This window comes from Fistularia commersonii, chromosome 1 (assembly GCF_037954325.1).
Source record: "Fistularia commersonii isolate RoL2024-O1a breed Wild chromosome 1, RoL_Fcom_v1.0, whole genome shotgun sequence".
NCBI classification, from domain to species: Eukaryota; Metazoa; Chordata; class Actinopteri; order Syngnathiformes; family Fistulariidae; genus Fistularia; species Fistularia commersonii.
The window spans coordinates 23,666,771-23,810,949 of record NC_141284.1 but is presented as its reverse complement, the minus strand read 5'-3'; the positions used below and the strand labels follow the sequence as shown (position 1 = coordinate 23,810,949).

Here is a 144,179-nt window from a genome sequence, read left to right as displayed (position 1 = left end):
AAGAAAAAAAAAGAAACAATTATTTTGTGGCTGAAAGCATCTGCACATAATAACATATTAACAGAAATGCAAACAGGCGGATAATGAAAATCAAGAATGGGAAGGGGTCTGCTGCGTATACAGAAACAAAGACAAATGACAAAATTGTAATTTTGGGAACATAAATCAATGTCTGAAAAGATAATCATCTTTTATAAAACCAAAGGCTGCAATTTAGTCATTCTTATGGGTTTGCGGTCTGCTGTTGTGTCTACAGAGCTTTTTATCTGCACAAATTGCTATTTGTTATTTTATTTTTATTATTATTGTTCTTCTTCTTATTATCAATATAAAACAGCTGATTGAGCTCTTGCTGCTATTGTCAACCGGTAAGAAATAATTACTTTTCATGGAGGTATTCTTTTACATTTAGCTTTCTTTTATTTGTTTTTAAATACGGCATGTAAAATAAAGGTTATATGAAACTGACGTATTTCCCCAGCATGGCTTCTGGAAAAAAGGAGGGTTCAGACGGTCTCGTACTCAAAGATAAAATTACCCGTCTACTCCCCGAGCCGGCCTCATTACGCCCCCTTTCCCTCACGGTTTCTTCACTGCTCCATCGCCCACCGCCACCCTCACTCTTCTCCCTGTGGATATTTTCACTCCCCCAAGTGTTGGGTCGCAGCGGGGTCAACCTCCAGTCAACAGTCTGGATGAAAATTTTACAAGAGCCCTGATGCATATTTCATTGTCCTGTGCCCTATATCCCCCCACACCATATCCTCCCGGCGGTCTCTTCACACCTCCTTTCTGCCGAGGTGATCTGAGCCCCGCGGTCGTCCGTCCCTCACAACCGCGTCCAACACAGCTGATCAAATATGACATAGTGCACGGAGAGCATACGGTGCCAAAACAGGATCCCTTCTGTGTTGTGTGGCCAATTGATTCGAGTCCCGAAAAATATCACGGACACAAAATAGCTAAACAATCTCATACAGCTTTGAGAAAATACTTTTCCTTGCAGCTGCACAAGTACGAACTAAATCAATGGAAAATTTGGCAGCCCCCTTCTTCATCCTAGTTGGGGTCACCTGAGGCTCAATGAGTCATCCTTCCAATCAGGTGGCAACAGCCAATATCAGGTACAATAAGCTATAAAAGCCCAAACTCTTTTTGCTCTTGTCATTAATTATTCATTGCCTGGGGTATTCAACTGCATCTTGCTTAAAAGAGTGTGAGCGCTTCTGCCACTCAACAATGAGGAGTCCTGCTTTCTGGCCGTCTTTGACTCGACATAGACGGCAGGTTAGCCGCGTGTCTACGGGAAAAGGCAAAGGGCCCATTTCATGATAATTCTTTCAGAAATGAACTGAAAGTAAAAACTGTCATTCATCAACAAAATTCTGTCTATGAAAGAGAACCAAAGAATGGTAGCGTCTGCAAGTCCAACAGAGACTGTTGAGATTTGCCGAAATGAGCGGAGGGAGCTGCTACGGGGTATCAATCCGTTTCCTGGTGTTGTCCGACCGGGCCCGATGGACAGAAGCCGGGAACTCTCGGTTGTGACTTTGTGACCGGCTCGTGGCTCAGTTCATGTTTGTTGTGTGGAACTCCTACTGGTCCTGCAACAAGCAGAGGGGGCGGCCACGAGCAGGGTAACGGCAGCCGGTATGATTTAAAAACAGGAAAACACGACCGGTCTTTCGGTTTACTGACATCGTTCCAAATTGCCAGGCTGTTACACTTTCATCTCCCGTCTGATATGGCTTCCGCCCCGCTCGCTCAAATCTACTATCATGACCATCATCATCAAAACATCTCCCTTTTAAATCAATGCCATTCGAACCGGTGTGCTTCACATTTGTCCTAAATCAACAATTCTCAATAGATTAAAAAAAATAACCCTCCATCGAGGAACTAGGGAAGTGAGAGTCTGTGGCTGAGGTCTGACTCACATAATTCCCGAAGGTCCTCATAATGATCTGGGGAGTAATGATTATAAAATCCAAAGGATTTTACCGCAATCCGTCTAACCTTCCCGTCTCTGCGGGTGAATGCTCCCTCGGCGGTCTAGTCTGTTTAGACGGCTGCGTCGCATCTACCTGAGCGGCTCCGCTGTCTGCTGCTCTTCGGCCCCTGTTCTGCTGAACTCTGGTTGACCTGACAGTAGACTGGTTTAACCCGGCAATAACCCCAACATCCTCTTGTCTCATCACACGAACACAAACGCAGAAACACACACTCACACCCGCACTGAGCACACGCGGCTCATTCATTTGAGCGATGTCGCGGTTGACTGGCAGAGTGAATTGCCTCTCAGTATATAAAGTTGTCATTCATTTTTAATGGCGGACGGCCAGCGAGGAGTGAAAAAAAAAAAACAACATACAACTACAACAGGCAGGACATATGCAAAACTCAAAACACATCGTTCATGCAAACAAACATAATAGTGTGTATGTGTGTATACAATTGATAACCTCCCCAGAAGCGTAAAAGAGTAAAACTACGGCACACAGCAGTTTGCCGCAGGTCAATAGAGCTCATGTTGTTTGTTTTCCTTTTTACATAAACAAACTATACTTCTTATTTAATGAATATGGGTCTGTAGATATGTATCTGGGCTTTGTCCAATCGTGTCATAATCACGTCATTGAATGTAATTACTGGACATGAAATAGGGCCTCTCTCCTAATGAGAGGTTGTTATGTTGTTGTCAGGGCGATAAGAAACCCATCGCAGATGTGTTAACAGATTCACGTCTCATATCCTCGACAAACACATCCAACTACGTGTCAAAGCATCCAAACGCTTCAAATATGTGCCAATCACAGCTCCCGAGGTCACCCGTCGGTCACACGTGCACGCCGATCGTCGCGCTTGTTGAAAGCACAATATGAAGTGTTGCAATCTAAAAATATAATCAATCAATCAAAACCATCACTTATTTTGGAAATTCAAGGCATTCAGTTGCCATTTTCCTTTGTAGCAAAAAACTTCTGCATACTGACTCATCACGATTCACCGCCAGAAAAGATAAACATATTTGTCTCGTGGAGGGATGTTGTTGGTAGAAAAGTTAGTTGTAAACGTATCCCCACATTGTAAAAAGCCGTTTAGATTGAGATGAAAAAATACCAAAGAAGAAAATCGTCGTTACACATGACCCAAAAATATAAACGTATCAACCCCGGCTAGTCGGGAGAGGAAAAATTGACCCAAAAGAAAGGTGGGTGAAATTATGCCCAGCATTGTAACGGCAACACAAATAGCCTGCAATGGGTGCACTCCTGCAGTTATGGTACGCGTATGAGCTTGCGATATGTGGAAATATGAGTGTGTGGGAGAATTTGTCATGTGTAAAAATGTGCTACGTCTATGTTTCTGTGTGTATATTTGAAGTGGAAACTAAAAGCATCACACGGATGGGCGCTCTCGCGACTCCCGGCAGGGCTTTTAGACAACTCCATGTCCGTCATTTGCGCTTGTGACATACAAGCACACATGCAAAAACGCTCTTACACCTTCTCCGGGTCACTGTGAGGTTGTTGGTAAATATGTAAATATGTGTGTGTGCGCTCGAGCGAGCGCAAGTCACATGTCCGGTTTCGTGTCCTTGTGAGTGACAAGTTGGCCTTTCCCGCGTTTTAAAGTCACCCGTCGAACGATTATTATTATTCATGGGGAAAAAGTGGGCAGGCCTTTTTATTTCCAAAATAGTGTAACAAATGTGGTCCTGCTGTGATTTGTAGATTATTGAAACCCTCAAGTGGTTCATTTAATCAGCATAGCTTTTTAAGTTCCGGGGGATGAAGGGAAGTGACATCTAAAACACCACCAAAACTGTCTGCATAAAATTAGAACAAATGGAATTAATAAGAAAAATATTAAAACGCAGACAGCATCCGAGGCTTCTCTTGAACCAAATTTATAGTTTCTTTTAATCTCTTCTCCCCCGCAGGAGTACAAGCAGGGAAGACGTGGATTTCGGAACGGAAGAAGCAAACAAGCGACGCGACACCGTTGCAAAATAAGCGGATGGTGATCGTCGCTTTTTTTTTTTTTTTTTTTTTTTTAAATCACTATAAAACGAGCAGAATCTGCCATTTTAGGAAATATCGAAAAACCAGGCTTTTCCCCGGCTCTGAGCGGTATCTCTTGATCCTTCGCAGTGCAAAGTGAGCTATTTGCCAGTGGATTTAGAGGAACCAGGAAACAAACTGAGGATTAGCAGATGAGAAATGACAGAATATTGAAAACCGACACAGAATACGAACTCTCTTGTTTTTCTGGTTCCATCGTACAGTTACCTAATTGTGGTTACTTAAAATTCGGACCAAAAATTCACCACCCGAGTGAGGTCGCCCTTTTCGGGCAAACCGCTGTGTTATTTATTTTTTTTCCCCTGAATGTGTTAACAACTTGAAAACAATGCTGGAATGGATTTGGGCGAAGCAGAGTGTGTTGAACTTTTCTCCAAAAATGCTCTCTGCTCTGGCAGGCTGCAAAAAAAGAAATAAGGCCAGTTTCATGAATGAAACAGCAACACTCTCCCCCCTGGGTACTCGTGCCTGATATTTTATTAATTCTGCTCCCTGCCCCCGTGCTTCTGTATACAACATGATACATTCACTGAAAAGAACAATCGAACCTCTTAAGATTATTTACATGAGCGGTGTGTTTTGGGGAGTGTGTGCGTGTGTGCTATGAATAAATGTATGCACAGTTTCAGAGGGGCACACACCTCCCCATCTTTCTGTCTGTCCCATTGTTAATTGATCTGAGATGAAACACACACTCCTTTGCGGCACCATTGTGTCAAATTCACTATTAAACCGAGCCCCCCCTCCCTTAAATAAGGCACAATAAAATGGAATACTGAAGCGGTGCCACTGTCCTGTCACAGCTCCCGCCGGAGACAAACACCAATTACAGAAGGCGGCAAACACACTTTCAACCTTGAGGGGTCCCTCCTCCCGTCTGGGAAATGTAAAGGAATACGGTGCAGTTCCTGGAAAAATAGCCTTGTTAACGCATGGAGGGCGTGCATGGTTTGCACGGAGCGCAAGTGGCATACAAATGGTTGGCAATGTTGCGTTGGCTCCCGGCATCCGTTGGAGGGGAGCATTCAATCAAAGAGGGGAAATGACATAGTCGTTTTAAAATTTCGGCGATGATAAATCAATTTTCGGAAGCTCACCGCACTGGAGAGGCAATTGTTAGTTCTTTATTCCTGGTGTAAAATGGTACATCTCCAGATTATTCCTCTTACCCAGCCCGCAGGAATAAGAATAAGAATAAGAATAAGAATAAGAATAAGAATAAGAATAAGAATAAGAATAAGAATAAGAATAAGAATAAGAACAAGAACAACTTTATTTATCCCGAAGGAAATTGTTGTGCCTTGTTAACGATTTATTATATAAAATATAAATATTTAATGAAATATTTAGATATTTCTGACATTAAGAGTTAAAATTTTCAAAACTGAAAATGAATAAAAATACATCTGAGGTGTTTGATGTCACAGGAGCAACTGACAGACCTTTAATAAGCCGGCCAATAAGCCAGCAGGCCGGGGAGTGAATGTTTTGTCTCACATCTGACAGAGTGAGTGGTTGTACAGTATGTCTACATTTGACTTGTGAATACAGAGGCACTTCGGACTACAAACGTCATTCATTCTTTGACTGTTGATGAACATTTCCGTTTGCGAACGGGATATAATTTTCCCATTGAAATGAATTTAAATCCTGTTCCGTTCTTCAGACGCAAAAACGTACTTTTTTCCAAACTTCAGGGATCGACAACCTTTATCACTCAAAGAGACATCGAACCCGTTTCCCAACAGTAAAGAAAACACTGTGAGCCACACAACACTTTTGAAATTTATCATGAATTAACATGGCATATAACGTTACCTTTTTGCCTTTATGCTATGTATTCACAAAATATGTGTTGGATTTTTTTTTTTAAATCAAATTCAATAACAACTTCAATTACTTTCTGCATGTAGGGAAAACTTTCTTAACATATTGAAAAATTAAAGTTTGGTTGAGAGTTACTTTTAAGCAATATACTCAATTTCTATTTGAAGCTTCTTGTATTTATGAAAAAAAGCCAAACTTAAATTATCCTCCGGTAGCAATCTTCAAATCTTTGCACTTAAGACCTTAAAACACTTTATAGCCTTGACCTTGACACTTTATAGTTTTATTTGTATTTCTTATTTCCCCCCCCCTTTTTTTTTACTGTTTATACAATTTCCTACTATTATTTATTATTGTTATCTTTTACTTGAAACTCTGGCACAACAATTTCTTTCGGGATAAATAAAGTTGTTCTTATTCTTATTCTTATTCTGATTCTGATTCTGATTCTGATTCTTATTCTTATTCTTATTCTTAAAAATGGTGTCCTCTCTGTGCGCTGTCATCCTGCTACTGGTGCATTTAGTCACTTATTAAGAGCGACAAAAATACTTTAACACGTTTTTGCCATAATCTTCAAATTTCAAATGACATTTTAAAAATGAACTAACTAAAATACATTTTAATTAAATATACATTCATTCTTTTCAAAAGCCACAGGGAGTCGCGGGTTGCAGACCCCTGACATAATCACTCCTGTAGCAACATCAGCCGCCTTGAGAGCATCTTTGCTCCAAAGGATCGTACAGATGGTTGACATCTAAAGACTTGTATAAAACTATCATCTCACGCCAGCTCGCATCTACTCGACACTAAACTTTTTCGAGTTTTAAGTCTCAACCTTGTCTGAGGACAGGGATTTGGAAAAGACTTGTGAAAAACAACTAGATTCTTTCAGCATTTTTTCTACCATGCAATGTTTTCATTGTATTTTCAGAGCCTCTGCTATGTCAGTGCATCGCTTTTCCTTTTCAACACTGATCGGGAAAACTGCTTTTACGATTTGTTTTTGTACCAGCTTTCTTTTTTTGGCTTTGTTAGAGCTCATCTGTTGGTTGGTAATTGGGTTACGTCACCTTAAAGACAGAAAGACTTGCAATAAAATCAAACACTTTTGATATGCTGTACTGAAGAGACCACCAAGGAGCACCACAGAACATCACAGAAGGTCTTTATTACCTGTAGCCATCATACTATGTAACTCTGACAGCAATAAAATCATGTTTCAAGTGAATATATCTCATGTTGGAGCTAAAATAATTTTTTTATGGACTAATAAAGTTCTATTCTATTCTGTTGTGAATATTAAAATACTTCAGGTGTTTTGTGACAGGAGGCATAATTGGGGAAAAACAATTTTCCAGATTTGATTAAGTCAAATTAAAATGGAATAAAGCTTTCATTTCCTGTTTCATCTGCATTCATATTCAGCAGAACCTGAATTTAATCTGTTCTTTGCATGTGCAAACCGAATCATTTTTCCCTTTGAAATCAATGTAAATCCCATTGATTTGTTCTCCAGCTCCAAAAACGTACTGTGCTACTTGAAACTTTTTTATGGGTTCATATGTGGCAAAAAAAAGAGAAAGGAATTAAAGATAACTTAAATTATTTCTGTGTTTCTGAAGTTCTTTTGCTTTTCTCACTAAATCAGCATATAAAAGTAAATCCTTCTCGCATCTGAGACCCTCACTAAAATTTCTCTCACCCAACTGGCAATCGCTTTCCTACTTTTTTCTCCTTTTTCTTTTCTATTTTTGACAAGGTCACTCCTTTAGCCGCAACATCAGCAACTTCAGCGCATCTTTGCTCTTCGGGATTGTGAAAATGGTTGACTTCAAGAGCCACATCAAGTGCTTGGCCAGATCAGTAACTCAAGCACGACTCTCACATTTAGCTGTTATTTCCATCTTCAGATCGACTGCAATTATTAAACTCTTCTTCACACCACTAGCACTGGGACTATTAACTTTTTGGGAGCCTTAATGGGTGCTAACTTACTTAAAAAAGAGCTATAACAGGATGACGCAACAATGAACCATGCAAACGACGGGGCGTACTACGCTCGCTCGACTGTCGCTACGCTACGACCTAGCTCGTGTCTTTCTTTGCACGCTCCAGCAAAGAGGCTTGTTCTGGGTGGATTCAAAATACGATTGAAAACTCGTGGGCAGCTTCTTCTGTATTCCACGTGTTTACCTTTCTCCTGATATTTCTCAGTAAATTGGGCCTTATGCTGGAGTCTGTGGGGGCAAACAACCGAGATCTGCACACCGCTGGCTTCGGCTGCGGGTGCGAATGAACTTCGGATTGTTTGTTGTGACGTTCGGGCGCAGATTGTGGCTGTTAATATTTTAAGATTGGATCAGTTGTGGGGGAGGGGGGGGGCTGAGAGACGGAGGAAGACGCTGGATCACAACAGCAACAGTAAAATATAAAAAAAGAAAAAAAAAGAAGAGTTAGATGAAGAGCCAATATGTCCGGGCGCCGTTATTCGTTTTCATTTGAACCCTGAATGACTTTCGCGGGATGGAAACAGCTCGTCAGCGTTGTGTGTGCATGTGTGTGTGTGTGTGTGTGTGTGTGTGTGTGTGTGTGTGTAAAAAAAAAGTGTGTCCCCGCTTACATCAGCAGTTCAAACCCTTCATTTCACCGCCTCAGCACCTCTCAGTATTGCGCCCTCTTCTCTTTACGCCCCATCTCTTCTCCCATAACCGGCCTGCACGCCTCCGCCGCCCCGGCGCGTCACCGCCATGGATATTTACTCCCTGGCGGGTCGACGCGCACGACGACACCCGTTTCTCTTGTTTGCCTGTAGCAACTTTTGTATGGGGCCTTCCTGTCACTCAACCGGGCAGCTCCCTGTGACCTGACTGCCGCTATATGTGTTTCATATTTCTTGTATTGCTGATATTGTAAAATTATAATAATTGCATGTGCTCTTCTAAATAGGCTCATTTGAATTTAATGTTCAACAGTGAATCATTTTTCATAATTAGCCCATGCAAATGATATGGGTAAATCCCTGCTGTAAAAAGTGCTGTTGTTCTTGTAAATATTGTCGTTTTATTTGTCCTAGCACAGCACGCCGCATCTATTTCCTGCACCGTTTCCTCTGCTGCTGCAACACTTGAATTTCCCCAATCAATAAAATTTCATCTTATCTGAAACATCAGTATATTAACACAGCTTTCATGACATCAGTGTTTGTGCATCTGATCGATAAGCCTCAAATCAGAATCAATAAATCACCTTGAGTCGAGCACCCTGATGCATCACATACGTTTCTGATGAAGGTGAAGTGGGATATTTAGAATTATTCAGCTGTTATTTGACTTTCATTGCACATTATCCCTCCTTTGCATATCAGTCAGCCTTCTGAACCAGGAGCAACCAATCACATTGACAGTTTTAGGATCTGTACAGACGGCACAGTGTTGCAGTAGTTCGCGCTTCCTCCTCACAGCAAGAAGGGACCTAGTTGAACTCCCAAAGCGGGCCTTTTTTGTGCGGAGTCTACATGCTCTCGCCATGTCTGCGTGGGTTTCCTCCAGTTCCAACAATCCAAAAACATGCAAAATGTTCATTGGAGATCCTAAATTGCCCAGATGTGCAAATGATGTGTGAATAAGTGAATGCTTAATCGACTATAGATGAGGTGGGAATAATTGAAGTGAATTGATGTGTGTCTCGATACGTCTGAATCAAAGAGAAAATGGTTATTTGTCTCTATATGACCTGTGAATAAGAGATTGAATGAAAGAGCGGACAGTTGTATGCCTCAATATGGGTTAGGGATGAGCGTTCTAGATAATGAATGACAAAAAGGCTTGCCCACATTAGCTGCTCCATCGCTATGACACTCTCTGCGGAGACGAGCTGCATCAGTCAGCTTTGGTTTCAGCTGCTACAACATCTTCGAACGGCTATTTTTTCGCCGCTTGATTCCACTTATTCCACTAAACATGAGAACCTCCGATAAAAAAAAAAATTTTAAAAAAACCGAGGGCGTCTTCGGCGCACAGGCTTGCATGCATCTAGCCGGTCACGTGCAGCTGTGTGCAAATGTGCGCGCGCTTGACGATCTCAATCGCAAGTGATGGAAATACCGGGGGAGATGCACGCCGGGTGTGCGTGCACCCACGTCTCCTTCTTGCATCTTGCGAGTCTCTATTTTACACTCATAATTAACAACCCAGCTTCATAGATGCTCATCCTCTGTGACAAATGAGGTCTGTGTCGGCCATGACCTAACCAAGGTCCGCTGTCTGCTTTAATGCCCCGAGGGGAGAGGCTGAGAAATAGGTTGGGAGAAGGAGCGGGAGGGAGGATGTGAGTGCTTGTGCTGACCTGTGCGGGTTATTAAGGCCAAGATTCATGTTATTGTAAACCCCACAGACTTGGCTTGGATTCAGAGGACACTCAGTAGAAATAAGGAGGCACACTTGCTGGGAGCAACATTGAATTCAACTTTCACACAAAAAATGGGCACTCTCAGCTCTGCTGAGGCTTCACTTAATCATATTTTGTCTAAAGTACACACCAATTTACACAAAAGGATCCAGAACTGAGGTTTTTTGAGGTATAGCCAATACCCCAGGTTTTGTTTTTTTTTCTTCCTCTCCCCGCCCTTTTTTTAGGGGGAGGTTGAAGAATCAAATTTCCGTGCCTTTCTTTTCTGATTACCGCTTTCGTTTCTCATCGTGCACAGGTATGCTTTTGAAGAACGTTGAAAAGAGATTATATTTACACTACTCGGAAGCAAACGTTTTTATGAAGACGTATATATCAGATATGTAAGACATATACATTTGGCGTGTCTTCACAAAAAATTATAAATGCACTAAAAAGTTCAATATTTTTTGTGACTCATTTCACAAAATGATCCATTATCCATGGAGCGAAAAAGAGAAAGCCTAATTTCCCCCAAATTTTGATTATTATGGCTCACAAAGAATGAAAAAACAAAATTCAGCATCTTAGAAAATTAAAATATACAAGATCACTAAATAAAGTCACACTTCAAATAGAAACGTCAGGTTTCTGAAAAGTATGTTCATTCCTATGCATTCAATACTTAGTTGGACCCTCTTATGCATGAATTAGATCGATGCGGCGCAGCGTGGAGGCAATCAGTCTGTGGCACTACTCAGGTGTAATGGAAGTCCAGGTTGCTTTGATTACGGCCTTTGGGTCATCAGCATTGCTGGGCGGTGTCTCATCTTTCTCTTGATAACACCCCATATTTTCCCTGTCGTGTTCAGGTCAGGCACCCTGGCTGACAAATAAAGCACGGTAATGTCATGTTCATTGAACCTGCTTTTGGTACCTTTGGCAGTGTGGGTGGGTGCCAAGTCCTGCTGGAAAATGAATTCTAGCAGAAGGAAGCATGATGTTCTCGAAAATTCCCTGGTAGATTGCTGCATTGACTGTGGACTTCAGAAAAATGCCAGCACATGACATGGCAGCTCGAACCATCACAGATTGTAGAAACTTCCCACTTGACTTTCAGCAACATGGATTCTGTGCCTCTGCATTTCTTCCAGAATCTTGAACCTTGATTTCCAAAGGAATTGCAAAATTTACTTTCATTTGAAAAGAGGAGCTTGGACCACTGGGAAACTGTCCGGTTTGAATTCTCCACAGCCAGGGAAGGATTGTTGTCTCTGGTCCAGAAGTGGTTTGACAACATTTGCAACATATGTCCCCCACGTCTGGGAGCCGTCTGGAATCGTTTCTCCAGATTCCTGAATGGATTTTGGTTGACAATCCTCTAAACGCTGCTGTTATTCCTTTTGCTGGTGCACCTTTTCCTCCCACACTCTCTGCTTCCACTCAAATTCCTATGAATATTCTAGGATACAGCAGTCCCAGCAGTCTCCCATTGGACTTCACTGAGTCTTCAAGAACCCCCGCACCCTCCCGCCAGACTTCAAGAGTCACTGGTTTGCCTGTTCCCAAAAATTCTTCATCTGCTTCAGACTCTCAGTAAAGTCTTAAGCACTCACCCCATCTGTGTGGAGTAGTAGTAATGATACTACTTGTTGTTGTTGTTGTTGTTGTTGTTGTTGTTGTTGTTGTGTCCATACCCCGCCCATCACAGTGCAATCTGGCCACTAGTGGGACTGATGGGACTAGTGGAACTGGTGCTGAAGCTTTAAAATCATTGCTGATTGCCTGCCATGGGGGACAGCTTTGCGTCTGAATCAGCTGACGTGGTGGGACCGACAGAAAAAACACAGAGAACCGTGACACCGCCTCTCTGTGTGCAACCTGCTCCTTGTGCAATGACCTTTTGCGGCTTACTCTTCTTGCGGAGGGTGTCAATGATTGTCTTGTGGACATCTGGCAAGTCAGCTGTCTTCCTCATGACGGTGTCGCCCTCTGACCCAGACTGAGAGACCATTTAAAGGCTCAGGAAACCTTTGCAGGTGGGTTGAGTTAATTCGCTGTTTAGAGTGTGGCACCACTTTTTTACAGTATTCTGATTTTTTTGAGAAACCGGATTTTATGTTTCATTATCCGTAAGCCGTGATTATTGAAATTTCAAAAAAATAAAGGCTTGAAATATTTCGCCCTTTGTGTAATGAATCTTATACATGGGATTCACTTGTGGAAATAAGTGGCAAAAATGTTTAAATGTTATGGTTTCATTTTCAGCTCAGATTCCCGAGCTGTACCTGTACATACATAATTCTCAATTCTCTGTCAATATCTCTATCATTTCATTATGAGGTGTTAATTATTTCTTAAATATTCATTCATTGAGTATACCACTTGTGGGAGCCTTTCGATCTTTGTCCATCACTCTCCCATTCACTCCTCATATAGACATGCAACCATTCTCCCTCTCATTCATACATCTGGGAAATTTAGGGCCTCCAGTGAAAAGCTTGCATGTTTTTTGGGCTGTGAGAGGAAACCCAGAAGAAACCCACTCCAACACAGGTAGAACATGGAAACTTTGCACAGGAAGACCCCTTCTTGAAATTAAACCGGTGACTTTCTTGCAGTGTGGCAGAAGCACAAACCACTGCACAACCCTATTTCTTAAATAATAATTTTTATTTTTTATTTTTTTATTTTTTCCAGATTTTTAGAATTAACAGTCATGATGATTTCCAGGAATGATTGGTAATGCTAACTGGCTAATTTCCTTGTGGCCTTTTTCCATCATTTATAAAACAAATTGATTTCTTGGAGGGAAAAACTGACGGTGAAATGGAGTATCACATTTTAATTCATAAACCACCCTTCACCACATACACACACACACACACACACATACTACAACATCACATGTAGACTATATTCAATATAGGCAGATATATTGCTCATTCCTGGTTTGAAAGTATGGCCTGGACTGCAGGACTGAGGTAATGTATACTTAGAGATACTTGACTGAATTCCATGAGTCGCTGCCCCGGCCCCTAATAAAAACCAGAGGCTAGAACTGATGATGGGAAGGAAATGGAGGAGTGACAACTGTTGAGATGCGGGGATGCGGAGATAACAGGAAGCGTATCTCTCCCGTGTCGAGAAACACGTCAGACACTGTAATGAGCCTCCCTGTCTCATATGAAATGAAAGCTTGCCATTATCAAGACCCCATCATTCTCACATTACAGATGAAATTACAGGGAGCACCCACAGCAGACGGGAAGAAAGAGGCGGTAAGCTCGGGACATGAAATCACCATAAAAATACTTTCCAATTTCAAGAAATCGTCCCCTCTATGCATGTGTATTCCATAGGATCTCCGGGAGGAAACGAGATATGATAAATTATATTGCCATTCATATTAAACCCGAGTCATTTCGAGGTGAGCGCCGCAATTCATGTTTCCTGTGTGATCCAGTGTGCCAATAAAAAATCCATTATTAGCACTAAAAACTTTTGCACTGGCTCCCACAAGAAAGATGAAGGAAAAGATGAAACCCGTGGCAAGTGTAATTACCAGAAAATTCTAACTGTGCTTTGCTAAAAATAGATGTGATAAAAGTAAAGGACGTGGATAATTCTTATGACAGGACCAAATATGGGGGGGGGGGGGGGGAGCAGGAGCCATGTGCTTGGTTGGACGTTCAGCTCCTACCTCCGGTTGACTCTCCACGGTCACTCCACCACGGGCGTCAGAATGAATTATATTAAAGAAGCGTCAGGCTCGCTTGCTTTGATCCGAGCCCCTCTTTATTTAGCTTATGATGATGGACCTACAAGAAACTCATCATCGCCACTGAAATGAGCAGCTATAATTGTCTTTGCAAGGTCAGAGTGTGAGCGTTTTTAATTTGAAGACATTGTTCATTCCTTTCAGCTAATATCTTTTGGACAAACTAATATCGTTGGACAAAGGCGGGTTCGCCCCCAGGGGGAGCCCCCCCCCCCCACCCGCACCCCCGGTTCCTTTCATGGTTTTAAGACCCGAGACAAGTATTGGAAAGAAGAGGGATGAGGGAGGCCGGCGGCATACGACTGTTGGACCGGGGCGTGATGGGGAAAGTTAGGACTAATCTTTGTCATTTCAAATAATTTTTTCTCCTGATCAAGCGTTTTACTTCTGTAAAGCAAAGTTGCAGTACCTCAAGCTGTGGACATGATGTAAATTCACCATAACCTTATCTAAAGTTGTACTCCTACATTCATTCTACACCTAGACAAGACTGAGCTGCTCTTTCTCCGGGGGAAAGGTTGTCCGCACAGAGACCTGGCCAACGCCATCGACAGCACCGTGGTAAGGCCAACCACAACTGCGAGACGCCTGGGTGTGGTCCCAGAGAACCAACTGTCGTTCTCAGCAAACGTCGCGGCAGTCGCACGTTCCTGCAGATTCCTCCTCTGCAACATCAGGAGAATAAGCAGATTCCTCACGAAGGATACAGCGCAAATACTCATGCAGGCTCTAGTCATCTCTCGTTTGGACTACTCCAACTCCCTCATTGTCGGGTGCCCTAGCTGTGACCATCAGGTTTCTGGAGCTTATTCAGAAAGCAGCGGGCCGCCTGGTGTTCAAGCGTCCCAAATTCTCCCACACAACTCCCTTTCTTATGTCCCAACACTGGCTCCCGGTAGCCGCCCGCATCAAGTTCAAGACCTGCTCGCCTACCGGGCTGTGAATGGGAAAGCCCCGTCTTATCTCCAGAATATGGTCAAGCCACATGTCCCTGCCCGTCCCCTCCGGTCTGCCAACTCTCGACGACCGTCCACCCCATCACTCAGAGCCCCCGGCCGCCGATCGAACCGGTCTCGGCTCTTCTCGGTCTTGCATCCTCGGTGGCGGAACGAACTCCCGAAAAAGGTCAGAACAGCGGGGGTCGCTGCCCACCTTTCGCGGTGAACTGAAAACATACCTCTTCACCAAGCACTACCCTACTGATCGCACTCAGCCTCCAACCCCCCCAGGAATAAAAACAAAACAAAACAAAACAAAACAAAAAAAACGATGAAATGAATGTATGTGTGTATATGGTTCTGAGATGACTACTTGGGTGAGTGGTCACTTCTGACTTCCGACAACTGGTACTTCGGATCTTCGGTGACTGAATTGCACTTTTTGTAAGTCGCTTTGGATAAAAGCGTCTGCTAAATAAATGTAATGTAAAGTCAGTCATTATTAATTATCCTGCACCTGGGCTGGCGATGCTGCTGGAGCCTATGTCACCTGTGATCGCCCTCCACTCCATTCACCCTGGACCAGGCGCCACTTTTAGAGACGTACAATCAATCATTCACTCTCATTTTTACATCATAGAAACATACAACCATTCACTCCCTCATTCACACTTGGACAGTTCAGGGTCTCCAATGAACCTCCTGCATGTTTTTGAACTGTGGGAGGACACCAGAGAACCCGGAGGAAACCCGCGCAGAAACGAAGAGAATATGTTTACTATGCACTTTCCTTGTATCTTCAATTGTTGGTTTTCTACGTTTCGATTAACTTTTGTGCGTTTGGCTCTCTCAGAGTAGGGCCGAACAATTAAAAAGTGATAATGGCAATTTTTATCAGCAATAACATCGGGATTACATAATTGCAATTACGCACCGCTTTTGTGGAGGAAGATTATCGTAGCCTTATTTTGTCATTTTTGAAAAAAAAAAAACTTTTTTAAAAGGGCAATTTTCACAGGGCTTTATTAGTCCAGAAAAGTTGTGTAACCTTAGAGTCTCTCTATGGACCCAGAGGAACCTGCCACATCCCCCACTTCACACCGCAGAGCCAAGGGAGCCCTTGAAAACCGAAATTAGATCCACCTTATTGTTCTTTGGGAGAACGTTCGGTATTTACAAATAAAGCTCGACAGTAAAGCATTTGCACTATTAGACCTTCGCATTTAAGCAGAGAGAGCCTGGCTTTTCTTTTCACCGCGCGCTGCATTCCTGCTAATTGAAAAATCTCAAATCAAATCTCAGCAGTGTGGACGGCCATGACGTCTTCCGTCCCGTCTTGACCTTTTTGCACAAAATACCAAGTCACGACGCTTTGGAGAAAGAATTGCACCCGTTTTGTGTCCAGCTTGTTGACTTTTTCCCTGCGGCCTTCATTGCTCACAGTCATTTGTGGACACTATCATTGTCCCAAAAGAACATGATGGCAGTGGTGATTTCGGTTCATGTTTTGGAGCAGCACCGATATAAGATGCTATTTTAGGTCTGGAAATCAGTGTTTGTCTCTGGTTGCTATAAGAAACACCCCTTTTTGCAGTAATGTTAAGCCTCACTGGCATCTTTTGTATAAATGACCTATCTTCAGCACGGGATATTCTCACTGCCGACACATAGAAAAACTCATCAACATGCATACTTGCTGTGAATCCGCTGGAGAATTATCCTGTATGAGTCGAGCAGTGATAACATTGACTTTGCACTGGGGCGCCGGTTGGTTAAAGACCATTTAATTTCTTATCCTGCTAGTTCCGAGATTTGCGTTCACACACACGCGCACACACACACACAGCCCATGTGGGGGGCGGGGGAGGAGGCGGGGATCTGTTGAGCATCACTCTCATAATCTCAATTTTGTGCAGACTGCATCCAAGGACAGTTTTGTACGGTATCTATCTTTTCCTGTCAGCCAGTCCCTTCAGGGGTCGCGACAGAGAATCATCTACCTCAGTCTAACCCTCTCCTCTGTATCTTCTTCTCTCACACCAACTAACTTCACTAACTCTTTCACACACCATCCATAAATCTCCTCTCTGGTCTTCCTCCAGGCCTTTTGTCTGGCATCCTTCCACCCAGAGCTTCCCTGTCCCTCTTCTGTACATGTCCAAACCATCTCAGTCTAACTTTATCTAACTGAGGATCTAACAAGTGCTGTCCCTCTGATGGACTCATTCCTGATTCTATCCATCCTCCTCACTCAACAACTTCATTTCTGCAACCTCAAGCTCTGCCTCCTGCCTTTTCCTCAGTGCTGCCGTCTCTAAATCATAACACACAAACCCAGAATTTAAACTACTGTATCGCCATACTTTAAAGGGGTTTTAATAAAGTGTAACTGGCGTTCATTTATTCTCTATACGACTCTTCCTGCTCTCAGGGTCGCAGGGGTGCCGGAGCTCAGTCCAGTCGTCGTGGGCGGACCTGTGAGACGTACAAGCATTTATTATCTCATTCTCGCATCTGGTCCTCCATCTGGATCTCCAATGAACCTATTGCATGTTAGTGGACTGTGGGAGGAAGCGAGTAACCCTGAAGAAACCCGCACGGTTACGGGGAGAACGTGGAGACTTGACAGAGAAAGGCCCTGCGTTGGAATCAAACCAGGATCCTTCTTACGTTAAGGTGGAAATGCTACCGTGCCACTCTACTGACCGACATGTTAAGTTAAAACAACCCTGCAACGGTGATCCGTAAGGGTGACTGACAATGTAAACAACTACTTTGTGCGTTGAAAAATTTCAAATAACTAACGCAACTTATCAGACGTAATCTATGAAGTACACGGCAAGGAAATTAAACCATAAAATATCAATTAAGATTATGGCCACGATTTTTTCATTTTTAATTCACTGTCATGAGCAGGAATCTGGAAATCATTTTGATTTTCATTTTTCCAAAAACATTAGCTCAAAAGAATTAATTGTCCAAATATGTGTCAGTTTAAGTCAAAGTTGAAAGCCAATTCCACTGATTATTTATAAGAGTTGAGGCTCGGGTTTGAAAGGAAGTCTATTGCTGCAAAAAATAAAAATTAAAAAAAGCTAAAAAATAGTCCCCTGGCCTTGAGATAACATAATAACCCTGTGTTCTGTTTTCAGGTCACCATGTTTCTGCTGCCTCAGTGAAAACAATGAGAGGTCCGTAACCTTTAAAAAAAAAAGGAAAACGATTAGCCCAGTTTGTTTGGGGGGGCGCGGGGTGGCAACGCCAGAGACCGGGACCGATTGTCGTGCATTTTCCCTGAATATTAAGTTCCGAACTGGAATCATCAATCTTGCGAGAGTCCTTTGTGTGTCTGTGAAGAAAAGTTTGTTGGCGTGACACTTTATCATCTTGCTATGAATAAATCAAAGACTTCTGAGATGCGCTAGGAGAAGTCACTGAGTCACTGCTTAGGTTGACATCCAGCTTGATAAACAACTATGCACTCTGTTGATGCGTCCATTTTTGGGCTTCAGATCTTTAGGGTGTAAAACTTCCCTTTTAATCTACAATTGCATCTGGGTCGTTCATTGCACAACCAATGATATGATAAAGAGACCGGATTAGAAGAAAAGGGTCTGTTGCTGAAGGTTCCAAGAAGAAAGATGATGGTGTTTAATCGGTTCCTCTTCCCTGCTGTGATGAGCGCCGAGCTGTAATTCTGCTGCTCCTGTCTGCACTGGCATTCCTCTGTTGCCATGGCAAAGCCACACTTATTCTCATTCCAGTGGCATTCTGCAGAACGTGTGGCCGGCTAACAAGCATAGACGCTCACATACGCAGGCATGAATTCTGACATGCATGCAAGAGGGGGCTGATATTGACAAACACCGAGTAACTAATTCAGCAAACGCACACATAATCAGACACACGTCAACACACAGATCACACACGCATGACCAATGTTTATCATGTCCAAGCATGAACAGCCTGAAGGCTCTGACTGTTACTCAGTCGGATGCGGACGCATAAACATCAAGCATCTGTTGTCTAGCGGCATGCGGCGCCGGTTAAAAGTGTAATTTGGATCCTCAAAGCGCCACTGGCGGATCCAGTCACATCACATCTCTGTGAGCTAACAGTATCTCAAGCTAGGGCGGTCCGTCCGGAGACCGATCCACTCGTATCTTCCCCTGTCGGGAGACAAGAGGGGGCCGAGCGAGGGACAAGGGGTGGTCGTAAAAGGGAGAGGATGAGACGCTTGTGTGAGGAGAGCTGGTCATCCTTGTCATCACTTATCAGTACATAGCGGTCTAGCTGGAGTACGGCACAAATACAGATCTGTTAGACAGGGTGGCGGGCCCCCGCTGAGAAACTTTAATTTTCACTATTTAATTCTTCCAGGTTCAGTGTAAGTGAAATACAATAAAGTTGCCCGCTCTTCCGCCTGCTTTTAAATCACTCCGCTCTTACAGTTCATCCCTCTCATCCGGCCTCTGGTGTTTCCTCATTACCAGCTGGTTTGAATAATGACTGCATTTACCAAGATCCATCATTGGCATCCTAATGTTCAGCTATTACACTCTGTGGTGAACAGCATGGTGGTGCAGTACTTAACACTTTCTCTCCTCAGCAAGAAGTTTGGACCCGATTGCCGAGCAGGGCCTTTGTGTTGAGTCTCCGTGATCTACCTGTGCCTGGGTGGGATCCGTCCGGGTTCACTGGCTACCAACGGGATAAAGGATAAGATAAGAAGAAGGGATAAGAGTAGGACACAAATAGGACACTCAATACATTTGTTTGGCCTATCCTGTGAGGAAGGAGGTGATGGGGTTAGAAGCTTCCAATCAACCGCCTGCATATTTTTTTGGACTATTGGACAACCCGCAGGAAACCTGCGTAGGCAAAGGGAGAACCAAGAAAACTCCGCACAGGAAACTCCCCTACAGGCATCCAACCAGGTTATGTACTGTGAGGCAGAAGTGCAAAAAACTGCAAGAACGTAGTTCACTGAAACAGACAAACCAGGGACAAACCCAATACAAGATCCCCGGTATGCCCACGCTGTTGCGTTGGACCAGACACACTCAGTCAGACCAAGTCTCGACAATTCTTGAGAATTGCCGTTCGTCGATGTTAAAATAATCCGACTTTCACTCACAATGAAGCGAGGAATTGGATTAAAAGTTTGCACATTCATTGAAATTGTGAAATTGTCATTGCACTAGCTTTGGTGATGAATCATGGCAATCAGTTCAAAGGCTGTGACAGCAAAGTTCAGAAACTTGCTTGCCTTTACAACAAACTAACTATGGAGGCTAAGATCCTGCACCTCCCTGTCAGTCCCGGACGACCAAGAGAGCCGGCTGTCGGAAGTGCGTAGCTCCAGCCGCGGCACCAGTTTTACCCTGTCAAGGCAAAACAAACACTTAATTTACAAGTATTATTTTTCATCTAAAACCATGTCCTAAGTCTCACATCGGCCTGCGTCAGCTTGCTCGAAACCGGCCTCAGCGCCTCATCTAATCCAACACCGTGGTTGGAAATGGAGGAGGCTCGGTGATCAAAATACTCTTCACTCTGCAGATCCAAAAATGTCAAGAAGCCCCTTGACGATCGTACGCCAACGACAATCAGACATCCAACACAAGTGTAAACACCACTATAAACCCAGCGTACCTCACAAAGAACGCAGACAACACAGTAATGGTCGAACGACATGCCGTGACACCTGGCGCCATTTTTTCACCTGATCTTTGGCATCCAGATGGCCCAGGGTGGACCTGATGTCCCACCAAGGGTTAGCTGTGATTTAATACGTGCAGTGTGAATGCATGGAGGAATATTCTGTCTGTTGTAGGGCACTTTTTTCATACAGTGTTACAATCTATCTCAAACCCCCACAACTGGATTGTAAAATAATTTGAAAAAAAAAAAAAAAAACAATTTAAAATCTTGTATGTCCATAACCTTTAGCAAAATATTAAGTTTGCTTACAAATTTTGTAGCAGATAAAAATCCTCTATTCAGTTTATCATGTTTATTGTGCGCTGAAATAATATTGTTTTTTTTTTTTTATCCCTTTGAACCAAGTCAGGGGTTTGACTTAAAAGAAACAATGATCATTTTTGTTTCTCACGTCACGCATCTCACCGATCCCATAAATTTCCACAAGCCATTTTTTCCCGTCTCTTTTATAATCAACATTCCAAATGAATGTAACAAATGTCTTTTTTTAAAACCCAGTTCTTACTTAATGTGTAGAGAAGCATGTACAAACATCTCACTCGCTGCAAGCCAGCATTTTCCACCTAGACAATTAATTACAGATATATTTTATTTATTGCTTCTTGACATTTCCTTGCATTTATTCTTTTATGCTGAACCACTGCCTGTGACGTCTCTCAAGTTGTGTGACTAATTACCACCATGGCTCATCAGCATATAAATAATTTCAACTTTCACAGCAAGGAGAACAGCCTAGCAAATATGATTTTTATTTATTCTTTGGTTTTTTTAAATACAATCAGTCCAAACATCATGACATGCTTACTAGCGTGACATCGGGATGCCCGGTTAAACTCTCCCAGTATTTCATGAGAAGATGGATTCAGAGCCGCCTTCAGGTGTTTTCATGGGCAATTTTGATTTATGCTGAAAAAAAAAAATCCATAAAGATAGACGTACAAATCACGAAAAATAGTATTAATGCTTGGAAGAGGCGGAAAAAAAATTTCTGACGTAAGTTTAAATCAATCAATGAAAAGAAAAACTGCAGAATAAAATAACGCACGGGAACGATTAAATATGTCATCTTTGTGAATGCACGCAGACTTAACGCCACCTGGTGGTTACCCCAATAAACCAACTTCATGTGAAGGCAATTTTTTTGCCAATTTTGCCATTTGATATTTTCAGCGTTCGCAGTTTTACACACCTAAAGATTCTGTCGGGGTGAAAATGTTCGACGATAAACTAACTCTTGTGCTGAACCACAATAGTTTTTAAACACGCCGGTGGCAAAAGATGCGAGGAAGGGCTCGCTAATCGCAGGGCTAGAGATATTTGTCAAAAACAATATATCCGGGCCTTTGACTTTTGCTTGGTGAAGGCTTTTAGAACGGTAAAAACCTTTCTGTGCTAATCTTTACTTTTTTACCGCTGAGTGAGTCAGAAGCTCCTAATGTTTGCTTCACATACCGCTGAAAGAGTAAAGAATTACACCGGCAAAGAACCTCGTGTGTGGTTTTATAGTTGAAATAAAAGACTGTTCCAAAAGTAGCGTAAAATGTAAAAGAAGGATGTTAACTTAGATTAGAAATATGTTAAAATGCACGGAGAAAAGAGGAGGGAAATGCGATGTTCTTTGTCGTGTATAGATCTGCTGAAAGGTACACCCAAACCAATTGATCTCGGCATGGATTTGTGCTTCATCAAATTTTCAAGAGAGAAATCACTCTGGCTATACAAAGCAGAGAACATGACACTGTTGCACAAACACAAACAGAAATAGTATGTTCAGATTCGGCAACTCATAGCAATCCATAGCTTGATGAACAGCCCTCCATAAGCGCAGGCCATTTGTGTCCAGCGGGCACAGCGACGTTCATGTTCAGTTATAAATAGCTAATGTACACAAGCTCTGTTTTCCCACTGAAATGGATATTCTTTAAACAAACAAATGAGCCTGACCTGCACTGTTGATGGATAGATGCACACCACAGGGTGGTAGTTAGTGAGAATAGGCTGCTCTGCAAATGATGGCTTGCGCAGCAGCTTAACTGCAAATATGAAGTTACGGAACCGCCACATTTCATAAATAATTCCTGTTGACCTCTGAGCACTGACAGTTTACATGTGAATGAGCTTGTTTGAACCACGCACTTGCATGCGTTCTCATTAAAGATAGGTCAATACATTGATTAGCTAGAATAACATACAATTTGCTCGTGTAACTGCCAGCGACACATCCCAGGAGCCAATATTTGGCTGTAACATTTTCACCGGCTTAAGAATACAATGATCATTTGTACCAGTAAAGAACCGGGCCATTAAGTGTGTACTTGTTCACCTTGCCGGTGAACAATGTGCTTGTGCAGGTATCTGTGTGTGTGTGTGTGTGTGTGTGTGTGTGTGGGTGTGCGCACGTGCGGGAGCACACTAGTCGTGTGCATGTGCCCATGCACATTTGGGCAATGAAGTCTTGCTCCTCTCCGCCAAGGTCAGAGAAGGCACCTGAGTGACACTGTGATTGTGTATTAAATGATTTAGACCGTAGATTGAGGTCATGACAGTGGATACAAGGCTTCAATTTCCCATCATCAATATAAACAGTGGAGGAAAACCTTCACACACAAATTTATTTATGAACATTACAACTATTATTGTTTTTTCTATATATGTATTTCATGTAACTGTTAGCATTGCTGTTATCTTTTGTATATATATATAAATACACATACCTGTCTCAGCAAATAAGTATATTGTGTTAAAGTTCTTTATCTTCTGTAATACAATGACAAAAACAAAAAGGTCATACATTCTGGATTCATTACAAATCAACTGAAATAATGCAAGCCTTTTATTATTTTAATATTGCTGATTATGGCTTACATCTTATGAAAACTCAAAACTCCTATCTCAAAATATTAGCATATCATGGAAAAGTAATTTTTGTTTTTTTAATTGCATTACAGAAGATAAAGAACTTGATCACAATATTCTAAATTATATTCTAAGTCCTATATATATATATATATATATATATATTTTTTTTTTTTTTTTTTATGGCTGTTATATTAATGTGATATATTAATACTAATGCTTTGCGTCTCTCTTTCTACTCCAACCGGTCGAGGCAAAAGGCCTCCCACAATGAGCTTGGATTTCTCCGAGGTTTCTGTACCGGTTAAAGGAAGTTGTTTCCTCACCCACTGTCGCCAAGTGGTTGCTCATGGGGAAATGTTGTTCTGTAAATCATTTTAAAGAGTCCAGCCCAGACCTGCTCTACATGGCCAAAAGATTTGGTGTCGTATAAATAAAATTTGACTGACTGGATGCAGGCACTGATCAAGGGGGAAAAACAAGTTATTTCAGATAAAAGCAGTTTTTCCTCATCTGTTCCCACTGTTTATAGAGGTTTTCTTGTTTTCTATTGTCCTGGCAATCATATTCTCTTTCTTATCTAAGCCGCAGCAAAGTTTGTCGCAGTGATGTGAATTTGGAGAAAAAAAAAATACAGTCAAATAACAACAATAAAACCTATTCTCCTATTTTTTTTTAAGAATCTGGGGAATTTCAATATGATCATTAGGAAATGACTTATTACAACACGGGTCAGTTTTAATCAAAAGTAAATGCTCTCACACTTTGGGATGACTGTCTTGTCTAATGACACTTCGGCACGGAAACAGGAGGAACCGAGAATTAAACCGCCAACCTTCTGATTCCCTGGACACTCGCTCGAGCAACAGAGCCACAGTTGTATCACTTATTCGGTTTCTAGTGAATTTTCCTGGATTTAATGATCATTTCTTGCTGTTTATCAGGATTTTTTGAGCTACTTTCAGAAAATTGCAAACATTGAAATCTTAGATTTTTTCCGTGCACTTGGGAAGCCTTCGGAACGAAGAGAAATGGAAAGAGAAAGAAAGCGGTTATAGTTCCTCTAAGAATCATTGTAGCCAGAACGGGATAAGAGAAACTACGGGTTTATCAATCTAAAGCTGCACACACACCCGCACCCACCAACACACACACACACACATGCATGCATGAGCGCAGGGACACACATAGGGGACATTGGACCGAGCTGAAAGGGGCGATTGCCGGGTCCAGCGGATTAGAGATGTGATGAGAATCGGGGTGAAGCCCATGAAGAATAGCTCGATCTTTTCATCAGTCTCTCAGCACCGAGCAGGACCGCGGATGGAGAGATGGACAGAGGGGTTACCGAGACAACAGAAGGAGGCGGGGGAGGTAAGAGAGGGCGAGGGGGGGGGGGGGCAGACAGATGGAGAGGTGGTCAGAGGGAGGGGAGGCATGTAAGATAGATTGACCGGAAGCAACGGGGCTGATTGCCTCTGTCAGACGATCAGGTTGGTCGCGGTCAAGCTAACTCAAGGTCAGACTGACTTACACAAAAACAAAAAAAAAAAAAAAGAAAAAAAATCTTCCAATTCAAAAATAATCCCATCAAGAGTCCATTTTAATTAAAATCTCTTCAGTACACTCCCTTGTTTCTCAGCATTATAGACGTTCCTTTTTTTTTCCCATCACAAAACTTTTTTTTCCCATGACATCACTCTTTCCCACACTTGCTGGAATGAAACGCTTCCTTTTAGCCAGACTCGGCGGTTTATTTCGCTCTTATCAGACTCCTGCGTCTCTGCGGTTTCTCCGCAGCGAGAGCTCGGTGCCGCTCCGCTCCGGCAAAGAGCGAGGGCGCGGGCCTTCCCTGCCCCGGGGGTGAACGACAGCCGCTTGCAAGCAGACCTGTGGGGGGTTGAGCTGAGGACGCTCCTACTTCAGCAGCAACTTTGGCCTTCCATCAAAGAACAACTCTATCTATAAATCTATTTTTCCAGCAATAGAATGAACCCTTTTTTCTGTTTTTAGTCAGTGTGACTGAATGATTTTCAGAAAGCTGAAATGAGGGTAAAATGCCTTCTAATGATAAGGCCGGGTGTGTGTGCATGTGTGTGTGCATGTGTGTGGCGGAGGGGATGTTGAAGCTCATTAGTTGATTAAGTGATGAAACCCTCATCTGAGCTGTCTTTAATTTGCTCAACCGGAAAAGAAAAGTAATTAATCTCAAACTTCCGAGACCTCTGGGGGCTTCAAAAGCACCAAGTACGTGAAACAACAAGAAGAAAAAAAAAAAAAAAAGGGCTGAGCCTTATTGTGAAAATTCTTCAATAGCCAAATTGGTTGATTGTTCAAGGGATTAAACTGTGGACTTCCTGCAGGAAATAATCTTGAAGATGTTTTTCAACTGCGCCAACTCGGTCTTTTGTGTCTACAGCTGCTTCTGCTGTGCTACAGAAAATGTGGCCTGGTTGTAATTTTTACAAAAAATGTGTCTGACATTTCCACCGCGGTTGATAACTTGTCTTTGAGGGAGGCTGAACTGCCTAAAAAAAAAAAAAAAAAAAAAAAGGGCAGCCTGTGATTGCACAAGATGAAGTCAAAAAGATAAAAGAAAAAAAAAAAGCCAGGTGTCTTTTTCGACTTTTCATTCACCTTCTTCGCGCATGTGACGAAAAACGGCCTAAAAATAAATTAAAAAAACAGCAGGAAACGGGAGGAGATGAAGAGGAGAGCAGGCTTCGAAAAGAATGGGTGCGATGAATCAGAGGCTGAGAGAAAACAGGAAATAAAAAAAGCACAGGGATGAAGAGGAAAAAAAAAAGGGACAAAAGGGAAGGATGTCCCCCCGCCCAACGCTGTTTTGGACCAAGGTTTCGTTACCGCAGCTGGAGATCATCTGCGAAATCTAGATCCCTCTTCTTCCTGTACAAGCAATGCTGTTTACTACCATATCGCTTTACTCCAAGAGTAACGCAGCTCTTCGGATTACAGAGCATGAAGGCGACTGGAAGTACAAGTGATAAGCGACCAGAACCATACTGACACACACACACACACACACACACGCAGCAGTCCGACAAGTAACTCGAGATAACGCAATTATCTTGCAGAGGTTTTGCCCTTCTCACCCAGACAGTGAACAAGAGAGGTCATCTATCATGATCTACATAACCCTGTTTCCGTCCGGCTGTCGGCGGGATCCCCGTCTGAAAACCAAAGTCCTCCGTGTCCGGGGGCCGTGCACGTGGGACGCGTAATGTGGAAATTCTATCCAAATCCGCTTCGGCTTTATACAATTGTTTTCCAAATGAGTATCGGGTGCATTTTCAGCTGTTTTTTTCAAACGTCTGCCCCACAAAAAAAAAAAAAAAAAAAAAAAAACCCTGCTGCGTACCGAGAGATAATGCGACTAAGATTTCATTTTCAACTTTTTTTTTTTTTTTGCCATTTCTGTAAAAGTTTCTCAGAGGATTTTAAAAAGTCAGCCGAGGAAGTCCAACTCCAAAACATCCGACCGGGCCAATCTGAGGGTTAGGAAGGTCTCGATCACAACAAATTGTTTTCATGGCCACTGGACGCTTGCCGGCTTTTCCTAAACCGATCGCTTGCTTTGTTTTGCCGGGCGGTGATCAAAGTATCACCCCAGACCAGTTACATTATAGAGTAGCTCCGTTCGAGCTCCATCAATCTGACAGCATCTCTTGTCTTGCAGTGTGTCTGCCGGTGTCTGCGAGCTGTGTGAATGAGCCGCGCTCAGCCAGTCCATCTTTCACCGCCGTCACCTCAGGGCCCATTCACTGCAATGAAGATCTCTGCTTCAGACTTCAATAGAAATTCATCTCTTCCCCATTCACTGCACACATTTGCACCTGACAGCCCGGAGAATTCTTTGTATACCTGCAGGGATGAATATACTCACATGTATGGGGATGTTCTCCCTGCACAATGTATGTACGTTGTGTGTGTGTGTGTGTGTGTGTGTGTGTGTCGTGGTGGGCGGGGGGCATGTGTGTGTGTGCCTGAATGAAATGCCTTTCACTGCATCTTCTGCACTGTAGATAAGGATCAGCGGCGTCTTGATGGTAGGAATTAGGAGCAGGGATTCCATTGATCTCTAATGGACCGCTACAAGCAGCCTGTGAGCCCATCAGTGTAGCCTTGGAAACACGACCCCACACTCACACAGAATTGTATGCGCACATGCGCACAAAAGAAAGATGGACACATTTAATTTGCAAGAAATATTTCAATGAAAGATACGTTACTGCTGGTATTCAGTTACACGGCCAAAATACCTCAATGATCAATGATGACGGCTTAATTACAAAGACTGAAAGATGAGTGTGTGTGTGTGTGTGTTTTACTTTGTATATGTGTGTTCATGTTGCAACATTTGATGCTCCAGAAGCAAAGGAACTTGATCACCTGGGTTTCCCTGATCCTAGGAAACCAAAAATCGCACTTTTGTGAAACACATGCGCTTCAGCACAGGGGTCGGGGTAAAGACATAGTAATGAATGGCTGAATTATGAGTCTTATGTTTCATCAAAGAATAAATTATTGCGTCCCTCCTCCCTCTAACCTCCTTGCTCACTTGTTTTTTGGCCTACTAGGTCCATCTATCAGCCTCTGATGAATGGTAATGAGAATCCTGCCACTGCTTACTGCGCTCGCTGTGTACATTGTCAACATCCATCTGACGCCCCAGGGTTGTCAGGTAGCTCTCGCACCTCAACCACTTAGATCCTACTCACATATACTTTTCACAACGCTATCCCATTTCCTAGCTTTCTGCCTTGAAAAGATTTGTCACAAGTTGCAAACATTTCTTTCTTCATCTCCTGCTGATACTGAAACACATTAGACTGAAAGACTCATACGGTCTTCGGCTTGCCCCCCTCCTCCGCCTATATTTATCTTGACATCTGGGCTTCTCTCTCTTATGTCCTGTCAATTTTCAGGGCGAGAGTGGATTGTTCTGCCTATTTACTGTTCTGAGTTCTGCCACTACTGCCAGAGTTCAAAATTGGATTTCCTGATTCAAAGAACTGAACTGTCTTCCTCACCAATGAATTATTTGGGAACTTACAGCTGAAAATTAAGAGGATAAATGATGGGTTATTTGTTCTGCATGGGTTTTTGTGGGTTTGCAGTAGATTAATTGGAAAAAATTGGGAAAAATTGCCCTGATAGAGTGAGTGAATGCTTGTCTGTCTGTATATGTGGACATGCAATTGACTGGCAAGTAGTCCAGGGTGTACCCCGCCTCACACCTGATGACAGATGGGATAGGCTCCAGCATCCCCTGCAACCCTGAGTGCAGGTGAAGTGGCAGACGGTGGATGGATGGATGGATGGATGGATGGATGGATGGATGGATGGATGGATGGATGGATGGATGAAGGGCTGAGAGAGCGCTGCTGATAAAGCTACCAGGGCCTGGTTGCTTTATCTATTCACTCATTCATTCATTATATGCAGCGCTTATCCTGCACTTACGGTGGTTGGAGCTTATCCCAGCTGTCATTGGACGAGAGGCATGCAACCAATCAGTCCTTCCAGTCTCAAAATTTGTGGTCTTGAGCAAACCGTCTTTGTGTTTTGGGTCTGTTGGAGGAAACCAGAAAACCAGTAGAAAACGCAAGTAGACACGGAGAGAACATGCAGATTTGGAGTTTGGTGTATTAACCACCGCTACAACATGTCACCCTTTATCTCAACATATTTAGGTTTGGATGCATTAACAAAACGACCAAAAATCCCATATTAGCCCAGTGAATTGGTTGGGTTTCCCAAAATGTAGTTTGGAATATTAGCGGTTTTCATGAAGTGACTGGAGAACAAACAGTTCTGAAGTTACAGCCTGCCAGGCACAACTGTAATGACCACAAAAGAAGATGCCATTAGACATATGTGTGTGTGTGTGTGTATATACATATATATATATGTGTGTGTGTGTGTGTGTGTGTGTGTGAGTGTGAGTGTGTGTATATATATATAATGTAATGTAATAATGTAATATATATATATGTATATATAAAACATACATACCATGTACATACATAACTGGGATATTAGTCATTACCATTTGAAACCAGTTCATGCCTCTGAATGGATTCCCGTCTGGGGATGACTTTTCAAATTTAGCTTTGACATGCCTTTGTGATTACAATAGAAAAGGCTAATTATGAGTGTTTAAGCTTCTTTTGCAATTAGCTGACAGGGAATGCTTTATATTTCATCCTCAGAAGTTTCTTCCTTGCTCCCCTGACACGAGAGGCAGATGAACCATCATTTGATTTTGAATTTGACTCTCAGCCTTTTTCAGTGAGACAACCTTCCGGCATATCTTGTGGTACTACCAATTACTATGATTCCTGAATGGATGTGTTAAGGATTTTTTATTTTATTTTACGACACCATCGATGTTATGGAGGCTTTAAAATGATTTTTGTACCACAAGCGATAGCTGAGATCAAAGAATACTGACAATGAAGTAAGTTTGGCAAGAATCATGACAAGTTGGAAGCACATACTAAGGAATTAGTCGGTGGGAGAAATCACTGACTGACTGATCACTGTCACATATAAAATATAATAAAAAAGTTTAGTGCCTTTTAAAGTGATATTATGTTCAAAGGGATTTCACAAAAAAAATAAAAATCAGCAATAGTGATGTGAACAATTTTTCCATAGTCTGTTTGGGTTCTATCCACCGCGTAAGGCCTGCACTGAAGACCTTTGCATTGAAAGGCAGAGATGGATCAGATTGAATGAGAACTGGTGTGGGGGTTTGCTTTCTCTTTAGCTTGGTGAAGGCCTTTTAATCCGGTTGGGGCCTCCTGGAACAAGCAGATGAACCCTCCACCCCACCCTAAAGCTGAACGTAGGGCTATAGCCAAATGCACTTAACCCAACTCCAGCACCGCCCTGACTTTGCCATGATCCATTGGTAACCTGTGACGGAATACTATATGCCCCAAAATCCAAAACCTGGAAGCAGGAAACAACTCATTTCTTTCTCAGTCTTAGTGTACCAAGCTCTGCATTGCTTCTGCTTATGGGAGACATGGTCCTGACACGTCTCGGGGAAAAAAAATTCGGATTCATGTATACCGTTGAAGCAGGTCCCCGAGGATATAATCACAAGTGCCCGTTGGAGAGCCGAGGATTACCAAAGGCCAGGATTAGGTATCAAGTTAAACCCCTTAAATGCAATCTTCTACCCATCACCCTAGAATATTTGGCCCCTGCGGTTTTTCACATGCTGAAGACTCTCTTCATGATATTGTTTGTTGCTCCTTCATCAATGCTTAGTCTACGGCCTCATTTTTCCCAACAACAAAGTAGAGTCCTGCACCTGCTCGGCATGCGGAGAAACAAATGAAAAACGCAGTTGCAGTGTTGTAGGTGTCACTATTTATAGCAGCTCTTTCCTTTCAGAACAAATGAAACTGTCAAACCCTGGGGGATGTGGTGCCCATTAGTAGGTTAATGGCACATTCGGAGAAGGGTCTGTGGGGAGGCAGGACAGAGGGTCTCTCTCTGTTCGGTCCTCCACAAGTTCGGCATACTCCACCGCTACTCCAGCAATGATGGAAGAGCTCATGCACATGTGTGAAAGAGGTAGTATTAGCAGGGGCAGGGGGTTCAGAAGAGGTAGGAGTGAAGGGATGTTGAGGCTGCGTGCGATGAGAGGCCGGAGTGGTTTGACAAAAAGGGCTGTGGCACTTGAGACAGGGGGATTTCTACACCACAGGGGAATGGAGGGGTAGTGAGATGCAGGTATTGGATCCCAATACCCACCCTTGACTCCGGCAGCTGTAAGGAATTGTGTTATAGTGGTCAAAGGTGTTCCAGGATGAGCGGCGACTCGGGTGGAATGATGGAAAAAAACCGAGGCTTTAGACAAAGTCAGTTAGTCCATATTTGAAGGGAACCATACTTTACTCCCAGACTTCCCTGGTATAAGGATTTGCCCAGCAAAGCTTATATGAACAAGGGAGGGACGTGAGGGCTGTTTGGACTCTTGGCAAGGGTTAGCTAAAAAACAGCTGCATATCCATGAGATTCCCATACTTGAGCTCCCCCCACACTCCGAGTCCAGCCCTACCCACAGAACAGACCTACCCTTCTACTCCTTCACTTCTCCCTTTGTCTGCAGACGTCAGCAGACAAGGTACGAGTAAAAGTTTCACTGTTAAGTTGTGGAAGTGACTGGAGAGTTCCCACATCCCACAAAAGAAGAGGTCATGACAAAGCATTATTGGACAGGAGGGATGTGATGATACTCACCTTGTTTAGTAGAAATCATGGTTAATTTAAATCCCAGATGATGAAATATTTTGTAGATTTTGTATCTTAGGTTCTTAAACTGTCATGTACCCATGGAATATGGTGAAGGGGGGTGAGCATTTCTGCTAACCTGTCTGCCTGAGAAGCACCTCTAGTAATTTGCTAAAGGAGTTGTTCATGAGTCACTGAGCTGCGAAGGGCAAAAAGGAGGCAATTGCAGACCAAACGGTGAGGGAGGGACAACCAGTGAAATAGTACATTGTAGAGGGAACAAACAAAAAAGCCAAAGACCCCCCTCTCCTGTACAGATGATCAAAATCCCCCCAAAAACACAACATAGCCAAGACAACTGTAAGAACTGACCGAGACGAGACCAAAGCAGTCTGAGACTGAGGTAAGACCAAATCCACACAAACCCCCCCCCACACACACACACACACAAACACAAATAAGTCTAAACGCAATGTCTTGCTGAATTCTCCATGGTTGTTTCCTTCCCCGCTCCTGTTAACAGTATATATTCTCTGCGGGTTATAAAACCAAACTTAACTACAAAAGAATTGTCATGCATAACTGCTGCTCCACCGAGTTCACTTCGCTCCTCTTGCCCTCACCTCCTCCTGGTAGCCATTGGTGACCAAAAAAAGGGAACAACACATACACATACACACACACACACACACACACACACACACACACACACACACACAAATAAGACTAAACGCAATGTCCTGCAGAATTCTGCCAAGTGGTTTCCCTCCTTGCTCCTGTTAACAGTACATATTCTCTGCGGGTTATAAAACCAAACTTAACTACAAAAGAATCGTCATGCATAACTGCTGCTCCACAGAGTTCACTTCGCTCCTTTTGCCCTCACCTCCTCCCGGTAGCCATTGGTGACCAAAAAAAGGGAACAAAAAACATCAGGGCCCTTGTTACTTTTCACTAAGTGCGTTTGTAACTAAATCTGCCGTGGTCTCGACCGGTCTCCGATGTCCTAGACAATGTTCAAAAGTGATCTTGAGACCGAGACCAATAGAGTATAACGGCACCACCTGTGACTGTAAGGTTTTTCTGAAGTTCGAGGTTGCTCCCTCACATCCTAGCTGCCAAACTACCGACACTGAATTATTCACTATGAAGGTGTTTGGGCAATTCCGTTCACCATCCATTGCACTGAAAACCTCCCCCCTGGTTGAGAGCTTAATGGGCTCATCTGTACTCATTAGTGCTTTTATATTTTACCGTTATTAAGCGGCGAGGCTGCACAAAGTCCTTACTGAATGAAAGTTACATCAGTTACTGTACACAGTGATTTTATCTCGCAGGTAATCAAATACATAAACTACAATAATGCTGAGGTCACATATGGTCTGCCTCTAGCAGGTAAAGTGTCGATGCCTTCGTTTGTCAGTGAGTACATCTTTATATCGACGTTTATAAAGCAAAGTTATCTTCATGAAGAAAACCATGCACTAAATGTCAATTGATGACATTTCTCTTTGACTCTGCTGGACTTTGACTCTGCTACAGCGAGCTCTCCCGCTTGTTTCAAGCCCCTTTTCTCTTTGAGTGCTATTTAATTGAACGTGGCAGTTGTTTCCATTTAATTTCAAAGCTTGCTAATGTCATTAATAATGTATGGATATCTGAATTAGAATCCGCCCCTGTCGCCTTGCTGCGCAAACACTATTGATCATCTGTTAATTAAGTTTTAAAAATCCATGACAGACCGTGGAATCAGAGGTAAATATGAATAATCTCATCAGTCCTTTTTTCATGCGAGCGTTACATGTATGGAAACTTGTTCCAATTTTATAAATACTGCAGTTCCACTTTTTGTTAGTTTCAATTTTGGAGTTTGACATGAACGCACAGAAAAACACACATGAATTACAGCAGGAAGATTCAACAGTTTAAACGAAGCGTAATACAAAAATACTGTAAATGTTCACCAGATATTTCACTAGATAATTACACTTGATAGAATTCTCCACCCATTCCAACCTGCTTGGACCATCATTTCACCTCTTTTCCACACTCTCCGTTGCTCTGGACTGTTGACCCCAAGTACCTGAAATCCTCCAGCTTCTTGATCTCCACTCCCTGTTGCCTCCACATTCCAGAGTTCCCGGGTTCCTCTTTTTCACACACATATATTCTGTCTTGCTGCGATTAACTTTCATTCCTTTCCTTTCCGGAGCATACCTCCTCCTCTCTAGATTTTCCTCTACCTGTTTTCTGCTCTCACTACAGATCGCAATGTCATCCGCAAACATCATGGTCCAGGGATATTCCTGTCTAACCTCATCTGTCGGCCTGTCCATCACCACTGCGAACAAGAAGGGGCTCAGAGCTGATCCCTGATGGAGTCCCACCTCCACCTTGAACTTCTCTGTTACCCCTACAGCACACCGTACCTGTGTCTCACGTCGAGGATACATGTCCTGCACCAGTTTAACATACTTCTCTGCCACTCCAGATTTCCTAATACAGTACCAGAGCTCCTCTCTTGGCACCCTGTCATTAGCTTTTTCTAGGTCTACAAAAACACAATGCAGCTCCCTCTGGCCTTCTCTGTACTTTTCTATTAGCATTCTCAACGCAAATACTACATCTGTAGTACTCTTCCTAGGCATGAGGCCATACTGCTGTTCACAAATGCTGACTTCTACTCTCAGTCTAGTTTCCTCTACTCTTTCCCATAACTTCATTGTGTGGCTCATCAACTTTATCCCTCGATAGTTGCCGCACTTCTGCACATCCCCTTTATTCTTGAAAATAGGCACCATCACACTTTGTCTCCATTCTTCAGGCAATTTTTCACTCTCTTAGATTCTGTTAAATGATTGAGCCAAAAACTCTACCGCTACCTCTCCTAGACACTCTCACACCTCCACCGGTATATCATCGGGACCAACTGCTTTTCCACTCTTCATCCTCTTCAATACCTTCCTCACTTCACTTTTACTAATTAGTTCTACTTTGTGGTCTACAATAGTCACCTCTTCTTCTCCTTATCTACTTTCCTTCCAGATGACACACCAAGTACTTTTCTACCTGTCTCCCTGATAACACCACTAGCTGTAGTTTTCCAATCATCTGGAAACTCTCCCTGACCACCAAGACCCTTTTCAACTCCTCCCTGAAAACCATACAACACTCCTCCCTTTTTCAGCCTCCACTACTTTGTCCAGTGGTCTGCCTTCGTCCTCTTGATCTTCCTTGTCACCAGAGTCATCCTACAAACTAATATGCTATGCTACGCTCTCCCCTACAACTACTTTGCAGTCACTGATCTCGTTCAGGTTACCTCGTCTATACAAGATGTAGTCTACCTGCGTGCTCCTTTCCTCCGCTCTTATAAGTTTCCCTATGTTCCTGTTTTTTCTGGAAAAAGGTGTTCACTACAGCCATTTCCATCCTTTCCGCAAAATCTACCACCTTCTGTCCCTCTGCATTCCTATCCTGTATACCAAATCTGTCTATCACTTCTTCATCACCTCTATTGCCTTCACCAACATGTCCATTGAAGTCTGCACCAATTACCACTCTCTCATTTCTGGGGATATTCTGCATCACTTCATCTAACTCGTTCCAGAACTTCTCCTTCTCTTCAAATTCACATCCCACCTGCAGGGCACAGCCACTCACAAAATTGAGCATCATACCTTCAAATTCCAGACTCATAAGTTTCATACTCATAAGCTTATCTGACATTCCTTTCACCTCCAGAACATTCCTAACAAACTCCTCCCTCAAGACAACTCCCAATTTCACTTCCTGTCAGTACCATGGTAGTACAACTTAAAGCCTGCTCCCAGGCGTCTGGCCTTACTACCTTTCCACCTGGTCTCCTGGACACACAGTATATCCACCTTCCTTCTCTGCATCATGTCGAACAACTCTTTATCTTGTCCTGCCATTGTCCAAATATTCAAAGTCCGTACTCTCAGTCCAAGACGCTTTTCTTTCCTCTTCTGTCTCTGCTTCCAAAGACTCCTTCCTCCTCTACTTCCTCAACCCATAGTAGCCCAATTTCCACTGGTATCCTTTAGGTTATCGGCACCAGTGACGGCCATTGTTAACCCCGGCCTTGACCAATCAGGTATGAGATTGTTAGGTTCGATTGGTATGTTTAGTTTTGGCAAAGGTTTTACGCCGGATGTCCTTCCTAACACAATCCTCTGCGTTTATTCAGGTTTGGGACTGGCTCAGGGAGACACCTGGAAACTGACTTCAAATGTGTGACTGCTCTCCACACAAAACTTTATGTAGAGAGGCCTCATGTAAAGCTAAAATAAAAGTACAAAACACCGGGAGCTCCTTTAGTTTCCTCTCCATCCATTTTGCGTTGGTTAACATGATCACAAGCCTACTTGCTGTCTTTCCTGCCCACTCGTTGGAGGTACTGCTGCTGCGCTGACAACAAAACTCTGGACTGGATGTTTTGCTCACTGAGCTAAAAGAACCACAGTCACTGCTGACGGCGCCTGCATCGGTAAACTCAATTTCCAAATTTCATATCATCTAAAAGTAAAATCTATGTCGTCGTCATCCTCCCCCCGTCACCCTGAATAAGAAATGTTTGTAAGCAACCGTAGCTTCTGCTTCTCAAAGGGTACAAAGTAATAAGTGTGCTGATTTGGAAAATTTGCCTGAGTTGCAGATGTGGCTATGTATGTTAGTGTGTATACTTAAGTGTGTTTGCCAGTCCGTGCGGAGCCTCTCGGTGAGTGTAATCCTTTGTGTGAACAGGGTTGTTCACATGGCCGGGTCGCTTCAAGTTGACAGTGCTGACTTGCAGTGGAAAGAGTAGTTTGCTCTGTTTGTGGACTCAGACAAGCGTGGGGCAAAATGGTTTCGACAGGAGACATCATAGGCAGAATAACAACAAGATTATGTCCCCGGACTGCCCGAGCCCTTGTTCTCCAGCCGTCTCTAACTTCATCTTATTTTTTTAACTTCCCTCACCTTTCTTCCAATTGCCTTTGAAAATATGTTGCCAACACAACATTGGCATTTTTGACCAATCAAGCTGATTTCTCAACCCTCAAAAAATACAAGCTCATGTCCCGACAGATTAGCGTCAGGACGAAATAGAAACAATTTTGCAAGTTAGCATGGATTGATGCAATTTCATTCAAAAGCTTGATGTCGTGTGTAGTTCTTACCCTCTATACAGCGTGAGAAAGAGATTTAGCCAACTGTAAAAAAAGATAAAACGTACTGACCATATTTCATCAAACAGCCCAAAGACTTGCATTGCATCATGTCGTACTGTTCAAGCAGCATAAACTTTATACAAATGAAACACACAAAAACACACAAAACACACTGGAATAAGCCCTTTGCCCTCCAGCCCCCCCATTCATCTAACATGCCAAAGAGATGTCGCACGGTTGAGATCACATTTTGTGAGCCATTGGATTGGAGTCAGGCGTGTACATTCCGAGCAGGCTTTTGGGAAAATAAGAATTCTGGGGCAAATTACACCAGCTGGTTGCAGGTGAAGATTGCTTGACATTCCATACATTAGGCCGCTCCTCTGTCTGTGTCCGATCAGTCTTTACATAAGGTTTGTCAAGTCTGAGATAACTCGATGTGACTGGCTTAGCTCTGGAAGGTAGGCTGGAAATGAGAACAAATGAGCGGAGGAGCCTGACAAAACTATGGGGTGAAAAGAGCCTTGAGCTCTGCAGCTTTGGGTGGCTGCCAGGCTACACGTCGCTTGCATTCTGAAGAGAGCCAGCGATCCTGGGATTATCAAACTGCTACTCGTCCCATTTAGCCACGCCATCTACGACAGATCTCTAGAAAGTGGGTTCAGAAGGAAGAATATCAGACGGTGACCCAACCGATTCAAGAGACACTGAAACTAAACTGTACCCCTGGGACTGGAAAACATTCAATAAGTTCAATGCACCGAGCTCAGGTTTGGCAAAATGTGGATAGGTCATGTAGCGTGATATAAAACTGCTATGATGAATAATCTTTCACCGAGTTTAAAATCAAAACACTTTCAAACAGCACCATTCCAAGTCCCCCCCCCCCCCCCTTGCCCCCTCCAATGCATTTGCAGCAGAGTGGCTGACATAAATGTTTTGTGTGTCCCGGCTGCAGCGGCTTGTGCCTCAGGTGCAGAGGCCGGCAGCAGCTGTTCCAACCGTCTGAGCCCCGTGGGAAACAGTGGGCTGCCTGCCTCTTCCAACACACACCGTTGAGCCCTTTCTTTATAATCTGACCTATTTTTACATTTTCATTTATTTATTTATTTTTTTTGCCCGTGCTGTAAAAATCTTTTAATGACGAGGAGACCGCACCTTATTTCTCCTTGACTGACCAATTATCTCAACCCCCTACTGACCGCCTCCTGTCTTCACAGACCTTTCTTTATTCAATTAATTTTTACATCATTGCATCCACTGTTCACCCAGTATTAATCTGGCATTTTTCTCAAACAGATGGTTTACTGGTTACGCAACAAATGTATCCATGGACGTGTGAATATGTCAGAAGTGCTCTGCATATGTTTCAGCCGAACAGAACATTCTCTCTCTCAGAGGAATCACACTGATCCCGTTTGTAGGGGAGTCGATGTAAAACTTTTATCAGGTGTGTGCAGGATCTGTCGCTGTTGTCGCTGCGCTAGCGATGAGCCTTTCAATCCATTTGAATGAGGCTTTGAGGCATGGCGGTGAGCAAACACCGCACATACGCACCCAATAGTCCATGAATACTAACCACGGGTTGTGGGGTGAAGCACATTTTTGAGAAACCTGCTAACTCATAAACAGCTCCCAATTTGGATTGCATCATAATGAAGCAAAATAGTTTTTAAGCCCGAAAATCTTTCCATTCATTTATTATCTGTACTGCGGATCCTACACTCAGTCGCGAGGGGGAGCTCGAGAGTGTGCTGTAAGCAGGATGAACTTTAGCATCTAACCATACTTCTCAAAGTGTACTTTGTCATGTTTATTTGTTAAAGTGCTATGAGCAAAGGCTGAAGTATAAGAATTTTTTGTTGTTATACACATGCTGTGTTTTGAATGTATTGTGGCGCCCCAGAGTTAAAGTCGTGAGCCAAGTTTGAAGGGTAGTTGACTGACAGATGGACCGCCCAAGAGAAAAATGCTGCCTAGACCATGTCACCACTATCACTGCTCTGGGTTGGTCTCTGGTCTCTGGGTTGACTCAAAAAAACAACATTCAGAGGTGGTCTCCTCCATCGCCATAGGTAGACCCCTGCAGGCAACCGTGATATCTTCCAGCTTCTTGTGCCCTGCAAGCTGCAGCAATGCATGCTCCAGTTTGTTCATGGCTCTGCGGAGGCAGGCCATTTCGGAGGTCAGCGGGAACCTCCGACAACTTCAACCCTGGTAATATTGGTTTGGATCCTGTAAAGCACTCGTGTCAAACTCAGGCCGGCGGGCCAAATTTGGTTCACAGTGTAATTATAATTGGCCCGTGAGATTGTATCAAATGTGCATTAAAGCTGGCCCGTCGCATGTAATGTTTTACAAATCCCATGATGATTTGCGAGTATGTTGGAGTGCAGTCGAACCCGCAAGCGCTCCTTTTTTCTGTTGACATCGGGCAAATTAATAACATCGGGCAAATTAATTTCAGCCTCCACAAAAATGGCCAAACGAAAGATGGACAACAGGAGCTTCCAAGACAGGTGGGGGGCAGATTATCTGTTCACGAATATAAAGGAGAGACCTGAGTTGGCGATTTGCTGACTTGGATGCTCAGAAAGAGAGATTTGAACTGCCTTTGCGATCAACATGGAAAGCGCACCAACCTCCAAATGGAGCTAATTGAACTCCAATTTAATGAAATGCTCAAATCAAAATATGACTCTGTTAGTGCTGCGTGGTTTTAGATGTTTCCTCCCCAACACAATGCCCCAATTGCGCACCCAAGCTGCTCAAATGCTCTCAATGTTCGGCAGTACATATCTATGTGAACAACCGTTCTCAATGATGAAGGTGAACAAAACGCCTCAAAAACAAACAAAAACAAATAAAACAGAAGTCGACTCACTGATGAAGAACTTCCCTCAGTCCTGTGGATTTCCTCAGCTCAGACCCCAGACATTGATGAATGTCTAAGAAAAAATGCCAGGTATCTGGCTTAGACCAATGTCCAGAGTAAATAAGAGTGTGGTAAACTGAGCTTGAATATATGTTTCACTTTTTCTACTGCAAGACATGGTCAGTTCATAGTTGAAAAAGATATACTTTAAAAAGTAACCTGACAGGATACAGAAATAGACATACTTTATTTTTTTAAATAAGAAGTGAAAACCACTGATTTGTCGTTTCTGACAAATTTAATTTCTCATGTGTTTTTTTATATCAAGCTTTGGTTGTTCCAGAGTCTGTGTTTAGGCAAAACTGAAGTTTGTTCCCATCTAAAAAGGTTGAGCAGGACGTATCAGTTGCAGTTAATTTTTCAACAAATATTGGGTTCTGCACGTGATTTTATTTGTCAATTTCGGCCCACTGTGAATTTGAGTTTGACGCCCCCGCTGTAAAGACATGGGTCTCTGTGCATCCCCTGCATTGCCCAGAAGGGGCTGACCCGATGCTCACATGCCTCCCTTGCAGCAGGTGGGATCTCCCGTGGAACGTGGAACGCTTGTCACACAGGGGGTAATTAGATAAATGGTGGAAGTTCAAAAAAAGGAAAAATGGAAAATAAGTTGAACTGCATTAGAAACTGGAATTAGAGGTGGACAGGAGCCAAGGCTGACACTCGGCCGTGGCTACGGAGTAACTTTGACTTGGTGTACCAGCAGTAGAGCAATACTAAGAACCATGTTTGCAAGGAAGACCATTTCAAACTAAAAAAATATGAGATACTCACAGGCACATAGGGAAAGGGGAAAAACATTAGGAGAACAAGCTACTTTAACAAACATGGGGTTAAATTGGATTACACTACATGTCTTTCCATGTGTTCATTTCTGCTGTTAGTACGAAGCACCTCTGAGAGGCTCTCTCAGAGACACACACAATTTGTTGTGAGATCTGATGCTCAGCCTCCAAAATACCCCAAAATTTACTAAAAGCTTGCTTTTTTTAACTTCTCTATCGACTCGAGTGTTCTGAGTTTAGATTCGGCCCTTTTTTCTGGGTCCGGACTCAGCGGGGACACCATTCACAATTAGCAAGCAGAAACAATAACAGAAGTCGTTTACTCGAACAGCATCAAATAATTATTAAAATAAAGCAAAGTCAGAGATCAGGATATACAGGACTGTCTCAGAAAATTAGAATATTGTGATAAAGTTCTTTATCTTCTGTAATGAAATTAAAAAAACTAAAATTACTTTTTCATGATAATCTAATATTTTGAAACGGGATTTTTGAGTTTTCTTAAGATGTAAGCCATAATCAGCAATATTAAAATAATAAAAGGCTTGCAATATATCAGTTGTAATGAATCCAGAATGTATGACATTTTTGTTTTTGTAATTGCATTACAGAAGATAAAGAACTTTATCACAATATTCTAATTTTCTGAGACAGTCCTGTCCAGCTTTAAACTGAGCGTAATTTAAGGCATGTCTGAAAGATGTTACCCTTCACTTGATTTATTTTGTGCTTCAAGATTCTGGCAGCATAAGTGCAACATGAGACGATTTCAAGCTTAAGGCATATTTTGGATTGTTTCTTAAGTTGCTAGATTTGGGAGGGAAGAAGAAGGAGTAGGATTCAAGGAACTGAAATGAGTTTCCTCCACATAGTGAATGTTCTTAGCACAAGGGCAAGGAAATCATAGACCTCAGGGGGGCTCGGAGGAGAGCCGCTGATCTTTGGCTAAAAACAGTTCAGTTGAGGCGGTTCGGGGCCCCCTGACAAGGAGGCCCCCCGGACGCCTCCTGTTAGAAGTAATTCAGGCACTTCGTCCTGTCGGGAGCCGCCGCGCTCAACGGTGAAGGCACTGCAGTCATTGTATATCCGGCTCGGCCTGGGAAGGACTCGAGGTGCTTTCGTAAAAGCCAGACTGCATTGCTAGGGACAGGTTAGACCGGCTAAGCAGATATCACCAGCTGCGAAAAAAGAATGAACCAATCAACGTTTGTCCTCGAAGAGAACGATGAGTGTGAAATTTCTAAAAAAGAAACAGAATGAATGTGTCCGATCATGTTTTTCTTTGTATCGATCACAGGAATTTCATGTAGAGGTGCAGGTTTTTTTGTGGCTTCCTTCACAATTATTTCACAATGTCGTTCCCGCAGCCCTGTCCTTTCTCCTTGCCCCGTCTGGTGACTTTTCACACTGACAGACAGACAGATCACTCCATTTTACTTCCCTGTGCAGGTGTCAAGGTGATGATTAAAGAGGAGGGGTGAGGGAATGAGATGCAAGAGACAAGCATGTCATCCAGTTGTGTCACCATTTCCAGTTAAAACTTGCCAAACAATACGTGCAGCTATATACATAAAAGATGGTATGTACAGTACATTGGATAGAAGTGAGGCTTGTTTGGTACGTTGCACAATATGAGCTGAACACCGTAAACACATTCTCAAGAATTCAGAGAATTTCCATAATGTTTTCTACAAGGTAGCTTGAGGTAAAGAGGGGTTATTGTATGACTGTCAGTCAGTTTAATATAAACTGAAAGGTGCCCTCTGTCAAATCAATATCAACATCTCATTTCCTACTTTTCCATTTCCCAAGATCCCCGGACCCTGATGAAGGCTGGAGCAACTTAATCAGCAGTTTAAGGAAAAACACTTTTGCTCCTCTGACTGACAACGAAGGACAATGAAGACAACAACGGTTCCTCAAGCCGTGTGACTGGAGCCCAGTATCAGCCTGTATTTACATTTCAGTCAATAGAGTATTCACTCGTCTGTTTGAATGACCTTGTAAAGTCAGTAATCCCCGCTTCACAATGAATAAATACATAAACAATGAAATTTGGTCTGCTCGCAGTTACAAAACAGAGGAGTGGCAAAAAAAAGCAGGAGACAAAAAAAAAAAGGTGTGAGGATCTTGTTTTGTAACAATTCACTGTTAAGTAATTGCACACTCGTATAGAGTGCCGGGACAGTGTGTTACTACAGCATACTGACTGTGGTAATGGCCAAATCTATATTGCACTTGTGAAGCTACAAACAGCGAGGCAATCAATGTGTCTGACTGATTACTGTGACGGCCCTTATTGCACTTGGTGCATGTTACACGCTCTCCATGGTACATTTACAGAAAAGCTTCAAAACCGCAGCTGTGACTGCCGTTCGTTTTTCCCTACTTGCTCTAATTTCACTATTAGCACAGCGGCGCAGTGGTTAGCGCCTGCGCCTCATCGCAAGAAGGTCCCTGCTTTGATTCCAACTGCAAGCATATCCTTGTGATGTGTCCAAAATCATACCAGAAGTTCATCGGAGGCCGGTAAGACGTGCCCAGACATGTGAATGAAAGAGTGAATGTTGTATGTCCCAATAGGATGAGTAAAAATGAAAGAGTGGATGGTTGTATGTCACCATATGTGGCACTGTGATCAGGTTGCGACCGGGTGAATCCTGCCTCCGGCCCACTGACGGCTGGGACAGACTCCTGCACCCCCCCAGCACTTAATAAATGAATGAATAAATGAATGAATGAATGAATGAATTTCACTATTACCTATCCCCGTGGAATTAACCGGACGCAGCAAGTTTCAAAGACCAAAAAGACCTTGGAGATAAAGCTGCTCTGAGTTTGCTCTTTCTGCCACCTAATGTTTTATTCAGAGATGAGTTCAGTTCACTCCACTCTGCGATGGTGATTTATATAGCGGACTGTTTGAACAAATGAGGAGTTTTTTTCCTTGTGAACACAAAGACAAAGACAGAAGGAGGAAGGAGCCATTTGCAATTTGGAGCGTCAATAAAAATGCAAATAGCTGGAAACCATTTCTCAGCAGTGGCAGCAGAGGTATTGTCATTGCAGTGGCCAAAGACAGTAAGACGAATGGACCCACCCAACCCCACAAGCCCAAATTCTTTATCTTTGAGCTAAAACACACTCTGGGTAAAGAAATGAAATTTATTTCTCACTGCAAGCACTGCTTTTGGTAATGATGAAGTGAGTTGTAATTGTTAATCTGCAGTGAGAGCGCTGACCTTGTGCTGGAGTATCAGTGTTGCGTCCCGGGCGAGGAATATCAGTCAATCAGCACATGTTGAGAAGGCGACAGCTGCAATGCCACCCCGAAGCCTGGAGAAAACACAGATTATTGATAATTGGTGCCAAATCGGTATCTTGTAACAGATGAGGTTCTAAAAATCCCGCCCATCAGCACTTGTTGTAATATAGATTAACTAGTACTCGCCAAGGAATTTAAATAGTGGCACAAACTGGGAAATGAATATGCCGCAAAATACGCGGTGCGGTGGAACTTATGGGCCGTAAATCTTTTTCTGTTCAATTTTTCGTTTGTTTTTCCAGAATTCAAATCCAGCGACATCCATTTTTATAACAACGAGGACGGAAAACTGTCTCCAGGGAAAACTTGATTATATCGCCTTCTAATTCAAATTCAGCATTCATTATTCTCGTTATTTGCTCTGCCAAAGGTGGTATGGCCTGTTTGTAAAAGAACAGTTTATAAATATATTCTCCATTTAACAACATTTTATTTGATGCTATTTTTGTCTCATGCCTCTCACCTTTTGCATGCTTGTTGCCATGGTCAACAAGAATTTGAACTTTCCACGGAGCTCACAGTTAGTTCTAAGGATCAACGCTCAATAAGATGAATATCAAGAATAAATTCCAACTCCCTGTCAGGACCAGGAAGCTGTGAACTGTCCACACCTGCTCACATCTCCCTAGTTTTGTTTTGATTGTGTCCACCTGTTCACTTTCAGGTTAGCATGCGTTTGTTTTCCTTAGTGGTTTCATTGAATCGGCGTGTCTGGTTCCCACCTCCCAAGTCAGGTTTGTTTAATTTTGGATTTGTGATTATGCAAACAATGAGAGTGTTTTCCCCCTTTCTTATTATCAGGAACTTTGCACAATTGTTAAATTTTCTTTTGAATCCTGTCTTTTAGTGAGCGTTCCTTCATTGAGAGATTCTCCTTTTCTCATCACAGGAGGTCGGAATTCTATTCCTATGGCCCGACATAATAGGATTTTTGGGAACTCACATACAGCACCATGCATAAGAACCTAGGTCACTCACCTACGCTAATCCCAGTTGATTTCAACAGAGCAGATCCTTTCATATGTTCAAATATGTGCTTTTTATTGACGATTTAGGCCAAGCAAGCGGATGATGTCCGTTGGTGTTACGCTCTTTTCCGAGCGTTTTATTCAATCTAATTTCCCTCCCATTGAGACGGTTTTCCTTTTCCTCTAAGCATATGCTTAGGTGCCATAATGAAGGCAAAACCGATTCCAAAAGTACAACCGGCGAATGTGGAAAAGGCCGTATACCTCTTATTGTGCCACTTATGACGTACTGTTTTAGTCTGCTCCGCTCACCGAATTAGTCGGAATCATGGAACAGACTTTCTTGATCAATTTATGGGAGGTGACGGTGTAACTATTAAGCGCCCTAAACCATGTTGTAAACCAACGGCTTCATGTGTGAAGGAATGTTTTGTTGTTATTGTACTGAGAATCGTGCATTCGTGTTCTCACCTCGCCCTGTTCCTGTTCAGCTCCCATTAGAATGTAAGACAATTAAAGAGGCCACACAACAAAAGTTTGATTGACAGTAAAACATTTGTTAAACATTTTTTTCAGAGATAAAGGATCTCTTTTTGTCTTGAAAGTTCAAGATTTTTTTTCCAAACAAGCCCTCTGAAAAAATGTTGGCCAGGAACAGTTGTATTATAAGTGGAGAGACAAATAGCACACTCATATCAGCCACGCCATCACTGGCCGGCTTTCTTTTTCTCTGACGGCAACTTCATGCAATCACGCCCTCCGTGCACAACACGGCCGCTGCATTAGCTTTTACTGCCAAAGGAGCAGCTGGCAATGAGAAAGTTGTGAAGTCAATGAGGGCTTTTCTTTTCCCTGACTTAGTGTTTCCTTGCTCGCTGATTCCCCGTTTGAGAGGAGTAAGTGCCCAGGTAAGCTCCTGGCTTATTGGTCCAGACTGAGATGGAAGAATTTCTTGATCAATTCTGACATCCAAGTCCAATGAATTTCTTTTTTTTTGTTGTTTTTTTGAGTGGGGGTCGCTTCTTCCTGGCACCAAAAGGCGCATTTCTTCATTGAGGTGCAAAAGTTCTCCACCCGCCCTGTTTATTCCACTCTCGCAACGTTTTTGCTATCGCTCTGAATATTATGTTGCTAAGCAGCTTATCAGAAATTAACAACAAAGTTCCAACCCCCGCAGCACCTGCTGAAATATCGGCGCTCCATGAAGTGAAACCTTCACACACCGGAGCAATCTTGACCCCCGAAAGATTTCGGGGATTTACGTAATCTCTTCCATTTCCGACAAATTCGCGTCTGCTTCTTTAATTTCTCGACTCCGCTCATCGCTTTCAGTTCTCCGGTCTGGTCTGTCTGAGAGATTTATGCATATATGCGTGCAATTATTTTGAAGGCGCAAGCCCGAAGCCCCTGTGGGAAAGCCTACCTTTCTGTTGTCACAGTATGTGTGATAAAACGCTGCCGTGTTTCCTCTGCGGTTGGCAGTAATGCAGAAGAGTTTAGGCAAAGTGAATGATTACTCTGTTTATGGGGATTTGATTGCAACCTAGAAACCAGGCCGGCCTCCATCTGTCCGCTGCCAGCAAGCAGTCTTCTGACAACATTTTACCCCCTGAAATTTTCTTTTTTCTTTTAATAATTTCCCCTCTCAATGCCTGACTCTCTCCTTCTGATTCTTCCGCCTGCTCCCCTCTCATTCTCAACAAATGCATTTATTTGTTGCCTCGTCCCGTTTCCTTTTCCCGCCGTCCGATATCCCGGTAAATTTAGCAGCAACAATCTTCAAACTCATTTTCTTCAATTCCCACACACACATGATTATTCCTACCTGGGAATGACAGTGGTGGTGAAACAATTATTTGTTTACTCTGAACTCCCAGTGTGTGGCAGCAGACGTTTATGAAACCAAATTAATTATCTGTGCCAGCTCCCATGGGAATTGCAAAACACACTGTTCGTCACAAATTTGTACAGAAGATTGGAATGTGAATCCCCTCTGACCTGATGCAATGCTGCTCGGCGTTCTTTGCACGCGTGTCTCGTTCTCATTGTGTTTGTGTCTTTTTGTCTCACAAAGAGTGAGTTAAAAGGGACACTGTGACAACCTTACCGTGCGTGAACTATGTCGTGTGGGTTGTTCGACGATGACGAGCGTGAGTTCACATGACAGTTTCAGTTCAGGAAATCTTGCCATGTGACTAATGACACTGGATACAATACTTGAATTTAATTAACTAATCACCAGGCGCATAAAAACTTTCAGTAAACATTACTATCATCCCATTTTTGATGTCAGTGACATGATATTGTTACTAAATGCCAATTATACCTTGTCAAACATGTTGGACATCAGCAGATTCAGTGGCGTATTAGCTTTATTTGCACGCTGTGAAAGGGATCCCTTCCCTTCTCATGCACTAACGCGCACGCCGCGTCCGTCATCCACTTGTGCGGAGACGGAAATAGTCAAACATGCCCCCCCTCTACTGTCTCAACATGATGTATGAGTTAGCGGTGATGTGTGAGGTTAAGTGCAAAGACAGTTGATGCTGACGGCGTCTCGCGGTGGGTGGAGGGAGGGGTTACCGGGTGGTTGGGAGGGTAGAGAGGAAGAGGTTAGGAAAGTGGGTGTTCTGAATGATTCATACAAGCCTCCTCCAGAATGGCGGCCGCTCCACTCAACGCAAGCAGTTGGGTATGATAGAGAGCCTCCGTTGATGTAAAGACTCTCTCCGGTCCATGTTCAAAAAGTTCAAAGTTATTGATTCGGCCAGAGAGCTCACTCCGAGTAGGCGTTCATATACCTGGTCTCGCGGGTTAATTCTATTTTTATGCAGCAGGGCAGGAGCGTCACTGTGCCTGGATGGCAGGATATCATAAAGGAAACCTGACTTGTCTGTCTTTGTTTGTTTTTTTTGATTTTTTTTTTTCTTTTTTTACTCTTCTGAATTTTTTTCCCACTTCTCCCGGCCTCTCTCACACTTGTCCCCACCCTCCTCCTTCCAAGGCCGTGTATAGAGTGAGATAAAGAATAGCAGAGTCGAGTACAGAGGGAAGGCTGGCAGGATCGCTGTTTATGGACGTTTGAGCCCAGTCTCTGAGAAAGGTAATTTCACGCTTGGTGGAACTGACTCCAGTCCCAACGTTGTCCCTGTGATTAATTAGGCTTTTTGAACGAACAAACCAGGAGTCAGGTGAAGATGTTAATTATCCCACCATTATGCAGATAGAATATATTAATGAGCCTACACGGCTGGTTACCGCGTGTGAACACGCACAAACTTACGTGAGCATGTGTGCACACACACAGACAGACAAAAGTTAACAAATATAAACTTGTAACTCTGGCAGGAGTGGTGATGTGGGATGACATGAGCGAGATGGCGAAAAAAATCCCTTTTTGTCATACTAACGTCCAAATTGCTATTGTAAAAACTGGAAATCTTCAAAGTTCAAAGAACAGAGTCCTACAACTCCAATAAATGCATTCTCAGAAAAAATGAGGAAAAGTTGGTTTATTGAACATTTGTGAGAGACAACGTTGTAGAAACTGATTTCGTAGTCAGCCATACATAGAAAAATGATTTTCCCAACCAGAATCAACCGTGAACAGGAGAAGCTCACAAGGTTCTGAACAGCTGTTTATGTTTTTTGTTTTTCATTTCTATCCTGAAAGCTTCAATCCATATTACTTTATCTAAATCTCACTTGATCCCTTTCCACTCACACTTGTATGTCACGGAGCTTGTTTTTTAAAGGTTCGTGAATGGCAGGGGCACAACCCCATAGCTATACAATTGGTGTTTACGTCACTAACCCCGCATTTCATCACACGTCATGAAGTCGCTGGAGAGGCTTGTCCTGAGGCACCTTCGCACAGTCGTCGGACCTTCGCTGGACCCCCTGCAGTTGGCATACCAGCCCCGGATAGGAGTGGAAGACGCCATCATCTATCTGCTGCACAGAATCTACACACACCTGGAGGAGGCAGGAAGCACTGTGTGAGTCATGATCTTTGACTTCTCCAGTGCTTTTAACACCATTCGACCTGCCCTGCTGAACAGGAAGCTTCTGTACATGCAGGTGGATGTTCCACTCGCAGCCTGGATCAACAACTACCTCACAGGCCGGCCGCAGTACGTGAGGCTGGGGAACATCGCATCGGACACCATTGTGAGCAGCACGGGGGCGCCACAGGGGACAGTCCTGTCTCCCTTCCTGTTCACGCTCTACACCTCAGACTTCGGGTTCTCCTCGCAGTCCTGCCACCTGCAGAAATTCTCAGATGACTCTGCCATCGTGGGCTGCATCAACAGAGGCCAGGAGGAGGAGTACAGGAGCGTGGTGGACAGGTTTGTGGAGTGGTGTGGACTGAACCACCTCCAGCTCAATGTCACAAAGACAAAGGAGCTGGTGGTGGATTTCAGGAAACAGAGGACCCATCCGACCCCAGTCACCATCAGGGGTACAGAGGTGGACATTGTGGACAGTTATAAGTACCCGGGTGTCCACTTGGACAATAAACTGGACTGGACTATTAACACCAACGCCAGCTTCAAGAAGGGTCAGAGCCGCCTGTTCTTCCTCAGGAGGCTCAGATCTTTCAATGTCTGCAGGACCATGCTGCAGATGTTCTACCACTCGGTGGTGTCCAGCGTCATCTTCTACGCTGTTGTGTGCTGGGGCAGCAGGCTCAAGACAGCTGATGCGAACAGACTCAACAAGCTCATCAGGAGAGCTGGATCTGTCCTGGGTGTGGAGCTGGAGTCTGTGGTGCAGGTGTCAGAGAGGAGGATGCTGAAGAAACTCCTCAGCATCATGGACAACATCCATCACCCCCTGCATGCCACACTGACGTCCTGTCAGAGCTCTTTCAGCCGTAGACTGATACCACCGAGGAGCTCCACTGAACGCCACAGGAGGTCTTACCTCCCCGAGGCGATCAGACTTTTTAATTCCTCTCCATTCAGCCGCCGGCAACCATAACAACCTAACTTTAACTTAAAAACAAACAAAAATGTGCAATATCTCATTTCTGTGCAATATTCAGAAACTGTGCAATATTTCATCTCATAACAGCTACACTGTGCAATATTTAATCTCATCTCATAACTGCTACACTGTGCAATATTTCATCTCATCTCATAACAGCTACACTATAATGTTCCCTTCTATCATACTATTGTGCACTCCTTACCTCACTTGTTACTAAGACACTTATAGTTCTATCACTGCTTACTAAGACACTTTATAGTTTCACTGAAACACTTTATAGTTTATTTTTATTTCTAATTCTGCCTTTCTTTTATTATTTATTACTGTTATATTTTCTGTAACTCTGGCACTGCAATTTCCTTCGGGATTAATAAAGTTGTTCTTATTCTTCTTCTTTAATAACCTCTTGCTTTGTTAAGCTCATTTTCATTCCATTCTTTGCATATGGAGGTAATGATTTCATACCAGTGATTTTTGTCATTCACTAGCCTGTTTGTGTAACTGCTGCTTCTCCTTTGTTAATAGGCGCCATGGCGGCACAGCGGTTTGAGCTTCAGCCTTGCAGCAAGAAGGATCCAGGTGCGGTCCCCGCCCCCAAAAAAAAAAATAAAAATATGAGAAAGGTTAATTGGAAAAATAGGAAAATAACCCAGGTAACTGAATGAGAAGAATGTGACGGGTGACTGTATATGTTGTAGGGCAACTGTATATATTGTACTAATAAACCCTTATATGTGAACATGTCAATATTAAAAGGGGAGGTCATGTATTTATGTTAAGTCCATAGATCCAAACACGGCCTCTTTTTTTATTACAGCGTTTTCAAGAAGCATACACACAAACACAGCCTCCTATATTAGGTAACAGGTGAACACACAGACCCAAGACATGAATCATCAACTCTCAGTCGCTATTACAAAACATAAGCTATGTCTATATGTATTCTTGGACAGTATATGATAAAAATAAATATGGATTTTGTGGGTTCTATCCTCCAGCAATGTCTTATTTACCTTCTTTTTTTGTTTTTATTCATGTGGATGTTTGAATTCTGTTTAAGTCAGCTGGAGGGGGGGGGAACAAACAAACCTCAGGAGAATTATTGAGAGCCAAATGATTATTCGCACAGCGCCCAATTTAGCACTAATCCCTTTTTATATGTATCTTTATGTCCATCTTGAGAACAAGTATTCCTGGCAGCTTTAACTTCAGGATACCGCAAAGACTGGACTTATCAAGTAGTACATCAAACTCAAAACTAGGAATCTATTCACTCACAGCTCTTTGAAATTGATTTTAAACTTTATACCCTTTTCAGACCTTTCATATATTTGACAAGCCCATTCAGATATACTGTACTGGGGTACTTCTCTGGTTGAAATGGGTGATTTTGTTCATTTCAACACTGCCTATTTGGCACAATCTTTACCGTGATTCTATGAATGCTGTTTAATCAAACAAACTTTCTGACTTCCATCCAGTTCCCCAATCAGGTGCTTTTTTTTTTTTGGTTTGGTTTTTTTCTTTGCTCTATGGAAAATGAATTCTCAGTGGGTAATATTATCAGTGGACAGGTGTTTCTCCACAGCAACTGTGTTACAAGTTAATGGAATTCAGGGAATATGGACATGAATACATCATCTGCGTTGCCATAGCCATACATCAAGATGCTTTAGTCATCTATTCAGATACTCATCAGGAGCAAATAGGGCTTTGCTGTCTTGCTCATGCGTAATTCAGTTTCAAACTCAGTGTGTGTGTGTGTGTGTGTGTGTGCGCATGTATTCATTTTTGATACCCTTTATCATGGACTCAGGATCACGGGGGGCCTGGAGTCCATCCCAGCTGTCATTGGGCGAGAGGTGGGGTTCACCCTGGACTGGTCACCAGTTTGACTGAGTCAAACCTGAAAATCAAGGCCGGAGCCGCCACTTGGGAGCATTGCTACTTGCCACAGTTAGTTGCCCGATTTTTTTTTACAATTATTTGATGTGCGTACCGTGTGTGTGTACAGTTTGACTGAGGGTCGGGGCATCTTGCAGTCAAACCTTCGAGTTGATGTGTAAAGGACTCTCAAGCAGAGGTTGCATTACTGGCTGAGACAAGGTCATTGGGAGCTTTAGCTTTTTTTAACTGTTTAAGACAATTTCTTTGGATTGTATTTTCTAATTTTCAATGTTAAGGAAGCTCAGTATATTTTCTGTAGCTTTTAACAACAGATTATTGCAATATATGCCCACTGCAGGTAACCAAACCATTTGTAACTTCACAGCACAACTTCAGTGATCTGCAATAATTAAAGGCTTTAGATTTGTTATGGCAAAAAATGGGATTACTGGCTGATTATGAATAGCTAAAAAAAAAAAAAAAAATCTGCCCAGAAACAGCAGCCCCTGCATAATGTATAATTAATACAAAAAAAACAAGTTTAAGTTGATGAGGCAGTGACTTTGGAGAGTCCAGCTGGCCGCAGCAAGTTGTTGGCGGTGTGACGCCGTATGACTCCGCGTGAAGTGGCAGCGATCGGACATTAGACGACCCATTAAAGAGTCAATTAGATGGTCTGCGTATTGGATTCCTGTGACAATCTGTCCAACCGAAATACCATTGGAGAGGGGTTGAGATAAAGCGTGTGAGATAGAGACACACAAGTAAAGTGAGAGCTTAAGACAGATAGGGAAACTGAGCTGTGCGGAATGAATCGCCCCTGGCATTAGAGTATTACAGTTCATCCTCCCTTATAAATCCCTCACAGACACCTCAGTTCAGCCCTGTTGATCTTTTTAAACATGTTGCATGACAAAACTATTTTCACTGTCTGGAACCAGATACTCATAGAGCCAAGATTTTTGTGTGTATGTAACAACAGAACTTTCACCTGGTTTCGGTGAAGGGATTTCCCAGTTGGTTTGGAGGGTGGTGTCGGACCTGCTGTACGTGGGAGTGTCGATCCGCGTTGGAACGGTTCCCGGTACCGTTTCCTATGTGGGCAAAAGTTCATGTCTGAGGCTCGCTCTTCTGTTCAGAGGTGTTTTTTTTTTCTTTTTTTCCGTTCTTTGCCCCCTCTCTCTTTTGAGAGTCCAGTTGCCACGATAAGATTTGACAAGGATTAGCCATGACCTGGATGACTGAGAACCTCAAAAGACTATAACGATCCAATGCTGCCCTTTCACAAATGAGCTCAGTCCGCATTGATGTCGATTTTTGCATGAAGGAGCCGGTTTGTTGAAGAAGTTTATCTGCTTCCACACATACAGCCCACCTGGGTAAACCCCTGATTATTCCGGGTTCGGAGCACCTCTGTGAAAAAGATATCACTGTCTGTCTTTTCGGTATCTTTCACCGAAGAATTGCAAACCTCTGCTCGGAAAGTCGGCCTGTGGAAAAGTAAATGTCAGAGCAAGTCAGAGCGGGCTCTGAATCGACAATAACCGACCAGCTCCCTCATGCCCTACAAAGTCCATGTACATATTGCTGCTGACTTGACCTTGTTTAAATGAAACTCCAGAAAATTTTCAAATAATAAAGAGGTTTGGCAGCTCTAATTTCATTCCTCTACACTTTGATATCTGTAGCATGGCCACAATTTCCCCAATGGGGCACCAATAAAGAAAAGTCTAACGCTCAAGTCACATCCCTCCTCTTGCTCTCTTTCCAACTACAAAAAAAAATCCCCCTCGGTGAGCTCCATGTCATGAAGGACGACCAAGGGCAATGCCTAGCGTTTGACAAAATTTTTTTTTTTAAATATCCAGTCAATTGCACATTGAACTCCCCCATCCTAAAAAATAGGTTTACAGTGACTTGATAAACGAGTCAAACAAGAAAAAGCAAATTTAAAAGTCACTGTGTTTACTAGAGGAAGGAAACGTGCTCAACCCAGATTCTTGTCATAATCTACATCTTTGGGCGACTGGACTTGATTTTCTTCTCTTGATCACATTTCACCTCTCATGCAAGAGGCCTCAGTTCAGGAGAGTTTCCGATCAGAACCACCAGGGTCGGCTACGTCAGCAATGGCTTGGCAAATGAAGTCCGGTTGCCACGAGAAAAAGACTAGAACCTGTATGACAGAGAACCTCCAGAAACACTCTCAAGTAGAACATGCGAGCTTTCAAATGTTGTCAGTAGTACCTGTAAAACCACACTAAGGCTTGTTCCCGGAGCTTGTTCTTCTTCTACTTTCGGCTTTTCACCACAGCGAATCCACAGTCTCCATATAACCCTATTCTCAGTATCCTCTTCTCTCACACCAACTACCAACTAGGTTTGATTTGTATGTTCGGTTTTGGCAAGAGTTTTACGCCGGATGCCCTTCCTGACACAACCCTCCACATTTATCCGGGCTTGGGACCGCCTCAAGGAGACACTGGCCCGTGCCGCCCTGAGGCTGCATTTTCCTTGTTCCTGGAGCAACGCGCTCTTATCTTCCCATCGGGGTGTATATACATAGCTCGGCTGGACTCCGGTTATTCTTTCTCCGGCTCAGCAAAGATATTAGCAATTATGTGCTTGTTAGGAGTGGGCCGCAGATAAGAGAGATGTGACTTGTGTCTGATTACTTTTGCTGCGAGTTTGTGGGAGAAGCCTGGAAGTCCTCAGGGGGCACAGCCCCCCTCCTCCCCCCCATCCCCACCCGTGTTAATCCAGACTGTGTCCTTGTGGAAATACTGCACTTGTGCTTGTATTGGATTATTCATGCATGAAATATTGAGTAAATGGGGATGCTGGAGAGCTCTTATTTGAAGTAATAGTTGCACCCATGCCTCCTTCATGTCTTTTTTTCCATTTTTAATTATTAATTGAGGGGACAAATGGACAGTGACCTCACCAACTTCACTGTGTAGTAAGTGCTTGACCAGAGGCAGGTTTTCAAAGTCTAAGTAAGGCAAATCTAAATCATGCACATATGCACCTCAACCATCGGAGCTTGAGTTTTGTGTCGATGAGACAGGAGTCTGCCAGCTATATTTGCATCGCTAATGTAATTCAATCTCACCAGATGGCTGGGGTTTCTGCGAAAAAAAAAAAAAATTAAAAAAAGGAAAAGAAAACAGTTTCTTGCTTTCCTCCCATCTCCTCTCATACGCTCTTTAATTTCAGCTAGTCCTGTAATCTGCACTTCCAGTTCTCTTCCTCCCCTCTGCTACATCCCTCAGCTTTTATTTTTTCCTTTCTCCCCTCTGCCTCAATTTTTCTCATATATTACATCTTTGGCCGTTCTCATTTTCCTCCCCTCTACGGATATTTCAGTTTCCCCCTTTTACTTTCCTGGTTGCCGCTCTCCACCATCATGAGATCTTAAGCTGGAGTCATTATTATCAATCAATAGCTGGAGTTCTCACACAGCAGGTCGGGCTCTGGTCGAGAATTCTGCAACGCTGATCCACTCACTCTCGCGCAAAAACTCCCGCTGAAGCCCCCACTTGGTCTCTATCTGGGTGGCTGTCTGATCAGACAGACAGGACTATGTGTCAGACATGAGACTGACATGTGTAGCGGTTTTCCTCCAGAGGCACGGCGATCATAAAAAGCTCATTTGACTGAACTGATGCTCGAGGCTCAAACTGACTGATGGCCGGGCTGATTATAATGCACCGCAGCATGTGTCAAACATGTCCGAGGCACGGCGGGCGCCGCTCGAAAATCCCTCCCTTTACCTTCTCCCCGTAAGCAAACAGCCATGTCAAACTTCATCACTCGAGAGCCGGTCAGGAGAGTTTTCGGTTCCTGGCCCGGCGATGGGAAAGGATCACCGGAGGTGGTAGCGCCAAGGGTACAGCAAAGGAGAATTGTGTTTTGATCGCAGGCATGCAGAAACATGTTTCCTAATTCCCCATATCATTGTTGTTTGTGAAGAGAAAAAAGGTCACAATAATATAATACTTGACTGATGGTAGTAACCAAGGGTGGAGACGCTCCTACGATGCGCTAACTTGTTTGGGGTGAAGTGCAAAGTAGGGCATTTTTATTCATATTACCATATGGAAGTTTCTTAAATTTGAATTTCCTCTTCAATCAGCTGCCATCTCATCTACCTTGTCCATCACACGATCGCCACTGCGCGTCACAGTAATGTGAATTAAAATACGATCCAAAGTTGGTGTTTTCTTCATGTGTTGTTTTTTTTCCGAAATGAATTCGTCAAAATGAACGAGTTGAAATCCCAGCCCTAGTAAATATTTCTAGGATCACAGTTATTATGAATCTCTGCGGCGTAGATGCGGCCCGCAGGCCCGAGTTTGCCAAATCCTGCTATAGAGCTTCCTTTTACGTTAATGCATCACAGCTTAAAACCATTAGTTCAGTGAACGAAAGCACAAGGGCCTATGAAAAATGTTCCATGGTCTTCCGCAAAAGCTCAGCACAATACACCCTTTTATAAACCAGATTTATTGTTGCAAATCTAACACCCGGGTAATCTGGACCTTCATCAGACCTCCTCCTCTGTATTTCACATTCTCCTTTGTTGGTTTGATTTGCTTGCAATTGCCTGCCTGGAGAATTGAACTCATTTTGTACTCGAGACATCCTTTGCCTATTATTGCTGAATTTAGCGCTCAACAGGATAAATCTGTCTTTTTCAAAATGTTGTTATATAGTACTTATTTGCTTTTCCAAAATATTTTTGGTGGTCGGTGCAATTTCTGTCTCGATTACTTTCACTGACATTTCTTTGCACAACAAATGTTGCTCAAATGAAATAATTAGCTTGAAAACAGAGTGTATCAAGGATATTTCAGAGTCCAGAATCAACATGTTTCTTTGGCAGTGAATTTACTTCGCAATTAGTTTGCCTGATAAAAAGTAAATAGTACATTTTGATATTTTTATGATCGGCAAAAACGTCAATGAAATTTTCACTGAAAAGAACAGTCAATCAATGAAGAACCAAACAGAAATTATGCTCAGATTAACACTGCTAGGCATGTTACAATAATATGTTGCAATAAACTGATTTGTAAACGATCTGTAAAATAATTTTCAAATGTCTAAAACGTGACAAACGTGCTAACTTATTATATATTATATATAATTTTCTACATTTTATATATATATATATGTATATAATGTACATTATATACACATATACATGTATGTAATGTAGTAAATTATGAGAAATTCATTCGCTATCAGTTCACAAACATTACTTTAACAAGTTGTAAATGGTCATGTTCCAAGATGTGTCTTTGTTGATCTACATGAGTAAAAAAAATAGAAAATCTTTATATGAAATTCTAAAACATGAAACGATAACAGGTTAGTAATAAGAACACGCATACAGATGCATGTCTGTAGATGTAAAAATCTGTTTATGTCGCTGTAAATGAACAACTTACTATTGAGACTTTAAGGAACAGTGTAACTGGTCAGCCTTTTTAATATGCTCTTTCCTGCCTGTCGTATTTCGCTGCCTCATTCAATATCCTTTTTTAAATTCAATTTAACAGGATAATCATGTCAGTGACCCTGACTGCACAAAGCCATTATGAAGATAAAATGAAGTGGTTTACATAATTCTGTTGACCTGTCCATTTAAAGTGTGTGTGTGTGTGTGTGTGCGCGCGTGTGTGTGTGTGTGTGTGCGTGTGTGTGCATGAATTACATGTCTGTGAGTTTTGTTTTGGGTTTGTTTTGGCTTTTTTGCACTACATATGATGTTTGACCTTGAGTCAAGGAGTCATCTGCATTTTCCTGCATTAAACCAACTTACCTGGATACAAAAGAGGACTTTTGGGTTTGGGAACAGAGAGACGCCAACCCCGCATCCCCCCCCACACCCTGTCTCTGTCTCGCTTTTTCGGCCATTTCCCTCAGCGGTCTCTCCGTCATGGCGTGTGTGAGAATTAGAAAGGTTGTTTTTCACTGCTGCATAGTTGCAGGCTATTATAGAAGCAATACCACCCATGGGACAGAGGCATTATTAGTGTTGGAACGACTAAGAGCCGCAGAACAGATGAGTTCTCCCCTGGCTGTGTCTCCATCCATGCTTCATGCTGCTCCTGTTGCATTCAGCCCCCATAAACACACACGCTGCACGAGCCTGTGAGATTTGCTCTGTTACTTCCGTCTGAACCACATGCACATCACACGTTTCTGGTGTATGCCAGACACGGTGAGAAAACAGTTTTGTTTTTTTTTTTTTGTAGCTAGTCTTTCCTGTACTAATCTTGCGTGGGCTACAAGGTGAAGGTCAGTAGACAAGTCAAAAACGGTCGAATTGGATGATCACCATTGCAAAGAGAGGCAATCGAGAAACAGGCAGACATAAAACCAGAACCCATCATCTTTGCATATTTTGTCACGTTTCATTTCTGTACCCGGACCAACAAATATAAACGACGGCAGTAAACAACTAACTCTCCTTCTCACCACCAATTTCTCACTTGCCTGCTCTCTCTCTTTCCCTCACCATCCAGTCTTTGTAGCCTATGATCTGGAGAGGGTATAATTCATCATGGACATGACAAATTACTTTTGGTGCTGTTGAGGAGTAGATTGGTCTGCCATCTGTGTGTGTGTGTGTGTGTGTGTGTGTGTTGCGTCTGTGAATCAGCGCGCCCAATACTGGTGTGGTCCAGTAGCTCTTAAGAGGCCAGTATGTATCCCATGTTTTAAAATGGATGAGGGTTCAGGCCTCTGAAGAATGCATTTCCTCAATGAGTTATTTAAAATTGTTTTTTTAAGTTTTTCCACATTTTTTTGTACAACTACATGTGCTGTTATGATGGCACACGGTTAAAAAAAAAAATCTGCTCCAACATTTTCTACACTTTATGTCTGCTGCCTATCAGTCACCATTTATTTTAAAACGGCTTTTAGTTTAACATTTGTTGACATCCTTATGTTCTATCCAAGTCAGCCATCTTGGAAACACAAGTTCCTGCATTCCTGCCACGTGCTCTTTGTGAGGATTGTGATGATGTGAATTAAAAAGGATAAATCATTGTGAAGTTGATAAGTCAGTTAAAAACATTTGCATTTTAAAAGAATATGCTGCTATGTGAATAGCGACAGACTGTGTTCTTTATTTTGCAACTTTATTGTCAATTTCTGGACCTTCAGAGGAATCGAGAAGACGTTTCTCCAAATCCCACAGTGACATGAAATTAACAAAATAAAAATAATAATAGAATGCAAATTAACAGTAAACTGCGCTGTTAAATGAAACATTAAACTATGAGGTATGAAGTATAAAGTACATCCAGATACAAACTGATATTTAACGGCATGAGAGAGTAGCAGCAGAGGGATTTTTTGGTACAGTTCTGTGCAGTTCTTCGCAATTTAGAGACATTAAAAACACATCAGAGTTAATAAAAGCATACTGAGACCTTATATGTTATATGTGAATGTTATATTTACATGCCAGGGAGAGTTGGTCTAGTTGGATGGCTACTACTCTGCTGCAGTGAGGATGTCATAACGTGCATAATGTGCGATCAGAAGCTCTTTATTCAGCAACTGTACAACGTACACAGGGATTTGTCTTGATATATCAGTGCCATATAATAGGAAATTAAAAAATGAGACACTAAGTTATATGAAAAATAAATAGTTAACTCGGCAATAAATATAAAAAAGATATCCTGAATCCGTTCAGGTGAGCCAGTTGTAGAAAGAAAACAAAATTTGCGAAGGTTTGCAGAATCTTATCGCAAAATAGTCTTGCCAGTCCACTTAACTGACTTCATCCACTGCTGTCATTCGTCTTTTGTTGTGGGTTCATTTTTTTTTCCTTTTTTTTACCCCTATATGATAGCAATCAACCTCTATGGAGAGCATGCAGGTTTGTGTGGATGAAAATATATTGAAAAAAATGGTTGAATGTCATTATATTCCTACGTTCTTTTCTGAAAGTCCATTTTCCTTTGCCGTGGATCCCTTTGGTTAAAACTAGTGACGTCATTTTACACTGAATTTTAATATATTAGGTCCAACGGCCTTGGCATTGAAAGAAATAATGCTCAGTATCACAAAGAATTCCAGTGAATTGAATCCTGGGTTGCAGTGAATAACTGTGAAATATGAGGGAGTCCAGCTGACATGCACGTGTCAACCTCCTCCATCTTAAACAACCCTCCACTTTGAATAAAATGCCCTCTCCCACACATACAGGTGGGCAAAAGGTGTGAGAGGTGAAAAACCCATCAGGACTAGTCGCTTTATCAGACAGCCAGGAAAAGGAAAAAAAAGAAGATTCTAGCCAGAAGGCAGGGAGAGGAGAGGCGAGGAGGATCGATATTCCAATACTCCCCTGTCTGCTCCACTGGCCCCCGATGTTATCCCACATGATCGCAGCGGACGCGGGGAAGACAAATGACCCCAATGTTGTGAACATGGGACGGGACGTGCCGGTACGGGGGGATGATGGCTAGCCGCGGCTCACGGGACACAAGATGTACTGTACGTCACAAGGATGAGCACTGACAGCGCCGACGTTTCTCCAGACGTGGCAGAGGCAAATGTTCCACAAAAATTAAAATGGCAGAAAAGAGCCTGAGTGCACTTAAGTAAAGAAGAGACCCGCTAGTTTTAGCAAAAGCAAATGACACAGAAATAAAAAACACAGACTATATTACAGGTCTTTATCGGCTCTTTAGCAACGTAGGGATTTCGCTTCCCGCCAGAGTTCCACAAGGGACACAGCGACTGATCCAAACCCAGTCGTATTTCTTCCCCAGGGCGGGTGCGCGGGTAGGAAGGCAAGGCAGGGACGCATAGGTGATACGTGATGGTTCACAAAGTGACCAACTGGAAGTGCAAAACGAGGGAAGATGGATGAAGGGAGGTAACGTTTCCTTTGTACCACAAAGAACCCTCGCTTGTTTTTGATCCGCTCCGACTTCAAAGTGCAAAAGTCTGTTTTTATTCCCGGCAGAAGTCCCTCTGTTGCCATATCGCTGATCTAATTTGCGGGGCTCCAGACAAACAGACAGCGGCACGGGGTCGAGGGCCCTGCTAGATTGAGCTTTGACAAATTAGATTTTGCGGTGATTGATGCTGAATCAACAGATGAATCAAAATCAAGAAGAAGGGTTGGGCTGGGGGCCAGAGGGATGGGAAGACGAGCAGATGCAAAGAGGAAAGAGAGGGCTTAATAATCAAAAGCAAAGCAGTAAATGTAGAGAAGTAAAAATGATCAAAGAAATGTCATTTTAAAGTATTCCGCCAGGCAGAACCCTAACCTAGTTATATTCATTAACAATGTCATTTTGCTGTTGTAATTTGTTGCCCACGACTCGGGGGAGGTTATGAGCGAGACTTGCAATCAGATTTATTGAAGCAAGTATGTGTGTGTGTGTGTGTGTGGGTGTGTGTGTGTGTGTGTGTGTGTGTGTGTGTGTGATTAGAAGTTATTGAAATGTGGGGTCCTTGTGGTCCAAATATTATGGCTAAATCAATATTCATCAAAAATACTACTGACAGCACGGTGCATAAAAATGCATAGAAATAGACAGACAACCACTATAAAAGTGGGTATGCGGCTTAGAGACAAAATAATACAAGCAAGGTTCAGAGGTCCCTTTCATGTGGTTCATACTTCTTTTCAGTCATCAAAGTTTACATTTTGCACAGTCTTTATATTCATCTCAAGTGGGTCACGGGAACTTGATATAAAAGTCATAGCAATGTTTTTCCAAGTCTATAAAACCAGCCAATACTAAATAACCCATTCGTTTATCAGGAGTTTCTTCAGAGCAGGTCTTGTTGCAGCCCGAAACGAACAAACGAGACTATCTTTTCTTACTCCAACTGAAGTCCTAGTTCCTTTTTTTTCTTTTTTTTTTTTTTTTGAGTTTTGCCGACGCCACTAAAAACCCTCAAGGAGAGAGCCCTTTTTTTCTCCTTTGTAGTTGAACTTGAGAATTATCAGAATTAGATTTTTTTTCCCCCAAGGGGCAATTGGGGGATACATGGGGTAGCAGCATCAAATTGTGACCATTGAAGAATAAAATTAAACTAATAAAAAATAATAAATAGATTAAATTTAATTAAATTAAATTGAAAAATAATTCAAAAAATGTATAAATATCCTCTTTTTTGTTTATGTTAGGATATTCAACTGCAACAAGTTACTTATATTGCTATTTCTTAACTTAATTCAAAAAGTCGCCTTGCTGCACCTGCTCTGGTGCAGCATCACTAGCAGGAGAGACTCTGTTCCTGTTTGTTTCTTATTATTTTGTGATTTGGCAGATACTGCATTTCCGGACTGCTCCATGTGACACTTTGGTCATGTGGACATCATGGTTGTCATAGTGTCAATTGGTCTGAAGTCACAGGGGTGAAAAAGTGCAGATACAGACCAGATCAGGATGCTGAATGTTTCCAGCTGTTAAGCAAGCCTTTCTGTCTCCGTCAGGTTTTGTTTTTTGACGTTACTTTACTTTTCTAGCATAGTAACAGTAGCTCCCTGGCGTTGCCGCAACCTGCTCTGACCACCTGCACCTTGACATCATCTCAAGATAATCCAACCCTAGTAATTGCTTTCTGGAAACACAGTTACACCGTGTCACTCGGATTAGTGACTGTAACATAATTACCACTTTGGGAATTGTAATCCCTTCCAACCCTTCATAGTGGAGAAAACATTATTACATCACACAACACTTCCTCCAGGAAGAGACCTCGTTGCGAACATCAGCAGCTTTCCATGGGAGAGCCAAAAGGAAAGAATCGTCCCAGTCTCCTGGCGCTAGTGTTCATGTGTGTCTCTCTCACACACACACACACACACACACACACACACACACACACACACACACATTCTAGAGCGACGGGACAGCGTTTGCATGCAAGGTCAGACCGAACGAGCGCATTATGAGTTTACAATGGAGTGCATTTATGCCTTCAGTGCGAAAATGCCTCAGTCATTTTTAAAGGACGGGCATTACATCACAACTGCTGATTTATTTGCAGGGAGTGCAACACCTGCTCCGTGGCGCATGTGTTGATGTCTACGTGCACGCATACGCTCATAGCTGTGGTGACATTTGCTGCAGTGTCTGATTAATTATCTTATACAGCAATGATATATCATGACAGGTGTTAGTCATTTCCTTGGGATTAGGAAGCTGGGAGGAAGGCAGAGCAGGGGGGATGAGGCCACGGTTTCAGGGGTGTGTGAAAGACAGGGATGCAAATGAACATGAGTCTCAAGTATAACATATGGCATTAAGAAAAAAAGTGTGTGTGTGTGTGTGTGTGTTAGATACACGAGGAGGGTTTTTGAGGAAGACGCAAGACATCCCTCTGTCTGATTCTAAGCAATTATCTCAATCAAATTATTTCAATCAGAGCCAGCGCCTGAGAATAATTGTCTGTAAAGACCATGTGCACCTACACTTTATTTAATTAGACTAACGAACACACATACGCGAACACACACACACACAAACGTCATTATCATCGTCTTTAACTCTAAGGGGGAGTCACAACAGCCTGCCTGTGAGGTAATGATGGGCGGCGGCAGCAGCACAGATTGGGATAAAGTGTTGCTAATACATCCCATAAGTATAGCAGGTGTGTTGAAAGCACAGCTGGTGATTTGTTTGAACGCAAGGCAACCCCCCCCCCACCCCCACCCAAAAAAAAAAAAAAAAGCTGCTCACTTGGATTGAATATCTTGTCACCGGGTGATGATGGAAACCTTGATTTTCAATATTGTCATTAAAATTCTCAAGCTTGAGAAGGGAATTTCTCTATCATTTTTTGAAGACATATTCAAAGAATTACAAGATGATATAAATGTCTCAAAATGCAGCTATTGACATACGTAATTTCGGTAAATGCAGAAGTCCCTGAAGAGTTTTTATTTTCGATATTGTTTGTATTTAAATGCAACATGAAATAGGAAAAAAGGAATTGTGATAATTTGCAATCAAACATTTTTAAATCTGAAACTACAAGTCCCTTGCTAGTGATGTCACAATTCACACAAATACGTACTGTATGTCCACACGGATTAATTGCAACAAAAATTATTAAACCAAAAAAAATCTTTACAATTTTTAAAGCTAAAAAAAGGGAGGGAATCTTCTTTATAATACTGGTGCAACAACTGAGACAATCTGGTTGCAAAACTGTCATATAAACCCGACCTTCAAAAAAAATGCAGGACTGTGCTCGGCCTGATCATAAACTACCTGTGTCATTCCACTGGACTAAAAAGCCCCACTGATATTAATTATAAGGTGTCCAGTTTTAAGCAAATTCATGGAGACACATCATTTTCAACACCACCATCCCGCTAATACATGATACGGGAAAAGAAACCTTTGCACAGAAACACAGGAAGATGAGAGTGCAGAAAGTGTTGCCATAAATCTACTCACTCCAGCATTGGAATTACAGTAAGGTGCATGGTCGTGATGTCAATATTGCTATAAGTAAATTTATACTGATGACAAAATAGCCAAGAGTCTGTGATCCGCCAGCAAACATCAGACACTGTGCGCTCTCTAACCTTTTAACATGGGCACTGCGATGAAACTGAGACGATCGGTGACGCACAAGCAGCACGTGTGATCTGGGCTTGGTAGAGATCCCTTTGGGTTGATGCAATATCCATTCAACCGAGCCAAATCTTGCATAGCTCTGTGAGTATGATCTGTCTCCCAAAGGTAATAGATGTTTGGACCTGGTCCACCTGTGCCGGAGGGTAAGCTTTTAGGTGCAGAGGATTACTAGAGACAAACCGACTTCAGCTCGATTTAATTCATACTCTATTGTCACATAGAATATTACAGTATCAATGCATATTTAGGAATTCACTAACCAAGTTAATACAAAACACTTGCCTTAATTTCAGTGGAAGCAGTCTGACTTGATTTTATATTTGTATTTAAGCTCAATAAATGATGCATTATTTTCTATTGACTGTGGCACAGTGGTTAGCGCATCCACCTCACAGCAAGAAGGTCCGTGGGCTCAATTTTGACAATTAAGGCTGTTTGTGTGTGGAATCCATTCTTAAGTTAGTGCAATCACCAAACAGCATTTTCCACATTTCCGTCATTCAGCTGTCATTCCACTTATTTAAAAGATGAAGGAAAAGCCGGTTGAGTGGCTCAAAGATGGCCCTTTACCTTTACCGCCCTCCCCCTGAACCCCCAGAGGGGACTCCAGAAAACAAACCAGTCTTTCATGGCGGGCTTGAGAAGCCTGCAATAACAACTGCATAGTCCCTGCACAGTATCGGACAGTCCCTCGGTCGAAGCAGCGGGAGGCACCGGGACGCACCTGTGGAGGCACTGCTGGAGTCTGGTGTGATCTGGAAGGGGAACATAACTTCCCCAGCCACCGTGTGTGCTGGCTCCCTACGCCCGCCCATATCTCGCACAAAACTTTGATCACCTGTCTCCCGGAATGGCCAGGATGGCCCATCTTGCAGAGGTTGAAGGTTGATGTCGTACAAACATGAGCACTGCAGGCACAAAATAAAGTCCTGAATGTGGGGAATGCGGTAGCAGTCGTTCGTGGCGACGTTGTCCAAACTGCAAAAGTCGCCGCAAGGACGCGACGACCCATTGGCCTCAAGCGACGCGGAGCAGGGAGGCCCGCGGGCTGTTGGGCTGCCTCACGATCCCCAGATACATCATGGTGGCGAATTCCTCCTTAGCCGTGGCCAGATTAATCGCATAAAGGCGCAGAGCCCGCGCGAAAACTGGGGATGAAATGCTCCACACCATGGTGGAAAAGGTGGGTGTACTCAGTGACGGGAAATCCACTGGCAAACGTTGAAGAACATTTCCCAATGCTAAAAAAGTAGCATTCACTAGCAGCCCCGGTCCCCCTGGTCTCACACGGAAAAGTGGCGCAAGACAGCATCAATTAAACGGCAGTTCGTCACATCCACGAACAGGAAGCGCACAGGAAGTCCGCGTCAATGATGAGGACAGTGATGGAGGCGATCACAAAATTCCACTCAAAATGGCGGCCGTGGAAAAAAACAGACATCGACCTTGAGCCGAATGTCACAATGCCGAACAGTTAGACGCGCTCAGTAGCGGCCCACCGCCTCTGGCCTGTGTGTCTGCTCTTGTCGGAGGGAGCCCGAGTCCACCAGAAACCATCTTCCTGACCTTGAGTCCCTGATGAAGAGCAGCTCGGTGTATCTGCAGGCGTCCACAGCTGCCGCTCGAGCGCCGGCCTTGGATCTCCTCGGCGCTTTGAAGGAGCATGGCAGGACGCGGCGCTGATGGCAGGACGCAGCGCCGTGCCTCGCCACTGAAATGTTGGTGGGAAAAACAGACGCCGGCTCCATGTTGTCTCTGGACGGTCACTGGCCACCACACTCTGGATCCACGTCCCCAGGTACGGTCTGTGGGGTCTCCGACGCCATGCTCTGGAGGGCTAGCTGCCCATATATGGACAAATGATTTTTTTAATTTGTTTTTAATAATCGCGGGCGGTGCAGAGGTTAACACTTAGGTGTCACAGCAACAAGGATCCTGGTTCAATTCCGACAAGGGGACCTTTCTGTGTGGAGTTTGTATGTTGCATGTAGTTAACTTGGGTTCCCTCCCACAGTCCAAAACGCAGGTATATTGGGAAAATTTCCCAGAATGAGGGAGTAAGTGAATGGTTGTCTGTCTATGTATGTGGCGAGCAGTCCAGGGTGTACCCACCCTCTCGCCCAATAACACCTGGGATAGGCTCCAGAATCCCGTGCGACCCGGAGTGCAGGATAAGCGGTAGTGGATGGATGGATATTTACCATATTTTTAGCTGGTGCGGCTTATATCCAGGTGCGCTCAATAATCCAGAAATTACAGTAAAAAAATTAATGAATCACTCATCCCTCCTGTCGTTGGGCAGGAGGTGGGGCTCCCCGGTCATTTGCAGGGCCGCATATGGAGACATGCAAACATGCACCTTCTCATTCCCCTGTTATGTAAAGACATACAACCACTCAGTCTCTCATTCACAAGCGATGTCCAACGAATCTCCTGCAGTCTCCTGCAGAGACATGACTGCTGCTGCTTTTTTTATCCCAGAGATCTTTTCATTCTGAGCCCTAACATTTACCGAGTGGCGAATGAACAGAAATCAAATTAATGACGTTCTATGTTACTTTTAGGGCGTGATTGCATTTATGAATGCCATTTAAGTTGCTACTATAGGCCTGGCCAATCCCAGTTTGCGAACCATGTGCAACCTATGAAAGACTTATGATGGAGAAGCCAAAATCCACACTGTGACGCATTTTTCAACCGTTCAGAATTCAGTGTTATCTGTCGGTTTACCACCTCCTGCCAACTTCCTCTTCTCCCCGTCGCTCTCTGGCAAACAGTTTCATGCTCTGTCTCTTCAGCAACGTTTGAGAATCCCTCTGTCTCCATCAGCATTCACTTAAACAGCGGTGCGGGCTCTACCCATCTTTTTTAGAGACCTGCTGCCAAGCAGTGTCACCCGAATTCTCCACCTCAGCAAATAGCTGTCTTCACCAAACACTATCTCTGCACTCTGACTCATCTAACAGCCTAACCAGATTATCTTTGTGTGTTCAGCACATCAGCAGGATGAATTTAGGTAGAATAGTGTTTTGCAGAGAACTAATTTAACAATGTTTCTGGCAGCGCCGGCATCCATTTGCACCAATTAGACAGGAACAAAGGGGTCAGTTAGAGAGAGGGAATGGATAGCGAGGGTGTGGTGGTTGTTAGGGGACAGAGGGGATGAGGTTATCTTAATGTCCACAGAAATCATTCCCCCATTTTGGAGTTACTGAAGCTGCGAGTGCATGTGTTTGTGTATGTCTGTGCTTGTGCGATTGGCTTTGCATTATGATGAGTGTATGGGGGTGGCCGATTGTTGGCATGCAGAGCACAATGCCTCCGTGAGTAACAGGATAATAAATGCATTTGGGGCCCCACATTTACACACTACTCGCAAGACAGTTTACTCTATTATTATTAAAAGCCGATGATTTTTAAAATATGGCCGTCCAGGTGTATGTAGGAGCGGGAGAGTCTGCAGCCGACGGTGTGTTTCTCTGAGTTTTCAGTTCAGCAGGTTTCGAGCGAAAGCCTCTTGTGTCATCGTAGCTGTACTGAGCTTCCAGGCACAGAAAGTCATTTGAGGTTCTAGCTTCAGTTCAGAGGAGGCCCGGGGCAGCAGCAGCCCCAGGACAATTGCAGATGGCTCACATTCCTCCCCCTCCCATCATTCGAATTCCTCTCTGGTCTGTGCCATCTAGAGAACCGGCTACGTCACCGTTCCTCCGGGCAAAAGCAATAGCAACCTATTATCATCGACTCGTCTTCTATGCTGTAGTGTGCTGGGGCAGTAGGATTGAGAGCAACTGATGCTAACACACTCAATAAGCTCAGCGGGAAGGCTGGCTCCATCCTGGGAGTTGAATTGGACTTGTTAGTGGAGGTGTGTGAGAGGAGGATGCTGAAGAAGCTGCTCAGTAGCACGGACAACGCTTATCGCCCTCTGCATGCAGTACTGAGGTCCTACCAGAGCACCTTCAGCCATAGACTGAGACCACCGAGGAGCACCGCAGAACGCCACAGAAGGTCTTTCTTAACTGTAGCCATCAAACTTTATAACTCGTCCCCTTTGTGCAAGACGGAAACCCGACAGCAATGAAATCAATATCATGTTTCAAGTGAATGGATGTAATGTTGGAGCCGTCCAGCAGAAAAATTTCCTTCGGGATTAATAAAGTTCTATTCTATTCTATTCTATTTTATTCGAGAGACTAACCCACAGTTCTTACTGCACACATAAATTAGCAAATCTGTGTGTGTGTGTGTGTGTGTGTGTGTGTGTGTGGACAAATCAAAATGGGTTAGGGCTTCTCAATGTGTTGCTTAATTCCCAGTAAAGCTGTCAAATTTTGTTTACTTTTGTCACCTGTATAATCAGCAAACTGCATGTCAATCCCCCCCCCCCCACCACCCCCACCACCACCACCACCACACAAATACACACACATACACACACACAAATACACACACACACAAATGGACAGAGCTTAATCACAACACCCCCTGTGTGAGCATGGCCACATTCACTGGTTCTTCTCATCTATCTCATAGCATGATTTATGTGAAAATTATTTGCAATGACTAACACACACTGAGACGTACACACACCGATGCCCACAGTCTGTCATCGTATTTATGACGGTGGGACGAGGTGCCAAGGGGATATTGGAATTTCTCTTCAGTTATCAATGTTTCGGTCTTGATTGATGACCTTTATTGTAATTATTTATTGAAAGGCAGGAACGGGATAATTAGAAAAGGTCTGGAGGGGAGGAAAGTGCTGATCCAGTGGGAATTCTGAGGAGGAAACCAGAATGCTGAAGGTGATAAAGTTCACAGATCTTCCAAGAATTTCGTGTCAGCGAACAAGGGGTGGGGGGGTTCTACAGCGGGAATCAATGATCAGAGCTAATGGCATACTAATGATGTGACTACTCACCTACACAGTAGCCAAAGGAGATGAGCAAAGAAGGAAAGAGGAACTAGAGACCATGCAGTGAAGGGAAGACACTGATGCACTTGCAAATAGAAAATAAACCTGAGGATCAAAATAAAGAGGTAGTTGAAGTAAGTAACTGCACTTTTGAGAATCAAAAGAAATTCAAATCCAGTTGCCACGACAAGAAGATTTTGACAAGAATTCACCAGGACCTGGATGACTTAAGGATGTGGCTTAAAAAATATTTCATTTCTTTAAATCGAAGAAATCGAATGTTGTTTTATGTTTTTGGTAAATATATTCACTGTCTGTATCCAGGAGACTTTTCATGCAATTTGGCATAAGTGATCAAAATGATAAAGATCCGAAACCAAAAAAAAACAAAAAAAAACACAGGCATGTGTGCACCGTGGCTCTGGGCGTGAAAAAGAGTGGCGCAAATCCAAGGATGAGAGGAGCGATCTCAAAGATGGAGAGACATTAGATGAGTCGATGGAATCGACTCTCTGGTCATTTTTTTTATATTTTGGGGTCAATTCGATTCCATCGCCGGTTATCCTCAATCAGACGGTTGCTGCATTACACCAGAGCAGGGCATTCAAATACTGAAGAAAAAGAATCACATGGGTGAATTTAATTTCTCCATATCCAAATTGATTTAGTGGAAGCTATTGTACTGCAGGCTACAAACCGACCTCTGAATTTAGTTTATTGTGCTTTGGGTGAGGGCTGTCAAATAGACGGGATTTCAGATCAGCATAGAGTTATGACCTGACTACACTAAGATGATAAGATGATTAAATATCTAATTCACTTTAGATCATTAACTTTAATCTGCTTATACTTAGAAGGCAGAAGAGTCAGCCGGGAAGTAGAGGGAGGGATGCGAGAGGGGTGGAGCTCAGTGCTCTGCTTTCCATCTTTCGTTATCCATCGTGGAAGCAGCTTTATCTTTCCCGTCTATCTGACAAAATGCAGAGACACATAAAAAAGGAAGAAAAAACTGTCCCGATGAAGACAAAATATTCAATATCCTCTTGTTTTACTGCCCAGGGATCCATCTGCTGCTGCTTTTCTGTGTAACTGACCTTAAGACATCACAACTCTTCAGAAAACTTGCTTTTTTGACTGGAATTTTTTGACATATTGACTGGAATTAAATCATTTGTCAAAACCACTCAGGACATTTCTGGTAAAATTTGAAGCTTTATAGTTTGAGTTTGGAAGTCTTATCAGCTCAGTGGCCATCAATCAATATTGAAGTTCATCAAGCACTAACTGCCTGTGACAAGCAGCATTCAAGCTGTCATTGACAAACGACCGTTCGCTTGCTCGTTCACATACCCGCGCAATTTGGGGTCTCCGATTGACATGCTGCATCTTTTTGGACTGTGGGAGAAACCCACACAGACGCGAGGAAGAACAGACCAAGTCCAGACAGAAAGACGCCCCGTGTCAGAATTGAACCAGGGACCCTCTCGCTGTGAGGCGGAAGCACAAACCTCTGCGCTCAGGCAAGACAGATGCGGTTGATATTTTCCGGCAAACAAGCATCAGCGGGTTTGTAATTACACTTGGCTTATTTTGAGGTAAATGCGGCGTGACTCAGGATTGGGTGAATAAGAACCGGGCGGACGTGGAAGACGTGGTGAGGAGTGGTGGAAGAGAAAAAGCGAGAGAAGGGGAGCCGGGGAGGAGCCGGGGAGGGGCCGAGGGGGGCGCGAGGTTACTTCCATTAGCCCGTCATTGTCTTCCAAGAACTAGAGCGGCAGCTAGATCAGATTGCGCTTCACTCAAACAAAGAGCTTCGGATATTTGAGTCCTCCTGCGGTGCGCTAGCTGAATTTCCCAAGGCAAATGGTGACTGAGAAAATTGATATTGAGAGCAATATTATTCTCCATCGATCGTCAGGCATTTCCCTCACCAAAGTCTGTGACGGCCGTAACCACGATCACGTTGAACTTCTTCTTTGAATCTTCAAACATTACTGGAGTGCAATTGACCTTTATTATCACATTTACCTTGCTATTTTGAGACGTTACCTTTCAAAAAGTATCCTCCTAAGCCTTTTCTCTGTAGTACATTTACATTCAGTCTCGTTTCTGTAGCATCAGACGTTGAACCTATGTAATCACCATGAATCAATAAATGTTCAGAAGCCAGTAAACAGGAGGTAGTGGTTATGCACAGCATTTCAAATAATCCCTTAATCATTAACAACTGCCATGAAACATGGGATAATCCTATTCTCTGCGGACAAGCCTGCGGACTTTAATCCCGCATGTCTATGAGAACGCATTAAGTGTAATCGCTGATGCAAATATGCCCTCTGGAAAGGCGTTCAAAGGTAAGTATGGCTCTGCTGAAAGAGGCAGAGTACGTACAGCTTTACTGCTCAACAATATGTTCACAAATACAGAATATCACAAATGATACGTCATCCAATTGTATCCAGACGATAGGACTGTTTACACCTGTTCCACATGGCTCCACTGGAGGGCAAGATATGGTTCACTCAAATGAGGATAAAAACATGCAGTATAAAAGCAAAGCCTTTCCTAGCTTACGTTTCTCAAACACACTGTTATATACAGAATATACAGACCTGCTGCTGCCTATGTATTCATAAATGAAGAGTGGGAATTTAAGTTATCCTTCATTCATTCATTATCTACCACCATTCCTACATGTAGGGTCATGCAGGCTGGAGTCTGTACTTGCTGTCATTGTCCAAGAGGCAGAGTATCACTCTGGACCAGTCGGACTCATAAAGAGACATGCAACCATTCATTCGCTCAATCACAATTCGTTATCGAGCGTCCGTACCATTCGTTCTCTTGGGAAAGTTACATGAATTATGAAAAGAGTGCACCGATGACTCACGCAGGCTTTGGGGAGGTGACGATGTCCATGACGTGGCTCGACAACCAGTATTGTCACGCCACGTCGCATTGCGAGTGACTGACTGCGGGTGGAATGTGTGGTGTTAAATCCAGGCCGCGAGATTTGATTGTTTTAACTGTGCTTGAAAAAGTAAAATCCGGACAGAGAATATCTAAATCATTTTAATTTTGATTTATTTATTTGTTTAATTTGGAAAATGAACCAGGCAAGCGATTCACTACCGGTTAAATTCATTCATACTTTCATTAGCCATCGCTTATCTGACTTAGGGTCACGGGGATTATGGAGCTTATCCTTCACTCTGGACCGGTCGCCAGGCAATCGCAGGGACAAACAATCTTTCACTCACTCATTCACACATCTGGACAATTTTTCCACTTTTTTTTTCCACACAGACATGGGAAGAATATCCAAACTTGAACCAGGGTCCAATTTCGTGTTTATTTTGAATATATTTTTATAGCACATACACATACATCTCATTAGTACTTTTGTTTCGTTTTCTTTTGTTTCCAATTTCAAGATTGAAACTTGAACTTTCAGGATATTAGTCTAGTTCCATGTACAAATTCCGGCGACTCACCGGGGTTTGTTCTGAAAGTGCTTTGCAAAGCAGAAACGTACGCACTATTTAACAAGTTGAATCAAATACATTTATTGATACAAAGAAAATGAATACTTGCTCAAAATAAAAAAAAAGCCGTCCAATAAAGTTATGCTTTAGAATAGACATAAAAGAGCAGCCTGTTACTGCTAATGTGATTTCTCCCCAGCAGATCTTTCAAGTATAATTTCTTTTATATCTACGTAGCCAAATATGAAGTGTGTGTGTGTGTTTGTGTGTATCTCTATATACACATGACAAATGTGTATATAGAGAAAACAAATCAGCCATTTACGTCAACTCAGAGTTAACACAGACTGTAAACTGACATTTTACAATGTACACACTCGTAGAGGTTCCAATTCAGACAACACAACAGCTTCGAACACACAAACACGCATGTGCAAACATTTACATAGACACACTCTCCCACATGCAGACATACACTACGGCCTCCAGGGTACCCCCTCTATCTCCAACACACAAACATCAACAGATTCTGGAATGTAGGAAAGGCTTAGCGCCCAGTTTTGTTTTCTTTCTAACTTCCCCTCAGGCATATCCAAAGAAAATATTTGTGTCTGAAACACTCTGAGGGTTTGGAGAATATTTCATTTCAGGGCACCATGATGAAAACAGATTGCTAATTCTTTTGACGTAACTTGCGCCCGATTTATTAATGAGAAAACAAACATGGCGATGCATAGTAAGTTCACCAAAAAGTTTGGTTCTCAACCGAGTTACGAGGAACTTGATGTGTGTGGAAAAGATTTTCCCTCATGTTGCGGGAAATACAAATTCTGGGATAAAAACAAAATCCCTGCGATGTAAACCGCTTGTAGGAGTATTTGTCAGGTGGATATGATTGTAGGTGAATGAAAAATAAATGTGAAGCAGAGCCCCTAATGTCACTGTGGCAACAGGCTGAGCAAAAATTAAATAACCTATAAAATTAGATCACAATTGAACAGACATTCACTGATTTCAGAAGATTATTGGAATTTATTACAAAGCCACATTGGTGTTTGTTTTTTCCCGTCACAAAAGTTCTTGTATGAAGAACTGCTTGAACATGATCGACAAGAACATGGTTGAATGTCGGTATTGTAATCAGAATACAAAATAATACAAAATAAATTAGCATATATAGCATGAGCCTCACCCTCTCCATAGTAGCACTGTTGATTGACATTCTGATCAAGTACAGTTTTTGGCATGACAAGTTCAGTTACCAGGTGTCATAATGTAACTGACAACATGTAGTTATCAAAAAGATCACAAAAAGCAAGATATCACTAAAAAAATCAAATAAAAGCCTAGAACAGATGAGTAATAGCGATGAACCTTCCAAGGAGTAGCTGGCCTTCCACAATTATTCCAAGAATGCAACAGAAACTCATCCAGGATGCCAAAAAAGAACCGAGAACAAGATCTAAAGCGCTGCAGCCCAGGTCAGTGTGCATGACTCTAGAATAAGAAAGAAAAGAAAAACGGTATCAATGGGAGCGCTCCACTGATTACCACACGGTGCCCGCCTAGCAATTGCTGAAAAAAGTCTGAAAAGAGAAAAGTAAAACTTTTGAGGTGGCGTGTGTCCCGATACACCTTCCATAAAACTAACGCAGCATTTCAGAAAAAGAGCATTGTGTCGCCAGTCAAACATGGCGGAAGTAGTGAACCGGACCTGGAAGACTTCCTGTCATCGATGGAAGCATGAGTTCTACTCTCTGCCAGAAATCCTGAAGGGGACTGTCTGACCATCAATTCGTGGCCGCAAACTCAAGATCACCCGAGTAACACAGGGGGACGATGATTGGAACCGCACCAGCAAGTCTACCATCGAATGGCTCATTGAGTGGAGTGGCCTAGTCAAAAATCTGGACTTGATTCCAATAGTGATGCTGTGGCATCACTTCGAACAGGCTGTTCATGCTCAAACCCTCTAATCTGACTGAACTACACCAATTCTGCAAAGAAGAGTGCGCCAAAATTACACCATGGCGAAGCGAAAGACTCATTGCCAGTTATTGTAGATTGGCCACCGAGGTTGGCAGAACCAGCTGTTAGCTTAAGGGGGCAGATACTTTTCACATAGGGCCAGGTTGGTTGGTATGTTTTTTCCCCCTTATTAAATGAAATAATAAAGAATCTACGTCTTTGTACATAGGTAAGCCTTGGCTGATATGAGTGACCACATACTTTTTTACATTACGATTTTACTGGCACACCATTTTAACAGGGTTTGAGGATGTTTTAATCAGGGTGTGAGAATTAGAAATCTATTTTTAAGGCTGCGGTAAACTTGTCTTAGAGGTTCTCAGGTTGCTGACAGACAAACATTCGCCAACCATCGTCTCGACGCCTCCCTACTGGGAGCGACTGGAAGCACGGCGAGCATTGAGTGAAAGAAGGACAACCCGCTCAAAACATGCAAAGTGAGATTCACCACCATGAACGCTTTATCAGGATTGTCTTGTTCTACAACTCGCCGGAAACAAATATCTATCTCACTCTCCAAAAATCAAGACAGTGTCTAGACACAAATATAAGTGCCTTGAGAGAACGCCTCTGAACTTACATCAGCAACGGCCGCTCTCCATTCACTGATCCATTAATCATTTTAGGTACTTTACTGCTTTCCTGCTCCTCTGAGTCAAAGCCCGACTTATCTAATATCCACACATGAAAACCGAACTTTAAAAATACATTTCTTATCAAATCTATGAAAAAGAGGGAAACTGCATTTTTAAAAGGGTTAGATTCTCATCGCGCCTTGCTACATTTGAATGTTTCTCCGTGGGTGTGTATTATGCAAGTGAAACAATGGGGCTTCACTGCACCATTTCTTAGCATATAAGATCATTGCAAGCAAGAGTTAATGAGCAGCTGTTTTGGTTTTTCTCTCGCTCTCTCCCTAACTACCACCCCCAACTGTCTTTTCCCCAACTACGACGCAGTTTGGAAAATATACTTTTTACTGCAAGACCAGCCTGGTACAAGTTGGCCTCATTTCTTAAAACCTAAAGCTTGTCATGTGATAAACGTCACAGAGCTGAGACCAAAGCATCGGCTGTCTTCACCGCCATCCTGTACCCTCACTCTTTCACATGATGTCTCTCTCCTCTGGGAGTTTACCTTCCTCTACCCCTGTTGTGTTCCTGGTCTCCTAGACGTCTAAAAAAAATATCCTAATTAACACCCTTTGGTGTGTTGAATTCATATGAAAACATTTTCGACATCTTAGACTTTTGGATTTATTTGGATTTGGATTTATAGCTCTTAATGAGGGTGGCGCGATAGCACAGCGTAAACAGTGGGCCATTCTGTGATGATCTTGCATCTCGCCTTCTCTGTGTTGGTGTCCTCTAGTTTCCTCCAAAATCATGCCAATAGACAACCCTACAGAAAATTGCTCAAATATGTGAATGGTTGTATGTCTCTGTATGTGGCCCTACAATCGACCGGCAGAGGGTCCAGGGTGTCCCACACCTCTTGCCTCATTCCAGCTGGGATAGGCTCCAGCTCTTGAGTGCAGGATAAGGTATAGATAATGAATGAATAAGTTGTGAATGACAAAGTTATCGTCAATTTTAGCCTGGCATGTGCATCGGAAAAGGACGGGAATGCAGCTCACAAAGCTCAAAGGCAAATACTGATGCTTTGAGGATTTAATATCACACAAAATAAGAGCAGGCTACAGGGGCGGGTAAAAAGATAAACTGGGAAGTGAAATATTTTGAAATAAAAAACAGGGTACAGTTGCAATCGTGACTTGAACCTGTGTCAGGGTATCACACCTGGGTCCAATTTGTAATCGGCGCCAGCTGCAGCAGATGCCGCTAATCAAGATCCCTATAAAGGGCAGCGGCACAACAGCCAACCCTGCCACAACCGGACCCCTATCCCGTTACAACCGGACCCAGCCGGCCGGTGTAACATTGGACCCTGACCCTGCCGTGACCCTTCCTGCTTTCACCCTGCCTGGGGCCCGTCCTGCCTCCTGCAACCCGTCCTGGTGAGACCGAGCCCTGTGCAACTCTGTCTCGGGGCTAAGGGCTTACCAGCAACACCCTACCTGCCCTTCCTCATAACGTCCTGCCGTTCCTTCAACCCAAATTCCGCTCTGAGGCGTGGTTCCCTGCCCGAGTCCGCCCCTTGCGGTTCGTGACAACCTGATTCTCAACTAAATTAGCATCTATGTTGAATTACTAGACCTTGTCTATAGGGATGTTATTTTGTTATCTGTTTGGGTTGTCTAGTTTCACTCCTGTATATGAATCGTACGCTCAAATCCTCTGATCAAGAATGTTTAATCCCATCTTTGTACATATATTTCTTGGGCCTTTTCTCAAAACAGGTTGAGAAAAGTGTCAAAATAAAATTATATCTAACAAATCTGATCCCAAAGGCATCTTGAAGGTGAGCGAAAAATTAATGTGTGTGCGTGAGAGAGAGAGAGAAAGTGAAAGAATTCTCGTCCGAAAACAACCCTGATCCCGAAGGCATCTTGAAGGTGAGCATCACCGCACAGGTGCGGGGCGGGGCGTGGCGGGACAAAAGATAGCGCGCTGTCGGAGCCGCACCAGTGAGAAAACATAGTCGAGATGGACCGCAGGTTCTTGCCGATCTTCGTCGGATCCCTGTGTTTCGTGCTGATCCTGTATCAGTATGTCGCTCCCGGGGTGATGAATTTGGGATCGCCCCCCAAGAATATACAGAAATACCACTTCCCCGTCAGGGACCTGGATAGAAATATCAATTTTAAAATGGGAGAGCAAGACGTGATCGTGGTCTTGCACATCCAGAAGACAGGGGGGAGTACCTTCGGCCGGGAGCTGGCCCAGAATCTGCGCGTCGATGTCCCCTGCAAATGCAAGCCGGGCAAGAAGAAGTGTACCTGCAACCAGCCGAACCACAAGCACCAATGGCTCTTCTCCCGCCTCTCCACCGGCTGGGCGTGCGGCTTGCACGCCGACTGGACCGAGCTCACCAACTGTGTCCCGGGGGTCCTGGACAAGCTGGAGAAACAGCAGAACTCTAAAAGGTAGGAGGTTTTGGGGGGTCATTGTGACCCCGACTTGCAAGGATGCAAGAGGGTAAGTCAATTCTAACGTATCCACAATGCTCCATCAATGAAAACTTTGATTTTCTTGGCAACTTTTCTCCACGGAGACATTTGAAGTGTAACTTACTAGGTCTGTCTCAAAACCACAAAGTGGTGATCGATGATTAAATGTAATAAAATTATGTGTGGTATATTCATTGTATTTGATATATAGATATAGTCATTTATAAATTACATTTCATTTCGTTAAATACCATTTAATTAAATGATTAAATTAAAGGCAGAAGAAAGCTTATTCCGATAAGTCACAGTTTATGTCAAGTTAGAGCTATGGTGTCCTGATTCAGTCTCACGCTGAAGGATCATAAATCACCAAACACACATCTTCATTGAAACCAATTTCAATTGAGAATATCTTTTTGAATTTGGTGTAGATATACATGTATTTTATTTATGCTTATTTTGTGATTTACTCATCTTTTGTGATGTCATGAGCGCGGTTATATTTAGCTTACACCATGACATGATCATATTCAGATATCCTAATAGGATGTATAGAATTATTGCTTGAGATATTTATGATAATTCTGTGTTTTACACTTCTGAAAATTTACTTTTGCGTGGTATGGTATTTTTCTGTTCCACTACTTTGTTTCACCCAACCCCACATTGCTTGTATAAGAAGTTTATTTTATTGGTTTATAGATTTAGTTATGTCAGTAAGTGTCGGGACAAGCCAACGTCAGGACAATGCCTTTTTTTAACTCTAACTTATACAGTCCACTTCAGCGGCTTCCCCTCTCATTTTAAAAGGAAGAGGAAATCATTCATGCTGGCTCCTAAAAGCGTTCACCATGTGGCTAAAAAATTTGGGAAAGTATGAAAGCCTGGCTCTGCTGAGCTCTACCAGAAATAAAGTTTGAATAGGTTAAGCGTTCTTGTCAGAATCTTCTAGTCTTGGCAACTAAACTTGAATATCTTCACTTAAAGAGATTCCTCATACCAGAGGCGTTTTGAGTTCCAATTACCTGTGGGGAGTTTCAGCATACAACAGCCAGGGTTGTAGGCGGGTCTAGGATATGGGGGCTTGTGAAGTAAAGGTAAGAGTTGATCAGAAACTTGGTCTAAGGGGGTTGTTATACTAATGGTAGATGCTGTTCCACCCTCAGCTTCTTTCTACCCAGATCTTCTCCACCCCTCCTCTGTACATGTTCAAACCACCCCAGTCTGACTTTATCACCAAAACATCTCGCATGTGCTTCCTCAAGCACCCGTTCAGTCTCAGAAGATCCCGTTGAACAATCTTGTCAAAAACTACTGCCATCCCATTTCTATACCGCCCCGTGTCTATCATCAAGACCAAGTGTCTTTCCCCCCTTTGTCCTCTTCAATGGTCTCCTCACTTCTCCTTTACTAATTTCTGCGACTTCACGATCCACAACGGATCTTCTACTCTTCACTCTCTCGTTTTCCTCATTCATCAACTCCATCTTCCCGTCACACTTCTGGCACCTGTCAATACATTTCCCTCTCTACCCTCAATCACTTCCTCAACCTGCAGAATTCATTCCTTCCCTCCTTTCTGTCCACCAAAGCATACAAGTCACCTTCCCCCCTTGTTTGGTTTTTGCTACCTCCAACTTAACCTTACACCGAATTTCCCGAACTCCTGTGCCCTACCCCTTTTGGCGCCCGAGGTGATATTTTATATGGCGCCCTTCTCAGGCGATTTACATATGCCTACGAAAGAAATCAAATTGCATTGTTTTTACCATTATCTTTTATTTATAAGATTTCCTGGTCAACCATTTGACATACTTTATGAATTACAAATAAATACAAAAAAATCTGAAACACAACACATTTGAGCACCCCAGGTGCCGATCAGCCAGCGTAAGGGGTCTGGGGACTTATTTGTTATCATTTGTGGTAATGTCAATGAGACACTGCTTTACTTTTGAATCAATAATAGGGTTTCCATTTTGAGAATTATAAGATAAGATGAGATAAGATGAGATAAGATAAGATAAGATAAGACTTTATTGATCCCCATAGGGAAAATCCATTTGTCACAGCAGCACAACAATGTCAATAAATATGAATATAAATATAGATAGAAGAGACAATTAAAAGAACGAAGACAATGACAAGTATAGGAACAGATGGCAGAATGACAAGCATAAAAATAAACAGGATGAGAATGAAATGACAACAACAGGGGTAAAAGAAAGAAAGAAAATAGATAGCAGAATGACAAGAGTAATGATAGATAATAAAATGAACAACAAGGATAAAAATAGATAACAGAATGACAACAACAACAACAATGTTAACACACAACAATGTGTTAACTATTTTAACACATTTTATTTAGATGTAACAAGATCGCCATAATCTTCAAATTTAAAGTTACATTTTAAAAATGAATAAAGTTGATGTTTGTCCTCCAGAATCGTCACATCTCATACAGTCATAATGTTTGTGTCTGAGTTGTTGAGCTGTAGCTTCTCAGGAGAAAAGAAGCCTCCCACAAAAAAGAGTAAAGGGGTCTTTGGCTCTGAGGACTGAGTACTCCATGTTTCCCATCCTGAAGGGGAAAGGTTAACATAGTGTTCCCAACATTTGGGTCTTTGACTAAGCATATGACATTTGATAATTAGCAGGTATTTAACAGAAAGGGAAGCATCCTTTAATGCTGCTGTCAATCAATGAACATGCATTTCAAAAGTTTTAAATATTATGAGCCGGACCTAATTTGACAATCGTTGCCACGCACCTACATGTATGTATGGCAGGGAATTCAAAACAATCCTGTGATTTCACCTCACTGATGTAAAAATGAAGTGATGCCAATGGGTTATCAAAAGGAAAAATGGAAATTCACTGATGGTAATGAATGAGCAACCAGGGAGAGACCGATTCAACCAATTACAAATAAAGCACACTTTCAAACTCAGTGGTGAACACTATACCCCTCTGTCGTCTGTTTGCAGTGTTGTTGTTAATTTGCTGGGAACACAAAATTTCTTTTGATCAGAAGTATTATTCAACTTCACAGTCCAAATTTACAACGTCGCAGTTCTATTCTTAACCAGTTTTCACTTCTTGATGCTCACTGGCACTACTGGTGCAGTACTGCCTACACTCTTGTTCACACTTGCAGTCGTTTGGTGACAATAAAGACAAAAATGTATCCTTTTCCAGCATTTACATTATTTAGTATTCCTGAACTTTAAAAGAACAACCTTCCTCCTCGAGACCTGTTTGAGATGTTGATTTTCCTCTGTTTGAATAAACCTTACTGACATCTTCTGTATTTAGAAAGTGGAACTTATGATAGTATGCTATTGACCACAGAAATGCTAGGCGCTCAATTAACGGCAAATGCATTTTTGATAAAGGGAAAAGTTTTTTGTATTGTTGCTTCTCGGTGATTAGCAGGTCAAATGTCACAAGTGAAAAATCTGGCATTGATTTCCTGAGTAAATTGAGCCATGATGGTCAGTATAGCTCAAGCTTGTGAGTGACTGAAGTCGTTTTGTTGTGCTTGGTTTACAGAAAAAACATACTTGATTTTTTTCTGTAATTTATTCAACACTTTTCCCTGTTTTTAATTCAGGGATGGGCAAACCTTTGGCTGAGGGGCCACATTTAATTATTCAAAGTGAGAAGCAAGCCGGGCTTTTGGTAGATGAGGTGGAAAAAAAGAATAAAATGTACACAAAGTCTTATTTTCATTGTCCTACTTTCGATATTACATATCTGGAAATTAAAAATAAAATTACCATTTTTTTTCTATGTAAAATCTTAGGCTAGCCTCAGGTGAAAATCAAAATAGTCATTAGTGCACACCCTATTATACATCAAGGGATGCAACAGTCAAAACCAATTTTGTGATATCTCACAAAGAAGAAAAAAAACATATAGCAGTATGTCAATGGGGAGTTTATCAAGGAGTGTGACTGCAAAGCTCTAATGCAAGAATATTGCCCTCTTCGGACGAACCATAATGAGAAGGATTGAGGACATCTGAAGCATCAGCTGCAAAAGAAAGTGGAACAATTGCACCTTTCTCTCCCTGTCTGTGGTCGAGAGCAGGGACGTCCACAACACAGCTCAGCTGCTCATATTTATTACCAAAGACTTTCAAGTTATGGAAGAGCTGCCTGCAATGTGGTCAGTGACATGGACAACAGTGATGGCTAGGAAAATGTTGGGAAACAGGTGTAAAATAAGTTGACTGAAATAAAACCCTGAACAGAAATCGTTCCTTTTATTTACTATGCAAGTCAACGCTAAAAATTAATCATGTTGCTGTCTTAGCTAATATAATTAACTTCATCCGGGCAAGAGCACTAAATCTCAGACAGTTTGTTGCAAATTCAGGAAGAGCTTGAAACCAAACATGCTGACCTAGGCTTCTGGAGGGCTGCGACGTGGCTTAACGTGAATAAAGAGCTTGAAAAAGACTATGGGACCTGAAGCGGAGATTCATTAGCTCTGTGTGAAGAAAGGCAAGGACATCCCAAAGCCCTCAGGTGCCGAATAAGGTGGCGTCCACGTGACTGCACAAATGACTGAACTGAATACTAAACAAGGCAAGGGGCTGCTTGCGCATGTTATGTACAGCATGATGAAGAGTTTTATGAGAAAGCTGCATTTTCTTTCCAGCCAACTGGAGAGTAACATTCCCAGCCACCTGCCCATACTGAAAGAAGCCAGACCATCAACTTCTCACCTCCTTATGTTCTCGTCCATGGTAGGGGGGGTACATTGTGATTTTTTTTTTCAAGGCGTTTTGGAGGCTTCACGACAGTTGAGTGAAATGCATACAATTTCCTCTCCCTTCACTTGTAGTGTGGATAGTACACCCCGTGATGTTAAGCTTGAACTGATTGACTTACAGCCTGACACACTGATTGCAGAGCATTTGAAATCAGTACCGCTGCTGGATTGTTATTCTTCTCTTAAAGAGGAGGCCTCATCACACATGTTGAGGTTTACTCAGAAGATATTATACATTCTATGCATGAGAACCAATGTTCTGAGTGATGAAATTCAGAAAGACCTCCCCCCAATGATGATCACCTGTGAGATCCTGTGAATACACTCCTTAGACATCCAGACTTACTTTAGTGCACTTGTTCAAGCTCAAAACAGACATATATCTCCCACTGAATGAGAAAAGAAACATCACCGAAGAATGAGCAATATGGTGATCAGACTAGAGACAGAATAGCAGCAGAAATCTCTATAACGTTAATGCAATGATTTTGTCATTGTTGAGAAATGATGATATAATGTTGTAGTTTTTGTCCCTGCCTGTTTCATATTTTCACTGCCCAGTCATCATATCAACTCTTACCTGTAGAAGTTTATCCAAAAATACAAATGAACGCTTATTTTCAATAGAATAATGACATTAATCCAAAGCAGATCTGAGTTCACCTTATCGGCCGGCCCCCTGCCGCGGGCCCAGTCTCTCATGTGTCCCCTTGTGAAAATAAATTGTCCGCTCAGCAGTAGAGGCACCTCAATAACAGCCTTTAACCCCCACTGGGCTCTACTGAACATCTACTTCAGATAAGTTTGCTGCATGTTTCTCATTTTGAGTCATTGACGGGATTAGACAAGACATGTTCCTCAACAGATCACCCACACATGACAAGTCAATCGCAGGTTGTGACTCTGTGCTGACTGCTAGTGGTAGGAATGCGAGGAGCAACCTAAACAGTCAAAGCACGTTGATCTGATGGATGCTGGGCCTCAGGGCACATATTATAGCAGAAGCAGTGGGAGTGTTGGATGACGTGGATAATAGACTTTTTAGGTATCTTTTTATTTCAATGACTATGGTTTTTTTTATTCAAATGAAAAAGTATTCAATATGATGACTATAATGTGCACACATTATTTCTCAAGGCTAATATGTGTGTGTGTGTGTGTGTGTGTGTGTGTGTGTGTGTGTGTGTGTGTGTTACAGTGATCTCCCCTCTCAACATTACAATAAATGTATATAATATAAGTAACAATTTTAATTAGCAGCATCACTTCTTTGTCCTTCCGGCTTTTCCCTTCAGGGGTCGCCGCAGCAAATCAACTTTTGCCATCTAACCCTATTCTCTGTATCCTCCTCTCTCACAACTACTAACTTCATATCCTCTCTCACTACATATCTATATGTGCATATAGATATGTGTGTGTGTGTGTATACATACATATTTTGATTAGCAGCAGCACATTTATATATACTGTGAAAAACTGTGCTCTATTGGAGAGAACTATATCTATGTAATGAAAAATAATCCAATATGGCAAGTATAATGTGCAGACATTATATGTCAAGGCTAAGACACACATATATACATATGTGTGTGTGTGTGTGTGTGTGTGTGTGTGTGTGTGTGTGTGCGAGTGTGTGTACACATTTTAATTAGCAGCAGAACATTTATATCTGCTGTGAAAATTGTGCTCTGTTGGTGGGAACTATATTCATTAGTCTATTGGAAATGCAGCAACCCTTTTCCCACTATTCTGTTTCTATTTATGTCCCAACATTACAATTTTATGAGTTTTTTTTTATCTTTAAGAGTATATCTTGCCACGTCCAGTGTTTCCTAAGAGAGGTGTGGCAGCAACTGTGTTTCCCAAACAATCTGGCACGACACATTTTTTAACACCCCTTGTCCCGCATACTTAACTGCTTTTTCAGAAGCCGACTTTTATCATTTCAAATTTAAAACTGTACAGAGGTTAGTCTTGTCCAAAGAGAGAAAAGAGACAATCAATTAGAGCTTATCAACATCATCGATCATAACAGTGTATCACAACTCGGGAAAGTTAATAACATCAACTTTTTGATTAGAAAAGGTAGATTCAAGTCAAGAAGAGCAGCCCTGTATTACTGTACTGCATTCAGCGATGCGTTATATTGAGTTTTTAAGATGAGGGAAAAATACATTCATGAAAGTTGCTTATCGTTGATACTCTTTAAAGTACGTCCAGAAAGTAACGGTGATTTGAGGGAAGAAGATGATGACAAGAGAAACTTTTGCTGGGAGTCCATAGGTAATGCTGTTTTTATTCTGGTTTGTGTTTGACCCTTTATGTAATTATAGGCTATGTAAATAGGCTTTCTATTGGCTAGCGCTTGATATGACGTAGTAGGGGCCAACCAATAAATTAAAGCGGCTCCGCCATTCGGTAGGGGGAGCGGACAGAGGAGGGGGCGACGGCGGTCCATTGCGCTGCGTTCACGCTCCATTCGGGGAACACGGCGGCTCCATGGTGATGCGACCAGCCTGTTGTGCGGACGGGGAGCCGAAGTCAAGTCAGCGGGGGAGGGTCGCCTAACGGGGGGGGGGAGGGTGGCGCGGAGGAGGAGGAGGGGGGCGCCACGCCGAGCCGACTCGCCGACTTACAATGCGTCTTTCACGCCGTTGACCGGCGGCGGCGGCGTCGGCGGCGGACGACGAGCTAACTTTCGCCGGGTCGTCTCCGAGCGACATGAGCCCAGATAGCGCGTCCCTCCTCGGCGGGGGGAGAAGGGGAACGAGGGAGCCGAGCGCCCCGCTCGCCGCTGTCCGCCTGGCTGGGAAATGGTAGCGCGCTGTCGGAACCGCACCGGAGAGGAACATGGTCGAGAGGAGCAGCAAATTCTTGTTGATCGTCGTCGGATCCGTGTGTTTCATGCTGATCCTGTATCAGTATGTCGCACCCGGGGTGATGAATTTCGGATCGCCGCACGGCTTCTTTGCGGAGGAAGACGAGGGGGATCTGTTCCCCACTCCGGACCCCCACTATGTAAAGAAATACTACTTCCCCGTCAGGGACCTGGAGAGGACGATCGATTTTAAAATGAAAGGGGAGGACGTGATCGTGTTCTTGCACATCCAGAAGACAGGGGGGACTACCTTCGGCCGGCACCTGGTCCAGAATGTGCGCCTGGAGGTCCCCTGCGAATGCAAGCCGGGCATGAAGAGGTGTACCTGCTACCGGCCGAACCGCAAGGAGACCTGGCTCTTCTCCCGCTTCTCCACCGGCTGGAGCTGCGGCTTGCACGCCGACTGGACCGAGCTCACCAACTGTGTGCCGGGGGTCCTGGACAAGCTAGAGAACCAGCAGAACTCTAAAAGGTAGGAGGTTTGGGGGGTCATTGTGACCCCGACTTGCAAGGATGCAAGAGGTGAAGTCAATTCCGACGCTCTCGATTTTCCCACAATGATCCATCAATGAAAACTTATCAGATGGTTGTTTGATGCATTCGAGTCCAGTGGGACATTTGAACTTTAACTCACCAGTTCTGTGTCGAAACCACAACTAGTCATTTAAATTTAAAGCGAGGGGGGAAGCTACACTCAATAACACACAGATTATGCCTAGTTCCAGTTTAGGGTGTCCTTATTGGACCTCACGCTGAAGACTCATATATCACCCGACGCACGTCTTCATTAAAACCAATTCAATTTAAGAATGTCTTTGAATTTTCCATCTGGAGAACCGTCACACTCGTTGGCAGTTAATTCATCTGGAAGTTTCATGCTGCTCCGAATATCATGAGGAGACAAATTTGTCAATTTCAGTCCTGCGTGTCACACAAACGCGTGGAATACAGAGAGGGTTCAAAAGGGGGGAGACGCGAGGGCTGCTGCGCTCCCGCCTTACATGAGGTCACCCTTCCCTTCCTGATGGTTTTCATGATAGATGCTGAGCGGCGAATCATATATTGGCAGTTGAACACTGCCCTGCTGTACATGTCACATGAGCTCAGCGGTGCCTTTGACAATTGTTGATCGGTGACCCCCGGCGCCCAATCCATCCCAGAGACCCGGCAAAGCTCACATCAGGCAGAATGTAATACAGCCGGCCAGCGATTCTCCTCTGTAATGATGGCTCAATGGCTGCGAGGAACCAAGACACGATAAGCATTCTTAAGTTATAACCCGTTTTCTTTTTACTCATCTCTCCATCATTGCCACTGCCAACGCTTCCCTCTTACCAGACATATTGACAGCTGCATCCACTTCCATTTCACTACACAGACTTGTTTTTGCCTGATGGGTCGTGCATGTTTGTATCGCCTGAGCTCATTCAAACGGTTTATTTTGGATGCGGTTGATCCATAGGATGCAGGGGGCTTAGAAATATGCGGGGGGATTTGCAAAAGATTTTTTTTGTTTGTTTTTTTTCCCCCCTCACCTGAAAGCCAGGTGTTGGGAGATATGGGACAAGCTCCTCTGGCGTCTCATGGGCACTCAAAGCTGATCTGTATACTGGACAGGGTTTAGCTGGGGTGGGCAAAGATGGAGGGGGGGGCCTGCAGGAGTCTGGCTCCGCTCTAATCCGGGTGATTATTACCGCTGGGACACACACACACACACAGGCGCTGGTATTTGCTGTTAGCATCAGTCCTGACTCCCGTTGTCCCTCACCAATCCCCAGTCAGAGGTGATATCGGCGTGGGCCGTTCTGCACAGCGAGCTGAGATATCACAGCGGACGCAGGATAAACAGCCTTTCATCAGTTTGTGAGCGCTGTCTCTGAATTGTGTGTATTTGTGTGCGCCTGAGGAGGCCACAGGAGCAGAAAAGACAGGAAGGCTGGGTCGATGAATGCTCCAGGCGTGAATGCATACCCGTAGAGAGACCTGGGGTATAATCGACTAAACCAACAGTCATGACAGGAAAACAACAGACGAGCACGGTGCTTGGAAACATAATATATACCTAATACTATCTGATTTTATCTCATTATGGATTTCTTTGTAATTTCAAAGGTTTCAATGTGTTATCGCACTCACATCCAGACACAGCTCATGGAAAAAGCAGCAGTTTCAGTTTTTGATCATTCTTTGCCTATTCAGCAAATGTTTTGCTATTTAGTGGAATTCACACAACTCCTTTTTTTTTTCTTTTTTTTTTTTTTTTATACAAGCCATTAAAAATGTCAAGAGTAGATTCACATTGCCATTGAAAATTGAGTAATGGGGTACTTAAACATCTGCAAGAAATTACTCAATAAACAAATTAACTAGATAGTTGCTTTAAACCGACTCTGCATTATTCTCTGGTAATGCTGCCGATGGCTTAATATCAAGCAGATGGTGTGATATATATGTTAAAGAGCGGGGCCCCCTAAATGCCATAACATTTATTTTCCAGTAAGGTGCAGCCCTAAACTACACATTCAAAAGGATGTCACTTCTCTAACCCCTCCGAGGCCCTCAGTATAGAAACGGGAAATGAACTCTCTTGGTGTCACTGCTTTTTTTCCTGTTTGAGAGTGTGCCCCCCCCCCCCCCCCCCCCCCCCGCCCCCCTCGCCATACGTGCCTGTGTTTGCGCTTCTTTGTTCGGTTCCCTCATATCGCCGCTGTAATGCTTGCTCAGTGGCATCTGTCCTGAGGGCACCAGCAGCAGGGTGGAGAGGCCGGAGAGGGTGTGGGAGAGGATCGCTTGTGCTCGCACGACGGCGTCGAGGTGTTTTCTCTCGCACAAAATCAGCTCTAAGATCAGCTGTGCATGATGTTGATGTGTTTGGGATTCGCAATCTCCTGTCGACGTGGCATGTTTGTTTGGTTAGCTGTATTTATATGTTGCTTGTTCTGCAAAAATGGGTGTGGAGCTGCATTTTTTTTGTGTGTGTGTAATAGACAGTTATCATTGATCTATGATATCATCATGTGGACCTGCTTTCTAAAAATTGGGTTCAACATTTAAACCCAACCCATTGGATTAATTTAGTTGGTTATAAAAAGCATAAGAAAATGTCATGGTTATTAAACAGTTGGCCAAAATATGCAAACAAAAATCTGAAATATATGTCAATTATAACTTAAAAAGATTAGCCAGACATTTCAAAACCAAATAGCAAAAAAGTTAAATCAGTTAAAAATATCTAAAAATGGACACACATTAGCTTGGAATTTCTAAAAATGTCACTTCTCAATAAGGTGAGCTTGCTTCATATTTATCTGAAAATGTCTTTTGGAAGAAAAAAAAAAAAGACTTTTATAATGAACGATTTAATGCATTTCCCAGAAGTTTCAGTGAAAGCTCTGACCTTTCACGATTAAGGGGAAGTAACACAAAACTACTAGAAATCTTTTTTTATGAAATATGATGTGATTTTTTTTTTTTTTTCATTTATTCATTTTGTGTGTGTGTGTGTGTGTGTGTGTGTGTGTGTGTGTGTGTGTGTGTGTGTGTGTGTGTGTGTGTGTGTGTGTGTAAAATGAGCTTTTGTCGATCATGATCACCCATCTCTGTAGAACTCATTGTCCACCATGCAGCTGTTTCTCTTGGTCGGATCCTACGTCTCTCCGCAGCTGTGTTCTTATACAGCTGTCATGTGGATTTAACAGCAACATTTCAGTGGCTGCAAAAAAAATAATAAAGTGTGATTTAGAACCATTTCTTGGATCTGTTGCTGGACTGAAACAGAGAAAAAATGCCCCCTGAATGTTAAAGACATCATTAAGAGGTGTTGGGGGGGTCAAACATTTCTTCATGGATTATTTATTTCAGTCCAAACTGCAGTTTGATTTTTTTTTTTTTTTTTTTTTTTTTTTTTTACTTTACTACATGGTTTAATTTGAAAATGGAAGCCACGTGCAGCAAATATTTACTTATGATTGAAATCAGCCCTTTTTTTTTCAGGGGTCATCAAAATGCTAATAAAATGACAAGAAAAAATTTCTGCTGGCTTGAAAATCATGTTTCCAGACCACAAGTTGACATCCTTGTAAATTGGTTGTTTTGTGGGAACGACGGTCCAAAACCAAAACTGCGGTTGAGCTTTTCATGGTCTTGGACATTTGGCAAAAAGCGAAACAAACGAGGAATTCCATCCAGCTTTCAGCTCTTCTAATTTGTACCCGGTAGAGCTCACTGCGACGGCCGTACGTGGTCACCGGCTGCTCAGCAAGCTAAAGAAACAGAAGCCCTATCCGACATCTGTGATGCTGCCTTCATACAATCAAATTTACCAGTTGTCTTGGCCGCAAGTGTGTGTGTGTGTGTGTGTGTGTGTGTGTGTGTGTGTGTGTGTGTGTGTGTGTGTGTGTGTGTGTGTGTGTGTGTGTGTGTGTGTGTGTGTGTGTGTGTGTGTGTGTACAGTGGGGAGAACTAGTATTTGATTCGCTGCTGATTTTTCAGCTTTTCCCACTTGCAAAGCATGTAGAGATTGTAATTTGTATCATAGGTACTCTTCAACTGTGTGTGATGGAATTTAAAACTGAAATCCAGAAAAACACAGATGATTAGATGATTTTTAAGTAATTAATTTGCTTTTTATTGCATGACATAAGTATTTGATACATCAGAAAAACAAAATTTATGTGGTACAGAAACCTTTGTTGGGAATTACAGAGATCAGACGTTTCCCGCAGTTCTTGACCAGGTGTGCACACACTGCAGCAGGGATTTTGGCCCAGTCCTCCTACACATCTCCAGACCCTTCAGGTTTTGGGATTGTCGCTAGGCAATACGGACTTTCAGCTCCCTCCAAAGATTTTCTATGGGGTTCAGGTCTGGAGACTGCTTCGGCCACTCCAGGGCCTTGAGATGCTCCTTATGGAACCGCACCTTAATATCCCTGGCTGTGTGTTTCTGATCGTTGTCATGTAGGAAGACCCGGCCACATCCCATCTTCAAGGCTCTTATTGAGGGAAGGAGGTTGTTGGCCAAGATCTTGCGATACATGGCCCCACCAATCTTCCCCTCAATATGGTGCAGTCACCCTGTCCCCTTTGCAGAAAAGCATCCCCAAAGAATTATGTTTCCACCTCCATGCTTCGTGTTTGGGATTGTGTTCTTAGCTCTATTTTTGTGTTTAAATGCGCATGTTTTTAATGTGTATCCCCAATCCTATAGAACTGAGGGACATGTATGCTACACACACACACTTTGCAAATCAGAAGTGAGTGTGTCAAATGGACCAATGCAAGGCCTTTTAAGATACAGGTCTTCTAATTGTGGAAGAAGCTCCTATCACTTAAATTACAGCCATACATTCAGATAAAGGACTGTGTGTGTGTGTGTGTGTGTGTGTGTGTATGTGTGTGTGAGAGAGAGAGTGATTCTCATGTCTGTGCGTGTCAGTTTTTAATCCCAGTGTGTCATCGAGCGTCTTAGTAAGTGAAGTGATGGGGCTAATTTTGCCGCCTCTATCTCGTTCCCCTCTCACATCACTTTCTGTTTTTCTCTCTCTTTCTGTCTCGATCCTTCCCGCTCGGCTCCTCTTCATCCCTCTCTGAAACACTTTCCCTCCGTCTCCTCCCATCCTTCCTCCCCCTTGCTTCCATGATGGTGTCAGTCTCTAATCAAACAGCAGGCTTGCTTTCCGCTTGGTGGCTTTATGGCCAGGGGCTTTTTCTATCTCATTCTTTCACTTTTTCCCTCTCTCTCTCTCTTTCTCTCTCCTTCATCTTTCCTCCTCTTCATCTCTGCCCCTTCATCTCCCTTTCTCTCCTTTGCCGTCCTTCCCTCCCCTCTCTCCAAGCGTGACTACCGCATTAGAGGAAATGTCTTTTCATGGAAGATTTGCTGCAATTTCCAAAATGGCTGTTTTGCCTAATGGACAACTGCCTTGGTTCTAATGAATGATTACATGTATGATTATGAGCAAGGGGGAGGAGGGTTGAGGGGATGGAGGTGATGAGGAAGAGGATGGAATAGGAGGAGGCCTGTCAGGGAGTGATTGAAAATCAAAGATAAAGGGGGGGGTGGTAGTTTACTTTCATTGCTGGGGTGGCGGTTCGTCAATTAGCACGGTTGTCAAGAAATGGGCATTAGTCTTTTTTTCAATGGGTCTGTTTCAGATTCACATCACAAATTACTGCACTCCAAGGTGTGTGTGTGTGTGTGTGTGTGTGTGTGTGTGTGTGTGTGTGTGTGTGTGTGTGTGTGTGTGTGTGTGTGTGTGTGTGTGTGTGTGTGTGTGTGTGTGTGTGTGTGTGTATAAACTCAGCATGGCAGCACAACCCAGAATCTAGATGAACTTCAGGAAACTGCAGAGGCTGCCCAGGCTGATTGGCATATAGTGCATGCGTGTGTATGTGTATTTGTGTCTGCTTGTGCACACTCATCTGTAGCCAGGCAGGCAGGTCGGTGTTAATCCAATCAGATTAGCCGGGTTTAAGCGCCGGCGGCCAGGCACCCCAAAGCCGGTTACGTCCACTCATCCTGCAAATGCACCGCAATCCAGCATTCCCGGCTAACGTTTCCACAGCCATTCAGCCACTTATTCCCTGTTTGTTTACTTAGCTTGAATGGACTTCAGTCATGGGACCATCCCCCTTGTCCTGGTGAAAGAAAACACACCCCTGTTTGGATCAAACATATGAACCTGTTACATGTTGACTGCGTTAGCATGCAGGTGGTCCGAAGCTTTTGCACATATTTCATGTGAGATTTATGAAAAAGGAGTCTTAAATTAATGAATTTGTGTGACCAGGAGCCCTGGGTATATTCTACGAATCCATTTGTAAAGTATCTTAATGAAGAAAAATCAGCCATTTATTGGTTATAGCTTCTTAAGTAGCCATTTAAGTGCTTTTTAGATCATTTGCAAGTGGTGAGTAGGTTTTGACGTTATAATACCATAAATGGTGAGAGCAGAAACAAGGTCACTTTTGGCACAAATGTGCTGACTTTAAAATTTTACGGTTTAATTTAGCTTGGATTTTTATACTGGCTACTGGAGTAGACTCATACCTGATAGTAGCCTCAGGGGCATTCAGGGGTTCTGTGTCCTGCACCAGGACACTTGGACTTGGATTTTTTTTTTTTTCAAGCCATTAATTTGCGTTTCATGCTCATTTATTTTCTTTTTTTTTTTTAATAAAAAATCTAAATACCTTTTAACTGAAAGACAGTCATGACAAACATTTTAAAAACAACAGAGCACCAAGCACCAGTTATTCCTTGTCTTTTTAATTTAAAAAGTGAGTCATTCGCACCATCTAAATAAAGCTGTGTTCAAAAGACGGGGAAAAAAACATAGGTTTGCAGAACATCAGCGGCTGAAGATTCTCAGCTGAGGAAACCACAACTCGGGCGTCATGTAATTATAAATGTATATTCAGTTCTTGACGGGACAATCACCTTAAATGTACACACTGGTCCCTCCGACTTGAGTTGTTTTCTTTGTTTGTTTTTTTTTTTCCCTCTCCTGATCCCAAGGGGGGAAAAACCTTGAGTTCTCATTATCAAAAATATCTTTATTTTTATCTCTTTCCCATGTCTTGGTTGTGATCCCGTAACCTCTTTTTTATTACTGTCAGTGTGAGAGCAGTGTGAGAAAAACTGTGATAAACAAGTTTTTATATACTTGACGTCATTTAGTCGCTGCTAACTCACATCACAATACGATGTACTGTAAACGGAAGGGAAATGCCCCCAATCTGTTAAATCTAGACATTATCTATGTTCTGTGCACACAATTTAGCTTACAAATTATTTTTTAATGATCATATTGTCAATCAGGTTTTAAAGATTAAATTCCACACTTACTAGATCAAGATCATACGATGCAGCGAAGTTCAAAGCTGTGCCCTTCATAAAACAGCGCACGGATGGTCCACGCGCACGTTTCCTACCAACATGAAAGGGTTATGGGGGGAGATCGGGCCCCAACACACTCCGCTCTTCTGTAGCTGCGGGCGCGTTGACAGACCCCCTCAGCTGCATCCTCTCATCTACACGAGTTCAACTCCAGTTCAGCCTCGGGTCAGCGTAACTTCCAACCCGGCCTCACATTTCGGGGTTGAGTCTTAAACTCGGTCGGATTGCGGATACGTCCGTCACGCCCTCCCCCCCCGTCCTGTGCTGCACGCACAGGACTCCGCTGCTCCTGTGACTCTGCACATTATGCACCGTCTGCAGCCATTTTCCCGGTGACCGTCCGTGTGATCAAGACCAAATATTTGTGGCTGAAAGAGTGTCGGGGTTAAGTCTGCGGCGGAAAGTCTTCTGTGGAAAGCTTAAAGTAAACTGCAACTGTCCATAATGCAAACCATGGCGGTCAAGTTGAGTCAAGGCTGTTGCCAACATTGATTTGGCCCAGCTGTGTCCCCTGAGTGCAACACATTGGCAGGCCAAGGAGAGAAACTCACTCGTCCGCCGCCAACCGTTTCCACCGGCAGCAGGCGAGGGGTTATCTTTCGTCTGCCTTCAGAATTGATGAGCTATTATGGATCTGCAGGGCGTTCCCATTGATTGATAAACTCTGATTGACAAGAACCTAAGCAGATCCTTCCTGGGCTGATCTGATTGTAGGCTCAACAAAGGAGACGGAGGCATGGAGAGAGCCGGAAAGAAAAGCAAGAGTGATGTTTCTTAATCATTACGGAGTGTCTGTGGCTCGCCGTGTCACTCTGTCTCTTCTACCCTCCACAGCCGGCTGTCAAATGTCAGCCTCCAGACGCGCCGCTTGAGAGCACACACACACACACACACACACACACACACACACACACACACACACACACACACACACACACACACACACACACACACACATTTCTCAGCCCTGTGGACAAATAGTCGCGCAGCGAAAGATTAGCAGACATTTCTACGGCTGGTAATGAGGGGCGCTATGCTGCTGCAGCTCTGCCAACAGGATTACGGTCTATTGATTAGCCTAGCCTAACATTAGCCTTGCTAGCTAATAGCGACTGACTGATTAGCGAATACGTCTATAGTGGTTAATGAGCGATGCTGCCGAATGCTACGGCACAGTGTGAGAATAGGATTACAGGCTATTAATCAGGCACAACGCGAGCAAAAGTCATTAGCCAGCCCCGCGGCAAAGTCAGCGCATCTGTGGCCGATTCTTGTCCTCGCTTTCTAAATCAGGTTCGGCCTTGTCATATTGACCCTGAATATCTCTATTCTTTGACGGTGCTCACTGCCCCCCCCCCCCCCCTTCGTCCTATCCTTCTTTCTTCTTTGGACGGACAGACAGACAGACTTTCCCAGGGACTGCTTTCTGCATCCATTAATGGCACTGTCTTTTCATGTCGCTGGATGTGACAAGTCTAGACAGGATGTGACCCTGGAGCTTCTCCTCATCTCACAGTTTGAGCGCCCCTCATTATTTGCAAACAAATAAATAAATGCGTCTATTTTCCGCTTGCATTTGTTTATGAATAAATACATCTATTCATGAAGCTGATGTGCCTGTGAGTGTGTTTGTGTGTGTGAGTGAGAGATGGCCAAAGTAGGAATGCGAAGGGAGAGGAGAGTCTGACAAGCGTGTTAATTGAATTGTGGGAAAAATGCAAATCTTGTACTGCCTCTTTGAATTAGTAGGAGGAGTTTTAACTGATTGGGAGTCTCTTCTGTGGACACACACACACACACACACACACTCACACACACAGTAGGGTAACTTCTACCAAATCTCAAAAAAAGTGAATGAATGATACTGTTGTCTCTGCATCCCTCAACGCCTCACCCTAACTTTTCCCATCTGTCTTTTTCATGGGTCTGTCAATCATACTATCACAGGATATTTGGAAAAATGTGTGTGTGTGTGCGCGCGTGCGCGTGTGCGTGTGTGTGTCCTACCATTTGCAGGCAGACTGAACTAGAGGAAAAAAGTTATTCCCTATTCTGCTCTACTTGGCTAGCATTTCCTCTCAGACTTTTGTCTGTGAATCACTCCATTTATGTATTTATTTGAATCCTCTCGCCTTTGCAAATTGGTTCTATGTATCTAAGCAGTCGTAGTGTGAGCTGGGATTGAACTAAACATCAGGAGTTTAAGCAATACCCCTTTTTCTATTAGTCAGATAACTCGGGAACATCTCGCCTTCCAATTTTTTTAAATAGCGTTGACTCACGTGTATTGTCAGCTCCACCTCTGGCGGCCAATGGACGCCAGGAGAAACATGCCAGTTTCCATAGGCATTGGAACCCGTGTCTGTGTTTGCAGCTGTTCTTCACCTCAATGAATCAGCCTGGATAAAAGATGTAACTACAAAAGCATCATCCCTGGCTTTCATGCTGTTCTGCATTCTTTGCTGGCATATACATTTGGTGGTGAACTCGTGACGTCAACTGATTGGTGCTAAGAAGACCGCCTGTGACCTTTTTATTTCAAAACACAATACCGTACCGTGTCTACATGCTAATAATACTTTATATGTTAAATCAGTCAGGCGGTGCGTCTGGTGCTGTGTGGCTACCGAACAGTCTGGGAATGTCTATGTACGGGCCGTTAGTTGGACATCAATCATGGCGTGAACCCAACTTGAAGCGTGATTACGATGTCAAGCAACTGCTTGACGATTTGTCATTGTATCTGCTCGTGACAGAACAGGAAATCTGGCGAGAGGCCCTCACAGCAGCCATTGGTTTCATTTCCATCTTCAGCATCTGCTTCACCCAGCGCAGCGCTGGATTTGGACCGAATAGGGCATCAACTGGAATGCAAAGAGACGGTTGAACTGGAATTGCATTCCAAAGATCTAATTGCTCTTCTGCTCCTGTGATTGTTATTTCGTGTTCAGCGTCAAACTGCGTGGACCCCATGCCATGATATTTGCAGCTTGGATTTTTGCCTACACGTGTTCTCCTTCCCTTTTTGAAAGAATTGTGGAGAAAAACCTTACCTATTGAGGTAAATACCTATATCAGGAATATTTAAACCTAAAGCTATCGCTGAATCGCGGAGCTGGTTTTTGATTTTGCCGCAAAGGTGTGTCACAACCCTGCAGATCAAAGGTCACCGTTAAAGCCAACCTACTTTTTTCAACGTGTCACCTTTTGTTTCTCCCTTCTCTGCCTCCTCCTACGTCTCCTCGTCACCCAGCATGACACTGTGGATTTGGGCCACGATTATGTAGGCCGCACCTCTGTTGCCATTCTTCCCCTCTACCTGTGCCCCCTCCACCCTCCCAACCCCCCCGTCCGTTCCCTGTCTTTCGTGCTGTCAAAAACTTCTTCGCTCTTCTCCCATCCCTGCTGTCGTTTTGGGTTCCCAGCGCGTGTCAGCTTCCTCCTGAGAGAGGAAGTGCTTTTATCCGCCAGTGATCTGATCTGATGTGAAATTGAGATAAGCAAAGGAGTGCAGTGTTCCTTCTCTCTCACTCACCTCTGGGGAGCTGTATGATGATGCAGCCCCCCTTTTTTTTTTTTTTTGCCCGACGTCTTCTCACAGTCTGCAACCGCTTCACCTCGTGCACAGACGGAGGAATCCGGCGGTCTCGGGTTGATCGGCAAATTAAAAAACGTCACGTGGGTCTTTTCAACATGTTCATCTCCTCATCTTCCTGCTGTGAAACTTAATAAAGAAGTTTATGAGGTAGCCCTTCTTCTCTTATGATATGTGTGTCTGCTGACAGGCTTATTGCCTGTCAAAGTGTCTGTGAAAGAAAATAAAGCTCCACCTGCCTCCATTTTTAATGCTCTGTCAGATAAATGCAGAGCAGGCTGCCGGATCACTTTCAGGGGTTCCTCCGCTTGTGGAGTACAGCTTTTCAGAAAACTGCAACGTGGAAAAAGATACAAACAATATCAATATTTCAGCATTGGGGCGGAGTAGCGCAGCAGGTAGAGCAATCATTTTTGGGACCAAACATTCCTAGTTCGATTCCCAACTCCTTGTGTGTCGAAGCGTTGTTGAGCAAGACTCTGAACCCCTAGTTGCTCCCCTGGTACTGGTCGACGGCATGCCTACTGCTCATGGTTCAATTGCAGAGAGCGAAATTCCCCGCGGGGATTAATATAGGATAAATTATTATTTGCCTCTGATCTAACGTACACATATTTCCAGTTTAGATTTTAATCAAATATTAAAACCTTGCTCCCTTGAAAGAAGACTGTTGTCATGGGTCTATAGAATATTTTGAAAAGCAACTGCAACCACTTCACGATTATAATTGCTGTAGTTGAAACACACGAAGAGCTAATACACGTTCACATCTGCTGATTACATTCAAGCCAAGTCCTATAATTTAGAAATTACACGGGTGATGTAATTGACGACCAGTGAACATACCTAATGATCTGTGAGTCTGAATGATTGTCAAGCCCCAAAACCCTGCTTATAGTTGGAAGACCAGATATTGAAATTCTGCAGAGTTAACATGGGCAACTACCCTTCTGTTAAAAAACAAGACAAACAAAAAAAAAAGCTCCAGCTCTCTCCCAGAAATAGCATGCTTGCAAGCATACGATGGCTGACACGGTACCAGATGATGTGGACATTTTTAATCAAGTAAGGGTCGAGTCAGTGTGATCTAGGCCTGAGGGGAGAGTCCTTTCCTTGTGACGGGAAGCAAACAGAACCCCCTGCCCCCCGACATAGAGTATCTCCCCAACACTGATAAAATGTCTGAGGCAGATAAATCAGTAAGCACCGCCATGAGCCACCGACTGGCTGAAATATTTAAATCCCTTACTTTATTGTGCCTGCTGTCTCTTTTTACTTGGCTGACTATGCCATCTCTAATTCGCAAACCAATCAAGCCAAGAAATTACCTTTTGAACTTACTTTTGAATAAACACATTATCCAGTGCTGCATGTATCTAAGTTTTGTAACATTATCGTTCCTAGACACTTACCAAATAGCAGTAGCTCCTCAATTTTCCACCAAAGAGCCTTCGAGCGAAAGCATTTTTAACCTGCACTGGAAACATGTGTTTGTGTGTGTGTGTGTGTGTGTTTCCGCTTTTTGATGTGGCGCGAGGACAGTCGACCACAGCCTGAAACCCTGATCCTGCAGATGTAATGACGTTCAGTGTGCCAGCGGCCCAGCAGCCAGGTGGCAGGTGTTGCGACCAGAGCAGCTCGTGCCCGATCACACTGATGCCAAGCTTGTGGCCCCCGACATATTTTGAGCTTCGAAAAAACCTCCCACTCTCCATTAAGTCAGTAAGAGGCCGGACTCACAGCTTTGCTACGATGGGTGTAAATGCTGAACAATATGAAAATGCATTATTTTGCATCTTAAACATCAAACCACCCTGTTATCAGCAGGTGCACAGCTAGGAACAAATGCTAATGCATTAAACCAAAGCGGCTTTCAGACAGAAAACTTGTGAGAACTGTCCAGCTTAAATTCCGCTCCGAGAACTCCCCTCCTCCAGGGGAACCTTTCAGTTTCACCTTCACACTGGCAGTGAGGGTCCAGGGTAGGGGCAGCTGTGATGCGAGTGTCTGGAACATGCACCTTAAGCTACCTAGCATCAGAACACTTTGAAAAGATTTGGAAAACTGTCATCTCACACCTGCTCACATCTAAAGACAACTTATAGAGAGATCTTACGGGGTTACGAGAAGACAACTCGATTTGTATTTTTTTTTCCAACCATGCAATGCTACCACCAGGTTTTTGCAGACCCCCTGCTCTTTCAGTCTATCGCTTTTCCTTCTCCAACCGGTCATCGTGATATGATGTTTGTGCATGTTTTGACATCGTACAAGCTGGGCTATTCTGCCCATGGCTCCACCAACCACTCCTCTTTCTGGACGGTCCATATTGATCAGGAATCCTTTGCCATACCAGTTCATCCATATCGCCAACTAATACGGTCTCTGCCACCAATACCACTCTGGTAATTGTCGATCAGGTTTCTGGTTTCTGTTTTTTATTTATTTATTTATTTATTTTAGAGCTCATCTATTGGTTGTTGATTGTGATACGCCACCGCAAAGACCAAAAGACTTGTCAATATCAAACACATTTGCCTAAGACTTGGTAAAGACTGATCTAAAAGAGCTCAAATTTCCACCTTATTCCAAACAATGGAGATGAAAGGAGTGCACTACGACTCCACTAAAATTCCTTTACGACATTCACTTTTTAGTCTGTGACCATGAAAATCTTTAGGTGAAAGCCCAGCATTAAGCACCACCATAAAAGACAAAACTCCGCAAAGAAAATGAAGACGATGCGAACAACTAGGAGAGCGGCGTCGCCACAGCATTCATGTTCTGCATGGCGGGATTAATAATCATGGATTATCAAATGGGTTGAAGAGTCTTTATTTTCTCCCTGCGCTGCTTAACTGTGTGAAAAACTCTGCCGTCAGCTGACACTGTACTTATTTTGGCCAAAATGTTCACGTTCCACTCCAAACCCCTCTGTGGCGTAGCGGGCCAGAAAAACATGGACTTCGTTGTTGTTCCATTTCTCACTGGTTCTGTTCATTTTGTCGCATAAAAAACAGTGGATTAGTGACCACACTAGATTCTAAAATTGGCGGTCCACAAGAAGCACAGGGGGTCTGTGTCCTGGACTTGCGGAGTTTGGACTTATAGCAGTAATCCAATAAATCATTTTAAAAGTAAATTTCGACTTGAAGCAGTGCGACATAAAATTAAACATGCTGGTGAACTCATTTGTGAGCGCAGCCGAAGAATGCACCATTACGCGGCGTTAGTTTAGGAGTATCGCTTGGGTCCCAGCATACTGTCTTTGAGCATTGTGTGTTTTGTTTACATCCGCTCTCATCTTAATGTTTGTTTTTTTATTGCAGTTTCAGTTTTGTCATTCTTTTTTAATTATGATTATGTTCTGTTTCGTTGTAATTTCCTCTTTCCAGATTGACTTTAGGGTGTTTTTCAGTTCGGAAACTGACCAAGACTATGGTAGTTCCGACTTGTGTTTGCTTATGCAAGTAAGTAAGGACCTCCTGTACCTGGTAATGGCTGTGGCTTATGAGTTCCACTGATCACCAAGCACCTACGTCATTCCTACGGAATTGTAAAAAGCCCCTGACCCAGTGTAGGACCAGGAACTGAGATTCATGGTCTCTGGTTCCTACATTCACCAAATGTACAAAGAAACTGCCTGGTTCTTGAACAGCTTTGAGGAAAAAAAAGTTCCTTCTTTGTGAAAATAGCTCATGTCTTTTTGGTGCACATTTCAGAGTTGGCGCTTACTATGTTCATTTTAAAATGATTTATACTACGACAATATTTAAACACAGCTCAAACATCACTGAAGTCAGACGCATTTTTGTTCATTAATGGGCCGTTTGGGGAACGTTTGATATGAGCCAATTTATTGATGTCCGATTGTGTTTTATTCTCCCAAACATCTTTCAGAATCCACTCAGCAAAGCCAGCATGGGCCAGACTCTTAAAGTTAAATGCCAGAGAAGAAGAACAAGAAGATGAAAATAAATTGCCACTGACACACAAAAGACCAAACAGAGACCATATTAACAAAAACATCCAATCACTAAAAGCTGTAGAATTTTTCTATTTTTCTATTTTTTCTAATGGGACAACGTTTTAAAATGTTGACTCGTATGTTTCCACAGCAATAAAGAGAACAAAAGTAATTGCACAAAGCAAATAAAAATCCAAAGAAATCCAGGCAGCCTCAATGCCACCGACTATTTCCTGCTTGCGTGACATTTGCCATTTTTTGCATGTCGAGCGCCACAATGCAAATATTCAGAAGCACTCATGCAAAATTGCAGACCACGCTGTCTCTCTCTCTAGCACACACTCCATCCCCTCATTCCTTGCTGACTTTATGGATGTTCACTGTTTAACATTTTCCCCTTTTTTTTTTTTTTTTTTTTCTTAAATCCACCCCACCCTTGCCCCCACTCCCCTTTTGTCCGCCATCTCTTTACGCTTGACCAGCCTTGCTGTGACTCTTGACTTCAAAGAGCAACTTCATTCATCAGTCACTCATCTGGGAGAGAGAGAGCGAGAGAGAGGGGGAAAGAGACGTTCAGCATTGAGATAAAAAAAGAGAGAGGGGGGAGCACCAGAATTGAGGGTTTTTTTTTTTGTTTTGTTTTTTAAAGAGAAGGGGGAACAAGTGTATGAAAGGAGGGCACGAGGGAGAAAACGGATCCGCTCTTGACCGCGGGGAACCTTGGGAGGCACAAAAGCAAAAGAGGGCCACACTCCCACACTCCTACACGCCCATACAAAGTCCTTCGCAGCGCTCACTCACACTTTTGTTTTCGTCGGGATGGGTGTGTGCAGATGCCGCAAACGTGATCCCCTTCCTCATTTTCTGCCCCATTCATCTTCTTTCCATCTCATCTGTCCTTCTTTCTTCTCACTTCATCCGACTGCACAAAGGAGCGTTCCTTCGCATTCTCTTTCATTGCACCTGTCTTGTGTGTGCGTGTGTGCGTGTGTGTGTGTGTGTGTGTGTGCGAGCATGTGTGTGTGCATTCGCATATTATTTTCATTTGTTTTGTTTTTTTCTGAGCAGCAGACTTTTCTACTTTTCTAAATTCCGCATTCGCCATTTCCGCCGCCTTCCTGTTCACTGACATTCTCACATTCTTCTATATTTTTAAGGTGGCTTGCATGCTAGTTTTCAGGTCACTAGGAATTGCTATTGCCTCCCATCTCAGCTGGAGTCTGGCTCACTCTCAGCTGCGCACACACACACACAGACACACTGAAATGATCTCTTTTTTTTTTTTTTTTCTCCTCATTCTCTTTGTGTGAGTGCTTCATATGGACATATGGCTGCGCAGCCTTATTCACGCGGTTGCACAACTTGTCGAGGCGCGTTGTTCAAGCGCGTCACCGTTTGCTACTCGTTCATCCTCCCCGTCTCTTTATGATTACGCTGGTTCATTTGTTTTTCTCACCCTATGTCGAGGCTCTGCACGCCGCTTGTCTCAAGTCTGTTTTTCTTTTTTTTTCATTTTGGCGTGAAAAGATTTCTTTTAATTTCTCACCTTGTGTCTGAGCCCATTCTGTTTTACATTTCTGTCTCTGTGGTGTTTTTTGTGTTTTTGCCTTGTCTGCGTTGGTTTCTTGCTGGGTTCGCCAGCTTCCTTCAGCTGAGTAAAAACACTGATGGATGCCATTAAATAGTTTGTAGTAGTGAAAGAGAGAGTTAATGGTTTAATGGGGCTCTGCGGTTAACTGGCAGCTGGCTTGGTTTAAACCCCGCCTCTCGCCTCATTGGCACACACACCCGTCCCGTTCCTGTTTGCCTGATGTCCAGGTTTTGTTTTGTTTTGTGTTTTTTTATCCAAATTGTCCTAAGTTTGATCTTCAGATTCTTCTCTTTGTTAAGTGCACTCACAGCAAATCCTCATAATGAATGGTCTGGATCAAGATGGTATTTAGTGTGTGCGTGTGTGTGCGCGTGTGTGTGTGTGTGTGTAGGGGTGGGGGCCCTAGCAATATGCTGTAGATGTAAGCATTTGTTGCACATCTACTGCGATGTGGAAAGTTGATTCATTGCCTCAAGTCCAATCGATCCTCTGAAAAAGGTAATCTCTGGTCAAATTCATTGTTTCAGAGGACATTCAAAGTTGACATAATTGAGCTCAAAATTGATTTGTTTATTTATTTATTTATTTCACCCCGTAGTTTTCAAACACGAGCCGTATTTCAGTCTTGTAATGAAAGGCGGCAAAAATAAAGTCAATAGGGGTAAAATAGTAACCAAGTTATTGCATACAGCGACGCAAACCCAATCTAATAGCTTTTCAATAAATCCTTCCTTTGAGGGGCTTATTGAGTTTTTTCTGACACTTTGGCAGACAAACTGCGGGGCCACTATTTATGCCTCGCGAAGCACCGGAGCACATTTAATTTTGAGGTTCCACTGGCATTTTGTCATCGTCTCGTTCGGGGCAAATTTGTAGCAAACCGTAACACGGCGCCGCCTTATAGTGCACTTAGACCATTTTATACCAGATCAGATCTAAGAGGCTGCAAGGGATGTTGACACGTTATTAAGTGAAGCGCTAGAAAGTGAGGAATGGACTTGCACCCGTTGACATTCACAAACGCCGCGTCTACACTTTCACCACCGTGCACGCACAACAAGGGTGTTTCACACCAGCGCACACCGGTGACCGGAAAAAAAAAAAAAGCTCTGACATGGCGAGAGAGCAGTTGTGGATGAGTGCATGAATCACAGGTCTTAAAGACACTGTGGAGGTGAGGAGCAGTTAATTAAACACCTTTCTTTTCTTTTTTTTGAGTTGCCCCGTGTTCCAGCGCTTGTTTGCACATTTTGTAAACAGCTGCAGATACATCTAAATCTTTGTCTTTTTGCATCAGCTTTAAAGCTGCGTGGGGAAATCACTTATTTGCTCACACACACACACACACGCGCACACATACACACACACTCGTGGCTCCGTGTCAGTGAGTCACTGAAGCTCTTGCAGGCCCGTGAAACTGGCCTCCCATGGCATGCCTGGACAACACACTCGCTGACGCACACTTGCACGGACACACGCATTAACCTTACCAGGAGAGAAGATGGAATCGGAGGAGTGTCTGCATGGGAAAAACTGGTGATAAAAGAGACGTGGAGAGTTGAGTTAAAGGAACTGAATGAAGGAGCGTAAACAGGGGCAAAACAGAGGGCAAGAAGGTGAAGCAAAGTATCTCTCGGCGCCTCCGCCTCCTCCTCCTCCCCCCACTGGAATGTTAATCAGTGTAAAGAGGTCAGGCCTTTTGGCGTTTGCGGGAGAGAGAGTCTGTTTGTTGAGTATGCCTCGCGTTGTGGGGACTCGAGTGTTTACACAGGCACATTGTTGCGGTTTTGACCCCCTTCTGAGGAACAAAAGCCCCAAGGACATGAATCATTATTACATTTTGGAGCGAAGAGTCGAGGTCAAAGTGAGCAGCACATGGTTATGGTTCAAGCAAACGGATATAAGTCAATGCAAAGTCTGTAGTGATAGGTAGGTGTGTGTGTGTGTGTGTGTGTGCGCGCTGAGGTGAAAAGGTCAAACATGATGTCCTGGCCTTTTGGAGCCTCGTCCGGATTGCTCGGTGTGAACAAATGCCCACAAGGGTCCATTACTGTCCAGTACATCTCGGCCACACAATTTTAATTAACGGTACTCCTAAACCAGTATTCCAGACATTATTATTATTACAATCATATAATTTAAATCTTGAGAATTAAGTTCTCCGGTTTCGGTTTCCGATAATTACATGACAAGCTGTGAGCTCTTGAATAAAATATTCCTCCTCTTTCGGCGATTGATCAGCTGTGGGAAACAAAAGATTTGGGGATTTCAGACATCATTCAATCAACTGTCATCTACTGCTTTAAGTATTCATAGGGCATTTAAGCTGAAATATCAACACACAGTAAACCAAATCAGCCTGATTTTAAAAATAAGTGCTGAAAATTAAATTAAAGAGACTTATTCAATTCATTCAATCTTTAACATTTAAAAAAAGTTTTGTTCATAATTTAATCACGCTTCATTTTATGAATGGCTTTTTATCTTTTTGTTTTTTTGTTTTTCTTTCGCAACTGAGCCCATCATATCTTCATGCCACAGACTCCCCATTGCCAGTGGGCTGCTACGGCGAGCAGAAACCAGAGTGGGAGACTGGAAAACAAGAAAATTATCAGAACGGAAATAGAGGAAATATTTTAAATCGATTGATTGTGCAAAGCTGAGCTATATACTTAAGCATTATCATGTAATAATTATCATAATAATAATAATTATTATAAATTATTAAAGATACCGGTTAAACTTTGGACCTTGCTGAGCGCGAGGGCGTCGGATCAATACGTCTCACTGCATGTCCTGAAGTGAGAATCAAGAAGTTTTGGTTTACTCCGTCAGCCATCCGAAAAAGGCGGAAACCCTCTCACAAAGCTCCTGGTTCATTTTAATCCAGAAAATAGAATAAAACTGAAAACTGGGATAATTCCTCTATGGCACATTAACCCCTAAATGTTATGGATGAGTCCTGTTTAAAAAAAATTTAAAAAAACAACAGCAACAAAAAAAAAAAAAAAAAAAAGCACAGTTATCCCACTAGTTGTGTTTGAAAGTGGATTACCAATAATGGTTAAAACCACTACTGGACAACAGTATTGATGGTCCGTCTGCTGAAATGGCGCGAGACGTCAAGCCTGTTAGCTGAAAGGGGGATCAGCTTAGCTTTGACAGTCACCGGCGGTTGTTTGTCCAACAGCAGGACAACACATGCAAACAAACAACAGTCACAGTGACCATTGTTTAAATTCTCAGCAACCTCAAATACAGAAAGATCCCAGACAGCTCAGAATTCTTTGTGATGACTTGCGTGTCAGAGACGTCGGTGTTAGCAGCCCTCCATAGCACCTCTTAGAAATGCATTTTCTTGTGTCCCTCTAAAATGTGTTGTATTGCGATGTCTAGACCTAATTAGAGAATAGACCTGCTCATTCATTTTTCAGCCAGCCCTGTGACATTTATCTGTTTTCTGTTGCCGCCTCACATGTAGCCTTTTTGTTTTGATTAATAGGTTGTATGTAGAACACGCATTCATTCACACTTTACATGCATTCTGTCCTTATCGGAAGGTTAAGCTCCGAGGCTGTTTGCCAGCGTCAGGCAGTCAGGTTGGACGACAGGAAAGCCTCTTAATAAGCAGCTTATCTCTTTCTCAGACCTGTGCCTCCAGGTTTCATCGTCTCCAGGTTACGATGTGTCTGTGTCTATCCGTCAGTCTGTAGTTGAGGTCGGGTGTGTTAGCACGGCAGTGGCGTTGCATGTTAATGCATAGTTGCATATTTATGGCGACGCACGGGTTAACTGTCATCCATGGCACATTTTCTTTTGATTAATTTAACTTCGGGTCTGGAGGTAAAAGGATGCACGCTTGCATGTTCACCCACCACTATTCTCCCACGCAAACACGTGCAAATTCAGTTTCTGGAATACTCGGGATATCAAATGAGATGGAGTCCCTGTGGAAAAGGAATAGCTGTCGCCGCCGGCTTGAATTTCTCTCTCTCTCTCTCTCTCTCTCTCTCTTCATCCCCTCAGTCTCTCCATTTCATACCTGTGCTCCCTCCGTCAAGCCGTCTCTCTCCGCTCATCTCCCCCCACCTCCGTCAGATAGAAGCGGACAGCTGCCATCAGGCTTATATCAGGCAGAGGCGCACACCCGCTGCATCGCTTTCCCTTTCACACCTTCTCTGTTTGCCACCCTTTTTTTTTCCTGCCATGTCTTCATCCGTCTTTTTTTGAATCTGATCGCACCTGCGCCGAGTGTGTCGATTGCCCCGCCTATGCCGGCGCATCTGACGGGAGAGCAAAGCAGGAATCATCAGCCTTGCTACCCATTCCCAACTTACACCTGTCCGCCTGGCTGCAAACTAGAGGGAGGAGCTCTTCTTACTGTGTGTTTGCGACTGCTTCTCCCATGAGCATCCAGCTCTTTGAGAGCACATCTCTTTCATTTATAATGAGGTGTCAAGCCTTTTCTTTCCCCCCTTTTGCACAAATATCCCGACTCCAGCACGCCCCCCCTCAAGTCCCGACATGCCCCCGCATCTGCTTGTCCACATCTCCCCCTCACCAATTCATACATCTGTCTACCTGCCCGTCACACCTTTTGTCGTATAAATAAACCATCCGCCCCCCTCTGACTCTTTGCCAGTCGACCTTGTCTTTTCATTTGTCCCAGCCAATCAGATTAAGTCTTCCACATCCCCAGCTGCGTTTCTGATGTTTACACACTGGGTAAACACTGTTTGTTTATTGCTGAACCTTGCTGACAGCCACTGATTTCCATGAAACTTGATGTAGGGCTTGAGCGTAGGGCCGGGGAAGACCCCAAGACTCCGGGCAACGTATTCTGGTTTTTGAACATCGTCTGTTCCAACATATCACGACAGCTGATTATTACAGTCCCCTGTGACTCAGTTCGTCAAGTGTTTTTGAAAATGATGATAAACGGGTGATATAATAGTTTAAGTGCAGACATGAATTATTCTCTGGCAATGTTTTACTTAATTAGTGTTATTTATTAATCCCCTTTATTTTCTTCAGTAATCAAAATCAGAGAAACTTTGGAAATGAGACGTGGGCTAACTTGTGACAGGTGCTTTATTCAGCTGCTTTAAATAACTATACAGTCACGAGCCTGTCACTTGGCTCACTTTGGTTGTTTTTGTGATGTGACCTGATGTCAGTGATCTGTATTCATATTCTAAAATGTCAAATTAAATTTTTTCTCTTTTTTTTTTTTCTTACTTTATTTCAATGTCTTCAGTCTCATGCCGGGGAATATATGGGCTGTTGGTCTTTTACTTCTCCTCTAGTCAGATATATTGCACACATTGTGCCCCCCCTCGTTGATTTCATTGTGCCCCATAATTAACCTTTCTTTTTTTTTCTTCTTTCTTTTTCATGGACACCCTATCCTCCCTCAAAATGCCGCTTCCTCCCTAAAAGGTAAGACCCTCTTGATTAAATCGGCCTCGTGTGTTTGTGGAATCAAATCTGCTGCTTCAAGACTCTCGGTATTGTCGCGCAGGTTTGTTAATCAAATAATTACCTTCACACACTATCTAAACTCATTTAGCCACACAGACCCAAACACTTACAATCTGAGGTCACTCATTCAGTGTGTGTTGATTTACCCAAACTAGTTAAATGTTAGCTCGGGTTGAAGGACTGAAGGTCACAGTATCAGCATTTGTTCTCCTTCTCAGTGTGCGTGCTCGTGTGTTATCGGGTGTGTGTGTGTGTGTGTGTTTGTGTGTGTGTGCGTGCGTGTGTGTGTGCGCGTGCGTGTGCGTATGTGTGTGTCTTATTCTCGTGCTGGAACATAGCTGTTATTGCAAATGGGATTGGCCACTTCCTTCCTTTCATTCATGACAGCCAAGGGATTACTTTGTTTTTGTTTTGATCTGATTTATCTAGAAGTGTGAATGCTATACTGGCTGTACAGGGGTGTGTATATTTGTGTGTGTGTGTTTCAGTGATCTCCCCTCTCAACATTCCATCATTCTACATTTTCTCCATCCCTTCTTCCTTTGTTTTTTCAATTCATCTTCTCCCTCCAGTCTCGCGTCTCTTTATTTGCCACCAAATGGAGCCCAGAAACCTCCACCTGCCTGGCAGTGTGTGTGTTTGTGTGTGTGGTGTTGATTCTGCAGTGCATCCTTCAGGAAAGGTATCTTGTTCCACCGCCCAACCTTCTGTTTTCTACAATTCATTTTTTCGGCTCCATTTCTTCTCCAGCCTTTTTTCTCCTCTGTGTGTGTGTGTGTGTGTGTGTTTGTGTGTGTGTGTGTGTGTGTGTGTGTGTGTGTGTGTGTGTGTACGCATGCACGTGAGTGTTTCTCGCTCTCACCTCCTCCCCTGAGTGGTCTTCAGTTTTACAATCTGTTGAAAATCTGTTTGCAGCCCAGCGCCCTGCTTCCTCCAGCACATCTAAAGTGTGTGTATAGTCATCAGCCTGAATACTGTGTGTGTGTGTGTGTGTGTGTGTGTGTGTGTGTGTGTGTGTGTGTGTGTGTGTGTGTGTGTGTGTGTGTGTGTGTGTGTGTGTGTGTGTGTGTGTGTGTGTGTGTGTGTGTGTGTGTGTGTGTGTGTGTGTGTGTGTGTGTGTGAATCTGCACATATACGGGAGTCTTCCCAGTCTCTGCTGCATTGGGTCCCATTGCTATGTGTTCTAGTTGGATCCACTGATGTCTACATGAAAGCCTGTTTCTTCTCCTCTTTCATGATTTTTCTTTTGCTACCTCAATTTTTCCCCTTTTAACTAACCAGAAATCACTAAACAGCAGTCAACACAAACTGCTCTCCACCGTTGCCTTGCCAGCTAAACCCGCATTCTGGATTTATCGCAGTATTGTAGGTCAGTGATGGATATCGTGGAGACGAGAGGGTCACTCCCCCCTCCCATTTGTGGAGTATTTCATCTAACAAAGGTGATGTGCTGACTCACATAGAAAAGCAAAAAAAAAACAAACAAGTGAGTTGCAGTGGGGACCCGTAGGTACGGGAGGCAAAGTCTGATTGAGAGAAAGGAAGAAGGGATGGTATCCGGGAAATGTTCTGGTGACACCTGCTTCATGTCAGCGCTCCTGTCAAAACAGCCGTTGTCTCCTTTCTCCTCTCTCTCTTTTTCCGTCATCTGCATATATTTTTTTTTTTTGCCACCGTCAAAAAAATGACAGGACTAGGGAATGGGAGGGGACAGACATGTCATGCTGGGAGGGAGCAAAGTGGCATCCCATATCCACTGACTTGTGTGTGTGTGTGTGGGGGGGGGGGGGGGGTGTAGAGCAGTCAGGGACTATCTACATGTGGTTGAAGAGAGACTCTCAAATAGCATTATTAACTCATCTGGGTTTTGCATGCCACCCTCCCCCCGACACACACACGCCCCCACAGTACACTCACACACACTTTCAACACACGCCTGTGCAGATCCATAGAAAACAGTGGTGTGTCTTGACAGCTCCCCAGGCGCCCATCCTGGAAAGGCAGGACAGGAGAGCAGTGGAGCATGCTGGGAGACAAGAGGACCTGAACGTTCATTTCTGAGCCTACCAGCTCCCTTAATACTTAATGTTGCAACACACACACACACACACACACACACACACACACACACAATGATACAGTACATGCATGTGCATACACACAGGCAGTCCCAGTATGCACATCATAAACATAAAGTGTGCTCAACAAACACACACAAAACCAGGCACGGTTATGCACACGCGGATGTGCGTGTGCGGACACACTAAATAAAATATTCAAGACCCCATGAAATAATGATGAACATTGATGGAATGAAACTTGCTAATTTAATGGGGACCCACTCTTTCCTTTTGTTGAAGGAATATGACAGACAATGAAGGCATGGATGCACAGACGCACGCACACACACACACACACTTTTGTGACCATTGCCACCGCAGGAGCACACAGTGACAGTTATAGGCAGTGCCGAGGCAGTATCTGAACCGTGTTTTTATTTCCTCGGAGCGTCTTTCCCATGGAGCTTTGCAGATGCACATGTGATATTGACATGCATATGTTAACTTATTGCACATCACATGCAGTACATTTGAATTTAACAGCGGTTCGATTGTGAACGTGTAGGTTTATATGTACGCTGGGTAAGTAGGGCAGCTGTCCTGTCTGTTCCAGTGCACCAAATTAAGCAGTGAGTGGGTTTTCACCCTCCTTGCTACAAAGATTAATAATGCCGGCTGCTGTTTGTCGCATAGAAATAGAAGTTTGGTAATCAGTTAATTAAATCAGCTAATTAAATCAGTGTTTGGAGGCGAGCGTGTTTTTCACATTTTGCTTTTCTGAATGGTGTCAAATAGTGGGAGGGAGATAGAAAGTTGCAAGAATATGAGGGCCTGTTGAAAGCCGAACATGTTAGATGATAAGAGCTGGGCCACTTTGAGTGTCTGCACATGTAACAGTCTTTATGTTTGTGAAATGGAATTTGTGTGTGTGTGTGTGTGTGTGTGTGTGTGTGTGTGTGTGTGTGTGTGTGTGTGTGTGTGTGTGTGCGTGCGCGCACTCACTTGTGTGGAGGTTAACCTGCTTGATCATGCACATGTGCATATTTTCAAAGGGCCTTTATTAACCCATCGATTCATTTGCTCGCTCTGGCGCATACTCACCGCCGCGCAAGTTTGACCGTGATGGTTTCCAACAGCAACAACCTCACATTTTGCCCTAGTGGCAAATTCTGAGCGTGCAAATTTTCCACTGATGTCAGCATTAGGACACAAGATCACCTCATAGTAAAAGTTGTTACAGCGGAATGCGTTTCCCTTTAACGGTTCTGCATTAATGTTGCGTTATCGAGCGGTGATTGGGCTCTTTGCTCCACTAAGCTGTCAGACAACGGCGGGGACTAGACTAAATGTTTCCCCCTGATATTCATGAATTCAAATTTAGACAATTTACTTGAACAGCAAGACTTGAATAACGGTAAACCTCACTTTTTATGGCAGGTTTCAAAATGCCGTACAAACGAGGGAAGAAAGCCATTATGATTAGAAGCATAATGAGATGGAACCGCTTGACGTGCATTAAAAGCTATGGGGGTATAATATGCGAGAACCCAACTGGAGTCCGCCTAAACAAAATCATGTGAAAGCTCGCAGGTGAGTAATTCTAACAAGCGGTTCCAAAGGTGGCGCCAGTTTTGAGTCTTAGCTCCCTGTGCAGCGCGCTTCGAAAGGCCGGGCTAATTGCTAAACACTCTGAATTTAAGATTAGCAAGGTGAGTATTTCCTGCTGATTCTGTTCATCACGACTCGGGGCAGTTTGGAGATGCGACAGATTAAATAGGGGGATGAGTGTCAGATTGAGTCTCACATCCTATAGCAGCAAAGTCCATGCACTGGACAGGCCTTGCAAGCCCGCGTGCAACATGACATTGATCATTCCCCGTCCACTGATGCTGAATGGAGGTTCCCCGCTGCTCGGCAGATTGGCAATCCAGACCTCTCTTTGCTTCGAGCTTTAATCTGTCTCCTGCGTCGCGATATAATCCCTCCCCCGCCGACCTGCGCCGACAGGTGGAGGCTGCCCAGAGGCGTCCTTGACCTCCACACCGCGGTGGGTTGGCGTGGGACTGGATCAGACCAGATCAAACTGGATTCATTTTCTGTTAGTGTGAATTCGGGGAGACGGAAAGACCCACAGGTTTCAGAGAGGCTTTTCGGGCACGTCCCCCGTCCACCCCCGAGACAATGTCTGTGAATAGCCCACTTAATGTGCAGGAGGAATCTTGAAAAGAACCCTGAAAATAGAAGGTTTGTTTCATTGTGTCCCTGCTATAGTTGTTTTGTTTTTTTTTTTTCATTTTCAAATGAAGTCATTTGGTACAAAAGCCTGTTTTTCCAAATCAAGAAAACATGGTATGGAAAGGGGTTTCATGTTTTTCCAGGCCTCTTTCCTGACCGGGACTTGTGCCTTCCTGTGAATGTCAAGTAACTGATGGTGAGCAGAGTTACACAATGCAGTGGGCATCTGCTGAGGCTCAGTGAAATCACTGACAAAGAACATTTGCAAAACCAAATTAAATGGCCATGTTTGCCCTTACAGATCATCCAGCTTTTTTTCTATGGGACTTGTGTTTTGTTCTGTGTGAAATTGAATGTCAACTAATGGATTCCCCTTAAGGCGGGTAATCAAGCTCAGAATTGAGTTATTTTGTTAACATACAGGTAGGAGGCGTAGCATAAAGAAGAGGTGGAACAGATTATTGGCTCCAAGTTATAAACCAGTAGTATTCTCTTGAAGAGCCTAGTGCCCTGCAGGTCCGAAGTTATATGTTGCACAATCCAAAGTCCTATTAAGCGGTAACTAATTTCAACATAAAAATGGCAAGGGGGGGAAAAAATACTGGAGCTGTCTTCAGGGAATAAATAAAAATGCCCGCACGTTATAGAATATTCTTTTGAGTAATTCCGGTGATTTTTATGATGCTTGTCAGTGTGAAAAATAATTGCTGTTTCACCGCAGTCGTGCCCCGACCAAGGAAAAGGCTTTGCTCATTATGAATTATGACTACTCTGTTTGCTCCATCCCTCATAATGACCCGAGAAGCACAGATTGAAAATAGTGCGTATGCATGTGGGCGTGTTGCCTCAGGCGGGGACACAGCTAAAATGGTAAAGCCGGCCAGCTCTGTCACGCATCTGTCTAGGTAATCAAAGTAATAGTAACTACCACATGGGCAACTCGTGCGCAGAGCTGAAACATGGTCTCAAAGCTACAGGTTAGGAGGGTGGATGAAAAGCACACAACACAGAATATGTATAAAATTTGATGATGAAACTCATCGGCTGATCGCTCATAATTGCATTTATGTCCGGCATTAGATCAGTTATCCCGATCATCATCTAAATGTGTTAACAGTATCACATTCAACCAGTTCAAGGGATGCAAAAAAATGAATAACCAGGCTTACCGCCAATTGTTGTCTGCAGTGTGATCCATTGTTTCTCATTAAAAACGTTCTTAAAGGGTTTGGGGGTTTTATTGTTTTCTTCTGCTGATCGGATAAGGCACAGACTGACTGACCGCAAAACTAAATTATACCTCCACCGATTTACTCCCTCGCCCTTAGTTCTGTACGGCTGCCAAAGTACTGTCATTACCCAATTTTTTTCCGACGATCAATTCATAAGTAGTACTAATGTCTACATCTGGAAACAGAGATGGCATTCTAGTGTTTATCTACATCATATGTGCTGTTTTAACATTTAATTAGGACATATGAAGATTGTTTATAATTCCAGCTGTGTCAGTGACCAGCAATAAAGACCAACAGCTGGAATGTCTGTATTCTAATTCCCGTGGGAGGGCAGGAATCTCTGCGCGGAGACCTCATTGCGTAAGACCCCCTCCGAATTATCTCACACATTACACGAGTCTGATCCCAACGCCTTGGGCTATAGCCGATGAGCCTCGAAGACAGACCCACTGCTGCTCCACAGAACCGCGAATACCCCGATATTCGCATTATGTGGATGCCAGAGGCTCAAGAGCTTTAGGCTGCGTGGTGGTTCGGAGCCCTCAGCGTATCTCCCGTAGAGGTGCTTCATAATGTGCTTGTCCGGTGGGCACCTGAATTCTGGCACCGAAGGATTCCAGTCATTTAACTTGTTTTGTTTTGGGTCATTCAGCCTGTAGATGATCCAAACAGAAAAGGCCTGGGGAATGATAGGAATTCAGTCACACTGGCAGGAACCCAGTCTCCCTGCCTAACTCCGCCTCAGCAATTCTGTTGTGTCTCCGTTTCAATTTTACTGCTAGATTTCTCTGCTTAGTCTTCATACTTATACAAAGTCACGCGTGCTCTTCGGCCTCTTTACCGCCACGCTGTGAAAACAAAGCAGAAAAGCCCGCCTCAGAGCTGAATATTGGGACTTCTGTGCCATGTTGCATCAGGCAACGTTGAAGACCCTGTGAAATCCATTACCATCATCATTATCACAAAACCCCCACGGCACCAAGGAGATGCTGTACATCATATTTCCTATCTATTTTTCCAGCTGGCCCATTCCCCCCACGGGCCGGTTCCAGTCCAGTGGAAATAGATCTGTGGAGCTGTAGTCAATAACATCCTGTCGTTTTGTATCTGTGGTCACTTCTTTTTAACCCCCGCGGTTGGACAGCTCAAACTATCACATGTGATAGCTAGAGGATAAATCAATTCGGTCATGTAGAGAATTTCTCCACAAATATGTTAAAAGGAAACGGGCACAGTGTAAATCTGAGCCACGTTTTAGTATGCGAGCAGTATTTGGAAGTGCATTCCAACCCCCACAGCACAGTATTTGGGGTTGATGAGAAATCCATGTCTCCGCTCTTGGTTGCACGAATTTTCAATGCACTCCACCTATATAATCATTTCTCGAGTATGCCTCAGACTCCTATTTATGCACAGGGTCTGAAATCAAGGTTTTTGACCTTCCGGCCGGGATATCTGGAGAGCGTGCTTTTCACTGGCCGAAATGGTGAACAACTTTCTGAAGATTCCAGTCATCTCACAATGTAGGATGAGCACAAACTTTTGGAAAGCCAAAGCTGACCTCTAAAAACTCCATTTACAGCAAAGCAGATTCTTCTTAACTGGGTTCCATTCAGTTGATATTCAGGTACTGTTTTTTTTTTTTTTTTGTTCTTCCCCTTCTTTTTCGTCTTCGACACACCGGTGAAACACGGAACAAGCCATCACCGCCGCCGCCGCCTCTGCATCGGCTTCTTGAAACTCCATCTCTAACCATCATTTCGTGCACAACGTTTTCTTCCTGTGTGCGTTTCCTTTTCATCCACCTCCTTTTTTGTCAGTGGGTTTCTCATTTTAAAGGTTGGCTCCCTCCTTGTAAGTGTAAAGAGGTGAGCAGCAGACAGCAGAAAGTGATACTTATCTAAGTAGCAGATGTCCTAAACGGTAAACAGTAAAGCAAAATTCTGAGTACTTGAAGCGACTGGTTTCACTTGATGTCCAAAAACATCTATGCTCGTGAATCTACTGGTAGGTATGGTCTGAAACCCGGCCATTGTCTTTGTCAGCAAACACGGACTCTGGTGCACTTGTCCTTACTTTTTAAGAAGATCCATTGCAGATTCTTTACTGTGCTGCCAACGCTGATTGAACAAGCCAGTGGTAAGGAGAGGAAAAAGATTATAGATCTACAGTAGAATTCTAATTCTCGCTTGCTTCCTAATGGCCTACAGTGGAGTCGGAGTAATGTGAAAAGGATTAACATTGGGATGAATGCATAAGAGGAGGGAGAGAGTCTGAGATTACAATGAGAGCTTTGTTTCTCCTACTATCAGGCCAGGGTTTCTGCAAGGATCCATTATTCTTGCTTTGATGCTGCTGTCTCAGTGAAAAGTGGTTGGCGGGGAAGCATTGTTTCACCAGCAATGGGGATATCGTTGCAGTGCTGTTCAGCATAATTTGGCCAGCACCCCCTTGTCTTCCCAGCCCTCTAAGTCACCCCCTGCCTGCTCCTTTGTGACATGGCAATTACCTGCAGTATTCAATCACGGCACGACAGCAGCGCCTAAATATGGCGATTCATGCCCACCTCCGACTTATCAGACCCTGTTGGGTTTTGCCAAACAGGAACCACTCCAGCAGGGATCGAGGCCCCTGATAAACACCCAGTTACCCAGGGCGACAGTTGGTGGGGGCACCGTTTGTCAGTTATATGGGCTGGTTGTCAAGGAGCAGATTGTCAGAGACTTGGGAAGTCGGGGACAATTAGAAGATGGGTGATTTATGGCGTGTGATAAAAAAAACACAGCCAATGCCCTGTTCAGAGGTTGTCAGCGTGTCGGGGCTCTGTTATCCTCATCCGTGTGTCCTTGTGTGTGCGTGCAGTCGGACAAGTTGATATGTGGGACTGTGACTGATATCTCTGGCTTGGTATTTGAAACATCATTTCCCATTGCTCCTCTCTGCACAGATGTTTGCACGTGCACGCCCGACCACACGCCCCTGCGCACACACAAACACACACACAAACACATAATGAGCAGCACTGCACGCATCCCAGCTCCAGCTGTTGCAGCAGTTATTGGGACATAGTAGATGCCTCTATTAGAGAGCTGCAAATCCCCACAGAGGTAGAGAAAAGAGATGAGCGATGGATGAGGAATGAACAGAGAAGGATGAACAATGACCCCAGTGCTGCAGGGAAGAGGGGGGAGGCAAGGGGGGCAGGGATCATGCTCTGGCTCTGGAAAGTCTCAGAGCAGACATTCTGGACATCTCTGGATCTTGCTTCAGATATTTTCAGTGGCGGGGGAGAGGTACTCACAGCAGAGACAGGGGAGGGGAGCTGAGGAGGGGTCTTGGAACTGGTGATGAATGCCGCTGGAATGCTTCTGGAATGTCAGATGGGGATATTTAGAGGCGGCCTCCTCAATGAGGGCAGATGTGGCCTCGAGGGAAATCACCGGATCATCATTCCACCACTGCTTATCTCTTCGTTTCCAGCACACACACACACACACCTTGCACAGGTCCACACACATTCCCGTGGAACATTCCCGGCCGTATGACCGTCAAGGGGGGGACGTTAAAGGGGAGATTTCACCTCCAACCGGGAAGAAGTGGCCGCTTCCAACCTTTACAGATGGTGTTGTTTACTTTTTACAAGGCTTTGTATCGGGGCGTTGGAAGCTACTGCCAGCTGCTGGTCATATTTTGGAGGTTGTATTAGAAAAAAAAAGAAAGAAATAAGGCACCGGGTCTCAAAGAAAATCCTTACTTTAAGTCACTTTCTCCTCTTTCACTCCCCACCGATTCTCCCCCCCATTCATTCGACCTGCATCACACCCCTGAAGACAGCTAGTGAACTTGTGCGGGGGTCTACGTCCAAAGCTTTGTGAAGGTGGACCAGCCCGGCCGCCAGGCGAGATGACACAACGGAGGCTGGATGAACAGACATATCCGGCGGGCTCTTGGATGATTATGTGTCTCAAGGTCTGGCTTTTTTTTTTTTCCTTTTTTTTTCAGCAGTTAATAATATTTCTTGTTACACGGGGCTGAACCAGTGTGGGCGGATTAACAGATAATAGGCAGTGGCAAGACATGGGAAAAAGACACAGTGGGCTTTCAGCATGGTGACCCAGTGTGGGAGGTATGCGAGCGGGCTCTGATAAGGGCCAAACGGCTAAATGTTTCCTGCAGTTCTCGCTGAATGCTAATCAGTGTGAGCAGGAGACCATATTGGCTGGTTTCTTTTTATTTCTTCTATTGAGCGTCTGTCGCCTTCCTCCCCTATCCATTTCTTGTCCTATCCTCTCATTTTCATCTTCACTCGTCGTCTGTTTCTTTCCCCTCCTTCCTCATCTCAGACGGAGCAGCGATAGATGTTACATGGCTTTGCAGATTTAGCATGCAAATGTGGAGAAGCGCTTGGCTCTTCATTGGATGACTCGTGTGTGTGCGTGTGTGTGTGTGTGTGTGTGTTCAGATGATTCTCACCATATGGAGGAACTTCATTTGCATAGTGTATTGTTCCCCCGGTGCATGGTCTCTTGTGGGCTTTAGTCGTAATATACTCAGTGACCAGCACATGAACATCTCTTGCACTCCAACTCTGACCCTTAAACACACATCCATGCCCTTTCTTTCAAACACACACAACTCACACACATGCACACAGTCTCTCTCCCTGTCTCTCTCACACACAACATTACCCCACTTGCACCCCCCTCCGCTCTGCAACGTCTGATCCATGGATTTGCTCGGGATTCCCAAGGATTCACCCTGATTCTCGCCTTTACAGCCATATTTGTGTGTCTGCATGCCCATATGTGCTCGTCTGTTCTTGTTTCTTCCGACTGGGCACATGAATTTAATTACATATCAGCTTCCACCCACACGGTCTTTGATATCTTCCAAGGGGACAAAATCTTATATTGTTATGTTGTTGCTGAAGGGGCGGCTGTGCCACAGTACGTTCATTCTCCTCTTCTTTCGCAGTTATGCAGACATTCCATTGACAAGAACTGAATGCGCGCTGAGCGAAGGAACGGCTCTTTTCCCTCCCCACAACATTCATAGCTTACGTGCCCTTGAGCAAAGCACGCTACTCCTCCTGCCTGCGCGTTGACTGGACGCATGTTCCCATTACGGAGGGTTAAAAAGCCAAAGATTAATTTCCCCCCAGGGATTAAGAAAGAACAGGAAAAACTTGCATCAAAATGTGCCCCGAAGCCCGAGTTTATTATAACCGAATGCGCTATGAAACCTCTAATGCAGTCTTGTCTACATCTGCTCAGATATGTTTATTAAAGGATTATTTACTTGACCCATCACTCCGTCTTTGACCTCCTTTTTCCCTTATTTTGCGGGAATAGGAATGAATACGAGGCACCTTCAGTGGCCCCTTTAGAAAATTGAATGACCGATACAACGACATCTCATGTTATTTTCCTCTTTTTTTTTTTTTCTCAAAATAGTTCGTAATGCTGTTGCATTTGGATTCACAGGCTCACACTTTTATTAAAACAGCTTTTATCCTCAAAAGTGAAAGGTCTTTGGAAATATTTTTGTCCACTCTGTTTGCGTACCTGAGCGGGGAGAGATGAAGAGGAGACAAAGATTACTTCTGGGATCATTTCAACGAGGCGTTGAAAAATTACAAGTCTTTTCAAAACAAAAACGAAGCGTGACAAAGATTGTTCGGGTGAGAAGCAGAAAGCTTTGCACAGGTGGACCTAATGAAGTGAGTGAGTGACGGTGGGTTTTTCCATTTCAAATGGGAACCTTTGCCATCATTTTACATGGTGGAGAGAAGTTTTACACCACGCGGCCTCCAAGAGGCGAAAGAACAGCTTTCTTGCCGAAACCAATCAGATGGCAGAAATGGTAAATGACACTGTAGACGCTGCTGGAGGCCTCCAGTCTGCAAATTAATTTACTCCTGATTTATTGATGCTAAAATCTTCCAGCATTTACTTTTATCCTGCTCTGGAGTTCTGAATGAATCATTTTCGGCGCGGTCCACAACGAAATGCCTAATAGTTACTGACAACATGAACAGTCATTGGAGTTGACACACACATACACATACACACACACGCACACACATACACATATACACCACATGTGCTCCGTTCTCTGCTGTGTTGAATGTTGAAGTGTTGATGCTATCCCACTTGGTTGGCGAGGAGTGTTGCCAGGCCGACAGCTGCCCTGACTCCACATTCCTCTGCATGTGATCCGGGATTGGAAACTCAGGGGAGAGTCTGCCCGGGACTAACACACACACACACACACTGGAACACATGTACTTAGAGGTGCACACACATACTCAGGGTGGGGGCCGATGATCTGGAGAGGCTAGATGTCACGGGCCTTATAATAGAGGGATGCTCTCTTAAGCTGCTTCACTCCAGAGTCCGGAAAATCAAACTGTCATATCAATGAGCAACTCACTGAGAAAAAAAAAAAAAAAGGACCATCACCCCCTCTCCTCTTCTTTTCCAGCCATTCTTGAAAAAGCAGTTTTGAAGTTCTGCAGCAGACTGAGGGGGCTTTTGAATTATTTTCGGTGTCATTCGTAATGGTATTAAAGGGAGAGATGAGAGAAAGGGGAAGGGAGAGCCTGAACACGGGGACGCCGGCGGAGCGCAGCTGTTGACGGCGTGCTACGTGGAGATCTAATTCAATATTAGCGATGACCAAAGGCCCAGTTCCTTTACCGGATGCCTGTTTGGATCAAATGCAAAAGCATCAGCTCCGTTAATCGCTCTCTCCTTTTTGAAGAGAACAACATCAACCCCACCCCTTTCCCATCTCCTCCCCTGCGTTTATGCATCATCTCTCCTTTTTTTTTTTTTTTTTTTTTTGTTTTAGTTTCATTTCTAGGATTTTTTTAATGCCTTCCATGGTCGATGAGTGGAATTAACTGCTTTTTGAAACTCTGATTGTCGTCAATATGCACACGACAGATGGTGCACGGATCCATTTTTTTTTTTTTTGTTTTTTTGCTTTCACTTCCACTGCCCAGTAACAATTTGCTATTTCAGATATTTTCATTTCATGCCACTTCGCGTTTTTTTTTTTTTTCAGTTCTCTTCCTTGCCTGGACACAGATGTATATCCCCCACCACCTCCTCTCGAGGTCAGCAGATGACTTTTTTTTTTTTTTTATTAATTTTTGTGTGTGTGTGTGTGTGTGTGTGTGTGTGTGAGACCCGGATGAGCGCTGGTGAAATCTGCTGTGGAAAATCAAAATGAGCATTTTTCGCTCTCATTGCGATGGTCACCTTAACGAAACTTTGTTTGGAGCCATAGGTCATTTTAGAACTGTTTGACTTTTTTTTTAGAGCCCCCTCCCGTTCGCTTCCTTACAGAAATTTCCCTTGACCTGTTACTTGGTAGAGGAAACCCACCTCTTGGATAATTTTCAATAGAAAAGTCTGAGGGCCACACCATATTACAATTTATCACACCCATGTTGACACAAATCCTTGTGCACGTGTAATAAGCTGTCCAAATAACTGACGAGTTCTTACCAAACGTGCTATCGGAGGTGGCACTTGTCTACGAGTTCGGCTGCACTGCAAAATTGTACATTTCATTTCTAAGGTCCGAAGTCTTTATGATAATCCTCAAGGGAAAATTCTACGAGGCTTGCTCTAAGGGTTGGGGACACTTAAATCCCATAAACTCTTAAATTCATGATTCATTTTGTGGCGTTCAGACTAAAGTCCAGACTAGCTGAATCTCCTTCTCCTTGTGTCAAGACTAAACACCGCTTTTATTTCCCTCCCTGCATTGAGAATGGCTTATTAGGACAAAGAGACGCCAAATTAACGATAATGAACCAGCACCAGTGCTGTTACAGCGACTTAGTTACATATAGTTGCTGCTGTCATCTTTGCAATGTGGTCTAGAGCATATCCAGCTTTTGCATATACAGATATGCAAATAAAATATTTTTCACCCTCACATTGTTTTACTTGGTTTCGCCACAAGTTTAGATGAAGAAAAATTGAAAATAGTCCAAAAATGTCTCTGGCCTGGTTTTTGGCTACTTTGCTTCTGCTTGTACTCTGGTTTGTAGACCATAAATTGCAGATTGAATTGTTAATTTCGCTATTCAACATGCAAGAAAAGCCACCGTCAAGGACCCGCCGACACGGCACTGCAGCAGGCCAATGTCGGTCAGGCGCCCACTGTCAGGCAAGTGTGTGCCCCATAACTTTTGCAAAAAGAAAAAGTTAAATCCGTAAATTCCTCGTGCTGTGTAAAGGAGTGGAAGTGAGAAATGAGTAAATGAACAGGAAAAAAAAGGAATAATCCCAAGGCCTCACCGTTTGAAGCAAAGCTCACTATGACTTTGAATGGCAACCCTGGACAAAGGATTTCTTTCTCTCTCCCTCTTTCTCGCTCTCACTCACGCACACACACACACACGCACACACACACATTCACACAGTATGGGCTTCATGTCTTAAATGGTAGCCGCTGCATTTGTTATACAATACATGGCTTTTTTCATCCAGTGGACACTCGGTTAAGCATTAATTCTATCAATATGATGATCAGCTGAGTAATGAGAGAGAAACCGAGAGGTGCAAAAATAGAGAACATGATCTTTATTCTGTAACCTGCTGGAATTTTCTCTTTTCTTCAGTGGTCCCTCTTTCTTGCTCCACTGGCCTCCCTTCCACTCCAGGCTGTGCTCATTAGCCCTTGGCCCTCCTAAACAGGTGGGGCATGTTTGGCACGACTCTTCTACATGCAGGCAGGCTTAATTGGGCTTGGAGGACTCCTTACTCACACACACATCACATACACAACGCTTATAAGGGCCCTCGGGTCACACATTTCTCCAGCATTCTTAAAGGGCCAATTGTCCTTATTTTTTCTGTTCTCCGGAGGCCATTTGTGGTTCCGGAGATTGTAAATCCGGCTCCCGGCTTGTCTCCGGGCCTGGACGACCGACCGGCCTTCTGTCTGCCTCCCCCTCCTCTTCTGCTCTCTGGCAAAAGACAACAACGGCCAAGGCCAAAAATCACGGATATGCCCTCGTCCTTCGGTTCGAATGTCACGATGCAGCTCCTGTTCCGCCGTCTCTGCACCCTCCGTCTCCCCCCTCCCCCACTCCGCCTGCGTCTTCCTGACTGTTGCCTTTTTTTTTTTTTTTTTTTACCAAGTAGACCCCACAATGACACCGATAAAGACTTCTCTCTGTGCCGCAGTCTTTTGTGTTTGTTTCGGCGTTTATGCGCCGCCCTATTTTGACTAGAAAGCTTTGTGTATGGATGTGAAGCGGCACACTACTCAACTAATTACACACGCGGATTTTTTTTCATTTTTCTTTTTTAGCTAGACTTGACACTACCTTTTGAAAGAACGAATTCTTTCAAACAACATACATTATTCACATCACCGCTGGCTCGGCAATGTCTCATTATCCTGTTTATTCATACGACAAATACACACTTTTACGCACGTATACAGCCGAAGCAGCGGAGCAGTGAAGCAGGGTGGGGGAAAAAAAAAAAAGAAATGAAAGAAACAAGTGCTGAAGTGCGTTTGTTTCGGGGGGTGGGAGTGCAAAGGGCAGGTGGGGAGGTTTGAATGTTAACTGCCTTATCACTCCAATTTCACACTCTCTCTTCCAGTTGCACACACAGGACACAATGCACGAGCAGAGAAACACCCTGTTGCCTCCAGCCCTGTATGTGACGACTGATTACCAGGGAAACAGGGGGGTCAACCCGGCCCCCCCACGCTAATCCCAGCCAGAGGGGAGGTTTTCTGTCCGTGTGTGTCTGTGTGTGTGTGTGTGTTAATGAGTGTGTGTGGCTGCCTCTATAACAGGCCACCTGCTCATTAGCTTAATTACCCGGTCTTTTAATTTTTCCCAAACTCTGTATTACGTCTCCTTCTCTTCTTCATCCTCACCTCTATTCTTCTTGTTTATTGTTTTATGGGAACTATTGGGAGATATCAATAATCTGACATTGGCGGGGGAAAAAATTGATACCCGGACCCCCCGTTGGGTTCCCACAGAGGAACCCACTTTCTTGAGCTTACACCCTCTCTGGCATGATCGCAATAGTTGTTTTTCCCCAGCAAAATCTGCTTTTCTCGCATTAATTTTATTCATTTTTTTGTTTAATGCTGATGCCTCAGCTTCTTACACTGAGTCCATCCATCTACAACTGGATGTCGTCCAACCGTGTTGCATCGGGAGATCCATGTCTCCTACAGGGTTGACCCGTTTCCTCTGTCTCCTGGTTTTTGTTTGTTGTTTCCTCATACGCCGTGTAGTCAGTCACATTTTCTCCCTGTCCTCCCTGGCTGCTGACTCCCTCCCCGTTCCACCACCCGCCGATAGCTTGTCTTGCCACCCCTAATGGATGACTCGGTGTCTGAGTCCTTGTGTGACTTTGCATAGCTGATCATTCTTCCCCTTGGGTGGTTTCCAGCTGTTGGTGTGACATCCTCACCAGTCCTACTTACCTCTAAGCGTGTACTTGACTCTTCATCCTTCCTGTCCCTCAGAGGTTGTTTCTGTCTTTACTTTCATTAAAAGACATTTTGTTTTGTGCTAAATAGGATTCAAGTAGATGCGCATTTTTTGGGAGGGGAGTAGGGGTGTAAATTAATAAATAAATGCACAAACTACATCCTGCGGACTGTTGGTAAATCAGATGTTAGTCATTAAAGTAAAATGTGGCAGAAATAAATGCAGCCATTATAAAATGTTGATAGTGACCTCCAATAAGGGGCAGCATTAATTTTGAAAGTTTTCCAGTCATAGTCCCCACACTTAAAGTCTCTGTGCTCTTGTTTCCAGTCCTTGCAAACAGTGTTCAGATAATAATCATGTATTCCTTTTTTTGCGTGCCCAGCTCAGCCACTTCCCAAAGGCAAGCTTAGCATAGGATCAGATTTTTTTATTTTTTATTTTTTTTGCAAAAACTCTAGATAAACCAAGAGGTTGGAGGCAAAGTTTCTTTTCTCACATTCCTCCGATCCGTTCTGCGTTTCAAAGTTCTTAATTGCTTTGGTCTAATAGTGAGCATTGAATAGAGGAACCAAATGTTTCTCCGTCACTCAACTAGAAAAGAAAAAAAAATCAAATCTAGACAAGGCGTAGCACGAATTTACAGGTGATACATCACTCGTGTCTGATTTACCCAATAAATCAGGTTGTTCTCCGAAGATGTATAACCCTATCCCCTAAAGGAAGCGCTTGAGAAGAGTACATCTCCTAAATGTATGTCGTATCACGTCATAGCTTTAAACCCTGCCAGGAGTACATAACTCGAAATTGTGCAAACATGAAAAATGGGCTATTGCGCAACACAAAAGTCCTCCGCCCATCCCGCCCCGACACTAAATCCATCTTATTTTCTATACACTCCCCCTGCTTTCTTTCCTGTTTCTGTCAAACAGCTCGCCAGGCTGTTGGCCGTCAACTTACATGAGCGAACAGACGGGAGTACATTTCTGCAGAACATAGCTTTGCACTCAGGGGATTCCCTCCCGTGTCTCTCCCATTCGTGCTCCCTCGTTTTTCTTGTCCGTTCCGTTCTTACATCCAACTTGAGCTGTAAGCCGCGCTCGCATTTTTCGCTTATACTTTCTCTTCTTTGTTTGTAGGCACACGCACAGGAAAAAAAAAAAAAAGATGCTCTTGTTTTGTGCGGCGAGATGCAGTGAGTCATGCCTCATTTCGGGGCCTCACGGCACAAGCGGACTTTATTTGATGTGTTACAGTTCCCCCTCGCCCTGCCAAATTTCACTTTTTGCATTCTTTTAATTTACTCCATACTAGCTTAACAGCAACGTGATATTATTATAAGACCAGGAACAGATGTCAGTAAATTCGAAGCTTTATCTTACATTTATGCGACATATTGGAAATAATTACTCTGGCGTTTGTTTGCGAGCAGTGTCCATTGCATTTTTGTTTGTTTTTGTTGTTTTTAACCTTCTCCAGGCAGATGTTGCAGATTTGCGACAGCCAAATATCAGATTTTTCCTGCAACTACAACTTAATTTGAGCCTGAGAGGGTTAAAATTCAACTCCTGCAGCTGGTTTTTACCACATGTCGACAATTTTCAGAGATTACATATTGCTTAGATTCGTCTTTGCCGCAATAAGGCTGCGCGTCGGACCGATGACCGATCTCTGTTGGCACGGCAAGGTCAACGCAACCGTCCGAAAAACACGTCGCCGTGGATATATAGGATCGAGTTTTATCGCTATTCATGATTTTAAAATTTGAAATGGGATCTGAGCTCTAGCGGGTTTTTATTTCCAATCCATAATAGAGAAAACCAGATAATATTCTCACATTTAATGGGCTTAAAAGAGGAAATAAGTAGATTTAGCAATTATGTTAATCCACAATTATTTTTCAGTTTTATTGTAATGAAGTGTGAATTTAATTTTATATTTCAAAGGACCTTATCTGGATCCAAATGATGCTGTCAAGCTAAATATTTAAAGGTATGAAAGATTGTCATGTGGTTTTAGTTGTAAACCCACAGTCATTGGATGCCTTGAGATTATATGATTATTTCATTATGAGCACTGCACTTGGCCTAGTTCACAGACACATTACGCAGCTGCCCAAGCGCGTTGCCTCGGCTGCAAGAAAATCCCTGTCAGTAGGTTTGGGGTAGAAAGAATTTTTGAAATTTTTTTCACCAGAAACGTGCAGATAAATATTCTCATGTTCGGTTTTATTTTCCTGTTTCGACTCCCCACCCCTTTCTAAATGACACGGTCCTTTATATGTCTGTTCATACCGGGACAGCTGCCCGTTCTTGCTTTCTCCTCCACTTTCTTTATTTTTTATTTTTCACTGTCCTGTATAAGCCTCCTGTGTTTAAAGTCCAAACTACCGAGGCGAGTTGTCTGAGTCCCGAGGCTGTCATTGATCGACTTAACGGGGGGAGAGGGAGAAAAGAGACGGCAAGCGGTGCGAGGAGGAAACCCTGAGAGCCTGTTTGAACCTGAGGGTGTGTTTCTCTCCATCTCGATGCCTCATTATTGTCCAGAAGACACCCAGGACACACAGGTCCGGATGACTGATGGTAGGGAGAGGAAAGAATAACAAGAGTAGGAGGAAGGTTGAAGTTTGAACTCGCCAAGGCAATCCTTTCGTGCACGCAGGTATTTCAGGTCAAGTACGGACACTGTATTACCAAAGGGATTATTAGTCTATGTTCCTCGATCAGTTTTTTTTTAAGGCTGTTCGGATTTGGTGGTGTTTTTGTTAATGTTTTCTATTCTATTTTGATGACACGTTCCTGCGGTTTAAAGGTAGAGATGGATTCTTCTTGAAGAACCACGCCTTTTTAGATTCATGTCCTCACTTGTGAGTCCTTAGCCTCGTTTCTCAATTCGTGTGGATACACACATCCCCACGCTGACAGGGCTGATATCATCTGCATTTACAGCCAGCACATTCCACGGGACCATTCCACTGGAAGCAATGTGAGTGGAGACCCATTGGCCAAGGCTTTCCTGCATGCAGAAAGAGCTACTCAGTTCACACGACAGATTTATGTGTTTACCAAATTTGTTCCAGTTCGATTACGCATGGATATAATTCAGTAAAGAAAGGAGCCAAAGATAATTGGAACAAAAAGAATACACCTTTATATTCAGCAGACCTTACACGGGGTGCAGCTTTAAAAAATGCATTCTTCGCCTTTTTCTCCGATAACGCAATAAATACTTTAGCAACCTGTACTGCATAATGTTTAGTCTTATTAGTGTCTTTTGCCCCCACTAATCGTGGCGGAGGAGTTTTGTTATGTCCTTGTGGCCACGGGAGTTGTATTATCCGGAGCAATAGCTCCTCTTAAGGACCCTCAAGGCAAATTGGTCCCAAAGAAGATAACTTTTATAATAACGTGAGCATCCACACTGCTCGACTGTAAATTTGTGTAAACACAGTGGCTCAAGCCTGCATCCCGCTCCCTGTACACTGGGTTCTTCTCCCCAACTGCTTTCATATTCTTACTTTCCCCATTCTTCACTGGGTAAATTAAGGATAAAGGAAGAGTGTATCTACAGTGTCTCCTAGAAAGTTTTATGAGGTTCGGCTAGGCAGGGTTTGGATCCCTCAGGGGGTTTGAAGATCATGTTTCACCGGGAAAAAAAAAAACGTTAAATTTAAAGTCAGTGTAATAATGTGGACCATTTTCAGATAGCCTCATATATAGTATATTCTCAAACCTGCTGAACCCCATAACCCAACAAACTACATGTTAAAATGCAAAATGCAAAAAAAAAAGAAGGCAACTATCGAGACAAACTTCAAACTGAAGGAAGCTTAAGGACATTTGAATCTTCCATTCCTCCCGACCAGAGAGGTCGAGAGGAATGCAAGACAACCTCCTCTATCTAACCCTATTCTCTGTATCTTGTTATCTCACGCCAGCTAATTTCACGTCCTCTCTCATAAATCTTCAAAAGGAAACATTTTTGAATGAATATTGAATTACTGATCCTCTTATTGTTTTTTGAATGCTCCATTATACTTTGCCCCTAGAAAGGCAGCGATTCCAGGAATGCTCCGAACACATCCATACATTCAGTCCAAGGCTGAACCGAACACAGACCTCGAGAATAATCTCAATACCAATTTTAGGGAAGTAAGTAATCATGAGTTGGAGGATATGGAGAGAACTATATTGGCTTTTTGAGCAGGACAAGACTTTTTTTTTTTTAATTGATTTGTTTTGTGTTCTTCACAGAGATTTCCCCTCGTTATATTAATGCAGATGTTTATTTAAAAGAATATTCATCATAATGCAACCAGGGTCCATGCAATACATCTGCCGACCAAACAGTGACCGATCGGGTGACCAAACAGGGAGAGATGAACTTGTCTTTACACCTTTATGGTGGTATCACGTTCCAAACCATTGTTTTTGGTTCAAAATAAGGTTCACAAACTATACATTCATTCATTGCCTATATTGCCAATCCTGTCAGGGTGGCAGGAGCCTGTCCCAGCTGTCATGGGGCGAGAGGCAGGGATCACTCTGGACCATCACAGGGACACCTATAGAGACGGCCAACCGTTCACTCTCTTGTTCACACGTCTGAGTAATCCATATGAAGAAACCGGAGAACGTGGAGGAACCCACGCAGACAGGGCGAGGACTTCCAGGCCTCCTGCTGAAAATCGTATCAGGGAACTTCTTGTTTGAAGAGGAAGTGCTAACTACTGCAAGTGCAATCCCCCCGAGCGTTTCCTTAAAGTTTATAAACAGGAGACTTGAGAATGCTGACCTCCGGCACTGTGGAAAGGCTTTCAGGAAGTGGGAAGGAAGCGCATTAGGACTGGATTTGTCCCGACCCGAATGACTCACCTGTAAAAATCTGATTAATATGTAGAAGAGATGGTAAGAGGCCATATCAGCAAATCCCCATGGCAAACATTCTCATATGCATTTTGATTTATTCTGCTTAATTTAAAACCGAAGAAAAACAGGAAATTCTACCCTGCCACAAATATATATTTTTTTTTACCATATCTGTCGAAAAACAAAGCAGAAATCTTCCAGCACATTGTTCATCTCTGTGCTGCTAATTTTGATAAGCACTGTGCTGTATTTGGGGAGGGGTGAAAATCAACATCTGCATTATCTCCCCCTCCCCCGGTTCCCGTTCTCACGTCGTTGAGTTTGGGTCCAATTTTAGAGGTGGGAAAGAGCCCTGTCGTCGAGTGGCTCTGGTTTCAACAAACATCCATGGACTATTAATAAATCATGGCTTTGCTACACAGCAGGATGCTGCTGGTGCTGCTGAGCGAGAGAATAATCGAGGGAGGGTGGGGAGGGTGCACGTGTTTGTCACTCCACAAGTTTTTTAATCATATATTTAAACGCGGCCTACGAAGTCTGTCTCTTTCACAGAAGAAAGACTTTCGTGTCTCCAGTGCCAATGGAGCACAGACCACCTCCAGCGTATCTGCTGCTCCTGTTGTTTCGCTCTCCGTCTGCATAAAGCGACACCCGACAACAACTTTGCATGATTGCAGTCTGATTAATGAGCGTCCTGCTTTCTTAACACGTGCAAATCGAGAGAGTGCGAAACCGAAATACTCTTTCGTTTCACCCTTTCTCAAGTTGCGGGCCGCCCTCCGGGACACCTCAGCACCCTCCCAGCTTTACAACAATAGGGATTTTAGAATTCCTCCCCCCCCCCCCCCCCAAAAAAGGGGGGGGGGCATGTGGTAATTGTGGAGAAGGGAGTGGGAGATGGCCTGAAGGGACATGAGCGACAGAAAGGGAAAGACTTAAAGAAAGGGAAGGCAGGTTAAAGAGAGACGGAGGTTTTAGAAGTGGTGATTTGTGACCCACAGGAAAAAGGCAAAGAGCAGGTTTTACCCGCCCCCTTCACCACGACTGGGTTTTTCCTCTTAATGGTGTTCAGCTGGCTCCCATGTATTTATCACACTACAGTTTGACCAACATGGTGTTTTTGAGGGCGACTTATATGTTGAAGCTATTTGTATGTATCGCATTGTCTCTCGGGTTCGTCGGCCGTAGCGAACCGAGCAAACACTATTTCCTGAGCCTCTGATTCTCTCATGTTCATGTAAAACACAAAGTTGTGCGTATCAGATGAGACATGTGGTTAAAGAAACCCTTAGTGACAGAAAGGGAAAAATAAAAGCAGGCGTGAAATGTTATCCAAACCTATAGGCTCTCTTTTGTTCTCCCCTATTGTTTGGAGGAACACAACGGTGCTGTCTTTTTTTTTTTTTTTTTTTCTTTTTTTCTCTGAACAGAAAACTGATCGGGGACCAGTGAGGGATTTGAGATAAGCGGGATCGACAATGGTTGCTGACATCATAAAAACTCTTATCAGTCCCCATCCCCGCTCCTTGATTGGATCGCTCGGCTCCGAACGGGGCCCGAGCGGCTCGCATCTGCTATGAACTTAATTAGATGGTTGGATAGTTGAGCCATATTACCCGGGATTTTCTTATTTTCCTCTTATGCCTTGTTTAAGAGCGAGTACAAAAGAGAGATAAGAAAACGGCCACGCGTGAGGTCCATTTTTTCTTTTACATAAAAGACTTCGTGTGCGTCCGTATTAGAGGGTGAGTTGGTTGAGATGTCATTACCTAGAGATCTGAGATCATTATACAAAAGGCGAGAAAGTCTCCACGGCAACTGTTATGCAGTTTGTCTGACCGAGTAGACACAGGAGACCAGCATGCAGTTTAAGATCATTTATTTAGGTTTGCGTGCGTGTGTGTGTTCATTCCGATGTGTTTGCGTCCTGTGTAAGTTTGCGTGCATGTTTTTTATTTATTTTCCCTGGTAATATGCTTGAGCTTTCATTATAGCCGGAGCCATAACTTTGATAAATCACTTGGGCTCGGGGCCCTCACTGCTTTCACAGTATTAGAAAACTAATTGAAATTCGCTTCCGCCGCCGCCGCCGCCGCCACCGCCACCGCCAACCCACCTCCCCTCCCCTCCCGTTTGCCTGCACTCCTTTCTGTTTTTCACCCTTTTTCCTCGTTCCCTCCTCAGCATCTCTGTAGCGAGCGCCAAGCATGGTCATGTTTTTTCAGTAGAATACAAGCCAAGAGGGGGGAAAATGTCATCGCTGATTTAATAGGCGTAGTCTTGCACAGAAACACACCGACTCACTGTCGCACAAACACACACACAAACACTGCACTCCTGGGAGTGTTAGGAATCCTGATAATGTCATCATAGGAATCTCTATAATACACCCTTGCCTAAGCAGGCTCCGGTTTGACTGAGCATCTCCGGTGCCTTTATATATTCCTGCTTTTGATTAGATCGGGGATGAGATTTTCAGTTTGGGTTGATGGGATTGGGAGTTTAGATACTTGTTTCTAGGACCGTGATCCCCCTTTGGTCCTCAGATAGAGGGTCTGTTTGGGTTGTTGCCTGGGATCTCCCAGCTGCCACTGGATTTAGGGCTTAGTTGTTTCATTGTCGGTGATCCCCCGGCTGCCTCTCGATTTGGAGTTGTTTCATGTTTTTACGGGAGATCTCTGCTTTGCCGCCCCATTTCGGGGTGTGGTTGCTTTGTTGCGCAGGCTCCCCCGGATGAAATTCGTTTCAGGACCTGTTTGTTTTGAAGCCCGGATCCTCCTAGATGCTTCTGGATTTGGGGTTTTGTTTTTATTATGCGTCATCTCCCCGTACTTTGATAGATTTAGTATTTCCATTGTCCAGGTTCTCCCTGGTGCCAGTGGATTTTCGGGGGGATTTACCCACTTACTTTTAATATCCAGACACGGCTACTGTTTGCGTGACACTTGGGGCTTTGTGTCCATCCAACAACCCCTCCTCTATCACTCTGAGCTTTGTAGTGTCAAGCCAAAGATTTAGTGGTGGAGGCACAGTGTGTGTGTGTGTGTGTGTGCGTGTGTGTGTGGCGTGTGCATGTGTGTGTGTTGGCAAGTCTGCAGGGGCTTGTGTGAACTAGCGATTTCGTAAAGTCCTGTCAGCACACAGAATTCTCTCTGCAAACATTCCGCCGATGAATTGCCATCCCAGGAGAGCGAGGCCAGCGTGTGTGTCTGTGTACACTTTCAAGTGGCGGCGTCTACATTGCACCGACAAATCCATACCATCACTCCCAAAAACACTGGAGGCACATAACCACGCATGCAAGCATTACCCTGCTTTTGCGTGTGTATGTGTGAGTATGTCTGTCTGTGTGTGTGTGTGTGTGTGTGTGTGTGTGTGTGTGTGTGTGAGAGGGTGTTTTGATTGATTAGACTGCAGTAATTAGCCATAGTGTGAAGGCCTGGAAAGGTCTCCACTCTGGTGGGAGTGTCCCCTCTGGAGAGACATTGAACTGTGGCACGCACCATTATATTACACACAAGAGCAAGTGTGCGACACACGTACACACACACACACACACACACTCAGAACAAAAAAACGGTACCTCCAGATCTCAGATGCAGGATGAGTCATCTCTTCAAGTTCTAACAACCGGTGCAAGAGGAAGGAAATTCGGTGGGTTTTTGTCTCAGACAGAAGGATGTTTGCAGCATGGAGATGTTTTGCGGCTCGAGATGTGCTTGTGCCAGCAGTTCTCTTTCCTGCACTCTTGCAAGGAGACCGAAGCATTTCGTCTGTGTGACAACTCCACTCCCGTTCACATCCATATCTCACTCTCAAACCGCAGCGATAGGTTTCAACACAACTCCTTATAAATTCAAATACTCTGTCACGAAGTGTGGCAACCTTTGTCTGAAGCGTCCCTCTGTCATTGACAGGAATCAAAGTCCAGCAGTAAACCATTGTAAACAGTGCCATCACATGCACAGCCATGGTAGTGCATAGTGCACGTGATGCATTGCCTTTTTTTTTGTCCTCCTGCTTTTCTCATCGAGTCTAAAAGTTCATTTTGTGCACCTTTTTTTTCCAGCAAAACAGCAAAAATGCTTGTGTGGGTTCCAATATTATTGGGTGTATTACTCTAAAGTGCAATTTCTTTTTTTATTGAACAATGTGACCTTTGTGAAAGGCAATTTTCTGGATTCTATCAGCATGATTGGCTAATTTAAATCTCTCCTTTCTTTCCCGTCTCTCCTGTTTCTTCCTTTTCCCCACCCTCTGCTTTTGCTTTGCTTTTCCCCTTCCTACACCCTCTGCCTGACCCCCAACAGGAAGTTCTACTACATCACTCTTCTTAGGGACCCAGTGTCTCGCTACCTCAGCGAGTGGAGGCATGTGCAGAGAGGGGCCACGTGGAAAAACGCCTTGCACATGTGCGACGGCCGAACCCCCACACCCGAGGAGCTGCCCTCCTGCTACGAAGGCTCAGACTGGTCGGGATGCACCTTGCAGCAGTTCATGGACTGCCCCTACAACCTGGCCAACAATAGACAGGTTAGAGTGAAAACCATTTCAGCGCTTATTGTTGTAATGCAACCATAAAAACCAACTCCTGCTCCGCTTCAGCATCTCTGTGAAAGAGCTTCAGGAGTAAGACGGGGAAAACATATTTTTTTTTTGCACATCAGTCATCCTTTCTTCTCTCGCACAGAGGTTGCAGAGAACTTGTGTGAAATGACCCCATCATTTGATAAGAATGATTCAAAATGAAGGATTTCTAAAAATTCACATTCAATCTACCCTCCTTCAAGATTGTCTTGCAAAGAGCAACGAAGGCTGCTTTTAGTTTTTCCGCCTCAAGTGACCCAATTCTAATTTCTTTTACTCCCATTTGGCACAGATCGGGTATGTACCATGAAAGCATAAATCGAAAAAAAAAAAAAAAAAAGAGCACATGTAATCAGATATTCTCTGATCCGTTTCGGGCCTTGTTCATACGTGGCATCTGCCAGTGCATCTGTCATCAAATCAAGCAGATCGGATTTTCCCCCGTCTCTGCAAGATGCACGCCACTGCAAATGAAATGATTCCCCGTTTTAATAAAGCTAATGCATGTTTACGCGACCCTCGCTGCCGAGGAAGTGAAAGTGGCGTGGAGAATGAGCGTTGTGACGCTCGCCGATGCAAGCCGTCTTTTTGGCTGCCGTCATCGTGGTTTGCTTCTTTTTCTGGGTTGACGGCCAGTCTGTCACATGGGTATATGCGCATTGTCTTGCACGTTCAGAGATCGTATTTAAAAGTAGATGTGAGCGGATGGGAACTTGGAAACCGAGACACGTTATGTAAATGAAGCTTAAGCGAAGGAAGGTTTGCGTGCAACAGCAGCCGCGCCACTCGGCTACCGTGAAGAACAGCCTCCCCGCATCTTGCGTGATTTCTCTGCTGCTCCTGTGTTAACACTCGAAGTGACGTGATGGACAGGTGTGTTATGCTCCCTGATAAGGTCCCGGTTTCATCCTTGTCAACTGGGATCCAAAAAAAATAATCCGCATCTGCTATCCACCATCCTCGTCTCGGCGAAAAGAAAACAGAAATCCGTGGGGCTGCCAGCCCAACGTGCCGCGGCTTTGCTTCCAAGTCTTTGCATTTTCATTAAGCGACAAGGTGAAAATTGTTTTTAACATCTTCCCCGACATGCCGACTCGCCGCGAGTATAGAGTACTGGAAGAGAACAAGTGTAATGCAAATGCTGTCTCCGACAAGCCTGCGCCCACACACGTGCGCACACACACTCACACCCTCTCAGCAACCAGCGAGGAGTACACCCTTTTATCAAACACCTCAAATTCACACCTTTTTTTCTTTTTTTTTCTCATCCTGTCTCAGTCTCCCACCTCACCTGGGCCAGCTTATCTCATCTGAGCCTGGGGGTGTTATTACTCAGGGTCCTATGACTTATAAATGTGGAACACACAAACACACACACACACACACACCACGCACTTCAGGCATCAGAGTGCAGGCAGTGGGGATCCATCAACAGTTCCCAAATAAAATCTGCAATATTATGATAGCACAAGGTAAAAAAAAAAAAACATACACCAATAGTTGCAACTCTTGTAACATTTTCATTCGATGATATTTTTTTTTTAAATGACTGTAAATGAATCTTTGATTTACAGCACTTATAATTCCAGAGTTTGTCCAGAATATGATGAATTGTCGGTGTGACACAGCATCTCCCCGACATGACCGCGACATTTTTAGCTGCACTTTCCTGCGGTGAGAATCTTAATGTGAGTGAGTGAATGGGTACTGCCCGTCGTCCATTACGGGGTCAAACCGACTCCGGCTCCTCACTTCCTTCATGCAAACAAAGGAGCTCTCACATAATTAACTTTGATTTTCAGTGAGAATTTGGCAAGATTATTCTGAATACCTCCCCCATACATGAATCAACTGGGCTGTTTTATTGAATAATTCATTCCTAATCTATTCTGCTTTGTCCTGCACTCAGGGTCTCATACCCGTTGTCATAGTAGGGCAAGAGGCGGGTTCACCCTGGATGGGACGCCTGTCAGTTGCAGGGCAACAACAGTTTACTTTTGGCATGACTTTTTTAGTTATTGGCAATGCCCCCATAGCTTTTATCATTCATTCATTCATTCTTTCCATACAACACATATCCTACACTCAGGGTTGGGGGTGCCCAGAGTTTTTCCTATCGTTGCGTTCGAGGGGAAGGGGTTCACCCTGAACTTGTCGGCAGTCAATCTGAGAGCTATATATAGAGAAAAAAGGTTTATTCACATGTCGAATCACGACATGCAACTATTCCCTCTCTCATTCACACACCCGGACAATTCAAACAAGAGCCCTTCTTGCCATGAGGCGGAGGTGCCAACCACTGCCAAACAACATTTTGTTTAACTAATTGTTTAACTAATTGGTAAACGAGCAAAAATGAATGGATAAGTAAATGTGCATATTTATATATATGTGTGTGTGCGTGTGTGTGTATATATGTATATGCATATATGTATATATGTGTGTGTGTGTATATATATGCATATACGTATATACATACATATATGCACGTAAATGTATTTGTATTCATATATACACATATAAGTATATGTATTTATGTATGTGTGTGTGAATAAAATGAAATTTCATTTTCATCTTCAAAGCCTATTGCTTACTAACAATATGAAATGGCATTTCTGGTTTCACACAATGACCCCAAATATTGTGGAATCCCATCATCTGATATGCAGGTGCGGATGCTGGCGGACCTCAGTCTGGTCGGCTGCTACAACATGTCCACCGTCCCGGAGAAAAAGAGGGCTCAGCTCCTCCTGGACTCGGCCAAGAAGAACCTTCGCGACATGGCTTTCTTCGGCGTGACGGAGTACCAGAGGAAAACACAGTTCCTGTTCGAGCGAACCTTCAGGTTGCACTTCATCAGGCCCTTCATCCAGTACAACAACACCCGAGCGGCGGAGGTGAACCTGGACAATGCGACGGTGTGTGCCGCAGCACGGATACACGCTCACCTTACTGAAAAAAAAAAAAAAGTCTGAACACATTTATTGCAGTGGCAGCAGCAGCATCGATGTCACCATTCACCTTCATGAATTGTATTTTTCTGAGCCAACATTATACCTATAAAAGGTACCAATAGGACATCGTAGAATTCACCAAGATCAGCCGATGTTGGTAACTCAGTTAGCCATGCAAACATATTTGCTGAAAATTACATTTATGTAGAGCGTACTAAATCATCCATCTTCTGCCGCTTATCCTGCTCTCAGGGTCACGGGGGACGCTGGAGCCGAAAGGCGGGGTACACCCACTCACGGGGCCACATACAAATACAAACAACGTTCACTCAATTACTCGGGGTAATATTTACCAATTAACCTGCTGCATGTTTTTGGAATGTGGGTGAACATGCAAATCCACACAAAAAGCACCCCTTGTCGGAATCGAACCGAGGTGCTTCATACTGTGAGGCCAAAGAGCTAACTGCTGCGCCATCCTATCGACCGCGCTTTAAACCATTCCCTTTAAAAGCGTCATAGAGCAAGTTCCGTCTAACAACCTCTGACTAACAACTCAGAAAACGCAGCAGTGCATTTCGGTTTTTGGCAGGAAAAAAAAACATTTCCAAAAGAAGTGAAAGATGACGGGTGAAGTGGATCGGTGCCGAGTGTTAACACAGTGGCGTAATATTGCTGCGAAATGAATTGGGATGACTCTCATAGTGAAAAAGCAGCAGCTTCAAAGATCTTCGTCACACTTTGATTGGTCCACTGTGGGAGTTCTTGGGTTCAGTTCCCAGAAAAAAAAAAAAATGATCCAGTACACAGCAGACTGGTAATTTATACATCAAAACCAGGAGGGAGGATAAAAAAAAAAAAACGTTCACTGCAGACAGAGACTGCTAGAAAGGTGAACTGATGGTTATTATCACAAAAAAAGAGAGAAAATATCACACAGCGAAATTGGAGCCTGCAGAGTCTGATATGCGGGGGAGGCGGTGTGTGGCATTTTGAGTAAAATTACTTTTTAAATTAGCTTTCAAATTAAAACCTTCTAAAGGCACTGCGTGAATTCTGATATTAATTATTTATGAAGTCAAATAATTACATCACCAGGTGATGAAAAGAATATTTACTTTATAGGCAGCTGCGAAGCTGCTGAAAGCCCATTTATACGCCCGTGGCTCCAACATCCCATAGTGCCGTTTCTGATCGAAAAACAGTTTCTACCTTATTTGACAATTACAGCGTGATCGGCGCGTGGACAGCTTAAGCCGGCTGAGTGCTCTCCCGCCCGGCTTTACGGCGGCATCCTCTGCCCCATCCGATCGAAAATCCCCAATTTTCAAACCGCAGTCTGTCACTTCCTTCTGTTTCGGTTGATATCGCTGAAATCGACAAAACAACTCGATGTGGCGGATTTCAAAGGGGTTTGGCATGATTAAAACATTTCAGCCACATTTTAGATGATAACATCAACATCAAATGCATTCCTGTTACCCTCTTTTCTATCATGCAAGCGCACCTTCTCTCTCTCTCTCTCTTTGTTCGCTTTACATAAAAAGCTGTTACACTGTAACACTGGTTAGCCGTGACCAGTGGTTTCCAGAAAGAGCGACTGATTGAAGGTCTTACCGTTGAATGGCACTGATTTACAGATTCCCAAAATAATATAAGTGAAAAGAGTGAACAAAAACTCAGGGAGCACACACACACACACACACACACACACACACCTATGAACATATACAGTAACACATCAGGTCTTCCCATGTCTCCCACTCGAACAAGGAGCCACCTTTGGACCACCTCTCAAATTCAAGCAACCCGAGGTCATTTTCCAATTTAATCCTAAAATAGCTGAGAAAATGGGGTTTTTAAACCGAGGCTGAAGCAGAACGGCATTGCTCCGGAACACCAGAGGTGCTCAATTTCTTAAATAAATATAGGAAAATGTTCTTAGGCAGGCCCGGTGGGCCAACGTCAGCTCTGCTGGAACATCAATCAAATCAGAAAACAACAAGCGTTGATTCTGAGACACTACGAGATCAGTGTTCCTTCGGCTGGTATTGAGAATTTTCTACCACTCTGCCACTTGACCTTTGTTTCTTTTTGGCCTCCTCAGTTCAGTTTCTATAGTCGTCCTCAACTTTTCCGTAATTTTCCGTCTTTCCACTGAAGCTGTAAAACGTTATATGCTCTCTCTCTTTCTCTTGCTCTTTCCCTCTCTGTTTTTCATCAGATCCAGCGCATAGAGGAGCTGAATGAGTTGGACATGGAGCTTTACGATTACGCCCGGGACTTGTTCCAGCAGCGTTACCAGTACAACAGGCAGCAGGAGCGGTGGCGGCAGCGGCAGCAGGGCCGCGGCCCCTGGCCCAACAGGCAAAACACCGACTCCGTCCTGGAGGACAGGGAGAGAGAGAGGGATGAACGGGAGGAGGGCGAGGAAGGAGTCAGAACAGAGGAGGCGGGCCGGCTCCCCACCGAGGACTACATGAACCAGATCATCAACCGCTGGTAGCGGCGAAAAGAGAACAAGTGCACAGGCGTGTGCACGTCATGTGAAAAAAACACAAACACACACAAGCTTATTTACACTAAAACTGGCGCCTGCATCAAAGACCCCAATCACTTGCAAACAGACTTTACTGGAAAGTTGGGCTGCGGGGATGAAAGGCCCGGTGGTTGCTATGGCGACCTGGCATCAGTCTACTGCATCGGCTCACGTTATCGAGGTTTTTGCCCAGTTGGTATTAGAATCCGCTTGCCCTTCACCCCCCTCTGAGTTTCTCCATCTCTCCCGTCATTAGTGACTGTGCAGCGGAGAGGTATTTTAAGAGTCGCTGACAACTGAGCATCGCATCCATCTTGCCCGACTGCCCTTCCGTCGCCCGTGCCTCCTCTTCTTCGCTCATTCTCCGTGGCCTGATATTGAGCATGAGGAAAACAAAACAAAGTCTGAATTCCCTCTCGTAGCTCCAGGGGACGGGTCTACTTCCCGGAAGCAGTCTTTCCAATTTGAAAGCAAATGGGAAAGCTACGAAATTACGCTAATGCAAAACAAAGAAAAATGTTTGGAGGAGGTGAAAGACTGTATCTGAGAGGAAGAAGAGGCAAATAATTGGATCGATTTGTGTAATAAAGCTTTCTGCCTAAGAAAAAAAAAAAAAAAGGAAAAAATCGGCCATTTCATCCATGAAAATGCTTTCATCAAATTGTAAAAAAAAATTTAAGGATGTTTCTTTTTTCAATGCTTTTTAAAAGCCGAATTGTAATAATGAGACCAATATTGTTGCCTCAAGAAATATGATTCCTTTATGTCAAGATTTTTGTGTGCATTAAAGTTAAGGAATTGGATATGTGTACAAAAAACGTGTATGATAGCCATTTAAACTTGGGAGAAAACGTGGCCAGTTTCTCTCTTTAAGAGGTTCCCAAAGCTCTTGTCGCACAACAGGTTCATTATCTCTACCCCCAACCCCCCCACCGCCTATGTTTTGTTTTTTTTTTTTTTTTATTTGTCTTTGTCTCGCAAAGTATGACAGCCAATTAAAGCTCCGGATCTCACATAGGTGTGAAGAAATCAAAAGCAAGCGGAGAAGGGGGACGAGCTGCTGTTGCCAGGAACCGCGCTGTGTGAGCGGCACGCGTTTTGGAGGCCTTAACTCGACAAAAAACTCGAGATGGGAGATGTGAAAGTACCGGTCACCATGGCAATGTGAGCCCTTATTGTAGTAGATGGCATTTTCTTTTTCATTTTTTTTTTTTTTTTTTTTTTTTTTTTTGACCAAAAGCTATTCTGTAAAAGCAGGTCTGAAACAGGGCTGTGACCCAACCGCTGAAAGGGCGCGCATACAAACACACACACACACACACACATATACATACACACCACTGATGACTGGGACTTCATTATTGTGACCGGTGTTTTACTCTGTTTGGACACGGTGAGGGAGCGGTGTCTCTATGTACTGGGATCATAGTCAACATTGCCAGATAATGTCTGCGTTATACTACAGTAATTTTCCTGACTACTCGTGTGTCTGTGAGTGTGACTGTGTTTTAGGGATGTGTGTGTAAATACTATGTACAGTATGCCTCTGATTGGCATATGTGTATGCCTTTGTAAATAGTGTGCCTGACTGGAAGAAGACGCCTAATGAGTTGTGTGTGTGTGTGTGTGTGTGTGTGTGTGTGTGTGTGTGTGTGTGTGTGTGTGTGTGTGTGCGCGCGCGTGTGTGTGTGCGCGTGTGTGTGCGCGTGTGTGTGCGTGTGTGTGTGTGTGACCGTGACCAATACCTTGCTATGTTTGTTTTTCGGTGTGGGCAGGACAGAGAAGTCCCTCCAGCTGCACGCCACTGCAGAGTGTGACAGTCACAGCGGTGCAAGTCTACACTCTCCTTTCTACACCCATGTTCTTCTCATCCCAAGTGATTAGCTACGAGGATTACATTGCTATGATTGTCTCAAATCCTTAATTTATATATTTTTTGAAACTTTGCCCATGTTTTATGTATACAATTTGAAATGAAAACATAAAATCTCCAATAAGGGTTGGGTTCTGATAGCCGGATTTCCAATGAATGAAGCAAGAGCTCACTTGTCTATCTGGTTAACCCGCCTAGTTTTTAATGCAGTCAATTACCTGAAACAGCATTTGAAAGTACACATTTCCATTATACTACTACAAAACTAAAAAAAAACTAAAATAATTCAGCTGTGCTCAGATACTTGCTGTGTGGCTGAAAATCCTGAATCAGGTCAAATTTGCAGGGCTTTGTATGCAAGAACAGAATACAGACTGGGATAATGTCATAAAATAACAACAGTGTAATAACTGCCCATTTTTGATTAAGTAAATGTAACTGGACAATAATAAAATATTGCATTATTTGCTGGTTATTACTTAATTAGCTGGGTTTTATTTATTGGCTTTTAAAGTGTCACCCATCCTGACACATTCCACCAGTGTTGCTTCTTTTAATTAGCTGAGCAAGAACACGGCCTTCAGTCGCTAATATTCTACATTAGTAACTGTAACTGCTTTACTACTTAATTTTCCAAGGAACCAGTGAAGTAATGAACGACATATACAGGCCCCTCTCGTGATATAAAAGCTACAGTAAATTAAAAAAAAAAGATTTATTGATGTACAATTAAGTCAAACCTGTCAGCAAACTGCCACTGCGATCCCCCGTGCTCAGTCTTCAATCTCAATTCAAAATTCTGACTCCTTCATTTTTATTTTTTTTTTTTTCAATCATATTTTAAACTTATTACATTGTGACAGTAAAACCGCTGGGTAGCTCTAACGGTCTTTGCAGTCGGTATATTGTTGGCTTCTATGTGAGGTTGTTATTTTAAGCCAATGTTGTTGTTATGCCTGTAAAACATCAACAGTGGCAGATTGTTGCAAATCAACATGTGTGTATACGTGTGTGTGTGTGTGTGTGCGCGCGCACATGCATGCGTGCACGTGTGTGTGTGTGTGTGTGTGTGTTTGCGAGTTGGGCCAAAGACCATAAAAGAAGCTTCACTCTGTAGCCATAAGTGGGACAGTGGGCCTTTTGGTTCGGTAAGACCCTGGGACAAATGATTGAGCAACTGAAGTTTTGGTTTCAGGAAAATCAGTTCAACAGTTAAATTCCCGTTATTAAAGTCACACAGCTGTAATAAAATCATGCAGCATTAGGTTTATTGTGACTGTGGGACACTCGCAAAGGGATTTCAGTTGTTTAGAGGAGAGTGCCTTGTTTTTTGGATTTTTTTTTTTCGTTTGTTTGTTTTTATGTTCACACACATATTCCATCCAAAGAGCAACTCAGTCTAAGTCAATATGAGTCCCCGCAAGGCCAACATTTTCTCTAAAAAAATTTAAAAAAACCTTGCAATATCTATATTAAACCTCATATGTGTGAATGTGGGCCGTTTGGAGAAAGAAAATCGAATATGTTCAGAGCAACAGGTGGTGAACGTCAATAACACCACCTCCACGCTAATGCAGAAAATTAGTTTCAAAGGCTTGGAAAAGGATGGAATCGCTCAAATGAACGCTGTCAAAACCCAACCCCGACCGTACGCATAGAACCTGAGCAATAAGTGGTGAAACCAAGGAGAGGCGATTGTTAAAGACATGACCATTTAATTCGACTGAATGTAATCCAGGTCCGATGCCATCCAGGGGACCAATGGAAGGATGCATCCACACCTTCTTCTTTCTCCCTTTTGGATTAAAACAAATAATACTCTAGCCTGTTATTATCAATTTATATTCACTAAGAGGGAAACGACAGCTTGGCAATCATCCAGCCGTGTCTCCCTCTGATGAGCTCCTTTTAAATAAGGGATGACTCATAAAGGGGAAGGCGAAAAGGTGGTGAAAGGTATTGGGACACATCCAGTGTCAATATGCTGCTTTTTATTTTGTGTAGCTTTCGGAATTAACTCAATAGGGACAGGGAAATGAATATGAAGAGTTATCTTTTTTTTTTTTTTTTTTTATAATATATATATTTTTTATTAACTATCTTTCCGTTGTACTCTTGGGTCTAGATTAAAAGCACTGCAGGCTTTTTACCCTCAACCTCTTCAGTGGGATATGCTCTTACATCAAACCGCCTTCCAAAGCTGGTCCTGTATTAATGGTTAGAGTCTGAAGACACGTTTTTTAACTCAGACTTGAAGCAATCCTATGAAATTGCCCTCGGTGCCACCCTCCAATACCTTGTGAAAGGGAAACCTGACACTTTCACTGAAATGATTCCAGAGATTGATAATATGAAGCTGTATTCAAATATGTTACATGGCATCCCTATGTATATCTAACGTCTTAACCGTGTTTCCTTTGTGACTTTGAAACAATCCGGGGGTGTGATCACAGTCTTTTTGTCTTTTTTTTTTTTTCTTGGAAAGGTGTGTTTTCAAAAGAAAAGAGTGTGATAAACTCGTTTTGTATGGCCTTCTGGGAAGACTGGAGTGTGTATGATCCGTCTCTGGCTCCTCCTGTAACCATCGTTCTGAGTTTTGTTTCTTTCGATTGCAAAAATGAATCATCAAGCCACCGATTAAAACATTCATTTTTACAGAGTTGACCGTGTCCCAGTTTTTCCATTTCCAGTCTGATCCCAAAAACCCATCTGCACTTCTATCATCCAAACTGCAAAACTTGTATATAAGCATAAATTAGTGCAATTTTTTTGTTTTTTTCAAGAATACGTGAGCATTACCCTCCAGGTTTCAGTTATTCCATCCTCAGGCTGATCTATAACCAGAGAAACATTCGCCAATACAAACCACGGGAGCATGACCCCATAAAGCAGCAGCTCCCCACACACCCACACACCCATAATGGCTGCTTCAGCCCCGCCGGCAGTGATCTGCAGTCAATCTGCAGACACACTGGGCAGAACACATATATGCACATGGATGCATCCCCCCTGTCCCCCCTTCTCCTCCGTTGTGGCAGGTCGGTGATCAGGGACGATACAGGGAGCTCCGACATAAATA

General features: G+C 43.5%; 1 protein-coding gene and 1 pseudogene across 1 annotated transcript; both read left to right on the top strand.

Annotated features, from left to right (window-relative positions):
• Positions 1–77,609: 77,609 nt before the first annotated feature.
• On the top strand, positions 77,610–78,053 carry LOC147237895 (heparan-sulfate 6-O-sulfotransferase 1-A pseudogene; annotated as a pseudogene).
• A 7,214-nt stretch (positions 78,054–85,267) lies between these two features.
• On the top strand, positions 85,268–143,759 carry hs6st1a (heparan sulfate 6-O-sulfotransferase 1a). Its single transcript, XM_086155774.1, has 4 exons — positions 85,268–86,205; positions 133,458–133,680; positions 136,404–136,652; positions 138,913–143,759. Exons 1-4 carry the CDS (start codon positions 85,706–85,708, stop codon positions 139,192–139,194), a joined length of 1,254 nt encoding a protein of 417 aa, XP_086011900.1. The 5' UTR covers positions 85,268–85,705; the 3' UTR covers positions 139,195–143,759.
• Positions 143,760–144,179: the final 420 nt, after the last annotated feature.

What these genes read in the sequence shown, in the direction of transcription:
- hs6st1a (XM_086155774.1), top strand. Translation starts at nt 85,706, where the DNA reads ATGGTCGAGAGGAGCAGCAAATTCTTGTTGATCGTCGTCGGATCCGTG. An exon ending in ACCTGGCCAACAATAGACAG is followed by an intron (nt 133,681 to 136,403) that starts GTTAGAGTGAAA and finishes TCTGATATGCAG; the next exon opens with GTGCGGATGCTGGCGGACCT. An exon ending in TGAACCTGGACAATGCGACG is followed by an intron (nt 136,653 to 138,912) that starts GTGTGTGCCGCA and finishes GTTTTTCATCAG; the next exon opens with ATCCAGCGCATAGAGGAGCT.